Consider the following 144,179-nt stretch of genomic DNA (forward strand, 5'->3'; position numbering starts at 1 on the left):
ATTTCTTTTCCTTCTTTCATTTCCCCCTTCTGTTCCTATTATTTCATTCTACCTTCTCTTGTTTGTTCTTCATTTTTTTTCTTTTCTCATCTTTCTGAACTTTTTATTTTATTCTATTTTCCCCTCTTTCTTTCTTTATTCTAACTTTTTATTATTATTCTTTTATTTTTAAAAATGATTTTAAGCTTTATATATTTATTTATTTCCTGATACTTTTAGGCCACCTTTCCCATCTTTTATTATTCATAATTTTTTCTTATTTTCTTTCCTGTTCTGTCATCTTAATAGTTTTCTGGGGGAGCATAAATAACTACAAGGATATAGAATAAGTGGAAACGTTCAAGATTTGGACATAAAGGGTATTGGGAATGAAAGAAAGAGAAAAGGGAGAAGGAAATGAAGAGAAGGAATGAGCAAGCTGGGATCAGGTGATTTGTGAGTAGAGACTCCTCAGACAACTTTATTGTTTACAAAAGGCTCTCTATAAACCCCAGTCTACATGACAACAAACAGCAACATGTTGTTAACTATCAGCATTTCTCATAGACTAAGGAATTTAAAAAAAAAACTTATTTCAAGGTACAAAGTCTAAGAGTTCTACTTACTACAAAATATTATCTGCTCATCTTTTCTTTCAGCCTTCGATAGCTTCATCTTGTTTGCTGGGAACTCTTAATCACTGCATTCCTTAGGTTGCAAGCATAGCCATGGAAAGAGCACATCTCTGCTTGTGAGACCACTGTGCCTCAGTTTCCAACATGGAATCAAGTGTCAAAGAGGACACTAAACAAAAAAAGTGAAATAAAACCCTAGATTAGGCAGAGAAGCTAACCAACTGAATAAGCCCATCAAGGAAAAACAGACACTTAGACAAGAGCAACAAATGACAAGCCATATTAAGAAACAGAAAGAACAGCCCAGTTTAATAAACAAACTGAAAAAAGCAGGGGAGACACCGAAAGTAAAACTACTAGTCAAGGATGTCTAAACAAGTATCATGAATCAAATAAATGAAGTGAAGGAAGAGATAAAGGATATTAAGAAGAAACTGGGTGAATATAAAGAAGAAATCATAAACATACATAAAAAGATAAAAGAACTGGTGGTGATGCAAGACACAATGCAAGAAATTTAAAATATGCTGGAAGCACAAAACAGCAGATTTGAACAGGCTGAGGAAAGAATTAGTGATGTTGAAGATGTAAAATCTGAAAGTATATAGTTAGTAGAACAGATCAATAAAAAAGAAAAAAATTGAGCAGGGACTCAGGGAATTGAATGATGGCATGAAATGCACAAACTTATGCATTACAGGCATCCCAGAGGGAGAAGAGAAGGAAAATGGGACAGAAGAAGTGTTAGGAAATAATGGCCCCAAATTTCCATGAAGGACATGGATGAGTATGTTCTAGGAAGCACAGCACACTCTGAACAATATAAAACCTAACAAGCCTTCCCTGAGACACGTGCTTATCAAATTGTCAAGTGCTCAAGACAAAGAGAATTCTGACAGAAGGAAGAGAAAAGAGATCTATAACATATAAGGGGAGTGTGATAAGATTAAGCACTGATTTTTCATCTGAAACCACGGAGGCAAAAAGGCAGTGGTATGACATAGTTCAGGTACTAAAAGAAACAAATTGCCAGCCAAGAATTCTTTATGCAGCAAACTTAGATTCAAAAATGAGAGTGAGGTAAAAGTATTCATATATAAACAAATATTATGAGAATTTGTCAACGAGTGATCCACTCTTCAAGAAATAATGAGGGAGTGCTTCAGGATGAAAGGAAAAAACAGGAAAGGATGCATTGCCAGGGAGTATATAAAACTAGATGATTAGTGAGAATAACTAAAAGGATAAAAAGAGAAATAAAAACAAAATAAGACATATGTAAACCTGAAGAAAAAATGACTAATAAAGTACTGCCTTGACAGTAATAACATTGAATGTTAATGGTTTAAACTCTCCAATCAAAAGACACAGATTGACAAAATAGGTAAGGAAACATGACCCATCTGTATTATGTATACAAGAAACTCACCTTAGATGCAGGGATGCAAGGGAGTTGCAAGTGTAAGGTTGGAAAATGATTTTACATGCAAACATAACAAAAAGAAAAAAGTGGGAGTAGCTATAATAGCAAACAAAATACACTTTAAATGCAAATCTATTGTAAGAGACAAAGATGGACACTATATATTAATAAAGGGGGATTCCTTTAAGAAGAAAGAACCATCATAAATATTTATGCACCAAGCCAGGGTGCTCCAAACCTGAGATAAACAATGATAGACTAAGGGGAGAAACACATGCATCTACAGTTATAGTGGGAATTTAATATGTCACTATCAACATTGGACAGAACCTCTTGACAGAGGGTTAATACAGAAACAGATATCTTGAATAATACATTAGAGGATCTAGACCTAATAGACATATATAGAAAATTCCACTCCAGTACAGCAGAATATACATTTTTTGCAAATGCACATGGATCATTCTCCAAGATAGGCCACATGCTAGGCTATACAACAAGTAAGTATCAATGACTTTAGAAAGATTAAAATTATATAAAGTAATTTCTCAGAGTACAAAAAAATAAAGCTGAAATTAATCAGGCAAAGAAGCATAATTTGGCAGAAAGAGAGGGAAGCTAAGCAACACATTCTTAAACAATCGTGGGTCAAGGAGGAAATTGAAAAGAAATCAATAACTGCCTTGAAAAGAGTGAAAATGCGAACACAACATATGAAAACCCAAGGGATGCAGCTAACACAGTTCTGAAAGGGAATTTTATAGCCACAAATGCTTATACTAAAAAGAAGGAAGAGTTAAAATCAAAGACTGAACTGCACACCTGGGGGAACTAGGAAAGGAACAACAAGTCCCAAAGAAGCAGAAAGAAGGCAATAAAGATTAGTGCAGAACTAAATGAAATTGAGAATTCAAAAACACTAGAAAAATTAACCATACCAGAAGTTGGTTCTTTGAGAAGATTAATAAAATTGACATACCATTAGTTAGACTAACAAAGAAAAAAAGAAGATGCAAATACATAAATTTAAAAAAAAACACAAAAAATGAGAGAGGGGATATCCCCAATAATTACACAGAAATAAAGTATATCGTAAGAGGATACATTGAGAAATTGTATGCCAAGAAGATGCAATTCTTAGATGAAATGTACATAATTCTAGAATTACACAACAACCTACACTGACAAAAGAAGAAAATGATGAACTCAGTGGACCAATCACAAGTAATGTGTTTCAATTAATCATGAAAAATTCCCACCTAGAGTTGCAGGGTCCCTAAGAGTTACTTCCTGAGGGCTCCATGTTGCTTAAATGCGGCCACTCTCTAAGAGAAAGTCAGCATGTAAATGCATTACCTTCCCCCCAGTGTGGGACATGACTCCCAGGGATGAGCCTCCCTGGTACTGAGGGATTACTACCAAGCACGAACTAATGATGTAACTAGAAAAAGACCTTGAATAAAGGGTCAGCTTAGATATTCAGCAGAATATCTCAGCCTACATGCAATATAAGGTACTAAAACCTGTTTTTGACCTTCAATAAAAGGGAAAAATGGAAAGGACAAATGAGTTTATATGGCTATGAGTATCCAAAAAAGAACTGAGAGGTCATGATAGGGGTCATGCTTATGCACATCTCAGCAGGGTGCCAGAAATAGGCAAAGTAGATACAAGTCCAGGTACTGGTTCTCCTCAGGGCTATAGAGACCCACAGGTTTTATGGTCATGGTTGATGGCTCTGGAGTTCAGTGCTGTATCAGTTGGCCCTATTTTTTAGTTTGTGTTCCTGAGTGTGATGGAGTTGGAATCAGATGTGACCTTTCAACACATACCACTTCTGTTACTACTGGACCTGTAGTTGGCTCTTGGCTGGGGTATACTCAGGAGATCTGTATCTCTGGACTGACCATGTGATAGCCAGGCCCTCAGCCTCAACAGACTTCAGCTACTACACTCTGGTTTATTGGACTTACCCCACTCAGCTAACATGGAGTTGAAGAAGGTCAACCACCACACCAGGGATACCAAGAGTGCCTACAACTGAAAGTAGGATGATTGCATCCAGCATCCATGTGGAATCTAAGCCCCTTCTTGATATAGATGTGGAATGAACACAACCATTCCAAGGTCCACAGGATGGAGGAAAGGAGTATGGATTAGAGTGGACTTACTGATATTCTACTATGGAACTATTGTGATTAGTAATGGAAGAAATTATAGCACTGATGTGGAGAAAGTGGCAATGGTCGCTATTGAGTGTAGGAAGAGGAAAGAAGAGATATGATACTTGGACATGGAGTTGTCCTGGGTGGTACTGCAGGGACAGATGCTGGACAATGTATGTCCTGCCATGGCCCACTGGGGGGGCTAGGAGAGAGTGTAAACTACATGTGAACCATTATCCACATGGTGCAGCACATCTCATCTCTTACTCCCACTCCCTACCCCCAGCAGCCACCATGGCCACCCTCTCCACACCAATGCCACATTTTCATTGATTACTAATCACAATAGTTCATGAATAGAATATCACTAAGTCCACTCTAATCCATATTCTATTCCTCCATCCTGTGGACCTTGGAATTCTTGTGTCCACTCCACATCTATATCCAGAAGGGGCTTATATTCCACATGGATGCTGGATGCAATCCTCCTGCTTTCAGTTGTAGGCACTCTTGGCATCCCTGGTGTGGTTGTTGACCTTCTTCAACACCATGTTAGCTGAGTGGGGTAAGTCCAATAAACCAGAGTGTAGGAGCTGCTGAAGTCTGTTAAGGCTCAGGGCCTGGCTATCATATGGTCAGTCCAGAGATTCAGAATCCCTGGGTATATATTAAACCCCAGCACCAAGTACATTTCTGGTAAGAGTAACAGGAGAGGCTCGTGAAAAAGATCATATCTGAGTCCAGCTCCATCACACAGAAACACAAACTCCGAAGAATGGCCAACTCACATGGCACTGAATTCCATCTGCCATGACAATAGAACTTGTGGGTCTGTGTAGCCCTCAGAAGAACCAATACCAGGGTTGTATCTCCTTTATCTGTCTCAGGGACTCTGCTGAGGTGTGCATAAGAGCAACCACTCTGATAACCTCCTGGCTCTTTTTTGGAGATTCATAGCCATATAAACTCATTTGTCCTTTCCATTTCCCCCTTGATTCAGGTCAAAAAGCGTTTTTAACTCCTGGTATTATATGTAGACTGAGATATTCTGCTTGTCTGAGTTGACCATTTTATTCAAGGTCATTTTCTAGTTACATCATCAACTTGTACTTGGTAGTAATCCCTCGGCACCTGGGAAGCTCATCCCCGGGAGACATGTCCACGCCTGGGTGAAGGCAATGCATTTATATGCTGAGTTTGGCTTTGAGTCTGGCCACATTTGAGCAACACAGAGGCTCTCAGGAGATAACTCTTAGGTACCCTGCAGCTCTAGGCCTTGTTCTTATTTCAGGTGCACTGGCTCACAAGCATAGCCATTAGTATCAAGGGCTCATTTTTGGACCATTTTTTGTTGTTGTTCTTTGCCATTGCACTTGGGGGATTGTTGCTCTTCCTTTAGGGACTGTGATAGAGCTACCCTGGTTAGGAGTTCAGCACTCCTCAGTTGGTGTTTTTAATTGTATCCACTATGAAAATATCCAAACATTTTTATGTACACTGGATATATGCCCTGTTGAACTCCCTGCCAACCATGTGTTCCCGGTCAATAACATCCCACATTGGTATTCCTCTGCTGCCATTGTTGAACTTCTCTGTGATCCAAAACTTCCTGAAAAGTGAATCCCAATATATTGCCAGGTTCCCAAAATAGTAAAATGGAATATAGCAATGAGTTTAAAGGTTAGATATAGAATTTGGAAAAACTATGGTAAAAATAAATTGGCACATCAAAAAATTTAAAAATGCAAAATCTTTGTTTTTGATGTTTTGCCTTACATCATTGCAATAAGTGTTTCCCTGTACGCAAATTGACAAGGCAACTACTTCCGTCTTTTCCTCAGGGTCTACGTCCTATCTTTTTCTTTTCTTTTTTCTAATTATTAAGCTTATCTTCGCAAGAGTTTTAGATCACAGTAACTCATATATACAATATACTGTACTTCCACATATCCAACATAAAAACTTTTCCCCTCTACAGCAATAATCTTTTTACATATTCATACTATATTTACTGAAACTGATGTCCAGATATTGAGACAGTAGCTTTCAAACAAGGTAATATTTGTGTTTACATTGAGGTTTATATTTTAGACTACACAATTTTCTAAATTTTAAGTTATCATTTGTTTTACATTATGATTTACATTTTAGCCTATCAGTCCCTATATATTTTTGGTGTAATTTTACATGTCTTATATCCATCCTTCATTTCTTGTGAAACACTTCTATTGCCCACACCTTTACATTGGTTCCATCTATTCAATACTTCCTTCCTCCTCCCCTTATGGCCCACAGTGTCAGTCAATCTTCATTGCTTGAAGGACCATGTTCAGAGATACTTGCAACAGTGTTGAGGGATTGACATGCTCAACTACCCTAATGCACTGGGAGCCACAATTTCTCTTGAGAGATACAGTTCCCTCTATTTGATGGCATCAGCCCTCCCCAGGATGTGGGTGTAACTTCACTCTCATTATATGGGTCTCTATCCAATGATATAGCCCACTGTGGCAAAACGAACATTCACACATTCCCTAGGAGCCTATCCTGTGTCAAATTATACCCTTTAAGCATCTTAAACTGGTAACTTTCCTTATTTTATTTTTGAAAAGTTTTTCTCAGGATTATACTCTCAACCAAATACCTAAGAAGCGTCTAGGTTCGTATGGTCCCTCCCTGCCCCCAATTTCTTGGGTAATATTACCCATCTTCCCATCCCTAGCCCCCCTCAGGCCTGCAAAGCCCCACCCAAAGGTAACCCTATGCCCCCATTTTATCCCTTCCTTGTACAAAAACTTACCTCCAGGTTATCATAGAATTCACCCATGTTGGTGTGAGCTTACATCCTTCCTCTACACCCCGATTTCCTGTAAACCTATTATCCAGTCTCTAGCACTCTGCGACAGCTTGGTTTACTTATTTCATATCATTGAGGTCATGTAGTATTTGTCCTTCAATGGCTGGGTTGCGGCACTCAAAATAGGGTTCTCAAGATTCATCCATGTTATCACGTGTGTTTGTAGTGTATTTGTTCTTAAAGTTGAGTAGTACTCCATTGTATGTATATACCACATTTATTTATCCATTCATCTGTTGATTGGAATTTGCTTTGATTCCAACTTTTGGCAATAGTGAACAATGCTGCTATGAACATTGGTGTGCATATATTGGTTTGTGTCCTTGTTTTCAGTTCTACTTGGTATATACCCAGCAGTGGAATTCCTGAGTCATATGGCAAATCTATGGTTAGTTTTTTAAGAAACCACCAAACTGTCCTCCAGAATGGGTGAATCCCTCTGCATTCCCACCAGTAGTGGATTCCTCCACATCCTCTCCAGCATTTGTAGTCTTCTGGTATTTTCCTCTACATCCTCTCCAGCATTTGTAGTCTTCTGGTATTTTCATAGCTGCCAATCTTATGAGAGTAAGACGGTAACTCATTGTAGTTTTGATTTGCATTTCCCTGATTGCTAGAGATTTGGAGCTTTTTTGTGTGTGAATATTTATCTATTTGTATTTTTTCTTTAGAGAAGTGTCTGTTTAAATCTTTTTCCCATTTTTTAAATGGGTTGTTTATCTTTTTATTTTCAAGATATAGGAGTTCTTTAAGTATGCAGGTTATAAGTCTCCTATCTGATATATGGTTACCAAAATTTTCTCCCATTGTGTAGGCTCTCTTTTCACTTTCTTGACAAACTCCTTTGAGGTGCAGAAGGCTTTAATTTTGAGGAAGTCCCATTTATCTATTTGTTCTTTTGCTGCTCATGCTTTTCGTATGAAGCTCATGAAGCCATTTCCTATTACAAGTTCTTGTATATGCTTCCCTACACTGCTTTCCAAAGTCTTATGGTCTTGGCTCTTATAATTAGGTCTTTGATCACTCTCGAGCTGATTTTTGTAGAAGGTCTGAGATGGTAATCCTCTTACATTCTTTACATATGTACATCCAGTTCTCCAGGCACCGTTTTTTGACTAGGCCATTCTCTCCCAATTGAGAGGGTTTGTGGCTTTATCGAATATTATATGGCTATATATATGAGGATCTGTATCAAAACTCTCAGTTCGGTTCCATTGGTCTGTGTGTCTCTCCTTATGCCAATACCATGCTGTTTTCACTACTGTAGCTTTGTAGTATGTTTTGAAGTCAGGTTGTGTGATTCCTCCAATTTCATTTTTCTTTTTCGATATGTCTTTTGTTCTTCAGGACCTCTTTCCTTTCCAAATCAATTTCATAGTTAGTTTATCTAGTTCCTTAAAGAAGGCTATGTTGATTTTTATTGGGATTGCATTGAATGTGTAGATCAATTTTGGTAGGCTAGACATCATTAATAATATTTAGTCTTCCTATCCATGAACAGGGAATATTCTTCCATTTATTTAGGTCTTCTTTGATTTCCTTGAACAGCGTTGTGTAGTTCTCTGTGTATAAGTTTTTTACATCTTTTGTTAAATTTATTCCTAAATATTTGATTTTTTATTGACTATTGTAAATGATATTTGTTTCTTGATTTCCTCCTGAGCTTGCTCATTATTGGTGTACAGAAATGCTACTGGTTTTTGTGCATTGATCTTATATCCTGCGACTTTACTAAACTCTTTTATGAGTTCTAGAAGCTTTGTTGTAGACCTCTCAGGGTTTTCTAGCTATAGGATCATGTCTTCTGCTAATAATGAAATTTTGACTTCTTCCTTTCCAATTTGGAGGCCTTTTATATCTGGTCCTTGCCTCAGTGCTTGAGCAAGTACTTCTAAGACAATGTTAAATAGAAGGGGAGACAATGGGCATCCTTGTCTTGATCCTGACTTTAGGGGGAAGGATTTTAGGATTTCACCGTTGTAAACAATGTTGGCTGTAGGTTTTTTGTATATACTCTTTATCAGAGTTTTTATCAAGAAAGTGTGCTGTAATTTGTCAAATGCTTTTTCTGCATTATAGATATAATCATGTGATTTTTTTCCTTCAATCTGTTTATGTGGTGTATTACATTGATTGACTTTCTTATGTTGAACCATTCTTGCATACCTGGAATGAATCCCACTTGGTAGTGGTGTATAATTTGTTTAATGTGTTGGTGAATACTATTAGCAAGTATTTTGTAGAGGATATTTGCATCTAGGTTTATTACAGAAATTGGTCTGTAATTTTCCTTTCTTGTGGTGTCTTTGTTTGGCTTCGGTACTAGGGTAATGTTGGCATCACAGAATGAGTTAGGCAATGTTCCTTCTGTTTTGATTTTTTTTTAAATTTTTTTATTTTTTATTGACTTTGTAATAATATTACATTAAAAATATATATGTGAGGTCCCATTCAACCCCACCCCACCCCCCCTCTCCCCCCCAACAACACTCATTCCCATCATCATGACACATCCATTGGATTTGGTAAGTACATCTTTGGGCACCTCTGCACCTCATAGACAATGGTCCACATCATGGCCCATACTCTCCTCCATTCCATCCAGTGGGCCCTGTGAGGATCCACGATGTCCGGTGATCACCCCTGAGGCACCATCCAGGGCAGCTCCACGTCCCAAATACGCCCCCACCTCTCATCTCTTCCTGCCCTTCCCCATACCCATCGTCCACCATGTCCACTTTTCCCAATCCAATGCCACCTCTTCTATGTGGACATTGGATTGGTTGTGTCCATTGCACCTCTATGTCAAGAGGAGGCTCAGATTCCACATGGATGCTGGTTGCCATCCTCCCATTTTCAGTTGTAATCACTCTAGGCTCCATGGTGTGGTGATTGTCCTTCTTCAACTCCATCTTAGCTGAGTGTGGTAAGTCCAATAAATCAGATGGTAGGTGCTGGAGTCTGTTGAGGCTCAGGACCTGGCTATCACATTATCAGTCCAGAGATTCAAATCCCCTAACTATATCTTAAACCCCAACATTAACTGCACCTCCAGCAGATTAGTATGAGAGTCTCATGAAGGGAGATCCCATCTGAGTCCAGATTCATCACACATAAACACCATTTCCAGAGAGGGGCCATCTGCCCTGGTAGTAAACCCCATCGGCCATGACCATAACTCTCATGGGTCTCTTTAGCCTTCATAGGAACCAATATCTGGGGGTTGTATCTGCTTTATCTGTCTCTCTGACTCTGCTCAGTTGTGCATGAGGGCAATCCTTCTGCCAGCCTCCAGACTCTTTTTTAGAAACTCGTAGCCATATAAACTCATTTCTCCTTTCCATTTCCCCCTTACTTTAGTTCAAACAGCATTTTAAAGTCATGTTATTTTATGTAGACATGGATATTCTGCTGATCCGCATTGAACCTTCCATATAAGGTCCTTTTCCAGTTGCATCATCAGTTGGTATTTGATAGTGGTCCCTCGTTGCCAGGGAGGCTCATCCCCGGGTGTCATGTCCCACGCTGGAGGGAGGCATTGCATTTACATGCTGAGTTTGGCTTCGAGACTGGCCACATTTGGGTAACATGAAGGCTGACAGGAGGAAATTCCCAGGCACAATGTTGCTCTAGGCCTTGTTCTTATTTTAGGTTTATCAGCTCACCAGCATAGTCATCAGCATCAGGGGCTCACTGTTGAACCCTCACTCCCTCCCGGTCCCCGCCGCTGTACCTGGGAGACTATCGCTGCTCCCCTAGGAACCACGACAGAGCACCACTGGCCAGGAACCCAGTACCCCCCCTGCTGGGTTTTTAGTTGTTGCCACTATGAGTATATCCAATCGTTACCATGCACCCTGGACATATGTTCTGTACAGCTCCCTGACAGCCATATATCACCTGTCATTGGTATCCCATACCAGTATCCCTCCATTGCCATTGTTGAAACACTCTGTGATCCAGAACTCCCCGAAATTTGAAGCCCAATATAATGTCATGGTCCCTTACTAGGGAATGGCATATAGCGATGGGTTTAAAGGATAGATAAAGAACTTGGATAAAGTTAGATAAAGAACTTAGATAAAGAATGTTGACTTGAAAAAATTCCACATCCTATCCTTTCCCCCCCCCCCCTAATTATTCAGCGTTTCTTCGTAGGAGTCCTAGACCACAGCAATGCATATATATAATATACAGCACTCCCATACATCCACCACAACACCTTTTTCCTTCCACAGCGATACTCTTACACCCTATTCACATCATATTTACTTAAGGTGATGTACAGAGTCTGAGATATTAGCTTTCTAACATGGTAATATCTGTGCTTACATTATGGTGCATACTTTAGGATACACAGTTCTTTACATTTTTAGTTCTCCTATGTTTTACATTATGGTTTACATTATCAGTCTGTCGTCTCCTATATGTTATGGTGTGTGACGGTTTGCTCGGTCGGTAGAGGTGGGGTCTGGCTGCGGACGAGGGGTCGGTCCAGCTCTGGACGAGGGGTCGGTTCCGCTTGGGACGAGGGGTCGGTCCCACTTGGGACGAGGGGTCGGTCCGGCAGCAGACGAGGGATCGGTCTCACAAGGGGTTGCGCGGTTCGGCTGACGGGGTCACCCGGCGAAGCCGGTGACGAAGGGGTCGCCCGGAGAAGCAGGCGACGAAGGGGTCACCCGGAGAAGCAGGCGACGAACTGGGGACAAGGGAGGCCAGGCCCTTGTCGGGGGCTCTCAGGACTGGAGGGCGCACGGCAGAAGAACTACCGCGGAGACAAGGTAAACACGCAAGTCCACTTTACTGAGGGAGAGGCAACAGTTTTATAGGGGCTGGGGAAGGCTGATTGGTCGAAGCCACGCCCTGTTCTGATTGGTTGCCGGCGAAAGGTCAGTGGGCGGTACTGGACGGGGGAGGGGTGGTGGTTAGGGATTGGCTGTCGCTGTTGCTGGGGGAAGGGGCAGGGTTTAGGGATTGGTGGCTGCTGTTGCTGGGGTGGAGGGCAGACTTGAGTTTCCCGCCCACGCCTGGCTGTTGCTGCTGTCGGGGGAAGGGAAAAGGGCGGGCTGGATTTTTCCGCCCACACCTGGCTGTTGCTGCTGTCGGGGGAGGGGAAAAGGGCAGACTGGAATTTTCTGCCCTGCGCCTTCGCAGGGAGAAGGAAGAAGGGTGCCGCCCCACAAGGCATCGGGTGGCGCCATCTGGGAGGAGGGGTGGCCGCGGAAGCATGGCTGCCGAGAAGGGGAGACCCGAGGGCACTCTGCGCCCATGCCGAGCTTCCTTCAGGGGTGGCGGTGGGCCCGACCAACCACCCTATTATGGGGGCAGCGGCTTGGCCTGCCACGGCTGCTCCCCCGCCAGGCCAGCAAACCACACTTCAGCCGAGGGGTGACCGCATTTCCCCCTTCTTTTCAAATAAGGACCAGGATGGCAGCAGCAACAAGTAGCCGAGGCCCAAGAGGCAGTAAGCAATGAGGGAAGTGGGGCTGAAGAGGGAGGTGAGTATGACGGGGATATAAATGTACAATTTAGGGGGCGGTATCTTGCCGTAGCAAGCAAGGTGGCCAATGTCCAATTCTCATTTATCTTGGTGGCTATAAGGTCCATGTACTGTTAAAAGTCCAGATGATAGCGCGTTACAGGTGGTTGATCTCTTCTTGGTGGTGAAGAGTGGCAGAGGCAGACTGTGTGATGGTCTGGAGGATCGCGGCGGTGAGGACAAGTTGCATCAGGGCACCAGCGATGGTGGTGGCGGCAGCGTCGGGAGTGGTGGAGACGTAGGCGAGGACAACAAGAAGGCCAAAGTCTTCATGGGCGCGAGAGAGGCCGATGTTAATGGGGCGGGCCGACATGGGGCGGCCCAATCTGCAACGCAGTGGGGGTTCAGGCAAAAAAAAGGAGGGGGGCAGGGGACGAGAAAGGACGCTTTGGATGGCTGAGAAGAGGAGTGAGGTCGAGACAGGAGGAAGCTCCGCAGAAGTATGGGGAGCTGTTAAAAGCAGAAACGTTATTGGATGCTAGAAAGCAGGCCGTGGGCGGGGGAAAGCAGGTTGCGGGCCGTTTCGCGGGGCTGGAGCTGCTTGAGAGCGATGGCGGCATGGGGGGCCGTGGTTACAATCTTCTGGGGTGTTAGTGGCTTAGACAGATGGCGGAAAATATTATCAAGAAAGCAAAGGTTATGAGGAAGAAATAGAGTATTAAAGGCTGTGGGGGAAGTGAGAAGATCATTTAGAGGATAGGGTTGAGAATGGTATGTTTAAGACAGAAGCTTTGTGGTTTGTAGGAGACTGCTTTATAAACGAAGGAGAATGAGGGCAGTAAATATAGTAACGATAGATAGGAAGATGACAGTGAGGAGGAGTCTTTGTTTAAGGTTCCAATCGTCCGGCGCAACAGTGGCTAGGCCGATAGTGAGGGGTGTTGCTAAATAGACAATGGCTGCAAAGACAAAATCATCTTCTGTTTCCTCAAAAATAACTTTTCTTTAAATACTTAGTAGCATGCAATATTAGAAACCGTTTCCTAAAAGCAAGTTGGTAGGGGAGCTTGGTTGCTGTTAATCTTTCCTGTTATAAAATTACCTTTTATTATTATTATCATCAATTCAGTTTTATATATATATATTTAAGAATGACCTTTTGGAATTAGCCATTTAATACCTTAATGTAAGCTATTGAAGATAAATTTTATCTTTACAGAACACATTCCCTTACATAAAGTTATCACAATACCTTTTACACTTGCCGCATGCAAATTAAATTTCAAGAGTTTATGAAAAATTAGCCATCTTACTTTAGGACAAAATACGTCTTTTTGCAAAACTTATTACATTTCCGTTAGCATTTTTACAAACTTTTAACCTTTTTAATATTCATATAAGTTTTACATTCTTTATATTATCCTGTGAAGAAAAATAAGTTATTCATTTTAATCTAGGCAAGAACAACTCTTTATGAAGACGTACAGTTAATTTTGTTAATTAAGACTTACAATTTTTTTTTTAATTGTAGATATCTTATTAACATTTAAACTTATGTATTAATATAATAAACTTAAGTATTAATATAAGCGCTTATTTAATTTTTGGCCATTTGAATAGAGCTCTTTTAAAGATTTCTAGTAATTTATATTTACCATCCGGAGGTATCACAATATACGTTGACATTGAACGAACAGACAGACAAACACAGAACAATTACAACACATTAACAGAAATATATAATTTATTTACAGTTGACTCATAATTCTTACTTTCTTGGTATAGCTGCTTTTAAATCTTTTTTTATATAGCATATCATAGATTATACCCTTCAAGATTTCTTGTGGACTTCATGTTGCCTGTAATAAGCCAGGAGGGAATCTTTTACCTTCCTGCTCCACAGCAAAAGTGACCCTATCTATAAGGCGAGTATAGGTGTCCGGGTCCCAAAGCTGACACATGGTAAGCCACGGATTAAAGGGGAGAAGAAGGTCCCAATATACTTGAAGCTGTTTGAAAGAGATCTTACACCGGTGAGTGTCTAGGAGACCGGTGAGGGCCCGAACTTGTGGGGCTTGCTTAGCAGATAGGATGTTACCCATTGCTAATGGCCTTTTGGAGCCGATAAGAAAAGGGGCCCTTACCTTGAGAGCACGGCGATGGGAGCCGAGGTGCACGGTGAGACGAGGGGTCAGAGCCGGTGGGGCTCTGACGGTGGTCGCGGGCCAAGAGAAGGCCCCGACGAGGGGAGGGCGGGACGACGAGCAGTGGAGCAAGGCAAAGGGGAGTAAGCACGGAGGGGAGGAGGCAGAGGTGAAGGCAGGGGTGGAGGTGCTCAGGCACGCGCTCCTGAGAGTTTTATTGGCGCCTCTTAATCATAGCGGGTCGGTATAAGCCCCCGACATGGAAGGAGAAAGCCATCCAGCGATTCTCCCAGACCGCCGTGGATCATATGAGGTCACCAAGGTTCAGGAGCAGCAATGCAGAGCGAAAAGATAGGGGTGAGAAGAGAGGAGGGTGTAGGGCTGTGGTAGGGTTACTTCAGACGTGCAAGCACGTGCTCCCGAGAAATCCAAGGCTCCTCTTAATCATAGCGGGTCGGTATAAGCCCCCGACATGGAAGGAGAAAGCCATCCAGCGATTCTCCCAGACCACCGTGATTCATATGAGGTAGCCAAGGCTCAGGTAGCAGCAATGTTGCACGAGAGAAGTCCCAAGGTGAGAAGAGAGGAGGGGGTAGGGCTGCCAGGTTATGGAGTGAGGCTGTGGTGGGGTTGCCTTGCCCCACGTTGTGCTGTGGTGGGGTTGCTTTGCCCCACGTTGGGCGCCAGCTGCGATGGTTTGCTCGGTCGGTAGAGGTGGGGTCTGGCTGCGGACGAGGGGTCGGTCCAGCTCTGGACGAGGGGTCGGTTCCGCTTGGGACGAGGGGTCGGTCCCACTTGGGACGAGGGGTCGGTCCGGCAGCAGACGAGGGATCAGTCTCACAAGGGGTTGCGCGGTTCGGCTGACGGGGTCGCCCCGCGAAGCCGGCGACGAAGGGGTCACCCGGAGAAGCAGGCGACGAAGGGGTCGCCCAGAGAAGCAGGCGACGAACTGGGGACAAGGGAGGCCAGGCCCTTGTCGGGGGCTCTCAGGACTGGAGGGCGCACGGCAGAAGAACTACCGCGGAGACAAGGTAAACACGCAAGTCCACTTTACTGAGGGAGAGGCAACAGTTTTATAGGGGCTGGGGAAGGCTGATTGGTCGAAGCCATGCCCTGTTCTGATTGGTTGCCGGCGAAAGGTCAGTGGGCGGAACTGGACGGGGGAGGGGTGGTGGTTAGGGATTGGCTGTCGCTGTTGCTGGGGGAAGGGGCAGGGTTTAGGGATTGGTGGCTGCTGTTGCTGGGGTGGAGGGCAGACTTGAGTTTCCCGCCCACGCCTGGCTGTTGCTGCTGTCGGGGGAAGGGAAAAGGGTGGGCTGGATTTTTCCGCCCACACCTGGCTGTTGCTGCTGTTGGGGGAGGGGAAAAGGGCGGGCTGGATTTTTCTGCCCACACCTGGCTGTTGCTGCTGTCGGGGGAGGGGAAAAGGGCAGACTGGAATTTTCTGCCCTGCGCCTTCGCAGGGAGAAGGAAGAAGGGTGCCGCCCCACAAGGCATCGGGTGGCGCCATCTGGGAGGAGGGGCGGCCGCGGAAGCATGGCTGCCGAGAAGGGGAGACCCGAGGGCACTCTGCGCCCATGCCGAGCTTCCTTCAGGGGTGGCGGTGGGCCCGACCAACCACCCTATTATGGGGGCAGCGGCTTGGCCTGCCACGGCTGCTCCCCCGCCAGGCCAGCAAACCACACTTCAGCCGAGGGGTGACCGCAATGGTGTAATATTACATGTTTTATATCCATCCTTGTGTACTCTCAAGAAACTCCTCACCTGTCATTGGTATCCCATACCAGTATCCCTCCATTGCCATTGTTGAAACACTCTGTGGTCCAGAACTCCCCGAAATTTGAAGCCCAATATAATGTCATGGTCCCTTACTAGGGAATGGCATATAGCGATGGGTTTAAAGGATAGATAAAGAACTTGGATAAAGTTAGATAAAGAACTTAGATAAAGAATGTTGACTTGAAAAAATTCCACATCCTATCCTTTCCCCCCCCCCCTAATTATTCAGCATTTCTTCACAGGAGTCCTAGACCACAGCAATGCATATATATAATATACAGCACTCCCATACATCCACCACAAAACCTTTTTCCTTCCACAGCGATACTCTTACACCCTTTTCACATCATATTTACTTAAGGTGATGTACAGAGTCTGAGATATTAGCTTTCTAACAAGGTAATATCTGTGCTTACATTATGGTGCATACTTTAGGATACACAGTTCTTTACATTTTTAGTTATCCTATGTTTTACATTATGGTTTACATTATCAGTCTGTCATCTCCTATATGTTATGGTGTAATATTACATGTTTTATATCCATCCTTGTGTACTCTCAAAAAACTCCTCTCTTGCCCCCCTTTTACTTTGGTTCCACACATTTGACGTCCATTTTCCCTTCCACCTTGGTGCCCACAGTGACAGGCAACCTTCGTTTCCTGAGGAACCACTTCCAGAAATAGATGGAATAGTGTACAGGGCCTAACTTGCTCAACTGCCCCAATGCCCTGGGAGCCACCCTTTCTCTCGAGGGATACAGTTCCCTCTATTTGGTGGCATTAGTCCTCCCCAGGATGTGGGTCCACCCCCACTCTCACTACTTGGGATTTTACCCCATGGTGTCACCCACTCTGGCAGAATGAGCATTTAGGCATTCCCCAGGAGCCCGTCCTGCATCAGACCCTCCCCTCCGAGCATTCTAAACAGGTAACCCTCTTTATTATATTTTGATATGATTTTCTCGGCATTTTACTCTCCACCACCTCCTGACCCTCTCCTGTGTTCGTATGCTCCCCCTCCCTCCCCCCACTTTTGGGCAACGTTACCCAACCATCCCTCCCCAGCCACCCTCAAACCCGTAAAGCCCCAACCAAAGGCAACCCCTTGCCCCCATTTTATCTCTTCTTTGTGTTCATACTTAACACCATCTCGTCTTAAATTCCCCCCCTGCAGACATCGGCTCATATCCTTCCTCCACCCTCCGATTTCCTGTAAGCCTATCGTTCAGTCTCTTGCTATCTAGGGCAGCTTGGTTATTTCATATCATTGAGGTCATGTAGTATTTGTCCTTCAATGTCTGGGTTGCTTCACTCAACATAAGGTTCTCAAGATTCATCCATGTTATCACATGTGTTTGTAGTGTGTTTGTTCTTACAGCCGAGTAGTATTCCATTGTGTGTATATACCACATTTTATTGATCCACTCATCTGTTGATGGGCATTTGGGTTGATTCCAACTTTTGGCAATAGTGAACAATGCTGCTATGAACATTGGTGTACATATATCGGTTTGTGTCCTTGTTTTCAGTTCTGCTGGGTATATACCCAGCAGTGGTATTGCTGGGTCATATGGCAAATCTATGGCTAGTTTTTTGAGAAACCGCCATACTGTCCTCCAGAATGGTTGGATCCTTCTGCATTCCCACCAGCAGTGGATGAGTGTTCCCCTTCCTTCACATCCTCTCCAGCACTTGTATTCTTCTGTTTTATTCATAGCTGCCAATCTTATGGGTGTAAGATGGTATCTCAGTGTAGTCTTGATTTGCATTTCCGTGATAGCTAAAGATTTGGAACATTTTTTCATGTGCTTTCTTGCCATTTGTATTTCTTCTTCGGAGAAGTGTCTGTTTAAGTCTTTTTCCCATTTTTTAAATGGGTTGTTTATCTTTTTATTTTCAAGATATAGGAGTTCTTTATATATGCAAGTTATAAGTTTCTTATCAGATATATGATTGCCAAATATTTTCTCCCACTGTGTGGGCTCCCTTTTTACTTTCTTGACAAACTCCTTTGAGGTGCAGAAGGCTTTAATTTTGAGGAAGTCCCATTTATCTATTAGTTCTTTTGCTGCTCGTGCTTTTGGTGAGATATTCATAAATCCATTTCCTATTACAAGGTCCTGTAGATGTTTCCCTACACTGCTTTCTAAGGTTTTTATGGTCTTGGCTCTTATATTTAGGTCTTTGATCCATCTTGAGTTGATCTTTGTATAAGGTGTGAGATGGTAATCCTCTTTCATTTTTCTACATATGGCTATCCAGTTCTCCAGACACCATTTGTTGAATAGGCCACTGTCTCCCAATTGAGAGGGTTTGGTGGCTTTATCGAATATTATATGGCTATATATGTGAGGTTCTATATCAGAGCTTTCAATTTGATTCCATTGGTCTGTGTGTCTCTCCTTATGCCAATACCATGCTGTTTTCACTACTGTAGCTTTGTAGTATGTTTTGAAGTCAGGTAGTGTGATTCCTCCAATTTCGTTTTTCTTTTTCAGTATGTCTTTGGCTATTCAGGGTCTCTTTCCTTTCCAAATAAATTTCATAGTTAGTTTTTCTAGTTCCTTAAAGAAGGCTGCGTTGATTTTTATTGGGATTGCATTGAATGTGTAGATCAATTTTGGTAGGATAGACATCTTAATAATGTTCAGTCTTCCTATCCATGAACAAGGAATAGTCTTCCATTTATTTAGGTCTTCTTTGATTTCCTTGAACAATCTTGTATAATTCTCGTTGTATAAGTTCTTTACCTCTTTAGTTAAATTTATTCCTAAGTATTTGATTTTTTTATTTACTATTGTGAATGGTATTTGTTTCTTGATTTCCTCCTGATCTGGCTCACTATTGGTGTACAGAAATGCTACTGATTTTTGCGCATTGATCTTATAACCTGTGACTTTACTAAACTCATTTATGTGTTCTAGAATCTTCGTTGTAGATCTCTCAGGGTTTTCTATGTATAGGATCATGTCATCTGCAAATAATGAAATTTTGACTTCTTCCTTTCCAATTTGAATGCCTTTTATTTCTGGTTCTTGCCTCAGTGCTCGTGCAAGTACTTCTAAGACAATGTTAAATAGGAGCGGAGACAGTGGGCATCCTTGTCTTGTTCCTGAGTTTAGAGGGAAGGAGTCTAGGATTTCTCCATTGTAAACAATATTGGCTTTAGGTTTTTCATATATACTCTTTATCATGTTCAAAAAATTCCCTTGTATTCCAATCTTTTGGAGTGTTTTTATCAAGAAAGGGTGCTGTATTTTGTCAAATGCTTTTTCTGCATCAATAGATATAATCATGTGATTTTTTTCCTTCAATCTGTTTATATGGTGTATTACGTTGATTGATTTTCTTATGTTGAACCATCCTTGCATACCTGGGATGAATCCCACTTGGTCGTGGTGTATAATACGTTTAATGTATTGTTGAATACGATTAGCAAGTATTTTGTTAAGTATTTTTGCGTCTAGGTTCATCAGAGAAATTGGTCTGTAATTTTCCTTTCTTGTGATGTCTTTGTTTGGCTTTGGTACTAGGGTAATGTTGGCATCATAGAAGGAGTTGGGTAATGTTCTTTCCGTTTCGATGTTTTGGAATAGTTTCAGCAGGATTGGTGTCAGTTCTTTCCGGAATGTTTTGTAGAATTCACCTGTGAAGCCATCTGGCCCTGGGCTCTTCTTAGTTGGGAGATTTTTGATAACTGATTCTATCTCTCTGCTTGTGATTGGTTTGTTAAGATCATCAATTTCTTCTTTCGTCAATATGGGCTGCTTATGTGTTTCTAGGAATTTGTCCATTTCCTCTAGATTGTCATTTTTGTTGGAATATAGTTTTTCAAAATATCCTCTTATGATAGTCTTTATTTCTGTTGGGTCAGTGGTGATATCGCCTTTCTCATTTCTTATTTTGTGTATTTGCATCTTCTCTCTTTTTTTCTTTGTTAGTGTTGCTAAAGGTTTGTCAATTTTGTTAATCTTCTCAAAAAACCAGCTCTTGGTCTTGTTTATCTGTTCAAGTGCTTTCTTATTTTCTATTTCATTTAGTTCTGCTCTTATCTTTGTTATTTCCTTCCTTCTTCTTCCTGTTGGGTTACTTTGTTGTTGTTTTTCTAATTCCTTCAAATGTGCAGTTAGTTCTTCGATTTTTGCTCTTTCTTCTTTTTTGATATATGAATTTATGGCTATAAACTTCCCTCTCAGTACTGCTTTTGCTGCATCCCATAAATTTTGGTATGTTGTGTTATCATTATCATTTGTTTCAAGGTAGTCATTGATTTCTTTTGAGATTTCCTCTTTGACCCACTGTTTTTCTAAGAGTGTGCTGTTTAATTTCCAAATCGTGGTGTGAAATCTGGGCTTCTGTCCCTTGCAAATCTCCAGCTTGACTCCACTGTGGTCAGAGATAATGTTTTGTATGATTTCAATCTTTCTGAATTCGTTCAGCCTTTCTTTGTGGCCTAGCATATGATCTATCTTGGAGAATGATCCATGTGCGCTTGAGAAAAATGTATATCCTGCTGTGTTTGGGTGTAGCGATCTATATATGTCTATTAGATCGAGCTCCTCTAATATACTATTCAGATGTTTTGTTTCTTTGGTGATTCTCTTTTGAGATGTTCTGTCCAGAGTTGATAGTGTTGTATTAAAATCCCCCACTATAATTGTAGATGTATCTATTCTTTCACTTAGTTTTTCCAGCGTTTGCCTGACGTATTTAGAGGCACCCTTGTTAGGGGCATAGATATTTATGATTGTTCGATCTTCTTGACAGATTTTCCCTTTCACTAAAATGTAGTATCCTTCTTTGTCTCTCACAATTGTTTCACATTTAAAGTCTATTTTGTCTGATATTAATATAGCTACTCCTGCCTTTTTTTGGTTATTGTTAGCTTGTATGATTGTTTTCCAGCCATTCACTTTCAATCTCCATGTGTCTCTGGGTCTAAGATGTGTCTCTTGAAGACAGCATATGGATGGGTTATATTTCCTTATCCAATGTCCCAGTCTGAATCTTTTGATAGGTGAGTTTAATCCGTTGACATTCAGTGTTATTACTATCAAGGAATTATTTGTGTTAGCCATATTTTGATTGGATTTGTGTTTGTCATATTTTGTTTGTATATTTTTTTGGTCTTTTTTGTTGTTGTTGTTGGTCTTATACTCTCCTCCAACTTTGCGTTTCCTGTTTTTTCCTTTCTTCCTGCAGAACTCCCTTTAGAATTTCTTGAAGGGGAGGTTTCTTGTTGGTATACTCTTTCAGTTTCTGTTTGTCTGTGAATATTTTGAACTCTCCATCATGTTTGAATGCTAGTTTAGCTGGATAGAGTATTCTTGGTTGGAAGTTTTTTTCCTTTAGTACCTTGACTATATCATACCACTGTCTTCTTGCCTCCATGGTTTCAGAAGAGAAATCAGCACTTAATCTAATTGAGCTTCCCTTGTATGTGATGGTTTTCTTTTCTCTTGCTGCTTTTAGGATTTTCTCTTTGTCTTGAGCCTTGGATAATTTGATAAGTATATGTCTTGGGGTGGGCCTGTTGGGGTTTATGACTTGTGGAGTGCGCTGTGCTTCTTGGATATGTACATCTGTCTCTTTCAGTAGATTTGGGAAGTTTTCAGCCATTATTTCCTGCAACATTCCTTCTGACCCCTTTCCCTTCTCTTCACCTTCTGGAATGCCTATAATACGTATGTTTGAGCGTTTTGCATTGTCATTCAGGTCCCTAAATCCTAATTGGATTTTTTCTATCTTCTTATTGACCCCTTCTACTATCTGTTTGATTTCTGAGGTACTGTCTTCCACATCACTAATTCTCTGCTCTGTCTCTTCTAGTCTGCTGATATTTGCTGCAAGTGTATTTTTGATTTCTTGAACTGTGGTGTTCATTCCCATCATATTTGTTATGTTTTTGCGTATGTCTGCAATTTCCCCTCCAAGTGATGTCTTCATGTTGTTAACCTCTTTCATTACTGCATCAAATTTGTCGGTGATGAATGTTCTGAGTTCTTTCATTGCTTGTGCCAAGTTTTGCTCCCCTTCGTGATTATTGGTTTGTTGATTGGATTCAGTCATGTTTTCCTGATTATTGGTTTGGTTTGTAGATTTTTGTTGCTTTCTGGTCATCTCTTTATTTTGACGAATTTAATCAGTTCCTTAGCTTCTTTGTCTGCTTTTGGAGGTTAATTAGTTGTTATTTTTGCATAGGTGTTATATCTTCTCTTTGTCACTTTTTTCTTCTTACTCAAGTTACTTGTTGTTGGTTAAGTTCACTTTAGAAGAAAGTATTAGTGTTGGGAAAAGGCAATTGTGTCAGCAAGGGCAAAGTGTAAAGTGGTATTGGTAATGTATGTTAACAAAGCAAGAATATGAGATCTGGGAGGATGGAGGTTAGATTCATGTAGATTGTATAGAGTTATAGCTGTAGGTAGAGTATCTTTTATGAAGTAGATGACTGAATATAGGCGGAATATGGTATGAACTACAAAGCTATTGTTTTCATGAGAGAAGGAAAAAGAAAAGAAAGGTAATAGTTTCAAGAGTGGATAACAGACAGAAAACAGAACAAAGGTATTAGAAATTAAGAGTTAGACACTTTGTGGATCAAAGAATGGGAGGTGGGGGGTGGAATATAGGAGAGACAGTAGATGATAGTGGTTATCAAGATGCAGGGGAAGAGGGATAATGTAGGTAGCCTAAATCAGTTCACACAGAAATGAGGCAGTGGAGGATGGGAAAACCCAGCAAATGTGAGGTGTTCCCTGTAGCACGTATTGTGTACTTGAATTAAAATAAAATAAGTGGAAAATGAGGGACAAGAGGGAAAGAGAGAACCGAAAAAAAAAACCACTAATTATAATAAAGAAAAAAAGAAAGACAAGAAGAAAGGAAGAAAGAAAAAGAGGATAGGCAAGCGGTGGGGAACAGATGGGGGGAGAGAGATACAGGTATACACGTGTCACAATTGCAACACTATCTAAAACAACAACCAAAAAAACCCCTAAATATCTGTATAAAAAAAAAAAAGGACTTTGGGGGAGACGCTAGGAGAAAAGACTAGGGGATAATGCAATATTAGCAATCAGGGCGTCAAAAAGAGTAAAAAATAAGATAAAGTGAAAATAAAAACAAAACAATATGAACCATTAAAGATAAAACTCAAACGTTGAGGTCCAGGGCACTCAAGGACCCCAGGTAGACCCCAGAGCGTGATGGATTCAGGGGTGGAAAGTCTGAGACACTGAAGACTCAAGAGGTGTGAGTCTGGGGTGTGGACCGCCAGAGTTCAGGGGACGCAGACCTGGCAAGCTCAAATCTGGTCCACAGAAAGCTTAGGAGCCCCGCAGTGCAACACAGCCCTCAGGGATCCCCGTAGCTGGGTACCAGCCCTGTGGGGGAAGCCAGATCCGCGAATTTTATATTGAATTTCTGATCCCTGAAATTCACCTAACTCCTCAGGGTATCAGCCTTTGGACAGCTCCCTCCCTGTGCTCCCTCGCAACGGCCACTTGAGGGCGCCTCTACACCACGGCCAGTTCAATGACCCAGATCCCAAGCCCCGCCGGGTGGGGTGGGCTTCAGCTGGAAACGCCGAAAACAGACTCTAAGATCCGAAATCCCAAACTTTGCAAAATATCCTCCAATCAGCTTCCAGACATGTCCTCCTCCCTCACTGCACCCTACAACAGTCTCCCAATTGTGTCCCCTTATTGTCCAAAATCCAATTCCGTTGCAGATCGGTAGCCGGACCTGTGGGGATGGGGCTCCAGGCGGAAGCACTGCCCCCCCTGTCCGGCGACCAAAAATGTCCCCCGCTTCACAAGAAAACACCATCTGTCTCCCCAAATCAATCTGCAAAGAAGTCTTGTCCCAACAATCCCTCGCCAGCCAGCCCAGTATCCGCGAATTTCTCAGCACCGCAAAGCCTCTAGTAAAAGGAAAAAAAAAAACAAAAACCCTGGCCGCCGCGGCTCCGGAGCTTCAGGAGCACCCGCTACCGCGGCTCCGCCCACCCAAGGAGGGAACTTCCCGAGCTCAGCTGGGACCTCCTTTTATATATTATAGATGTATCCTCTCTGTTACCTTCCCACCGAATTGACGTCCAGACACCTTCCAACCAGCAAAAATCCCCGAAACAGCGCGGTCTCAAAGAACCTTCAACGCTGCCCAGCCGCCCCCTGCAGAGACACTACCAGGCAAGCTCACGCAGCCACCATCTTCGGGAAATAACTCGGGAGTTCTTTAGACTGAGTGGGAACAGCATTAGTCAGGGGATTAAAGAGACATAAAGTAATTAAGACCTGTAATGAAGGTAACCATATGGGTAATGATAAAAATGCTATTATATTGTAGTTTTTAGTGTGAAACCCCACTTTTTCCTTTTTATAAGTGCTAAAATTCAAATACATAAAAATTAATGAGAAATCTCTGGGTTTGCGACATTCAATGTACAAATATATGACTTGCAACATATAGAAAAAACGTGGGGTAATGCAGGGATTTAGCAAATGTGTATGTGTATGTTAACGAATTTAAGTTGGTATCAAATCAAATATGACTGGTATGTGTTTAGAATGTTAAATTTTGACATCACGGTAAACACAAAGAAAACATATGAAAAATACATTCAGAAAGAAATGAGAAGGGCCTCAGAAAATTACTGACCAATTTCTCTTATGAATACAGACGCAAAAATCCTCAACAGAATACTTGCGAATAGAATTCAACAGCATGTTAAAAGAATTATACGCCGTGATGAAGTGGAACTTCTCCCAGGTATGCAAGGTTGGTACAAAATAAGAAAATCAATTAATATAGTACACAACATTAAAAGAACAAAGGAAAAAAACCCTGCCAAAATATCAGTTGACAAAATCTTTCTGTATATAGCACTGCTTCTTGATAAAAAAAACACTTAAAAGTCTAGGAATAGATAGAAACTAACTCAACATGAGTATGACAGGGTACAAGATCAACATTCAAAAATCAGTAGTTTTCCTATACACTAGTAATGAACACTCAGAAGAAGAAATCTAGGTAAAATTCCATTTATAATAGCAACTAAAATAACCAAATATCTAGGAAAAAACCCAACCAAGTATTTAAAGGACTTGTACACAAAAACTAAGAAATGTTGTTAAAAGAAACAAAAAAAAAGACCTAAATAAATGAAAGGACATTGCATAATTATGGATTGGAAGATTAAATCTTGTTACAATGTCATTTCTACTCAAAGCTATTTACAGATTCATTAGAATCCCAGTGAAAATTACAACAACCTTTTTTGCAAAAATGTAAAAGGCCCTGGTTAGCCAAAGCCATTTTGAAGAAGAATGAAGTAGGATTCACATTTCTCAATCTTAAAATGTATTACAAAGTCATGGTAATCAAAATCACATGGTATTGACAAATAGACCAATATATTGACTACTGGAATTGAACTGAGAGTTCACAAATCAACCCTCACCTTTACAATTAATTTATTTTTGACACAGATGCCAAGTCTGCTCAATTAGAAAAAAAATAGTCTTTTTAAGACATGGTGCTAGGAAAGCTGAATCTCCATCTGCAAAAGAATGAAGGTGGAGGCTTTTCTCATAACATATACACAAATCAACTCAAAATGGACCAGACATGTTAATATAAGAAATAACATTATAAAACATAGGGAAGCATCTTTAGGAACTGTGGTAAGCAATGGCGTCTTTGACTACACCCAAAGCACAAATAACAAAAGAAAGAATAGATAAATATGATCTCATCAAAGTTAAATCTTTTGAACCTCAAAGGACTTCATCATGAATGCAAAATGACAACCTATGCAATGGGGGAATATAGTTGGAAATCAACTCTCCAATAAGGATTTAATGATAATATGTGAAGAAATTCTGCAACTCAACAAAACAACAAACAACCCTCTCTGCTGTTGGTGTCTCCAAACTGATTTGTTGGTTTTGCTGTTTCTTTGGGTTATGTCTGAAAGTTGTTCCACAGACCCCCTCATTTTTGGACTTATCCCCTTCATTTTAAATTCTTTTTCCTGTCAGATTCCTTCTTTGAGGCTTGAGACCATAACAGCCTACTTGTCTGAAAGAAGGGAATGGCTAAAGGGATGTGGGGAAGAAATATTTAAAAGATACCTAGTATTTCAAAAATGTTAGCCCATTTCAAAAACTTAAGGGAAACTTTTAAGAAAGAGGATTGAATGGGGGGTAAAACAGGAAACTAATGACTTGTTAGAAGCACAAACAGACCTCATTCTCTAATGAATTGCAACTGGATGTTTGGCCTTCTTCATAGTCTTACCTCTTTTATTTTTTTATTTTTTAAAGATTTATTTATTTATTTATTTCTCTGCCCTTCCCTCCCCCCACCCATGTTGTCTGTTCCCTGTGTCTATTTCCTGCGTCTTCTCTGTCCGCTTCTGTTGTTGTCAGTGACACTAGAATCTGTGTTTCTTTTCGTTGTGTCATCATGTTGTGTCAGCTCTCCATGTGTGTGGCAGCATTCCTGGACAAGCTGCACTTTCTTTCATGCTGGGCAAATGTCCTTATAGGGCGCACTCCTTGCGCATGAGGCTCCCCTACGCAGGGGACACCCCTACTCAGGGGACACCCCTGTGTGGCAGGGCACTCCTTGCGCGCATCAGCACTGATTGCACGCATCAACACTGCACATGGGCCAGCTCCACACAGGGTCGAGGAGGCCCGGGGTTTGAACCACGGATCTCCCATGTGGTAGACGGACGCTCTAACCACTGGGACAGGTCCACTGCCAGTCTTACCTCTTTTATACAGTCTCTGATGCTTCCTGGGTGATCCAGAGTTCCAGTGAAAGTTCTTGAGGATGAAAGGAAAACATCTTAGTCCCCATTATTGTCTTGGCATTACAAAACAAGAATTGCTTCTCTTTTTGTACACCAGTTAGAAAAGCTAGTGAGGTAGAATGGAGGGGCATGGAAGGATTCCTTCTTGTTTTCTCTTTTGGGGACATGGAATCTTATTTAATTTCAAAATTTCCTACACTGTCAATTCTTGCTCTTTTAATTCTTTTTTATGTCCTTCTTCACATGCTGTTTCTGTCTTTCCTCCCCTACTCATATGTCTTTAAACTCAAACACCTGGAGCCCAGGGAGAGAAGAAGGCAGACATTTATATTTTTCCTCCCTACTCCAAGCATCAGTTAGTTCTCTCTGAACATGATCCACTAGATGGAGTCCAATCTACAAGTAATAGATTAGTCTAACAGTAGAGAGTGGGGATGCCATCCTCTGCAGAGTGTCTAACTTAGAATTGCTGGGGGTGTCCTTATTTTGGTATCTTTCCCAGGCGGAAGTCTCTCAGAGTGCTCCCCTGCTGTCATGATATAATTTATTTTATAGATAACAAGATTGGAAATGATATCTATTTTGGCCCCATAATTTGTCCTTTGGGAACAAAGAGGCAGGGTGGAAGGAAGAATCCCTGTTATCAAAATCTCTCAGAAACTTAACACCCTGAAGGAGATCTTAGAGGCAAAGCAAGGGACCAATTAACAGGATTGGTCTCTTCCCTATCACCCAGGAGGAAACTATATACAATCTGCATGGTTTTAATGCATTTTTTCTTTGTCATGGACTCTGTTCTCAAGCCTCTCTTTGATGCGATTTGAAAGAATTGTAAGTATTTAAGCCTGTCTTTTTCTATAGCTGGGTTATTTCTGAAGGAGTTTGGGTGGCTCAAACACATCGAACAATAGTCGGTGTGTTCATCTCAATGTACTTATGGAACAGGATTCTCCCAGAAATCAGATGTTGAAGTATTTCCTGGCTGTTTCAGAATACCTGGGTATACCACAAAGGAAAATATTTTGGGCCACAGGAGAGGAGAGCTTTCTTGAACTCATAGGTGAGTCACTTTGGGGCTCTGCTGTAAGGAATATGAAAGGCCGAGGACAAAGTTAGATTTTCACAGATTTACAAATAACTCAGTATCATTGCCCTTGGATGGATGGATCCCTTCCAGTTTGAATCTTTTAACCTGAACAAAAACCCGTTGAAAGAAGGTCTAAGTATGTAGTCTGTGTGAGTACATTTTAGCAAAAAGTGGGGGGTTGGAAAATCTCTGATTCATTTAATTAGTTTAAAGATAAATGGGAGAATAAAGATTCAGAAGATACACTGGAGATTATTAGTTAAAGGACTATTCAAACTTATTTGTTTTATTAAAAGAGTCATACTTGAAGAGTCCACAGGTGACACTTTGTGTGTGAGGTGAGGAAATCTAGGTTGAGTGAACCCAATGCAGTCTTCAATCGTACGGTAAGTTCTAGCAGAGGCAAAGAACCCACCAGACAAGAATAAATGTAATACTTTGTCTTCTGAGAGTAATACTATCCTCATGGTTTCTAGAAGACAAAGATCCTCAGAGTTTGTATCTTTTATATTCTATATATATAGGCACTTTTCAAAATCACTAAACCTATGAGAGCTAGACATACAATATCAGAAAATGCTGCTGATGAAAAGTCTTAAAGAGCAGTAGGAGGTAGAATATATTATGCCAAGAATGGTTCGAAAAAAAACTGAAGGAAATGTGTCAAAGTAAATTGTATCCTGAAATATAAATTTTATCCAAAAAAATTAAGAAAGAAAAATAAAGAAAGGAAGTATCAGAGTCACTGATATTAACTAAGAGGCAACTGAGAGTATGGCTTTGATTAGAAATGATAGAATTTTTTGGGTGGCTGAGAAATTCAATTTGCCAATAACAAGATGTCTCAAAGATTAACAATAGTATCACTTGTGTAACATGGTTCTTTGCATTAGGTAGGGTTTATTGTGGTAGTTTGACCTCGAGGCATCTGTGGTCAAAGTTTTAGAAAAGGTACCATCTAAAGGCTTAGCTTTCCAAAACATTTTAATGCTACCTTATTTCTTCTTAATAGACTAATTTCTCCTCCAGTAGTCTCAGTTTTCCTTGCAAACAGTCCCTGTTGCAGCTTTTCTATTCTTTACCGCTAAGAATATCTTTCTGAAGTGATATGGTGATTGCAGTATTGATAGACTGCGCAACTACTTGTCATTGCTCTGTCTCCAAGACATCTGCTTTTGACCCCTTTAAACACCTCCAAGGTACATTTGACTGCCATTTTGTAACTTTCAAGATTTCCATTTTTATTCTAATTTGGCTGACCTGAATAAAAATGTTTTTTCCTTTGGGGGATGTTATAATGACTGCCTAGAGAGAATGACAGTTATATCCTCTTGAAGGGAGCATGCAATGCCTGACGCAAAATATTTTGTGTGTTTGTTACATTTGGTGGGAATACTTCATAATTTGCCTTCCCTGGCTGGACACCAATGTGAGGGAGAGAAAAGAACTCTCTTAGATCCTGTCCCAGTTTCCCAATCCCCATGCTTATTTCCTAATCATCCTGTCCTTTCATAAGTCAAAATCACAGTCCCCGTAAAAGAAGTCTTTAACCTGAAAATCATAAATAGACTTTTGGTGACAGATGTCCAATAATGATATCTGCCTTCTGTGCACAAAGGATTAAGAGATTCCATCAGATAGTTGAAGGAATCATTGATAAAGAAGATCAAGATCTCTATACTACATAATCTGCACAAGTAATGGAGGAAGCCTTATGAATCTTTCATCCTTTTCTTATTTCCCTTCCCAGAAACCTTCCTAGAGTCATCAATGTTGGTTGGCACATCCATGTCCAAGCTGCTGCTCCTTGGTTTGTGACTATTCCCACCATCCTCCTAGTTTATTCTTAGATCTCTCTAGGTCTTAAAGCAGAAAAGCCATTACAAATCATCAACACTTCCAGATTATAGACTTACTGACTATTAGTTCTCAAGGAAATTTTAAAGAGATCAATTCCACCCTACGCAATTCACTCATGAGTCCCAGTATGATTCAAGGGCTTCTCAAAGCCTAATAGCAGAGCCATCACTGCTTGAGCAGAATCTTTCTGTTTCATCATATAGAGTGATGGCAGTGTATTCATAATTTGAACTTTATGCAGGTCTCACAGAATCAAGCATAGAAAAAAATGGAATTAAGTACTTTTAGTAGATAATGTACTTATGATGCCCATTTTATGTCAGTTGTCCCCAAAGAAAGAATGATCATATATATCCAAGAGGATTTTTCAGATAAAGTTGATCAATGTAGACAAAAGGTGCAGATTAATAAAAATTGCTAATTTAAGGTAGGACAATTAGCCAGCTGCATGAATGGAAAACATAAAAAGTTCTTCTTTCTTTTTTGGGAGGAATAATGTATTTCCTTCTCTCTTCTTTCTTCAGCAGATGTCACTGAATAGATCCATGGAATGGAATGGGAACCACACCACTGTGATCATGTTTGTTCTCCTGGGACTCTCAGATGAAAAAGAGCTTCAACTCATCCTCTTTCCACTCTTTCAAGGTGTCTACCTTGTGACTCTGATCTGGAACCTGGGTCTTATTATCTGAATTAAGATGAACTCCCAAATGCACACACCCATGTACTTCTTTCTCAGTTTCCTGTCATTTATAGACATCTGCTATTCTTCTTCCATTAGCCCAAAGATGCTTTCAGATTTCTTAAAAGACAAAAAACAGATTTCCTTCCTTGCCTGTGCCACTCAGTATTTTGTTCTGGCTTGGATGGGTCTGGCTGAGTGCTGCCTTTTGGCCACCATGGCCTATGACCGGTATGTTGCTATTTGTAATCCACTGATGTACTCAGTCATAATGGTCCCCAGCCTCTGTGGAAAATTGGTTGCTTGGGCCTATTTGAGTGGTTTCCTTTGTAGCTTAGCTCAAACAGTCTCTTGCTTTCACCTCAACTACTGCAGGCCAAATATCATTCAACATTTCTTCTGTGACATGCCTCAGATTGTTCCTTTGTCTTGCTCCAACCCCTTCTTCAGCCAAATAATTCTTCTTTTGGTAGCTATTTTTGTTTTGTTTGGTTCTTTACTCCTTATCCTCTTATCCTATGGCTTCATTGCAGCTTCCATCCTGAAAATTCCCTCAGTCAAAGGCAGGTCCAAAGCCTTCAATACTTGTGCTTCCCACTTAGCAGCTGTGACACTCTTCTATGGCACAGGCCTCTCTGTGTATGTGCGTCCCAGATCTAGTCATGCCATGGAGCAGGACAAGGTACTGTCAGTATTCTATGTCATTCTTATCCCCATGTTAAACCCTCTGATCTATAGTCTGAGGAACAAGGAGATCAAGGATGCCCTCAAGGACCACTATCAACTACCAACTGATGATGCAACTGGAAAATGACCTTATACGGAAGGTTCAATGCGGATCGGCAGAATATCCATGTCTACATAAATACCATGACTTTAAAATGCTGTTTGACCTAAAGTAAGGGGGAAATGGAAAGGAGAAATGAGTTTATATGGCTACGAGTTTCTAAAAAAGAGTCTGGAGGCTGGCAGAAGGATTGCCCTCATGCACAACTGAGCAGAGTCTGAGAGACAGATAAAGCAGATACAACCCCCAGATATTGGTTCCTGTGAGGGCTAAAGAGACCCATGGGAGTTATGGTCATGGCCAATGGGGTTAACTACCAGGGCAGATGGCCCCTCTTTGGAAATGGTGTTTATGTGTGATGAATCTGGACTCAGATGGGATCTCCCTTCATAAGACTTTCATGCTAATGTGCTGGAGGTGCAGTTAATGTTGGGGTTTAAGATATATTTAGGGGATTTGAATCTCTGGACTGACAATGTGATAGCCAGGTCCTGAGCCTCAACAGACTCCAGCACCTACAATCTGATCTATTGGACTTACCACACTCAGCTAAGATGGAGTTGAAGAAGGACAACCACCACACCATGGAGCCTAGAGTGATTACAACTGAAAATGGGAGGATTGCATCCAGCATCCATGTGGAATCTGAGCCTCCTCTTGACATAGACGTGCAATGGACACAACCAATCCAATGTCCACATAGAAGAGGTGGCATTGGATTGGGAAAAGTGGACATGGTGGACGATGGGTATGGGGAAAGGCAGGAAGAGATGAGAGGTGGAGGCATCTTTGGGACATGGAGCTGCCCTGGATGGTGCTTCAGAGGTAATCACCGGACATTGTAAATCCTCACAGGGCCCACTGGATGGAATGGAGGAGAGTATGGGCCATGATGTGGACCATTGACTATGAGGTGCAGAGGTACCCAAAGATGTACTTACCAAATCCAATGGATGTGTCATGATGATGGGAACGAGTGTTGTTGGGGGGGGCGGGAAAGGGGGAGTGGGGGGTGGGGCTGAATGGGACCTCACATATATATTTTTAATGTAATATTATTACAAATTCAATAAAAAAAAAAAGGATGCCCTCAAGAGGATAATAAAAAGGGTAACAGGTTTACCTTAGTAAGAATATTTGAGTGGGTTTTTCAAAAGTATGTTTTTATTTATTTTTAAAATATACTTGGATTATGTAAAAAACATAAGGGAATCTCATATACCTCATTCTTCACAGCTCCCATCCTTCCCCACATCAACAACTTCTTTCATTTGTGTAGAACATTCACTGCAACTGATGAACACATTTTGAAACATTGCCACCAATCATGGATTATATTTACATTGTAGTTTAAACTCTCTACCACTCAGTTCTGTAGGTTTTGGCTGTGTATATAATGACCCATTCTGCCATTGCAATGTCAGTCAGGAAAATTCTGAGTCCTGAAATTGCCCCTGTATTGCACCTCTTTTTCCCTCTCCCTGACTTCAGCATTTCCAGTGGTCATTGTCTCCAAATCAAGGACATAATTTCTTCCGTTAATAGAATCCCAATAAGTCTACAGTAGATGACCATTAAGTCCACTCTAGTCCATATTTTATTCCCCAATTCTGAAGATTCTGGGATGGTATTGCACATTCCATCTCCAATTGAGAGGTGGATTCTGTCCCATACAGTTGAGAGATGAGATCTCCTGCTTGCAATTTTAGACTCACTTGGTTCTTCGTTTGGTGGTTTTCCATCTTCACCTCCTTATTAGCTGTCTTGGGTGAGTCCAATGAGCTGGAGATTAGGTGTTACAACTCTGCTGAGGCTCAGGGTCCAGCTGGCACTTGGACTGCCCAGAGATTCAAGACTCTTAGATGTACACCTACCAACTCCAGCACCAACTCTAGGTTCAAAGAAAGGGGACAGAAGTGACATGTGTAGAGAAGTCATATCTGAGTCCAACTCTGTCACAACAGGGAGCATAGACTTCAAAGTAGTGCCCACTGGTGAGGCACCAACCATCAGAGCTATCTGCTATGACTGAAGGACCTAGGTGTCTCCAGAGCCCCCAGGAGCCCCACTATTTGGGGATAGTATATGCTTTGGCTGTCTATGAGATCCTGTTGAGACATGCCTAAATGTTACTTCTGGGAAGACCTCCCAACTCATTTTGAAGTCTCTTAGCCATATAAACTCATTTATCTTTACCTTTCCCCATTTTTATTCAAGGTCTTTTTCCAATTGCATTGTTCATTACTGTTTGGTAGTAATCCCTCAGTGCCAGGGAGGCTCATCCCTGGGAGTCAAGTCCCATGGTAGGGTAAGGTAATGCATTTATACAGAGTTTGGCTCAGAGAGCAGCCACATTTGAGTAACAGCGAGGCTCCCAGGAGGCAACTCTTAGGCACCTTCCAACACCAGGCTGTGTTGCAACTTCAAGGTCAAAGGCTCATAAGTGTAATTGTAAATATAATGGGCCCATCAATGGACACTACTCATTGCCCCTGTACTTGGGTGGTTGTTAATGTTACATTAGGGAATGTGGCAGATCTTCCCAGGATGGGTATTCAATATTGTTTTAATTATTATATGAATCTCTACCCATTTAAGTGGATTTTAATATTCCTATAAGTATGACAGAGATAAAAGTGTATATGTGACTTTTGTAAGTTACAAGAATAGCTAGGCAGTGAGAAGTGAACACCTGGCTTCCTTGATTCCTTGTGCGATCATGTCATCAGCTAGGAATCTGACTGAGGTAGTCACCCTGTTGTTGAATACAGTTTAAAAAGACAGTTTCCATGATTAGAACAGGGAAATCTTAAAATATGACAAGTGTCGATAGGTATCATATATAGAGAAATGATAAAAGCTCAGGATTTCACTTAACCTAGTCTTTCTTTCACTGATTTTCTTTCTTTTTAAAATTGTGAAACTTTTATTTATATTCCAATAAATTAAAATAATGTATAAAATTATACATATTGAAAATTGAAAATAAATAAAAAAGAACACTATACATTTTGGCCTGAAACTGAAAGAGAGAAAAAGAGAGAACTTTGCTTGGGTTTACATGATGAGAACCTTGTTCACTCCACCTTACACCTTGATCTTTGGGGAAAAAAAAATCCTGAAAAAGAGATTAGAGAAATTAAGAGGAGAAGGAAGGGGACATCTTTGAGGTCAAGAATTATGGGAATTCTACCCTTATATTTTTCATATAACGTTTATATAATCTAAAGCTTCTTTAAAAGAATAACAATAAAAAAGAAAAATTTATATGGATTATAGGTGTATTTATATTGATTACATAATAATTATATGGTTTCTGTTGATGACAAGATAAAATTTTGTATATTTTGGGTTAAGTAAAACATATTAATAATATTGAAAAGCAAATAAACATCAAAAGAATTAGGGAGAATCTTAGAGGCTGGCACAAATTCAAAATTCTGCAATTTCTGAGTATAGATATGCCTGGAGCTTGTACCTTGTTAACTCCTCAGTGCCTCTAAGACTTCAGTCATGATGATTGTGATGGTTTGTTGAAGGAGGTAGGAACTAGTCCAAGAACCTAAGGCCTCTAGAGATTACAGAGTCTTAAATTTGAGAAGGAAGCTGCGGAATGACCAGAACTGGTGGTACCATAGAGACTGAGTCGAGTGAAGAGAATTTGGGGCATTTGCAAAGGAATATTGCTTTTTAAAGGATTTTATGGAGCAAGTTTCAGACATATTGCATTTTCATTTAAACAACACATTAAACTTCATATGGATCTAGTAAATAAATTTAATTATTTTCTATACCTGTGGGAAGTTGAGAGGTAAGCACTTGTCTTCATTTTAAAGACAGAATGTTTAGGCATATAGAAGCCTCCCATGTTTTTGCAGGTATAGCCAATGATCTCTCTAGAATTTCACAAAGTGACATTTGTGGAACATAAATGATTTTTTAATGGAGTACTGGGAATTGAACCCAGGACCTCATACATGGGAAGCAGGTGCTCAACCACTAAGCTACATCCACTCCCCACAAATGATTCTTACTGAACAAAAATATTTCCCTCCTTGGTCTACAAATGTACTTAGCTTTCAAACTCTGAAATTATTTTTTTCCAACTTGTCTTAAGAAGGTGTTCAGGAATTGTGGGAACATAGCCATTGGGCTAGGCAGATAAGGCTCAGCTCTTGCTAAGACAACAAAGGACCAAGGGCAGCCTTGTGTAGCTGCTTTGGGGTACGGCAAACTAGGACCCTGCTTCACAACACCCAGGATTGTGAGGGACAGAGAGAAGAAGAAGCCAAAACAATGGTTGTGAGTTATTAAACCTCCTGGCCTTCTGGAAGTTCTCCCCTCCCCCATCCCTGAGATATTAAGGGAGGGTAAAACTCCTGGCAATCACATCTAACTAGCAGCAGAGCAGACGTCTTCCTCCCTGCCGGCTACTTTGGATATAGGTAGAATGTGAATTTATTCTGAATTATCTAGGAGGGTACTGGAAAGACAAAGGAGCCTAAGGAAAATTGTCAGCTATTCACCCCTGTGGCTGGAAGCAGCACTTATCCCGGCTCTCAGGACAAATAGTGTGGGTGGAGATGCTGGCTCTCAGCTCCCAAAGGAGTGTGTGCGAAGAGTCCCTGGGAGAAAAAGGGATCTGGGTGGGTAGAGAGTGTTTTTTGTGTATGGTGAATTTGGCCAGATGAGCTCCCTTGAATATCGGAAGGGACCCTGACATGACAGGGAGAGGGGAGGGAGTCACACCCAACCTCCCACGTAAAGAAAAGAAGTAGATCAGACAGGAGACAGGGACAGACAGTTGCCTAATCAGCAAGGCTCTAGGAAACTGCAAGGAATCTAAGTTGACCAAGAGAAAGGGGTGAATAACCATCTGAAAAGCTAACCTAAGGAGACAGTTTAGCTCAGTGGAAGAATTCCTGCTTTGCACATATGAGGTCCCTGGTTTGATTCCCCACTCTTCTTAGAGAAGTGACCCACTGGGTTTTCAGGCAGCATCCAGCTGAAACTTTATAACAGGGAACATAAAGACATCTTTGTATTAGCTTTCCTGGGATCTCTAAATTTTATTTTTTAAAAAAGGTTCCCTTTAAAATTTTCCTTGTTTTACTCACTAAAACCTGGTCTATAATCTGCAGATGGCAAGCTGTAAGGTGTTTGACTGATGAACACGGGGTCTAAGAGGGAAGGCTGTTTTTCCGTGTTCCTTTTTTGTTGTTGTTCTCTCTTCTTCCTTCATTCCTTCCTCCTTTTTGAAAAAACAAATTGCTGGTGTTTTTTTTTTCCTTCTTGTTGTGTATCCCATTCTGTTTCCATTTTATATATATATATATTTTTTTTAATTTAATTTATTTGTAGTTTTCTTACCTAAGCTGTTTCTTGTATCTCCGTCATCTTTCTACTGTCCGTTTTCTACTGTTCTTTTATCCCACTTGTTTGTTCTTTAATTTTTCTTGTTTTTATTTCTCTTTCCCTTTTTCTTTATTCTCTTTCTTTTTACTTCTTTTTTTCTTTCTCTTTTCTTTTTTCTTTGCCTCTCTTCCCATCATTCTGGCCTTTTAATTCATTCTATATATTTTTCTCTATCCTGAGTCTTGCTTTATAGTTTCTATTCTACTTTTAAAATCTTATTCCTCTATACTTCTTACTTGTTAGTTATTCATTTTCCTAGGTCTTGAATGGTTCCTCTCCTACCTTTTACTATGATTATTACTATGATTCTTTTTCTCTTATCTCTTTCCTTTTCAGTGATCCTAATTTTTTTTTCAAGGGATCATAGACAAGAGTGAGGAAATAGAGTAAGAGGAATGAAGTGTCAAAGTGAAACTTTACCACACACAATAAACAACAACAAAATAAAACCCCAGAGTAGAGAGAGAAGCTTATCAGCTGAATAAACTCTTCAAGATAAACAGATGCTTAGACACCAAGAAAAACACACAAGCTATACTAAGACACAGAAAGACATGGCCCAGTTCAATGAACAAGCTAAAAACCAAGGAGAGATGCAGAACATGGAACAACTAATTAGAGATGTCCAAACAAATATCATGAATCAACTTAAAGAAGTGAACAAAGAGGTTAAGGATATTAAGAAGATACTGAAGAAATTGTAAACATACATAGAAAGAAAAAGGATATTATGCTGAAGAATGGGACAATTCAAGAAATCAAAAATACACTGGAAGCACATAACAGCATATTTGAACAGGCAGAGGAAAGAATTAGTGATGTGGAAGACAGTACATCTGAAATTGAACAGATAGTAGAACAGATAGATAAAAAGATAGAAAAATCCAGCAGGGACTTAGAGATTTGAATGACAACACAAAACACACAAACATATACATTATAGGCATCCCAGAGGGAGAAGGGAAGTGTAAGGGAACAGAAGGTGTGCTGAAGGAAATAATGGCTGAAAACTTCCCAACCCTATTGAGAGAGATAGATGTACATGTCCAGGAAGCATAGTACATCCAAAACAGAATAAATCCTCACAGTCCTACCCCAGAATATACTTGTCAAATTATCCAATGCAGAAGACAAAGATAGAATACTGAAACTATGGAGGCAAGAAGGCAGTTAAAGTGCTAGGATTGGTGAGCCAGTGCTTGCACAAGTGAGTCATGCAGCAAGATGATGATGCTAAAAAGAGAGATCAAGGTGAGAGTCTAGGTAAAGAGCAGCAGAAACCAAGAACTGAGATGGCGCAGCTGACAGGAAATCTCTCTCCATATCAGAGGTCCCCAGGATCAAATCCTATAGGAGAAAGCTGAGAAGAGAAGACAAAAAGATAAATAGATATAGAAGATCACAGAGAGACTGGACACAGCAGAAACAGCAGGGTGGGGGAGGAAAATAAATAAATATTTTACAAAATAAAAACATAGTGGGGAATAGCAGTCATATTCATTACCATGCTATTTCTAATAAACTGGTATCAGATTATAGTTGGAAGTGTTTCTTCTGAGACAAATGGGCAATTTAAAACTCAAAAAGATAACTCCTCCCATTTGAATAGCTCTTATAATATTTTTCATGTAGGTTGTATGTAATTTGATCATCATACAATTACACAATATCTATGCAAAGGGTCCAGTCTCACAAATGAAGGCAGCATGTATGTGAGATTAATTTGGGGGCCCAAGACAACACAGATGGCAATAGGCAAATCAGGATTCAAACCCATGGACACATGACACCAGTAGTGATTTTTTAAAAAAATCTATGTGCCCATTCTTCTCAACTGGTCTTTCACTATGTCATAATACCTCTTTTCAAGGATTTAAAAATCTGATTTAAAAGGGTATGAGTAACGTGAATTTTTGAACTACCTGTTATTAATTATATCGCCTTTATCTAAATATTTGTTTATTACTATCATTTATCATTTTCTTTCACATTAAGTTCAGTAAATTGCTTATCTCATTGGTCTGGGTCTTTTTCAGGATTGAATTGCTGGATAGTATTGAGCTCAGATGCCTGAGGATCGCATGGTACATCACCTGGAGAATGGGGAGCATACAACATGTTTCACAATGACCATTATTGTAATGCTGGGGTCTCATGCACTTGAGTCCCCAAACTGTAAAGCTGTCCTCACAATTTAGACACAATTCACAAGGTGGCAGCAATATTCTATTGGAGGTCTAAACCCAGTAGGGATCTGTGTAAATAAAGATTTCTTCATGTAGTTACCTTAACTGTAATTAAACTGTTTGGGTCATTGGAGGCTGTCTAATTAAGCTTCTCAGTTTCATTGCAGTAAACTGAGGCCCAGAGAAATCAAGGGCCCAGTATCCCACAGCAGAAGGGGGATTGGAATTCAGGGATTAGGAATTTTAGCCTAGTGCTTTTTCTCTCTTAAAAATTTAAAAATAATTCTAAAATCTTTAAATGCATTTTTATCATGGATTTGTTAGGCAGGACTGCTTGGTGGGAAGACTTTGGATCTATATTACATTGAAGTTTTTACTAGTCACTAGTGGAAGAAATGAAAACAGTACTTTTCAGACTCCAATTTGAGACTCAAGATAATGGATTTTTCTCTAGGCTTTGTCTTTTTTAAAAAAAAATTAGCAAATTTTTTATTATCTTTTTAAAAATGATAAAAAGATCACATAAAAATGTTGCATTAAAAACATAAGAGGTTCCCATGTACCGCACTTCCCCCGCCCTCCTCCCACATCAACAACCCCTTTCATCAGTAAGACACATTTATTGCATTTGGTGAATACAACCTAGAACAATGTCACACTACATGGGCCATAGTTTACATTGTGGTGGCTTTGTTTTAAAACAATTAAAATAGCCTCATTAAAACATGTTTGGTGGGGAGTGGGTGTGGCTAAGTGGTTGAGCACCTGCTTCCTATGGGTGAAGTCCCAGATTCAATCTCTGGTACCTCCTCAAAAATAAATAAAAAAGTAAATAACAAAAACAAGAAAAATGTATAGGTGATTCCACTCCTGTATCCACCAAATAACCACCTATGTTAATGTGTTCATCCAAACATGAAGGCAAATAATGTTTTAGGAGAATCTGTCAGCAAACAAATTCTAAGATACACAAATTCCTAGTGAGTTTAAGGTTGAGCTGAATCTCACTCATGCCCTGTGCTTCTCAACATTTGTAATACCATGTGAGGTTTATTTGTTGTAATGATATGTTTTTGTGTGTGTAGTTTTACTTCTGGACTTTCAATTATATTCCACTGATCTATATGTCTATCCTTACGCCAGGACCACATTGTTCTATTTTACATTTTTTATTGCAGTGACATATATACAAGTAAAAAGTTCCCACTTAACCACTTTCCAGTTCAGTAATAATTAGATTCACAATATTGTGTTATTATTACCAATATCCATTACCCCAACTTTTTTTATCACCTCAATTAGAAACGTGCACACAATAAGCAAGAACTCTCTCTCCTCTCCCGCCCTGGGTCCTGGTTAACTTATAATTTACTTTCTATTTCTTCTCCATGTTGTAGCCTGTATCAAAACTTCACTTTTTACTGTGGAATAATATTCCATTGTTTATATATATATACCACTTTCGTTTGTCCCTTCATCTGTTGATGAACACTTTCATGCTTTGATACTTTTTGTTGTTCACTTAAACTTCTGCTATTTTAATGTATTTGTAATTTGATTGGTTTTAAGTAAGGGTGTGAAGATTATGATGATATCCAGCTGAATTTCATAAGGTGATCTTCTTACTCATTTTCAAATTTCTTATAGAATTGGCTGCCACATACATTGAGTGTCTCTACTCTGCATTTTCCTGACCAAGGCAGACATTGACGACTACCTGTCATAATTGCTAATTTATGATTTGCTTGGTCTTGAACTTCTCAGTCTTATTCTATGTAGTCATTATCCTTTAATCAGACTTTTCACAAAAGGTAAAAGCTATTGCCATCCTGTATGATCAGCTTTTTTTCTAAACCTAGGAAAATGTATAGATCCTAATGATGGATTTAAACTAAAAAACATTTAACCTAGAACTTCAGCATCAGGATCTCTTGGGCCAGTTTTTCCCCAATCCTGACTAAGAATGCTTTGCCTGAAGACCTTCCCTACCTTTCTTGCTCATAACATATTTGGGAGACAGTTTACCTCCTTTTCTTTCAACTATCTTAGTTGCTAAATTCCCTTCCCTAATTTCAGCCTATTGCCTTGTGTGTCAAGAGTCTCAGCATTTATACCCCTTCATGTAGAAACAATTAACTCTTATCAAATGTATTCATTTAGGAAAAGTTTAAAAAAAGAGGAAATAAATTTCTTAAAATTTTAGCTATGCTTACAGATCCAGACCTTCAGAGCTTGAGGGATCCTTGGAAAATTGTTGTAATTTACTCAGGCCCTGAGAGGTTAATTGACTCACCCACAGTGACACATCCAGGTAGTAGAAGCACTTATATGGCACCCAAAATATTAAATAGAAAATGAACTGTTTTCATCACAATGAAATTAATCACAATGAAAAGTAAGAAAGGATAGACATCATGTGGCCATGCTCAGGGAGAGAGTTGATGATGTCATTAGTTAATATTTGTTGAGGGATTTCTATTCCTCAGGCACTGTGCCCAGACCTTATTTACATCTCATTTAAATATCACAACTACCTTTTTGAAGTAGATATTATTATCACACCAGTTTTACAAATGGGTAAATTGATATTTAAAAGCTTAAGAAACATTGCCCGTTTATATTAATAAACAGGCAGGGCCAGAATTTGAAACTTTTGCGAGCCTGCAGTTTTTCCCCCTCCCCCTTGAGATGGCTTTCTTGTCTGTTTGCTCATGTCTGGTTTTTGTTTTTTTTTTTCTTTAGGAGGCACCGGGAACCAAGCCTGGAATCTCCCATATAGAAGGCGGGTGTCCAACTGCTTGAACCGCATCTTGCTCCCGGAACCTTTGTTTTTAACAACTATATTTTAGTACAAGATCTGGTATGTTTGTGTGTATGGCTTACATCTAACAAAGGGAATCTTAAAGCAGAAAGCTGCCCACTAACTCAAAAGGGAAATCTTCCTGGACCCAGAACAGGAAAAGCTCAGAGGAGAATAATATAGGGGAATGAAAGAATGCTCTGGTGATGGATTGGGCCCTTTCACCATCACTCTTGAGAACAATTAGCTCTCAGAAGTGTTTGGCTCTAAAGATGGTTGTGTTGTTAACCATGGACCCAAGAGTAAGTAACAGAGGGCAGCCTCTCAGAGGAAGAATGTGGCTATCTCTACCCATTAAAATAATCACCTTCCAAAGGCCATTTTGCCAACTTGGTAACAAAGAAACAGAAGTTCCAGAAGCAGGTATTACTATTTGTTTGAGGCTAAAGTACAAAAAAAATTGAACCAGAAACCAGGCATAGACAGTGGAAAATGCAGATGAACTAAAGGTTGAAAAGATGTAATCAGAGCAGAGCAGCCAACGTTTCTTCTCTTACAGCATAGATTCCAGGATACTTTTGCCTGAAATAATTTAGTATGTCCAGGTCCTTCTCTCTTTTATCATTCATGTAACAAATGACAACTAAAAATATATAGCCTATTCCCCTTATTATCTGTAAATGAGGCAGAATAACACTACTCACTTCCAGGGTCTATTAACAAGATTAGAGGGCTTAATATAAATCAAATCCCTAGTACAGTGTCCGGTACACAGGAAGCATTCAATAAGTGTTTGTGGTTATTTTATTATAATTTAGCATTCATTATAGGCAAACACTATTCTAGGTTCTGCTGATAATCAGTGAAAAAAATCCTTTGTTCATTCAACAAATTTTACTGGGTCTTATGGAAATGTTTTAGGCCCTCAAGATAGATCAATAAACAACAAAAAAAAATCTTTACCTGCCTTTGAATAGCTTACTTTTTGCTATCGAAGCAAATCAGCCTTTATATACTTTTGACAGGGTTAAAAGATCGATGTCATTATGAAAAGTGGTATTGACTCTTCTTGGCTTTAGTGACCAATGAAGACTCAGAGGGGTGAAGTGACTATTCCAAAGTCATCTAGTGGTTAGGAATGGAACTGAGGACACCTCTCAGGTTTCTGATTCCTAATCTCTTTTAGACCACAAGGTATATGGTGTAAACATTTTAAACAGTGCCAAACGATTATTATATACGGACTTCCTCTGAAAGGACTTTGCTTAGGAGATGGCTGGGACGTTAACTGTACATCAACTGTCTATATGACCTTCAGGAAATATCATTCATATAATGACAAGCAAAATATGACTGTAGGATTGCTTCATTCCTTGTGCAGGAAGCAGGTCTATGGCTGCAGTTAGAAACAAAATCCCTTCTGGGATTTTCAGATGATCCCCACATGAAGATTTTCCTTTTTGTGCTCTTTCTGGGAATCTACTTCATGACATTGACTGGAACCTGAGTCTTATTGCCCTCATCAGATGGATTCCCACCTGCACACTACCATGTACGTCTTCCTCTGTAACCTGTCTTTCCTGGACATGTGCTAAGTGTCCTCCACAGCTCCAAAACGCTCTCTGACATCATCACAGAGAAGAAAACCATTCCCTTCATTGGCTGTGCCATGCAATATTTTGTCTTCTGTGGAATGGGGCTGACTGAATGCTTTCTCCTGGCTGCCATGGCCTATGACCGGTATGCCGCGATCTGCAACCCGTTGCTCTACGCCACCCTCATTTCACACACACACTTTGTTTAAAGATGGTGGCTGGGTCTTATGTGGGTGGATTCCTTAGTTCTTTGATTGAGACATATGCTGTCTATCATGATTTCTGTGGGCCCAACATGATCAACCACTTCTTCTGTGACCTTCCCCCTATTCTGGCTCTGTCCTGCTCTGATACTTTCGCCAGCCAGGTGGTGACCTTCATTATGGGTGTAGTTGTTGGTGTGGTGTCTGCCCTTGTGGTTCTCATTTCTTACAGTTACTTTGTTGCTGCTGTCCTTAAAATCAATTCAGCTAAAGGTAGAACCAAGGCTTTCAGCACTTTTGCCTCCCACCTGACTGCTGTGACCCTCTTCTGGTTCTGGTCTCTTCATGTACATGTGACCTAATTCAAGGCACTACTTAAACAGGGACAAGGTGGTGTCCATATTCTATGCTGTGGTGATCCCCATGGTGAATCCCATCATTTACAGTCTGAGGAATAAGGAGATTAAAAATGCCATGACAAAGCTGTGGAAAGGGACCTTGTGCTAGCTCATGGACATTTGTTTTTCTGACTCCAAGCTGGTGTTTACAATGAGGCTTTGAGCTGGGACAATTGTGCAGGCATTTATATATCTTTTGGGGAATAGTTCACCTACGCAATGGTTCTTGTTGACCAGGCTATTTCTCCTTTTCCATTCTTGCTCTAATAAGTTTATCTATTGGTTATTAGAACAATATTTTGGTCATTATTGGTTTCTAGAAAGATCAGGATTTAAAAATGCTCAGTTAAACAGAAAACTCCACCATGACAAAGATTGAACAACTCTGAATACCAAAATATAAATCATGTCTGTAGGAGTTAAACCAATTAAAAGTAATTCATCCAGCATTCAGGGCAGAGAATGTTAAGGTGGAAAAGGAATATGGAGCATAATAATCTGAGGAGGTGGACAGTTTTTTGAAAGACATTTGCCTTCCCCCATTTTTCGATTCTCAAATGCTTCCTTAAGGCCCGTGAGGATCACAAGGGTAGAACCCTGCCCTATTTGAGAACTACTGCCATAGCCAGTCACTGCAACTGGTGAGGGTATAGTACTGACACTTCAGGTGCACAAAAGCAAGAAAGAGGTTGAAGACGTCTGATTCTGGTCTTGACTGAATAAATGGGACATCCTCATTATCAGTTTAATGAGCCGTTCAAAAAACAGTCACTGAACTGGCTGAAGCAAAACCAATGAATCATCGCTTAAGCCTAAACTAACAATCTTTCTTATCGACACTCAAAGTTCCTTAGGAATCTAGAGATGAAGATTTGAGTAAGAGGATTCTCTGTTTTGTCCAAGTTTGCAGCGAGTTCTAGAAGAGAATTTAGACAAGGAATTGAAGACAGTGATTTTTCTGCCCTACATTTTATTAGAACCTATTGTGTGTCCTTGAACTGGCAGTAAAGATCTTGAATAAATATTATTCAGCTGTAATCTGTGTTGGGTAGAACATAAATAAGTACCTGTGTGGCCTTGGGCAAGATAGTTGGACCCTTTGTGCCTCAGTTTCTTCTGTAAAATTGGAATAATAATTATCCCATAGATTATTGTGAGGAATTAATCGATCCAGTAAATGCTTGCACTAGTGCTTGGTATAGAGTAAAATCTCCAGAGGTGATATAATTTTTGTTGAAATTATTATTTAGCTATAATGATGTGATTATATCTGAGCCACAGATATAGAGGATGTTCCCTTAGTTTGACAGAAAATGTCATCTTCCTAATAGCTTTGCTGCATTGAAAAGTGGGTCTGAGAGACTATAGTGAAGAGTGATTGAATGTATTCATTTTTCAGTCATCAGACACGTTGTTATTAGTCCTATATGTGCCATTTTGTAGCCTTGTGGCTTTAAGCAATAATCCCTCAGAGACCCATTTTCCTCACCTGTGAAATATGGATAATAACTGTTTCTATCTCATAGAACTGATACAAAAACTAAAACAGAATATGTATAAAAGGATTTAGCCCAGTGCATGGCTTATGGTAATAGTTAAGAAATGATAGCTAATATTATAAGCCAGTTAGCCAATATTGTTAGTCAATTTTGTAAAAACCAAGAACCACCCAGGTTAATATGTTTTTTAAAATAAGACAAATGAAATAGTTTTGGAATATCCAGGCCAACTGAGACATACCAGTGTTGGTGAAAAGGCATGCCCATGCCTTTCATCACCTCTATTTCTCATGCATATCAGAAGCAGTCCTTAGGGAGGGAGGAAAGAGCAAGGGTTCATAGAGGTTACCACACAGAGATATTACCTTGTGCCAATTCTGTCAGCTAGCTGGACCCCTCTCCCACTTTCATTACAGACATTCTCTCCACTACCTTTTTTTAAGATTTATTTTTTATTTATTTCTCTCCTCTTCCCCTGCCGCCTCACTCCCCCTCCTGATGTCTGCTCTCTGTGTCCATTCACTGTTTGCTCTTGTGTGACTGCTTCTATCCTTATCAGCGGCACTTGGAATGTGTTTCTTTTTGTTGTGTCATCTTGTTGTTGTGTCAGTTCTCCATGTGTGCAGCTCCATTCTTGAGCAGGCTGGACTTTCTTTCGCTCTGGGTGGCTCTCCTTACGGGGTGCACTCCGTGCGCATGGCGCTCCCTACGCAGGGGACACCTTTGGGCGCAACAGCACTGCACATGGGCCAGCTTCACAGGGGTCACGGAGGTTTGGCAATTGAATTGCGGACCTCCCATGTGGTAGGCAGATACCCTATCCATTGGGCCAAGTCTGCTTCCCTTTCCTTATATATATTAAGGCACCCTGGTTATGTGCATAAATGTTTATGATTGTTCTTCATATTTGATAGATTACCCCTTTTATTAATATATAGTATCTTTCTTTGTCTCTTAAAATAGTTTTGCTTTAAAAGTCTATTTTGTCTGATAACAGCATAGCCACTCCTGCCCTTTATTTGTTATTGTTTGCATGCAAAATTGTTTTTGAACCATTCACTTTCAGCCTCCTTGTGTCCCTGTTTCTAAGGTCAGTTTCTTATAGACAACATATAGACAGGTCATATTTCCTTATTCATTCTGCCAATCTGTGTCTCGTGGTTGGAGAGTTTAATCCATTAACATTCAATGTTATTACTGCCAAGGATTTACTTACTTCAGCCATATATATATTTTTAGGTTCATGTATGCCATATGCTGTTTTTATTTTTTTAGTTATTCCTACCAATAATTTTCTTTCCTCCATCCTTCTCTCTCCTGTTGTTTTTCTTTCAACCTGCAGACATCCATTTAGTATTTCTTGAAGGGCAGGTTTTTGTTGACAAACTCAATTTCTGTTTATCTGTGAATATATTGAACTCTCCCTCATTTTCGAATGCCAGCTTTGCTGGATACAGAATTCTTGCTTGGAAGTTTTTTTCATTTAGCTCCTTAACTATGTCATACCATTACCGTCCTGTTTCTGTGATTTCACATGAGAAATCAGCATTTAATCTTATCAAGCTTACCTTGTTTGTGCGGGATCTCTTTACTGTTGCTGCTTTCATTATTCTTTCTCTGTCTTGAGCACTGGACAAATTGACAAGCATATGTCTTGGCATAGTCTGTTAGGATTTATACTGTTTGGAGTGCACTATGCTTCCCATGTACATCCCTGTCTCTCAAAACAGTTTGGAAATTTTCAGCTATTATTCCCTCCAAAACTCTTACTTTCTCCTTTTCCCTTCTCTTCTCCCTCTGGGATGCCTATAATGTACATATTTGTGCATTTTGCATTGTCATTCAAATCCCTAAGTTCCTGCTGGATTTTACTATGTTTTTATCCTTCTCTTTTACTGTCCATTTTTGTTGAGATGTACTGTCTTCCACATCACTGATTCTTTCCTCTGCCTGTTCAAATCTGCTGTTACATGGTTCCAGTGTATTTTTGACTTCTTGGATTGTGCCATACCTCACCATCATATCTGTTATGTTTTAATATATGTTTACAATTTCTTCAGTATGTTCTCCCAGTATCTTCTTAATATCTTTAATATCTTCCTTGATTCATTAAGTTGATTCATGATATTTGTTTGGCTATCTCTGATTAGTTGTTCCAAGTCTGCATCTCCTCATTGTTTTTAGTTTGTTCATTAAACTGGACCATGCCTTGCTGTTTCTTAATATGGCTTGCAATTTTTTGTTGGTGTCTAGGCATCCATTTATCTTGATGAGCTTATTTGGTTGGTTAGCTTCCTTTTCTACTCTAGTGCTTATTTTGTTGGTGTTTTTGTGTGCTGGATAAGGTTTCCCTGTGATACTTCATTCCTCTTTTTCTGTTTTCTTGGTGTTGTCTGTGTTCACTTCAAAAAATATTAGGAGAAGAGGAAAGGTAAGAGATAAAAAGAGAAATAGAATAATAGTAATTATAATAAAAAAGGTAGAAGAGGAACCATACAAGACCTATGAAAATAAATAATTAATGTGAGTAAAAAAATCGTAACATTCAAAGTATTAAGAAAAAAATACTGGTATAGAGAAAATGCTATAAGAAACAAAATAGAGAAAAATACATAGAGTGAATTAAAAGGCCAGAATAATGAGAAGAGAGGAAACCAAGAAAAAAACCAAAAAAAAAAAAGAGAAAAGAAAGAAAAAAGGAAAAAACAGTGCGAGAAAGAAAAAAAATTAAAGGCAAAACAAATAGAGATGGAATGATAGAGAAACAACAGAAGGCAGAAGATAAATATATGAAGGAAAGAAATAAAGTAGGTAGAAAAAAATTGGTAAAATAGAGAAAAAGCAAGCAAATAAAGGGGAAGCAGAACAAACAAGAAAGAAAGCACCAACAACTGAAAAAGAAATAACCAAGAAAATACAGCTTTCTATCTGAGCTCCCTAATTTGCTTCTCAGGTTCCTGGTGTTCATCAGCCAATCACCCAGCAGCCTGACATCCACAGGTGATGCATTGGATTTTAGTGTGTAAAATAAGGAGACAAAAAGAGGAACCTTTTAAAAAAATACAGATCCAAGAAATCAGCTTTAGTTTGCCTTCATTATCTGTCCAGTTCTCTCCTGGATGATGCTGAACAGTTTCCCTTCTGTCTATTTCCAAAGCAGCTCTCTCAGATAGGAGCTTGACATTTCTCTGCTCTATTTTATGAGAGTTGGACTCTGCCTACCTATTTTGATGCCATTTACCTGGAAGGCTCAAAGGTACCTTATTTTGACAAGAAAGAAAATGAAGTAACAGAGCTCTCAATTGAAGTAATTGGGAAAAAAATGTGAATACAAACCATAAGGATAATAGAAAGAAAAAATAAAAAACAGAAATATATTGGAAAAGAGAAGAAAAATTGATAACTAGATTTGACTGACAGAATTTTATGAAAATAGATAAAATATGGTGGCATATGTTACAGGAAAGTCAAGATTACTCATATTTAGAGGAAAGCCTAAGTATGAGAGAGATTTTGAAATTTAAGAAAACGCATCCACAGTCATAAGAAAACACAACCAAAAAATGGAAGAATTGTGTAATATTCTGGAAAATGTTAATAACATTGACTCCACAACTAGAAAATAAAAAGTGGACTAATAACCGGAACATAAAAGCTGAAGTTATCAAATACCTTTCTGCAAATAAGTCTAAAGGTCTCAGTGGGTTTTGTGGTTTTATGGACAGCTCATGTCAATGTTACAAGAAAAAATTTAGAACACTAAATGTGATTAAAAGCTACCAGTGTATTTTAAATTGACTTTCACCCATCAAGAAATGTGTTCTTTTTTACATAGTATAGGTTCACAAGAGAAACACAGACAGTAGTTGGGGTATTAAAGAAACAATAGCCTGGCTAACCCAGTAAAGTCAAATCAATCCTGGCAGTAATTTACGAAGTTGGGCATCTTGCTCATTTAATTTAATCCTATTGATATTTTTAAATCAGTCTGATACCAAACATTACGATTACTGTCAAAAACAATGACAGAACAATTAGTGTCTCATCACTTGTGAATGTGAAACTTAAAATCATAAATAAAATATTGAAATTGTGTCCTTTTACAGTAAGTTAAAACAATTAGAAATAAGAAAGATTTATATCTTGAATCAAAGTATGGTTTTATTATCTTAAACATATATACCAATACATCAAATTTAAAAGAAAAAAATAAGTACAATTAGGTGTAATGCTCATTTATGCTTTCCTATCTGTTTTTTTTATGTTGGTATGTGTCCTTAAAGCTGACTTTGACAATACCCTTTCTCTAATCCTTTAAGATGGCCCTTCTTCTAGCAGGAACACTGGCATCATTTAGAGTGGTTTGGGGAGGAGTCTCAGTTTCTGTGACATTATATATCTGTCTGTTTTTGGTTCCATACAGGGAAGTGAAGATTGTTTCACAGCAGGCACTCCAATTCACCTTGATCTCTATCACTTACATTAACAAGTTCCCTAATATTCCAGGTTCTGAGCAGTGTCTGGCACATAGCGTTCCACATAATTGATAGTTGCTACATAGCATTCACATAATTGATAGGTGCTGAGTAAATGTGTCAACCTAGGACTTTAGTACAATTTTAGTATTTTGATTCTTCTTAAGTCTAAATTATCCTGCTACTTATATTCAGTAATGTTTCTGAAAATGCTTAAGGAAAAAGAAAATGAATGATTCATATGGCATATAGGTTTTCAGTAGCATTCTGAGGGAAATTCAGTTTTCATGGCTATTAAATGTTTAGGCTCTAATACATTATAACAACATATATTCATTTCTTAAAAAAGAAATAGCTCTTTTTTCAGATAAATGAATTAAAACTGCATCCAGGCCACCATTTCCCCCTCCCCCACAACATCTCTTCCCCTCTTTAGAAGAAGACTAGAGCTTTGTTCTCTGTAGAATGGAATCAGGGACTATGGGCTTTGGACCCTCTAGCATATATAAGAGGCACTGCTGTAAACAGAAAAACTAGGGTAATTTTTACCAGGTAAAAAGTGAGATTCTTTCTGCATGATGTCCCTACTCTCGCCATACACCCAGCCCATTCACTATTCAACTTTCAGAACACTCCTAAATGGGATGGTATCTTCTGGGCAGAAGCCTAGAGAATTCCTCTGTAGAAGTAAAACTGTACAAGAGAAAAACCTTGCTGATGGTTATAGTAGGGATCTGTCAGAACAACTGTGAAGTCCTTTCCAGTTTATAGAGCAGTAAAGTCCGTCAGAGAACAATCCCGGACCAAGAAATGCAAACTGTGAATCTTGTTTGGTAGTGCCTCACTCTGCAATGTGAAAATGTGGCCAAAGATCACTAGACAGAGCCCCTAAAACAAACAAACAAACAAACAAGACAAAAAGAACCATGACAAAGAATGCAGATGAGTACAAGTATATATAAAACAGAGTACCAACATTAATATACTCAGAGATTAAGATATGTTTTTAAAGCAAGAACAGTGTGATATATTAGAGGAGTAAAAATAAGGATAGCACCAAAAATTACACTCTTTTAAACTGACACAACTTTAAAAGACATGTACAACATGATTAATTACATTGAGAGTTATATTACACACATTAGTGGTTCATTTATTCTTTTACTAGCTAGCACTCAAATATCTTCCTTTGACAAGTGTCTTGACATTTTTATAGACCAGGTGTCAGTAATACCCTTTTCTAATCTCAGCAATCATTGTTTGGTCCCAATTCTTTTCAGGACTGATTCTTGATTGGCCTAAGTCAGAAATTCCTGAACTGAAAATTTAAAAAAAACATTATTCTTGTGAGATGTATTGGTGTGGGTGTGATATATTTATTAAATAATACCAGTGTAGTGTGGACTTAGTAAGGGGCCCAATGTTTTCATCTTTCTGGCAAAGAGGTCCATGGAACAAAAAAGATTGAGAACGTCTGGTCTAAGGCAATCATGAGACAGAAAAATAGAGGGCATAACCCAATCAAAGCAAGAGAAATGAAAAATGGTTACTGGGGTTTCTGGGAAAAAGAAGCCTTTCCTTTTTTATTTTTTGGTGGAAACTTCCATAAGACTCTTTCTTTTGGATGATGTAGAGTGAGGCTGTGAGAGCTGGAACTTGGCCAATTTTGCCACCATGAAAATAATTAGCAGAAGATAGACATTGACTCTGTAGGATGTGCTAAGAAATAGGATATTTCATCATGTTTTTTGACCTTCTGATTCTAATCTCTGACTATCTCAGTTTCATGAGCCAATAGATTTACTGCTTCAGTTAGTTTGAATTTTCAGTCATTAAAAATAAAAGATTCTTGATTCTGAAAATAATCTTGTAATATATTCCAAAAATCACAAAATAAGACTCCGTTTGACTAAGTGGTCTATATTCTCAGTGTTATTTATCTGCTATTTTAACAACTATTGATGAATATAGTGATATCAAATGAAAATTCTTTATTATTGCTCCTACAGTTCCTGTTTGTTAGTAATTTAGAAACAGCTTAGCTGTGTGGTTCTGGCCCAGGGCCTTTCAAGAGATTGTACTCAAGTAGTTGGTTTGAACTGAAGCCATCTGAAGGCTTGACTGGGCTGGAGGACCTGCTTGCAAGATGATCATTCACACAGCTGGCACATAGGTGCTGGAGAGAGGCGGAGGCCAATGCTCTCTTTGTTTTATGGTTGGGTAGATTTAATATGTAAGGGAAATCTAGAAGCCCATGAATTCCATGAAGCAAGTATCACTGAGGGCTATCTTGGAAGCTGGCTTCTGTTTCCAAATGTTGGAAATGTTTCAGAGTAAATATATTCAAGGATATTTTTTAAAAATTGAAAATAACTTACATGTTATATTAAAGAAATCATTGAATGAATTGGTATAGTCAGTTGTCTATTATAACATGGATATCCAAAATGAATATAAAAACCATGCAAATGGAGAAATGTAACACTTACCAAACACTCAAGAGTCTTTAACAAATTATCCACAAACTCAGGTGCTCAGGAAATTCATTTTTCATTGTCTTTATATAGGTCCATTTCTATGTTGTGTTCTCCTCTTTTTTCCAACAGGAAAAAAAGCAGTCTATTCATGAACCTTTCCATTTAGTCCCCAGGTTGTGTTCAAGAGTGTGGGCTATGGTGTGGACCATTGGCCATGGGGTGCAGCGATGCCCAGAGATGTACTCACCAGATGCAATGGACATGTCATGATGATGGGGGAGAATGTTACTGTGGGGGGAGTGGTGGGGTGGGGGTAGTGGGGGTGAATGGGGACCTCATATTTTTTTAATGTAATATTTTTTTTAAATGAATAAAAAACAAACAAACCTATGTCTGATGAGAAGAAAAGAGGCAGAAGAAGCTACATGAACAAGAAAAAAAAAGTCTGAGTGGGCTTGAATGATGTCAAGTTATGTATGCATTTTATCCTTGACATCTCTCCACACCAGCAACTCATAAAATTTTAGATTCTCTCTTGTTAATCCTAAAGGTCCATTAGCTCCTATGACTCTGCTACTTTCAGCCACTCTTGGTTAAGTAGGAATTGTTCTCGCATTCTCTACTATGGTACAGGAAATTCTGCAGGACTCAAGCCCTCACTGCTTAATGACTGTCTCTCTATCTGGACTCCCCACATTCAGTTCCTCTTAAGATTCCAGTTGCCAATTTTGCTTCTATCCAATAAATGGTCAGTGTTCTTCTGCTCTTGTTTGCGGTCACCCCTCGGGCTGAAGTGTGGTTTGCTGGCCTGGCAGGGGAGCGGCCGCGGTAGGCCTAATTCCGCTGCCCCCATAATAGGGTGGTTGGTCGGGCCCACCGCCACCCCTGAAGGAAGCTCGGCATGGGCGCAGAGTGCCCTCGGGTCTCCCCTTCTCGGCAGCCATGCTTCCGCGGCCACCCCTCCTCCCAGATGGCGCCACCCGATGCCTTGTGGGGCGGCACCCTTCTTCTTCCTTCTCCCTGCGCAGGCGCAGGGCAGAAAATTCCAGTCTGCCCTTTTCCCCTCCCCCGACAGCAGCAACAGCCAGGCGTGGGCGGAAAAATCCAGTCTGCCCTCCACCCCAGCAACAGCAGCCACCAATCCCTAAACCCTGCCCCTTCCCCCAGCAACAGCGACAGCCAATCTCTAACCACCACCCCTCCCCCGTCCAGTACCGCCCACTGACCTTTCGCCGGCAACCAATCAGAACAGGGCGTGGCTTCGACCAATCAGCCTTCCCCAGCCCCTATAAAACTGTTGCCTCTCCCTCAGTAAAGTGGACTTGCGTGTTTACCTTGTCTCCGCGGTAGTTCTTCTGCCGTGCGCCCTCCAGTCCTGAGAGCCCCCGACAAGGGCCTGGCCTCCCTTGTCCCCAGTTCGTCGCCTGCTTCTCCGGGCGACCCCTTCGTCGCCGGCTTCGCCGGGCGACCCCTTCGTCGCCGGCTTCGCCGGGCGACCCCGTCAGCCGAACCGCGCAACCCCTTGTGAGACCGATCCCTCGTCTGCTGCCGGACCGACCCCTCGTCCCAAGCGGGACCGACCCCTCGTCCAGAGCTGGACCGACCCCTCGTCCGCAGCCAGACCCCACCTCTACCGACCGAGCAAGCCGCCGCAGTTGGCGCCCAACGTGGGGCAGAGCAACCCCACCGCCACCGACTGAGCAAGCCGCCGCAGCTGGCGCCCAACGTGGGGCAAAGCAACCCCACCACAGCACAACGTGGGGCAAGGCAACTCCACCACAGCCTCACTCCATAACCTGGCGCCCCCCCCCCCTCTTCTCACCGTGGGACTTCTCTCGTGCAACATTGCTGCTACCTGAGCCTTGGCTACCTCATATGATCCACGGCGGTCTGGGAGAATCGCTGGATGGCTTTCTCCTTCCATGTCGGGGGCTTATACCGACCCGCTATGATTAAGAGGAGCCTTGGATTTCTCGGGAGCGCGCGCTTGCACGTCTGAAGTAATCCCACCACAGCCCTACGCCCTCCTCTCTTCTCACCTTGGGACTTCTCTCGTGCAACATTGCTGCTACCTGAGCCTTGGCTACCTCATACGATCCACGGCGGTCTGGGAGAATCGCTGGATGGCTTTCTCCTTCCATGTCGGGGGCTTATACCGACCCGCTATGATTAAGAGGAGCCTTGGATTTCTCGGGAGCACGCGCTTGCATGTCTGAAGTAACCCTACCATAGCCCTATGCTCTCCTCTCTTCTCACCCCTATCTTTTCGCTCTGCATTGCTGCTCCTGAACCTTGGCGACCTCATATGATCCACGGTGGTCTGGGAGAATCGCTGGATGGCTTTCTCCTTCCATGTCGGGGGCTTATACCGACCCGCTATGATTAAGAGGCGCCAATAAAACTCTCAGGAGCACGTGCCTGAGCACCTCCACCCCTGCCTTCACCTCTGCCTCCTCCCCTTCACGCTTGCTCCCCTTTGCCTTGCTCCACTGCTCGTCGTCCCGCCCTCCCCTCGTCGGGGCCTTCTTTTGGCCCGCGACCACCGTCGGAGCCCCACCGGCTCCGACCCCTCGTCTCACCGCGCACCTCGGCTCCCATCGCCGCGCTCTCAAGGATGCCGCTCAGCCAATCTGGGTCCCCGGGAGATACGTCAAACCCGCCACCTCAGCAGCGGATGTCCCGCAGGGCACGGCGCCAGATGCGAGTGATCCAGCACCAACTGAGCCAGCTCACCCTCCACCCCGAGAGGCAACCATCCAACCCTGAAGTCCGTTCACTGCTTGCACTCTACCGTCAGTGCAGACGCCGCAACCCTCGCCATGCTGCCGAGCCAATTAACATAGTCTCTCTCCTTCTCCTTATGCTCTCCCTCGCCACCTCTGGCCAAGCTAACCCCTCTCACCAGCCCCGCTAAACGGCCCGCAACCCGCTTTCCCCGGCCCGCAGCTTGCGGAGCTTCCTCCTGTCTCGACCTCACTCCTCTTCTCAGCCATCCAAAGCGTCCTTTCTCGTCCCCCGCCCCCCTCCTTTTTTCGCTTAAACCCCTACTGCGTTGCAGATTGGGCCGCCCCATGTTGGCCCGCCCCATTAACATCGGCCTCTCTCGCGCCCGTGAAGACTTTGGCCTTCTTATTGTCCTCGCCTACGTCTCCACCATTCCCGACGCTGCCGCCACCACCATCGCTGGTGCCCTGACGCGACTTGTCCTCACCGCTGCGATCCTCCAGACCATCACACAGTCTGCCTCTACCGCTCTTCGCCGCCAAGAAGAGATCAACTACCTGTAACGCGCTGTCATCCTGGACTTTTAACAAGCAGATGGACCTTATAGCCACCGAGATCAACAAGAATTGGACATTGGCCACCCTTGCTTGCAACGGCAAGATACTGCCCCCCAAATTGTACATTTGTATCCCCATCATACTCACCTCCCTCTTCAGCCCCGCTTCCCTCATTGCTTACTGCCTCTTGGGCCTCGGCTACTTGTTGCTGCTGCCATCCTGGCCCTTATTTGAAAAGAAGGGGGAAATGCGGTCACCCCTCGGGCTGAAGTGTGGTTTGCTGGCCTGGCAGGGGAGCGGCCGCGGTAGGCCTAATTCCGCTGCCCCCATAATAGGGTGGTTGGTCGGGCCCACCGCCACCCCTGAAGGAAGCTCGGCATGGGCGCAGAGTGCCCTCGGGTCTCCCCTTCTCGGCAGCCATGCTTCCGCGGCCACCCCTCCTCCCAGATGGCGCCACCCGATGCCTTGTGGGGCGGCACCCTTCTTCTTCCTTCTCCCTGCGCAGGCGCAGGGCAGAAAATTCCAGTCTGCCCTTTTCCCCTCCCCCGACAGCAGCAACAGCCAGGCGTGGGCGGAAAAATCCAGTCTGCCCTCCACCCCAGCAACAGCAGCCACCAATCCCTAAACCCTGCCCCTTCCCCCAGCAACAGCGACAGCCAATCTCTAACCACCACCCCTCCCCCGTCCAGTACCGCCCACTGACCTTTCGCCGGCAACCAATCAGAACAGGGCGTGGCTTCGACCAATCAGCCTTCCCCAGCCCCTATAAAACTGTTGCCTCTCCCTCAGTAAAGTGGACTTGCGTGTTTACCTTGTCTCCGCGGTAGTTCTTCTGCCGTGCGCCCTCCAGTCCTGAGAGCCCCCGACAAGGGCCTGGCCTCCCTTGTCCCCAGTTCGTCGCCTGCTTCTCCGGGCGACCCCTTCGTCGCCGGCTTCGCCGGGCGACCCCTTCGTCGCCGGCTTCGCCGGGCGACCCCGTCAGCCGAACCGCGCAACCCCTTGTGAGACCGATCCCTCGTCTGCTGCCGGACCGACCCCTCGTCCCAAGCGGGACCGACCCCTCGTCCAGAGCTGGACCGACCCCTCGTCCGCAGCCAGACCCCACCTCTACCGACCGAGCAAGCCGCCGCAGTTGGCGCCCAACGTGGGGCAGAGCAACCCCACCGCCACCGACTTAGCAAGCCGCCGCACTTGTTGTCTCCAAACTGATTTGATTTGTGTACTATCTTCCTTGGGCTCTGTCTATATGTTGTTCTGCAGACTCCTTCATGTTTTTTATCTTATCTTTTTCCATTTTCATTTCTTTTTACTGTCACTGCCCCTCTAAGATACTTGAGAACCTTATAACGTAGCTGCCTGAAGGAAGAGAATGACCAAAGAGATGTGGGGAGGAAAGGTTATGTGAAGAATTAGGTGCCATCTCAAAAATATTATCTTGCTACAACAGTTAAGAGAAAAATTTAAAGGAAAAGAAAGTTGGGTTCAGGATAAAAGTAGAGACTAATGACAAGTAGAAGCATGAGCAGACCTTATTTTCTAAGACATTGCAACTGGCTGTTTGGCTTTGTCTTTTTTTTGTTTCATTGCAGCCTCCATCTTGAAAATGTCCTAGGTCCAAGGCAGGTCCAAGGCTTTCAATACCTGTCTCTCCCACTTGGCAGCTCTACTATGGCAGAGGCTGCTTTGTGTACATGCAGCACAGCTCTAGCCACTCCCGGGAATGGGACAAGTGGCTGCCAGTATTCTAGGTCATCTTTGTCCCCATGCTAAACCTCTGTTCTATAAATCTATAGTCTATAGGAAGAAGGAGATCAAAACGAGGCCTTCAAAAAGGTAATAAAAAAGGGGAACACTATAGCAAATTAAGTATAATATTTAAGTGGGTATTATTATTATTTTTTTGCTTTTTTTCTTCTTTATTTTCTTTTAAATGTTACATTAAAAAATATGAGGTCCTCATAAACCCCCCACCCCACCCACCGCACCTCTCCCACATCAACAACCTCTTCCATCATTGCAGCACATCCACTACACCTGGTGAATACATTCTGGAGCACTGCTGCACCACATGGACAGTGGTCCACATAGTAGTCCACACTCTCTCCCAGTCCAGTCAGTGGGCCACGACAGGACACCCAACGTCCATCATCCATCCCTGCAGCACTACCTAGGACAACTCTAACTCCTAAAAATGTCCCCACACCATAAATCTTACTCCCTCTCCCAACCATCAGCATCCACCGTGGCCACCCTCTCCACATCACTATTATAATTTCTTCCCTTAATAATCACAATAGTTCCCCAGCAGAACACCAGTAAGTCCACTCTAATCCATACTCTAATCCTCCATCTTGTGGACCTGGGATGGCTATGTCCAGTCCCCTTCTACATCAAGAGGGGGTTTAGAATCCACATGGATGATGGATGCAATTCTCCTGCTTGCAGCTGTAGGCACTCTTGGCTCCCTGGTGTGGTGGTTAACCCTCTTCACCTCCCTGTCAGATGGTCAGGTTAAGTCCAAGAAACCAGATGGTAGGAGCCATAAGTTTGCTAAGGCCCAGGGCCTGGCCGTTACATGGACATTTCAGAGACCCTGATCTGCCGAATATACACCAACCCAAATGCCAACCACAGGACCAGTAAAAGTGACAGAAGAGGCCTGTGTAGAAAGGTTACATCTGAGTCCAACTCCATCACACTCCGGAACACAAACTCCAAAGTAGGACCAACTGACATGGCCCTGAACTCCAGAGCCATCTGCCTTGACCATAGAACCTGTGGATCACTGCAGCGCTCAGGAGAACCAGCACCTGGGTTTCCATCTACCTTGGCAAGTGGGTATTGTTTTCCCTAGGAAAGAAGATGGAAGTATAAATGTGTGTGTAACCTTTATAGGTTACAAGAAATTGTGAGGCAGAGAGAAAAAGTGAAAATGTAGCTTCATTGATTCCTCATGTCATCAGGCTTTGTTTCCACTAAGAAAGGATCTGTCTGAGGTACTGATGCTGATGTTGAATATGTTTTTAGGGGCCAGTTTCCTTGACTAGAACTAAGGAGGATAAAACACTAAAATGTTATTATGCTTTGAGAAGAGACATGCTCACAGAATTATATATATAGAAATGGGAGGAATCAGGACTCCATGCAACCTGTTCTTTTCTCCACTGATTTTTAAAATTTCTTTTAATTGTTAAGTTTGTATGTTCCAATAAAATAAATTCATGTATAAAATCAAATACTTAAAACTAAGAATAGTTTAAATAGAAGGCTTTCTATTATGACCCAAATGTTGTTTTGTAAACAGAGACATTTTATACATGCCAGGGTTTATAAATCAGGTTTTGTACATATTTCCTTATAATCTGTATAACACTTTATACTTCATATAGTTCTATTGCATATATTTGATTCTTTCCTATACCTACGTGAAGTTGAGATATAAGAAATTTTCCCCATACACAAATGGAATATAGGTCATATTGAATCCTGCCATATTTTCTGTTAGAGGCAACAATCTATCATGAGTCTCACAAAGTGTGTTTTGTGAAGCATACATAGTTCTTACTGATCAAATATCTCTGTTGGTCTGCCACTGTGCCTACATGTCGTCCTCTTGGTATTATTTCTTCAAAAGTGTCTTAAAAATCTGCTGAGTTGACAGGATTAAATCATTACAATCTTCATCAGGGGAAACTTACAAGTACTAACCTATTAGCAAAGATTCATCACATAATCAACTCATTTTCACCACTCTACTCCTCTCCTCCTGGAAAACTTTCCCTGAAACAGAATAGAGATCTTATGTATGGGATCTTATTTAAAATATTTGTTTCCTAGTAACTGACAGTGCAGGTGCACTCCTTCCAATAGTAAATGTTTCTTATTTTTAAAAAAATCAAACTCTATTTCATTTTTAAAAAAAACAAAACAGGCAAAAACAGCTCACCAAGTTATGGAAACATTACTTGAAAAAAGTTCTGTCCAGGTACTTTTATCTCATCTAATCCTCAAAACAAACCCAGTTCCTCCATTGTTCAGAAAATAACATAGATGAACACAGATTCATTAAATCACATACTCAAGATCTCCTTGTTAATGAAGAAAACATTTCTTCTAAAGTAAAAGCTTCTGGTAATGATCTTAAGTAGATATTTTAAATGAAATATTAGATATGCAGCATAATAGTTGGTAAGAAATACAGATCAGAAAGCAGAAACTATTCTTATGAATAGAGGGCATACTATGTAACTACACACTCTGGTAAGTGTTTTGTATGCATTATACAATTAAATTTTCTCTATGAGAGCTACTCTTTTAAAAGTCTACTAATGTTAGTCCCACAAGGTTTGGAGATATTATCACACAACCAGTAAGTGGCAGAGCCAGAATTCAACCAGATTGGCCGATTCCAAAACCTATAATCAAAACTGTATTGTTGTGCCTCTGTCATGAGTTAGTTTATTCTGTCTCCCATTGCTTCGAAATCCTTACTTAACGCATAGGAAATAATGCCCTATCTACTATAGAGGCTGCTCTGATGACTGAATAAAGTATACTTGAGAATATATTTTTGTGTATCTATCTAAAATGAAAGTGTTTTGTAAACACAGACGTGTACACACATATATAATATATTTTTATCAAACTGTATCATCAGCTTTCTGTGTCATGCTGGGCAAATCTCTTAGCTTTTCTGGCTTCAAGTTCCTCACTGAAAATTGAGGGTATTGGTCTAGGCAGCCTCTAATCCAGGTATTGGAACAGAACATCTCTCTTTCCAGCACAAATGACTCCAAGGTCAACAAAGAAAAGCCTATAATCATACGATCATGATAGGTCTAGTGGGAAGTGAGGAAAGAATCCAGCAAGGACATGGCAAAGTGGGGCATGAAATCTGTAGGGACAAAAGCTCTGTGACAACAATGACACCAGAAAGCAATTACCCGAGTTTCTTCTCTCTAATTGTCTTATCTCTTTTCACCTCTGCCCTTAACCAGACATTTAAGAAGATCCCTAGTTCTGAAACTCTCTTGCTGTTAGTGTACAGCCATTTTCCTGGCCAAAAGGGCAAGTCTTGTGGTATAATAGGACCCAACTGGCAAAGCCCTTTGGAGAAGAAGTAAGGAACTATACCTTTGACAAGAACTCTGTATTCTTGGGGAATCTGGCTCATATTTAGAGGATGGGACCTAGTGAGGCCAGTGGATTCTGTGCTATCCCAATATCTGTACAATTTTCCCATTAGAAACCACAAGGAGGAAGTTTTATGGACCCTCAGGTCCCCTTCAGCTGTTTCTGTGGAACCTTTACTTTCACACCTTTGACTTACGACTCTTCTTCACATTTTCTCTCATATGTTCCTTAACAAAATTCTCTAAGATATTTTATTAGCTTTCTAAACTTCAATGAAAAGAAAAGCTGGAAATATAAGTTTCCAGGTAATATTCTGGGATGGGGTAGTGGTTTGAATTCTAGCACTGCAATTTCTTAAAGATGTGACCTTGATCTGTGTTACTTTCTATTTTTAACCTGTAAAATGGGATAATGGGAGCTTCTAGAATTAAAGGAGAGAACATCTGTAAGCCTGACGCATTGTAAAAGTCAAGATAAATAAAACATAATAATATACTGGATTTTAGAATTATTTCCTCATATCAAAAAAATGCATGTCTATGTTTCCCAAATTTCTCCACTCCAAGGACCCTTTTTTTTTTTCCATTAAAAAAAATTTATTGAAGGATATCCACTCATATATAAACATACATATATAAACAATAAGAGTATAGTAATAATTGTGAATTTACAAAACAAACATGTACAACATTATGCAGGGTTCTCATACTTCATACTACCCTAAATATCTCACATCGTTGTGAAATATTTTTAACTAATGATTAAAGCACATCCTCAAAATATTACTACTAGCCAAAGTATTTTACATTTGGTGTATCTTTCCCCCAACACAACCTATTATTATTTTATATCATTTACACATGACCATACATAAACAATTAACATATAGTAAAGGTTTGAACTTACAAAGCAAACATACATAACATCATACATGAGTCCCATCTACCAACTGACCACCAACACCTTGCTTTGTTGTGAGACATTTGTTATAAATTATTATTTTTTTTAAGATTTATTTATTTATTTATTTATCCCCCGCCCCCCCCCCGGTTGTCTGTTCTCTGTGTCTATTTGCTGTGTCATCTTTGTCCACTTCTGTTGTTGTCAGCGGCACAGGAATCTGTGTTTCTTTTTGTTGCATCATCTTGTGTTAGCTCTACGTGTGTGTGGTACCATTCCTGGGCAGGCTGCACTTTCTTTTGCGCTGGGCGGCTTTCCTTACAGGGCGTACTCCTTGCACGTGGGGCTCCCCTACACAGGGGACACCCCTACGTGGCACAGCACTCTTGCACGCATCAGCACTGCTCATGGGCCAGCTCCACACAGGTCAAGGAGGCCTGGGGTTTGAACCGCGGACCTCCAATGTGGTAGAAGGACGCCCTAACCACTGGGCCAAGTCCGCCACCCTCAGGGCATTCTCTTGCATTTTCTTCTGGTGAGTCAGGATTAATCTCTTCAGGCAGGGGTTGGAAGGTAGTTTCCTTAGGGCAGACTGGAGGCTAGGCAGTGCATGCTGGAGGTTTGGCTGGTACATGCCTCAGTGCTGGGAGGAGGTCCAGACTCCTTGGGGCAGACCAGAGGCTGGGCAGGGCAGGCTTCAGTTTGGCTGGTACCCACCTCAAGGCTGGAAGTTGTTTCAGACTCCCTGGAGCAGGCTGGAGGTTGGATGATACAAGGTTGGCAAGGTATGATCTGGACAGGGCAGGCCATGGCAGACTTATGTGGTAAAGTCTCAGCAGAATTCAGAGTTTCAATGTCTCCATCAATATCATCATCCCATATATCTCCATCCCAATTCTCTGAATTCCACTCTTTTCCAATCAAAGTCTTCACTTTGAAGAAATCAATTTCATCTGCATCTTCCCCCAATGTCTTATTTTTTTTTCACTTTATCTTCAAAGAAGCTTTAGGTTACAGAAATGTCACATCCAAAAATATAGGGAATGAGCAGATGTGGCTTAAATGTTTGAATGCCTGCTCTCCACATGGGAGGTCCCAGTAAGATTCCCAGTGCCTCAAAGTCTGGGTTTCACTCCCTGGTCCTGGTACCGCTGCGCGGGCGGGACACGGGGTTCCCAAGGGCAGGCGAGTGCTCCCCGTAGCCCCATGTGCGCCCCGACACCGCATCCCTACTGCCCTCGGGCTCACAGGGGTGCCGCAGGAGCGAGCAGCAGGTCCACCTCCAAGGACCCTTTTTATTTAACTTTTGCCCTTGAGGATTTTGTTTTTAAATTGATAATAATTTGATTTTCATTTAACTATACAGTTTACATCCATAATTTCTGTGTAGCAAGAGATAAACTGAGTCACTGCATAATGATATGACAAAGAACTCATGTGTGATTTCATTCAGCCCTTTCAAATTCTTCAAATACCTCTCCAGTGTTATCTTTGAAGACCCCTGGGCATCTGGAGAAAATAGATGGGAGAACACAGGTATCAGAGACCATGCAGGCTGTGATGGTCCAATGGTCCCTTTTTAACTTTCCTTTTCTTTGTTCTTTTTTATTCAGGAACATTCCCCAGCTCCCTTTAGCTCATTTTGATCCCAGCACAACCTAGGAACTGGCAATGTCCTCATTAGATCAGAGTTGCAGGAGGTTTTATTTTCCCAAATTACCTGGTAAAATATGCAAAGGAATTAATCAAAATAGTGAGTGAATACAGATTTTTTTTTCCTTTTTTGTTCTTGTCTACAAAATTGTAAAGAAATTTCTAGGATAAATTTCACCATGAATGAGAAAAACGGGAATGTTGGATGGCTAGACTACATTTGCCTATGGCTGACCCCTCAATGAATTGTATTTAAAAATGAAGAACTTTAGTGTAACAACAGTTTATTATCATCAGGTTGATCTATTATGGTGTTGTTTTGGGAAGATTCTCTGAGAATTTATATATCAAAACTATTTTCATTGAATATAAGTCTTGTTTAACATATCTGGGGATTTGTATTGACAATACTGTATTCTAAGTGTAAACTGAGAGAAAGATTTCCAAGTTCCTAAAGCTAGAATTGAAATGACACAGAAAAGAACTAGCTTAATTTCATATCCAAAACTGTAAAGGAAACATTTAGTAATGCATAAAATACATACTTAATGAGTTTTGCATATATTAGTTTTCATTGTTATCACTAAACAGTAAAGCATCTCAATTAGTCCATGAACTGTATATAGTCAGTTTCAACAGCTTCAGGGTACTTAGCGTTGGTGATTAAAATGTGGTTTCAGGAATGTGCAACTCTAAAGCATAATGTAAGGTACAAATAAATAGAATAATTCATTAACAATTTTCTTCAGTGTAAGCTTCGAGACGATCTAATTTTGGAAATCTCTTTATGAAGAGCTCTTTGATGCTTCAGTAACAGTTCTCCCTTTTTCCCCTTTTTTAGAGAGGAATGATATTGGGAAAGATAATTGCTAACCACATTTATTGGGTTCTTATTGTTTTAAGCCCTTATGTCCTTTCATCCCTGCAACCGATGGTGGCTACTATTGGTTCATTTTTATAGATGAGGCAACTGAGGAACAGAGAATTTAATAGCTTTCTCGAAGTCACGTAGCTAGTAAGTAGAAGTAAGGAAAATCTATTTTCCCTTTCTTTAACTCTGTCTACATGTGTTATGAGGTTTTATATATTTTAGTATATTTTGCTTATTATTGACTTAGGACTTTTAGAAAATTGACAAGATATAGGTAAATAAAAAAAGTAATATAAATCATATCACCCAATACTTTCTACCTTTTCATTCTAAATAGCTCATCTATAGAACCATTTTGTGAACTCGTCAGCAGTGTATGAGAGTGCTGATTATTTTCTGATTATAAGATATTTTTATATTAAGGCAATTCTACATTGTCTTTTTAAAAATTTCATCTTTTATTCCCAGTTATATATAGTATAATACATTATAATTTAAGTGTATTTTATTTAAGTTAGTTTTTCTGCTACAATTAAGTTGTAAATTCCTATACCATTTTTTTCTCCTATGCTTTATCTTTTTGGTATTATATATCAAAAGTAGTTTTTCTTCCCAAAGATTATATATTTGCTTGTCTAATTTTCCTTTTATCCATAGTGAGCCAGGCCTTCTACCATTTATAAAAGACTTTAGGCTTTCTCCACCAATGTAAGTCACTAACTATATCCTATATTAAATTTTTGCCAATATTTGGAATTATTCCTTAATTCTCTATGTGTTCTTTTGACATGTCTCTTAAAATAAGAATTATTTAAGTTTTTAAAATTTATTTTTCATTAGAGCCATTGTTGGTTACAGAAAAATTATCCTTTTCATTTTTTATTACAACTCCTCCCTAACTGTTACTCATTTTCAAAATTTCCTTGGCTTGTATCACTGATTTTTTCTTTCATTTCAAGGAACTATAGTTTGGAATGGAGTGAATAAACAGGCAATATTTATTATGAATCTGTTAGTGAACCCATCAACCTGGTCATATCTACAAAAAGTAAGAATTATACCCCTGTAGTAAATGAAATATTTGACTTTTTCTGTATTTCAAGGCCCATCGTGCATTGATATTAGGTCTTAATCTACACCTGCTTGGAAGCAATGCCACACTGTCTGCAGGACTTATGATATCTCAAGAATTTCCCAAATTACACATTACAATTATTGTCCAAACCAATTATAGAACAATTAGTGCCATGGGCATCTCTTAGCAACCAATGCTAATTAGAGCCAGCAATGACTGAGCAGTTACTATGTACTGAGCTGTATGCTGAGCACTTGCATCATTTTCTCTTATAACTCTCCTGTTGCGGTCACCCCTCGGGCTGAAGTGTGGTTTGCTGGCCTGGCAGGGGAGCGGCCGCGGTAGGCCTAATTCTGCTGCCCCCATAATAGGGTGGTTGGTCGGGCCCACCGCCACCCCTGAAGGAAGCTCGGCATGGGCGCAGAGTGCCCTCGGGTCTCCCCTTCTCGGCAGCCATGCTTCCGCGGCCGCCCCTCCTCCCAGATGGCGCCACCCGATGCCTTGTGGGGCGGCACCTTTCTTCTTCCTTCTCCCTGCGCAGGCGCAGGGCAGAAAATTCCAGTCTGCCCTTTTCCCCTCCCCTGACAGCAGCAACAGCCAGGCGTGGGCGGAGAAATCCAGTCTGCCCTTTTCCCCTCCCCCGACAGCAGCAACAGCCAGGTGTGGGCAGAAAAATCCAGCCCGCCCTTTTCCCTTCCCCCGACAGCAGCAACAGCCAGGCGTGGGCGGGAAACTCAAGTCTGCCCTCCACCCCAGCAACAGCAGCCACCAATCCCTAAACCCTGCCCCTTCCCCCAGCAACAGCGACAGCCAATCCCTAACCACCACCCCTCCCCCGTCCAGTACCGCCCACTGACCTTTCACCGGCAACCAATCAGAACAGGGTGTGGCTTCAACCAATCAGCCTTCCCCAGCCCCTATAAAACTGTTGCCTCTCCCTCAATAAAGTTGGACTTGCGTGTTTACCTTGTCTCCGCGGTAGTTCTTCTGCCGTGCACCCTCCAGTCCTGAGAGCCCCCGACAAGGGCCTGGCCTCCCTTGTCCCCAGTTCGTCGCCTGCTTCTCCGGGCGACCCCGTCAGCCGAACCGCGCAACCCCTTGTGAGACCGATCCCTCGTCTGCTGCCGGACCGACCCCTCGTCCCAAGTGGGACCGACCCTTCGTCCCAAGTGGGACCGACCCCTCGTCCAGAGCTGGACCGACCCCTTGTCCGCAGCCAGACCCCACCTCTACCGACCGAGCAAACCGTCGCATCCTGTAACATTTTAGTTCAGGGGCTCCTATTGGACTCACTTTATTAAGAGTAAAACTGAGTTTAATGTGTTTTAATCCACTCCAACAAGTTCATGCAAGGAGCACGAAGCAGAACCCAAAATCCCAACCCTAAACCCCTAACTCAGTACGATGTCATTTCCAATAGTCAAAATACCCCAATATTGACACAATATTTAGGGCCAATAGTGAATTGTGCTCACCCGCTTTGGGATGTTTGGGATGTTCAGCTTCCATAGAGGACTAATTCCATAACTTCATTGTGCACATATGCTTTTGTCCCATCAAAATATAATCAGAATTACAAATTATGATGTTGTTTTTCATATTAGTTAGGAGACGTTCTATTAAATACATTTATAGAAAAGTTTGAAAAATTTCTTTTAACAGAGAAAATATTTCTGAAGTGTAAAAGAATTTAAAAATTTAAATTTTTAAAATTTTAAAGGTCTATTTAAAATTTATTCTAAAATGATGCCATTAATGCTTTTGCAATTATAAAATAATACATAATTAATTCACAGAGGTCTTTGCAAAAGATTTATTTTATTCAGTGATCTCAACCTTAAGTAGAGAATCAAAGCTGTCATTATACTTCTAAATTTCTGTGAAACCACACAAATTAATCAAAACCCAAAGTACTGAATGTCTACTACATGACTATTTTGAGGAGAAAAGACAGGCTCTTTTCACCAGAAGAGCAGCAAAATATTCCCTTTCAAGAGGTCAATAGAAGAGAAGAGTAACACATATGAAAATGATACTGATATCATTTTCCTGGTTTAGCAATGTATTCCTTATTACCTTTCAGATTTTAGGAGCACTGAATCAATGATTGGGGGAGAAAATATTACCGTGATCACTCATTTCATCCTATTGGGATTCTCAGATCTTCCCAGAATCTTACCATTGCTCTTTGTTGTATTCCTGGTCATCTATGTTACGGGTTTGACCTGGAACCTGTCTCTTATTGTCTTAATAAGGATGGATTCCCTCCTCCATACACCCATGTACTTTTTCCTCAGCAACCTGTCCTTCGTAGATATGTGCTATGTTACCGCCACTGTTCCAAAGATGCTCTTCAACTTCTTTCAGGAGAAGCAAACAATCACCTTTTTGGGTTGCATTTTCCAGTACTTCATCTTTTCAATAATGGGACTGAGCGAGTCTTGTCTCCTGGCAGCCAAGGCATATGACCGATATGCTGCCATTTGTAACTCACTGCTCTATTCATCCATCATGTCACCCAGCCTCTGTGTTCGAGTGGCGCTGGGAGCCTATATGGCTGGAATCTCTGCTTCTTTATCCCAATTGTGTGGCTTGCTTCAGCTTCACTTCTGTGGGCTCAATGTTATCAACCATTTCTTCTGTGACATGCCCCAATTGTTAATCTTGTTATGCACTGACACTTTCTTCATACAAGTCATGCTTGCTCTATTATCAATGATATTTGGGATAGCAAATGTTCTAGTTATCCTGATATCCTATGTCTATATTGTTATCTCAATCATGAAGATCGCTTCAGCTAAGGGCAGGTCCAAGTCTTTCAACACCTGTGCTTCTCACCTGACTGCTGTTTCCCTCTTCTATACATCATCTATGTTTGTCTATTTAAGTTCCATCTCTGGTGGTTCCCCTGGTTTTGACAGATTTGCTTCAGTTTTGTACACTGTGGTCATTCCCATGATGAATCCCTTGATTTACAGTCTGAGGAACAGGGACATCAAAGATGCTTTGAAGAAGTTGCAAAAGAGGAGAGGGCATTTCTAACGTCACAGATTATGAGATGAATAGATGATAGTTTTGGCAAGGCAGAATCAATCACCTTAATCCACAGTAATATGCACAAGAATGTGAATTAATAAAATTCTTATTGTGTGTGGGCAAAGTAGACTGAATATGACACAGATAGTATGGTATTATGGACCAACAGCTGAGCTGGTGCCACAGAAACACACTATTTTATATCCTGGAGGTTCATATGTTTACTGTACATCAGGGATGGCCACTTCTTTTATTAACCCAACCACAAGTATTTTTGAAAACCAAGATTTAGAAGCCCTCTTGATACTTTTCGCTTCTGAGATTGGGACCTTATAAATCTCAGTCTTCTTCACCCAGGGATTGGTGTTGCCATAGTCCCCTAGAAATCTTTTCTTCTAAATATTCTGATGCAGCATGATCTAGAGTTAGTGGTAGTCCTTGACTGTTCTATGTTTCTGACTGTATAAGAATGAGCAGAGAGTGGGTATACCTTTGGATAGAAACAGAGCTTTTAAAGTGGTTAGGCTGTGCTTCATGGATTGACCAATCAGAGATAGCTAATGCTTGTCTAAGATGTCTTGCAGTGGTAAGACATCTAAGAAGTTACTGGTCATGTCCTCCTCTCTGTCAGTTGTAGTTTAAAGGTAGGGGTCCCAATTTGATTCCTGAGAAAGGATGGGAAAAGGGGTGTGATCCTTCAGTGTCCATTGACTTCTGAGTCTGATGCATTTATCCTCACTTTTGTACTTCAGTGGGTATTTCAGATGGGAGATGATAATCAATGTCCATGTCACATATAATAGTAATATCTCTTATTTTGGAATTCTAACTTCTCTTTCTTGTTCTCAATAAATCCGGAAAATCTAACCTTAGTTGATAGTTCTATCACACTATAGAATGATTTCTGAAATTTGAAATTTCTATTCATGGTTTGCTGAGGAAATTTATTATGGGTTCATCAATTTTAACATATGTACCACACTAATTAAGGATGTTGTTAGTGTGGGAAAGTGTGGGAGGAGGTGGGAGTAGAGCATATGGGAATCCCTTATATTTTTTATGTAAAATTTATGTAATATAAAATTTTTTAAAAATAAAAATTATTTGTAAAATATCATTGTAATAGATTCACTGAATAGGTTTACAGATATTCCAGATGAAGAGTGTAAGAACAAGTATGGAAAAATGGTACAGGTCTTTCTATGCCTATGTGCCACACTCTGTCCTGGAAAATTATGGTTGTGTGAGGTGCTACAATGAATTGTATACAATAACTGTAAACTTTCAATGGTGATATTTTCCAGGAAAGTTCAAAAAAGAGTTGTATAGGGAGTGGGATAATGGGCTTCCCAACAACTCTGACAACTACCAAGATCTATAAACTTGAAGGTGAAATAAAATTTATGATCCCGTTTGTCTGTTTTAAAAGGGGAAGATGATATATTATAAAACTGTTGAATTGCCAGATTTCCAAGACTTGCATAAACTAATATAAACCCATGGTCACTATATTTACATGTCATCTTTGGGATTCATTGAATTCTTAATGTTGTCTCGGGATCTCAACTTGGATAAGTGTCACATGGATTATTCTTATAAAGGATGATGTATTAGAGGCATTTGCCAAATCTTCCATGAATATACACATGACCTGGGTTGAGAAAGGGGAATTGTTGACCCTATAGGTGATAATGGCAGAACTTACGGGTTCACCCCATGCCACCTAGGCAGTACAGCATGAGTAAAGGATGTGGGACCTCCAATTCAAGCATAGCTGTGTACTCTGTTCTTTAAAAATATATAAGTTTATATGAGAAGTCTGTTCTTAGAGAGCCCTTAGGACTTGGGACAGGGTAGACCACTGATAGGTGTTAGTGGTGTAAAGTACCAACATATTGCACAGATCTATGTCTGACAGGCTTATATGGGCTAAGAGAGGGGATGAATACAAGTGCTGCTGGACACTGGAAGTTAATATTCTGAGAGGTTCTGGGGATAAGTGTAGTGCCTGGGAGCTGCTGCCTTCCAAGAAATGTCTCCATGAGCTGCTGTTGAGAACCATTACCTGAAGTAATAAATGGAATTGCCAATAAGGTATTTTTTCAGGGGGTGAAACTGAGAATAAAAATATAATTACATAGGCACACTGGCCAATGTAGAACATTTACACCAAGGGCAAATCCAATAACCTACTCTTTTTTTTCTTTTTTCTTTATTTTTTAATGTTACATTAAAAAAATATGAGGTCCCCATATACCCCACAGCCCACTCACCCCACTTCTCCCCCCAAAACAACAACCTCCTCCATCATCATGAGACATTCATTGCATTTGGTGAATACATCTCGGAGCACCGCTGCACCTCATGGTCAATGGTCCACATCATATCCCACACTCTCCTACAGTCCACCCAGTGGGACATGGGAGGACATACAATGTCCAGTAACTGTGCCTGCCGCTTGACCCAGGAGAACTGAAGTCCCCAAAATGCCCGCAGACCACTTTTATTCCTCCCACTCCCTACCGCAGCAGCCATCGTGGCCACTTTCTCCACACCAGTGCCACATTTTCTCAATTATTAACCACGATTTTTCATGAATAGGATATCATTAAGTCCACTCTAATCCTACTGTAGTCCTCCTTCCTGTGGACCTCGACTTGGTTGTGTCCATTCCACATCTATGTCAAGAGGGGTTTTAGATTCCACATGGATGCTGCATGCAATTCTCCTGCTTTCAGTTGTAGGCACTCTTGGCTCCCTGGTGTGTGGTTGACCTTCTTCACCTCCATGTTAGCTGAGTGGGATAAGTCAAATAAACCAGAGTGTAGGAGTAGCAAGTGTGTTGAGGCTCAGGGCCTGGCTACCACAGGTTCCCTGGGTATACATTAAACCCCAGCACCAATTACAGTTCTGGGAAAAGTAACCAGAGAGGCTTGTGGGCAAAGATCACATCTGAGCCAAGTTCCATCACACAGAAACAAATACTCCAAAGTAGGGCCAAATGAGATGGCATGAACTCCATCTGCAATGACCATAAAACCTGTGTGTCTCTGTAGCCCTCAGAGCTAATACATAGGGTTGTATCTATCTACCTAATCTGTCTCTGGGACTCTGCTGAGGTGTGCATAAGGGCACCACTCTGATAACCTCCCAGCTCTTTTTTGAGACTCATAGCCATATAAACTCATTTGTCCTTTCCATTTTCCCCTTTCATTCATGGCAAAAAGCATTTTTAACTCCTGGTATTATAGGTAGACTTAGATATTATGCTGGTCAGAGTTGACCCTTTTATTCAAGGTCATTTTCTAGTTACATCATCAGCTGGTACTTGGTAGTAATCTCTTGGCGCCAGAGAGGCTCATCCCTGGGAGTCATGTCCCACGCTGGGGCGAAGTCAATGCATTTACATGCTGAGTTTGGCTGTGAGACTGGCTATATTTGAACAACACAGAAGCTCTCAGGAGGTAACTCTTAGGCACCCTGCAGCTCTAGGCCTTGTTTTTATTTCAGGTGCACAGGCTTACAAGCATAGTCATTATTATCAAGGGCTCATGGTTGGATCTTCATTCTTTTTTAGTTCTACCATAGCACTTGGGGGGTTGTTGCTGTTCCTTTAGGGGCTGTGATATAGCTTCCCTGGCTAGGAACTCAGCTTTCCCTCAGTTGTCATTTTTTATTGTAACCACTATGAAAATATCCAATGTTTTATGTACTCTGGATATATGCCCTGGAGAACTCCCTGCCAACCATGTGTCTCCTGTCAATAACATCCCACACCAGTATTCCTCCCCTGCCATTGGTGAACCTCTCTGTGATCCCAAACTTCAAAATTGAAGCCCAATATATTGTCACTTTCCATTAATAGTAAAATGGAATATAGTGATGAGTTTAAAGGTTAGATATAAAATATATATTAATTTAGAAAAATTAAGGTAAAAATAAATTGGGGTATCCAAAAATTTAAAAATGCAAAAGCTTTTTTTTGATGTTTTGCCTTCTAGCACTGCTATAAGTGTTGCCCTGTATGCAAATTGGCAAAGCAACTACTTATGCCTTTTCCTCAGTGTCTACGTCCTATATTATTCTTTTCTTTTTTTCTAATTATTAAGCTTCACAAAAGTTTTAGATCACAGTAATTCATATATACAATATACAGTACTCCCACATATCCAACATAAAATCTTTTTCTTTCCCCAGCAATAATCTTTTTACATATTCATACCATATTTATTGAAACTGATGTACAGTTATTCAGACAATAGCTTTCAAAGAAGGTACCATTTGGGTTTGCATTGTGGTTTATACTTTGGGCTATACAATTTTCTAAATTTTTAGTTATCTTTTGTTTCACAGTACAATTTACATTTTAGTCTATCAATCCCTATATATTTCTGGTGTAATATTACATGTCTTATATCCATCTTTGTGTACTTTTGTGGAACACTTCTATTGCCCACACAGTTACATTGGTTCCATCTATTCAATATCTATTTCCCCCTCCCCTTAGGGCCCACAGTGAGAGTCAATTTTCATTGTTTGAAGAGCCATGTTCAGAGATACTTGCAACAGTGTTGAGGGCTTGATGTGCTCAACTGCCCTAATGCCCTGGGAGCCACCATTTCTCTTGAGAGATACAATTCCCTCTATTTGAGGGCAACAGTCCTCCCCAGGATGTGGGTATACCTTCACTCTCATTATATTGGTCTCTATCCTATGATATAACCCATTATGGCAAAATGAGCATTCACATATTCCCTAGGAGCCTGCCCTGAGTCAGATTATACCCTTTAAGCATCTTAAACAGGTAACTTTCCTTATTATATTTTTGAAAAGGTTTTCTCAGCATTATGCTCTCAACCAAATACCTGACAGTCTCCTATGTTCGTGTGTTGCCCCACCCTCCCCCCAATTTCTTGGGCAATATTACCCATCATCCTATCCCCAGCCCCCCTGAAGCCCATAATTCCCCACCCAAAGATAACCCTATGCCCCATTTTATCTCTTCCTTGTACAAATATTTACCTCCATCTTATCATAAATGTCACCAATGTAGGTGTCAGCTTACATCCTTCCTCTACCCCCCAATTTCCTGTAAGCCTATCATCTAGTCTCTACCTCTCTGCAGAAGATTGGTTTACTTATTTCATATCATTGATATCATGTAGTGTTAGTCCTTCAGTGCCTGGCTTGCTTCACTCAACATAAGGTTCTCAAGATTCAACCATATTTTCATGTATTTTTGTAATTTATTTCTTCTTAAAGCCGAGTAGTAATCCATTGTATGTATATATCACATTAAATTTATCCATTCATCTGTTGATGGGCATTTGGGTTGATTCCAACTTTTGGCAATAGTGTACAATGCTACTATTGGTATGCATATATCTGTTTGTGTCCTTGTTTTCAGTTCTATTGGATATATACCCAGCAGTGGAATTGCTGGGTCATATGGCAAATCTATGGTTAGATTTTTGAGAAACCACCAAACTGTCCTCCAGAATGGTTGGATCCTTCTGCATTCCAACCAGCAGTGGATGAGAGTTCCCATTCCTCCACAAACTCTCCAGCATTTGTATTCTTCTGTTTTTTTCATAGCTGCCAATCTTATGGGAGTAAGATGGTATCTCATTGTAGTTTTGATTTGCATTTCTGCTAGAGATTAGCAGCATTTTGCATGTGCTTTTTAGCCATTTGTATTTTTTCTTTGGAGAAGTGTCTGTTTAAATCTTTTTCCCACTTTTCAAATGGATTGTTTATCTTTTTATTTTCAAGATATAGGAGTTCTTTATATATGCAGGCTATAAGTCTCCTATCCAATATATGGTTACCAAATATTTTCTCCCTTGTGTAGGCTCTCTTTTGACATTCTCAACAAACTACTTTGAGGTTAAGAAGGCCTTAATTTTGAGGAAGTCCCACTCATCTATTTGTTCTTTTACTGCTTGTGCTTTTCGTGTGAAGTTCATGAAGCCATTTCCTATTACGAGGTCTTGTATATGCTTCCCTACACTGCTTTCCAAAATCTTTTTGGTTTTGGCTCTTAAATTTGGTCTTTGATACATCTTGAGTTAATTTTTCTATAAGGTGTGAGATGGTAATCCTCTTTCAGTCTTTTATATATGGATATCCAGTTCTCCAAGCACCATTTGTTGAATAGGCCATTCTCTCCCAGTTGAGAGGGTTTGGTGGCTTATCAAATATTATTTGACTATATATATGAGGATCTATATCAGAACTCTCAATTTGGTTCCATTCATCTGTGTGTCTCTACTTTTACCAATACCATGCTGTTTTCACAACTGTAGCTTTGTAGTATGTTTTGAAGTCAGGTAGTGTGATTCCTGCAATTTCATTTTTCTTTTTCAATATGTCTTTGGCTATTCGGGGCCTCTTTCCTTTTTAAATAAATTTCATAGCTAGGTTTTCTACTTCTTTAAAGAAGGCTGTGTTTTTATTGGGATTGCATTGAATGCATAGATCAGTTTTGGTAGGATATACATCCTAATAATATTTAGTCTCCGTATCCATGAACAAGGAATATTCTTCCATTTATTTAGATCTTCTTTGATTTCCTTGAAGAGTCTTCTGTAGTTCTCCATGTATAAGTTTTTTACATCTTTAGTTAAATTTATTCCTAGGTATTTGATTTTTTAATTTATGATTGTAAATGATATTCATTTCTTGATTTCCTCCTGAGCTTGCTCATTATTGGTGTACAGAAATGCTTATGATTTTTGCACATTGATCTATAACCTGTGACATTACTAAACTCATTTATGAGTTCTAGAAGCTTTGTTGTAGACCTCTCAGAATTTTCTATGTATATGATCATGTCATCTGCAAATATTGAAATTTGACTTCTTCCTTTCCAATGGATGTCTTTTATCTGGTTCTTGCCTCAGTGCTTGAGAAAGTACTTCTAAGATGATGTTAAATAGAAGGGGTGAGAGTGGGCATCCTTGTCTGGTCCCTGATCTTAGAGGGAAGGATTTTAGGATTTCACATTTTAAACAATGTTGGCTATGGGATTTTCATATATTCTGTTTATCATGTTCAAAATATTTCCTTGTATTCCAATCTTTCTCAAGAAAGAGTGCTGTATTTTGTCAAATGCTTTTTCTGCATCTATAGATATAATCATGTGATTTTTTTCCTTCAGTCTGTTTATATGGTGTATTATATTGGTTTATTTTCTTATGTTGAAACATCCTTGCATACCCAGAATGAATCCCACTTGGTCATGGTGTATAATTCATTTAATGTGTTGTTGAATACTGTTACCAAGTATTTTGTTGAGGATTTTTGTGTCTAGGTTCATTAGAGGAATTGGTCTGTAAGTTTCCTTTCTTGTGGTGTCTTTGTTTGACTTTGGTACTAGGGTATTGTTGGCATAATAGAATGAGTTAGGTAATGTTCCTTCTGTTTCAATTTTTTGGAAGAGTTTCAGGAGGATTGGTGCAAGTTCTTTCTGGTATGTTTTGTAGAATTCAAATGTGAAGCCGTCTGGCACTGGGCACTTCTTAGTTGGGAGGTTTATAAGGACTGATTCTATCTCTTTACTTGTGATTGGTTTGTTGAGATCATCAATAACTTCTTTTGTCAATGTAGGCTGCTTAGGTGTTTCTAGGAATTTGTCCATTTCCTCTAAATTGTTGTTTTTGTTGGTATATAGATTTCAAAGTATCCTCTGATGATAGCCTTTATTTCTGTGTCATCTGTGGTGATATCTCCTTTCTCATTTCTTATTTTGTGTATTTGTATTTCTCTCTTTTTTTCTTTGTTAGTCTAGCTAAGGGTTTGTCAATTTTATTGATCTTCTCAAAGAACCAGCTCTTGGTTTTGTTTATCTTTTCAAGTGTTTTCTTATTTTCAATTTCATGTAATTCTGCTCTTATCTTTGTTATTTCTTTCATTCTTCTTCCTGTGGGGTTACTTTGTTGTTGTTTTTTTACTAATTCCTCCAAATGTGCAGTTAGTTCTTCAATTTTGGCTCTTTCTTCTTTTGTGATGTATGAATTTATGGGTATAAATTTTCCCTCAGTACTCCTTATGCTGCATCCCATAAGTTTTGGTATGTTGTCTTATCATTTTCAATATTTCAAGGTAGTTATTAATTTCTTTTGAGATTTTCTCTTTAAACAACTGTTTTTCTAAGAGTGTGCTCTTTATTTTCCAAATCTTGGTGTGAAATCTGGCCCTTGGACCTTGCAGATTCCCAGCTTCACTCCACTGTGGTCAGAGATAATATTTTGCATGATTTTAATCTTTCTAAATTCATTGAGCCTTTCTTTGTGGTCTAGCATATGGTCTATCTTGGAGAATGATCCATGTGCACTTGAGAAAAATGAATATCCTGCTCTATTCAGGTGTAATGATCTGTATATGTCTATTAGATCCAGCTCCTCTAATATCCTGTTCAAAGTTTTTTTTCTTTAGGGATTCTCTTTTGAGATATTCTGTCCAAAGTTGATAGTGGTGTATTAAATTCTCCCACTATAATTGTAGAGGCATCTTTTCTTTCACTTAGTTTTTCCAGTGTTTGCCTCACATATTTGGGGACTCCCTCATTAGGAGCATAAATATTTATGATTGCTCATTCTTCTTGTGAAATTGTCCCTTTCCCTTATATGTAGTATCCTTCTTTGTCTCTCACAATTGTTTCACATTTAAAGTCTATTTTGTCTGATATTAATATAGCTACTCCTGCCTTTTTTTGGTTATTGTTTGCTTGTAAGATTGTTTTCCAACCATTCACTTTCAACCTCCATGAATCCCTGTGTCTAAGATGTGTTTCTTGTAGACAGCATATAGATAGGTCATATTTCCTTACCCAGTCTCCCAGTTTGAATCTTTTGACAGGTTAGTTTAATCCATTGACATTCAGTGTTATTACTTTCAAGCAATTATTTATGTTAGCCACACGTTGTTTGGACTTGTGTTTGTCATATTTTGTTTGTTTTTTTCCTTCTCTTTTTGTCTTTTTTATTGCTCTTATTCTCTCCTACAACTCTGCCTCTCTGGTTTTTTTCCTTTCTTCCTGCAGAACTCCCTTTAGCATTTTTTGAAGGGTAGGGTTCTTGTTGGCATATTCTTTTAATTTCTGTTTATCTGTGAATATTTTGAACTCTCCATCATTTTTGAATGCTAGTTTATCTGGTTAGATTATTCTTGGTTGGAAATTTTTTTCTTTTAGTACCTTGACTATATCATACCACTGCCTTCTTGCCTCTATGGTTTCAGATGAGAAATCAGCACTTAATCTTATGGAGCCTCCCTCGTATGTAATGGTTTTCTTTTCTCTTGCTGCTTTTAGAATTTCTCTTTGTTTTGAGCATTGGATAATTTGACAAGTACATGTTTTGGGGTGGGCCTGTCAGGATTTATGGTGTTTGGGGTTGCGTTGTGCTTCCTGGACATGTACACCCATCTCTCTCAGTAGATTTGGGAAGTTTTCAGCCATTATTTCCTCCAACACCCCTTCTGTCCCCTTTCCCTTCTCTTCTCCTTCTGGTATGTCTATAACACGTATGTTTGTGTGTTTTGCATTGTCATTCAGGTCCCTAATTCCTAGCAGGATTTTTTCTATCTTTTCATCGATCAGTTCTACTATCTGTTTGATTTCAGATGTACTGTTTTCCACATTGCTAATTCTCTCCTCTGCCTCTTCTAATCTGCTGCTATTTGCTGAGAGTGTATTTTCGATTTCTTGAACTGTGGTGTTCATCCCCATTATATCTGTTATCTTTTTGTGTATGTCTGCAATTTCCTTTCCAAGTGTTTTCTTCATATTTTTAATCTCTTCCTTTACTTCTTTAAGTTGGTCTCTAATATATGTTTTGTGATCTTTAATTACTTGTCCTATGTTCTGCTCCCCTTTCTGGTTTTTAGTTTGTTCATTGGATTCAGCCATGTTTTGCTGATTATTGTGTTTTTTTGTAGCTTTTTGTTGCTGTCTGGTCATCATTTTATCTTGACAGGTTTAATCAGTTCTTTAGCTTCTTTGTCTAGTCTTGGGGATTAATTAGTTGTTCTTGAATAAGTGTTATGTCATCTCTTTGTCACTTTGTTCTTCTTACTCTATTTTCTTGTTGCTTGGTAAGTTCACTTTGAAGGAAAATATTAGGGTCAAGGAAAGCAAAATGAGTAAGAAAAGAAAATGTGTAGAGTTGTATTGGTAATAAATGTTAACAGAGAAACAATGTGATATCTAGGAGAATGGATATTAGACTCATGTAAGTTGTGTAGAATTATAGCAGTAAGTAGAGAACCTATAATGTGACAGTCAACTGAATATGGGGAGGAATATAGTATGAATTGAAAAGCCACTGTTTTCATGAGAGAGGGAAAGAGAAAAGAAAGTCAATAATATCAAAAGTGGATAAAAGACAGAAAACAGAACAAAGGTATTAGAAATTAAAAGTCAGACAATTTGGGGGCCAAAAAAGGGAGGTGGAATGTAAGAGAGACAGTAAATGATGGAGGATAGCACAATGTGGGGGAAAGGGAATAGTGTATGTGGACAAAATCAATTCACACAGAAAAGAGGAAGTGAATGATGAGGTAACAGCAAATGTGAAGCGCTCCCTGTGGCACCTATTATATAAAGAAAATAAAAGAAAATAAGAAGAAAAAAGAGAAAAGAAAAAAAAGGAGAAGAGAAAAAGGGGATAGGCAAAGAAAATGGAGGGAAATAAGCAAGAAAAAGAAAAGGAAAAAAAAAAAACCTAAGTAAATGAAAAAGGACCTTGGGGGATAAAATGGGAGAAAAGACCAGGAGTTAATGCAATATTAGCAACCAAGACAAAAAAAAAAAAAAAAGAAAAAAAAACACACACAAACCCCAAGGGCTAGGATAATCAAGAACTTCAGATGGACCTCAGGGCGTGGTGGTTTCAGGGATGGGAAGTCTGTGATATTTCAGACTGAAGATTTGTGAGTATCTGGAGTGTGGGCCACCAGGGTTTATGGGACACAGACCTGGAAAACGCACATCTGGTTAACAGGGGGCCTGGGAGCACTGCCGCGCAACACAGCCTTCAGGGATCCCCACAGCTGCACGCCAGCCCTAGGGGGAGTGGTCCCGCCCGCAAACTCTGACCTCCGCATCAGAAACCCAAAATTCCACCTCACACAAGAATCTCTTCTGTCACTGTCTCACCAACTCGACATCCAAACACCTCCTGCCCTGCAAGCCCCCGAAACAGCCTGCTGTGGACATTGCTGCACTGCAAAGAGTTCAGGACCACTGCGTATGGCTGCCAGCCTTTTGTGCAAGGGGTCCTCCTAGAACTTTTGACCTCTGTGTCAGAAACCGAAAGTTCCATCTCTTGCAAGGATCTCTTCTGTCACTGTCTCACCAAATTGACATCTAGACAGCTCCTGACTTGTAAGCCCCTGAAACAGCCTGCTCAGAGTTTGGGAGCCCCCACACAACAAGCCCAGCCCCCAGCCCTAGAGGGAGGGGCTCCACACAGAACCTCTGACCTCCGAGTCAGAAACCCAAAATTCCACCTCTCACAAGAATCTCTTCCCTCACTGTCTCATCAAATCGACTTCCAGACACCTCCCACTCTGCAAGCCCCTGAAAGAGCCTACACAGGGCTTGGGAACTCCAAGCACAGCAAAGCCTCCAGGAATCACCGCCACTGGGCCACTAGTTCCAGGTAGAAGGGTCCTGCGCACAGCCCTGACCTCCATGAAAGTGCCCAAAATTCTACTTCTTACAAAAATCTCCTCTGTCACCATCCCACCAAATCAATGTACGGACACCTCCTGACCTGCAAACACCTGAAACAGCCTGGTCCAGCAGGTCTCCAACCCTACTCAGCTGCTTCTTTTCAGGAGAGATTGTAAGGTGCACTCACTCAGACGCCATCTTGCCTTTCTCTGGATTAGGTTTTGTACATATATTTTCTTGTCATTTGTACACCACTTTATCCTTTGTATAGTTATATTATATAGATTTGGCTTTCTTTCTATTTCCACGTGAAGTCAGTAGGTAAGAAATTCTCCCCATTTACAAATGGAATAAAGAGCATATTGAGTCCTGCCATGTATTTGGTTTAATAAATAATCTATCTCAAGTCTTACAAAGTATGATATTTAGTGCCTGTACAGCTTTTACTGACCAAATAAATGTATTTCCTCTTTGTTCTTCCACTTTACCTAAATGTCTTAACTCTTGGTGCTATTTCTTCAAAGTGTCTTAAGTTGTGTAGTAGAAAGGGTTAAATAATAACAATCCTTATCAGGGAGAACCTATAAAAATAACCTAGTACAAGTGTTAATCAAATAATTAGCTTCCCACTCCGCTTTTCCCCTTCTAGATAAATTTTTCTGAAGCAGATGAGACCAAGTATAGGATGTTACCAAAAATAGTTCTGTGTTCCTAATAACTGGCAGCATAGGTGAGCTTCCTCCGAGAATTAATGCTTCTGGTAATGATCTTATGAATACATACTTAAAGATTAGAAATGCAAATTAATATGTTAGAAATCCAAATCAGAAAATAGAAATTGTACCAACTATTAGTGAAGGGCAACCTATATATACCATATTCTGAAAAAATGCTTAATGTGCATTAGCCCATTTAATTCTCGCTGTGTATGCTACTTGCTGAAGTAAGTACTACCTTCAACTACATGCAGTATGGAGATGTTACATTGCTTAAGGTCACAACCAGCAAGTGGCAGAGCCAAATTTTAACTCAGATTGTCTGATTCCAAAGTCCATGCTCCAATGGCATTGTTGTCTCTCAGTCATGAATTATTCTTATTTTGATCCTTAGTGCCTCTATTTCTGACTTAGACAACAGAAATAATGCCTTATTTTGCTGTACTGACTGCTGTGATGATTGAATCAAGTAAGGTATTTGAGAAAGTATTTGTGTATCTATCTAAAATGAAAGAGTTTTATAACAGGGAAGTGTTCATATCTGCTTTATTATTATCAAGCCAAATCACCAGTTAGCTGTGTCATTTGGAGTAAATTCCTCAGCTCTCTACCTTCAGTGTCCTTACCTGAATATTGAGAACATTGGACTAGAATATCTCTAGGTCTCTTCCAGCTCTAATGTCTCCAAGGTATACAATGAAATATCTACACTCATGAGATCATGGTAGTACCAGAGTAAGTGAAGAAAGAATTCATCAGGGACATCCATGGCGAACTGGGGCATGTAACTGGCAAGGACAAAAATCCCTGGCAACCATGACACCAGAAAGCAATTACCTGGAAACTGCCCATTCTCCATTGCCTTCTCTCTTTTCACTTTTGTGCCGAACAGTCATTTAAGAAGATCTCCGGTTGTGGGAAATACTCTTGCTGTTAGTGGACAGACATTTTCTAGTCCAAATGGGCAGATCTTGTAGTGCAATAGAGCTCACATGGAAAATTTCTTTGGAGAAGAATTAAGCAATTGCTCCTTTGTCAAGGTTTGTGGGATGTGGGTGAAATTCAAAGGGTAATCCTTTTAGTAAGACCTAAGTGGAGCATATTTTATGGAACGCAGGCTCACATTCATCAATTTTGTGGAACCCTTACTTCCACATCCTACTCTTAGGACTCTTCCTTTTGTTTTCTTATGCTCCTTACTTAAATTCTTTAAATCTTTCTTTATTTTTATTTTTTTAAAGCTTTCTACACTTTGATGAAAAGAACAATCTCAAAATAAAAATTCAGGTAATATTCCAGATTGTTTTGTGGTGGGGTTTGAATTCTAGTTGGCAATTTCTTAAGTATATGACTTTGTACTCTGTTACCTTCTGTTTTTTTATGTTGTAAAATGGATGTATAGGATCATCTAGAATTAAATTAGACAATGCCAGTAAAGCCTGACCTTTAGTTTTTATCCTTGAGGACTTTGTTTTTGAAATAATAATAAATTAGTTCTGTTGAAACATATGGCTTTGATTTATAGTTTCTGAGTAGCAAGAGACAAGCAGTTTCACTGTATAATGGTATTAAAAAGTACCCAAGGATGTTTCCATTATGTCTTTAAAAATTCCTCAAATATCTCTCCATTGTCATCTTGAGGCTCTGGGTGTCTCGAGACAATATACTGGGGAACAGAGATATCAGAGGTGTCCACTCCCAGCTCAGGTAGTGTTGTTCTCTTGTCCCTTTTAAGCTTCCTTTATTTGTCTAGTTTTCTTCAATCAGAAACTTTCCCTGTGTTTCTTTACCTGAATTCGTATAACCTAGGAAACTGACCACATCCTTATAAGATCAGGATTGCAAGGGGGTTTGATTTGTTAGAAACACTAGTTAAGTCTATCACCTGTTCTTCTCCAGTTTGTCTTGTGAAACATGCCAAGAAATTAAAGAGAGTGAGTATATGCAGATTTTTCCCTTTTCCTTCTGGTCTGCCAAATTTAACAGAAATTCTCAAGACAAGTTTCATTATGAATGAGAAAAACAATGCTCAACTTCTCATTCTTCTGGAGTGGTTGATTTCATATGTTACATTTAATTATTACTGCCTGTGTCACAGAAATGTATGAGAATATGAAGAATTTTAGTGCAACAGATTAGTCAACTGTTTGACATGTTTTCGCTGAATCAATCAACTATATCAACTGTTGGAGATATATTTGGGAAAGGAAATATTTTTTTGACCCTATCTGTATCTCAGTGAACATCATAGATTGATTTTGGTTGTCCATTGACCCAGTTTACCTGAATTCATTGAAACTAAATGAAAAATGTTTAAGAGGTGTGTATCTTCATAGATTTAATTGGTTTGACTTGCATGAACAGTAGAAAATGAATCTACACCTGCCAAGAAGCAATGCCAGACTATCTCCAGAGCTGTTGATTTCTCAGGAATCTTTCCCCTAGTTAACCCAGTAAGTTCTCAGACAATAGGCTTTGGATATCGCTAAACAACCAATGGTTATAATGCTGAATATCGACTAAACAAATATAATATACTGTACTGTGAGCTGAGCACTAGAATAATTTCTTCTTATAACTCTTCCTTAACCTCGTAGTTCAGGGGCTTTTATTTGCCTCACTTTATATTGAGTAAATCTGGATTTAGTGTGTTTAAACCATTGGGACATATTCTTAGAGCGAGAGGCTTTCAGGACACAAATCCAAAGTCTAAACCCTTAACCACAGTACTATGCTCTCTTCCAAAAGTCGAAATGACCTAATATTGTGACAATATTGTGCCAATAGTAAACTGTGCTCTCCTGTTTGGAATGCTTAGTATAAGGCTTCAGTAGAGTTATGATCCCATGACTTTATTGGCTACACATACTTCTGCCCTAACAAAAAAAAATTAGTATTAAATGATGCTCTTTCTCCAAGATGTTTGATAATGTTACATCAAATACATTTGCAAAAAAACTTGAAAACGTGTCATAAAGAGAGGGAGTATAATGCCTCTGAAGAATAAAAGAAGAAATTTAAAATCTCTTGATGAAAATATAGGAGAGAAGGTCTATTTTAAATTTATTATAGGATGACCCCACATATAAAATTTTAATATAAAATAGCAGTTATATGGTGAATTCACTGGAGTCCTTTAAAAATTTTTTGAATAATGATATCTACCTTTTGTTTAATAATCATAGCATTTCCAACAGTTCATTTTTAAAGATCCCACTCAATATTTTAAATATCTCTATTAATTCTCATGACAATGTAAATAAATTTGGCACATGAAGTACTTAGCAGCTACTTCTTAATTACTTTGAGGTGAAAAGGTAGGTTGTTTTCACTTGAACAGCAGCATGTATTTCTTTTCAAGAGCTCAATGAAGGAAAAGTTGGGCACATGTGATTGCGATAATGATATCAGTTCACCCAGCTCAGCAATGTATTCCTTTGTCTCCTTTCTGATTTTAGAAGCACTGGGTCAATGACTATAGAAGGAAATATCACAGAGATCACCCACTTCATCCTCTTGGGATTCTCAGATTTTCCCAGAACCTTAGCAGTGCTCTTTGTTATATTCCTGGTCATCTACCTCATGACTGTGACCTGGAACCTTTGCCTCATTGTCTTAATAAGGATGGATTCCCACCTCCACACACCCATGTACTTCTTCCTCAGCCACCTGTCCTTCATAGATATCTGCTATGTTACATCCATAGCCCCAAAGATGCTATTCACCTTCTTCCAGAAGCAGCAAACAATCACCTTTTTGGCTTGCATTGCCCAGTACTTCATCTTTTCAACTTTGGCACTTAGCGAGTCTTGTCTCCTGACAGCCATGGCTTATGACCGATATGCTGCCATTTGTAAACCACTGCTCTATTCATCCATTATGTCATCCAGCCTCTGTATCCAGATGGCACTGGGAGTCTATATGGCTGGACTCTCTGGTTCTTTATCCCAGTTATGTGGCTTGCTTCAGCTTCACTTCTGTGGGCCGAATGAAATCAACCACTTTTTCTGTGACATACCCCAATTGTTAATCTTGTCCTGCACTGATACTTTCTTCTTAAAAGTCATGCTTGCTCTATTATCAATGATATTTGGGATAACAAATGCTCTAGTTATCCTGATATCCTATGTCTATATTGTTATCTCAATCATGAAGATCACTTCAGCTAAAGGCAGGTCCAAGGCTTTCAACACCTGTGCTTCTCACCTGACTGCTGTTTCCCTCTTCTATACATCATCTATGTTTGTCTATTTAAGTTCCATCTCTGGTGGTTCCCCTGGTTTTGACAGATTTGCTTCAGTTTTGTACACTGTGTTCATTCCCATGATGAATCCCTTGATTTACAGTCTGAGGAACAGGGACATCAAAGATGCTTTGAAGAAGTTGCAAAAGAGGAGAGGGCATTTCTAACGTCACAGATTATGAGATGAATAGATGATAGTTTTGGCAAGGCAGAATCAATCACCTTAATCCACAGTAATATGCACAAGAATGTGAATTAATAAAATTCTTATTGTGTGTGGGCAAAGTAGACTGAATATGACACAGATAGTATGGTATTATGGACCAACAGCTGAGCTGGTGCCACAGAAACACACTATTTTATATCCTGGAGGTTCATATGTTTACTGTACATCAGGGATGGCCACTTCTTTTATTAACCCAACCACAAGTATTTTTGAAAACCAAGATTTAGAAGCCCTCTTGATACTTTTCGCTTCTGAGATTGGGACCTTATAAATCTCAGTCTTCTTCACCCAGGGATTGGTGTTGCCATAGTCCCCCAGAAATCTTTTCTTCTAAATATTTTGATGAAGGATAATCTAGAGTTAGTGGTGATCACTGACTGTTCTGTTTCTAATTGTATGAGAATGAACAGAGAGGGGATATACTTTTGGAGAGAAACCAAGCTTTTAAATTGTTTAGGCTGTGCTTCATGGATTGACCAATCAGATATTGTTAATGCTTGTCTAAGATGTCTTTCAGTGGTAAGAAATCTAAGAAATTATTGGTCATGTCCTCTCTGTCAGTTGTAGTTTAAAGGAAGGGGTCACAATTTGATTCCTGAAAAAGGATGGGAAAAGGGGTGTGATCCTTCAGTGTCCATTGACTTCTGAGTCCAATGCTTTTATCCTCACATTTGTACCTCAGTGGATATTTCTGATGGGAGATATTAATCAATGTCCATGTCACATATAATAGTAATATCTCTTATTTTCAAAATCTAAGCTCTCTTTCTTGTTCTCAATAAATCCAGAATATCTAACATTAGTTGAAAGAGCTGATGGTATCATACTATAGAATGATTTCTTAAATTTGAAATTTCTATTCATGGTTTGTTGAGATTTATTATGAGTTCATCAATTTTAATAAATGCACCACACTAATTTAGGATGTTGTAATGTGTGAAATGTGGGAGGGGGTATGAGTAGGGCATATGGGAATCCCTTATATTTTTTATGTAACATTTATGTAATATAAAGCCTCTTTAAAAATAAAATAATTATTTATAAAATGTCATTGTACTAGAGTCACTGAATAGATTTATGAATATTCAAGATGAAGAGACTAAGAACAACTACGGAAAAAATGGTAAAGGTCTTTCTATGTCTGTGTTCCACACTCTGTGTCTGGGAAATTTATGGTTGAATGGGGTGGTATAATGAATTGTATACAATAACTGTTAACTTTATTTATTTTATTAACTTTATTTATTTATTTTATTTTTTATTTTTTGTCTTTTTTTTTTAATGTTAAATTCTAAAAATATGAGGTCACCATTTACCTGCCATCCCCCTCACCTCACTTCTCCCATAAAAACAACCTCCTCCATCATCATGGGACATTCATTGCACTTCGTGAATACATCTCTTAGCACTGCTGCACCACATGGTCAATGGTCCACATTGTAGTTTACACTCTCCCCCAGTCCACCCAGTGGGCCATAGGAGGACATACAATGTCCAGTAACTGTCCCTGCAGTACCACCCAGGACAACTCCAAGTCCTGAAACTGCCCACACATCAGCATTCTTCTTCCCACTTCCTACCCTCAGAAGCTTCTATGGCCACTTTCTCCACATTAATGTTACATTTTCTTTCATTACTAATCACAGTAGTTCCAGAATAGAATATCAATAAGTACACTCTAATCCATACTCTATTCCTCCATCCTGTGGACCCTGGGATAGTTATGTCCACTCCACCTCTATATCAAGAAGGGGCTTAGACTCCACTTGGATGATGGATGCCATTCTCCTGCTTGCAGCTGTAGGCACTCTTGGCTCCCTTGTGTGGTGGTTGACCTTCTTCACCAACCTGTTAACTGGCTAGGGTAAGTCCAATAAACCAGAAGGTAGGAGTTGCAAGTCTGTTGAGGCTCAGGGCCTGGCTATCACATGGACAGTCCAGAGATTCAGGTCCCCTGAGTATACACTAAACCTCAGCACTTAGGTTCAGTTAAAGCAACAGGAGAGGGTTGTGAACAAAGAGCACATCTGAGTCCAACTCCATCACACTTAGGAACACAAACTCCATAGTAGTGCCAACTGACATGGCACTGAACTCCATCTGCCATGACCGTAGAACCTGTGAGCCTCTGTAGCCCTCAGAAGAACCAATACCTGGGGTTGTTTATACTTCAGTTGTCTCTGGGCCTCTGCCAAAGTGTGCATAAGGGTGACCCCTCTGATGGCCTCCCAACTCTCTTTTGGAGACTCATAGCCATACTCATTTGTACTTTTCATTTCCCCCTTTAGTACAAGATTAAGAAGCATTTTTAACTCCTGATATTACTTGTAGTCTGAGTTATTCTGCTGGTCTGAGTTAACCCTTTTATTCAAAGTCATTTTCTAGAATAACTGTTAACTTTAATGTCGATATTTTCCAGGAAGCTCAAAGAAGAATTGTATAGGGAGTGGGATAGTGGGCTTCCCAATAACTCTGACCCAGCTACCAAGATCTGTAAATGTGAAGGTGTATTAAAGTTTGTGATCCCATCTTTCTGTTTAAAAAGGGGAAGATGATATATTACATAACTGTTGAATAGCCAGATTTCCAAGACTTGAGCAAACTAATATAAACAAGTGGTTAGTATATTTACATATTATCTTTGGGATTCATTGAATTCTTTTTTTAAAAAAATATTTATTTATTTACTTATTTATTTATTTATTTATTTATCTCCCTTTCCCCCCTAACCCCCAGCCCCAGTTGTCTGTTCTCTGTGTCTATTTGCTGCATCTTCTTTGTCCATTTCTGTTGTAGTCAGTGGAATGAGAATCTGTATTTCTTTTTGTTGCATCATCTTGCTGCGTCAACTCTCTGTGTGGGCAGCACCATTCTTAGGCAGGCTGCAATTTCTTTCATGATGGAAGGCTCTCCTTATGGGGCACACTCCTTGCCGGTGGGGCTCCCCTACATGGGGGATACCCCTGCCTGCCAGGGGACTCCTTGTGCACATCAGCACTGTGCAAGGGCCAGCTCCACATGGGTCAAGTAGGCCCAGTATTTGAACTGCAGACCTCCCATGTGGTAGATGGATGCCCCAAACACTGGGCCAAGTCCACTTCTTAATGCTGTCTTGGGATCTCAATTTGGATAAAAGTCACATGGATTATTCTTATAAAGGATTATGTATCAGAGACATTTGCTGAATCTTCCATTAAAATGCACATGGCCTGGATTGAGAGAAGGGGGATTGTTGACCCTATAGGTGATAATGGCAGAACCTATGGGTTCACCCCATGCCACCCAGGCAGTGCAGCATGAGTAAAGGATGTGGCACCTCCAATCCAGGCATTGGTGTGTACTCTGAAGCATTGTTCTTTGAAAATGTGTGAGTTTATGTAAGAAGTCTGTTCTTAGAGAGCCCTTAGAGCTTCAGATGTAGTGGACCACTGGTAGGTGTTAGTGGTGTAAAGTACCATAATATTGCACAGATTTATGTCTGAGGGGTTTATATGGGCTCAGAGAGGTGATGAATACAAGTGCTAATAGATATTGGAAGTTGAAATTCTGGGGGTTTCTGGGGATAAGTGTAGTGCCTGGGAGCTGCTGCCATCCAAGAAATGTCTCCATGAGATGCTGTTGAGAACCATGACCTGAAGTACTAAAGGAAATTGCCAGTAATGTACTTTTTCAGGGGATGAAACTGAGGACAATAAAAATTTAATTCCATAGGCACACTGGCTTGTGAATAATATTTACACCAAGGGCAAATCCCATAACATACTCTTAACTGAACCACATATTCTAACTAAGATCACCCTCTGTGACTAAAAGTACAGTTATTTGATCACAGTAATTGAATACAGATATAGCTATACAATAAATAATGGAACACAGTCAATCGACTAGGTATTACTAAGGGCTTTCTCAATAAATGCATCAAGGTCAGTAGTAAGGAGGAAGAGAAAAATAAGAAAGATTTTCTATCCTCATATCTAGTTAGGAGCTAAGCTATACATATATATATACATTTATATTCTGTATTTTATGGATAGTTCAATGGAAGGTGATTCCAACAGATCTACAAGCTAAGGGAGGCAAGAAAAGTAAGAATCAAAGAGACTAGCAAGGTGTCAGTGATAGGTTCGCTCAAGAGGAAGATCATGGGCTGGATTTTGCCAATTAATTTGAGAAAGGAGAAGCATATTTTAAACTGGTGGAGGAAGTAGGAAATAGAACGGGATTAATTCATAGTAAGGTAGTGTCAGGAGACATGGAAGTTAAGAGGAAAATATGGGTAAGACCATGAAAGTTAATGGTGAATTTTACTGCAAAGACTCAGATTTTCCCTTGCATTTAGTTGAAGGTCAAAGAACCTGAATCATTGATAGCCTAGGGGTTGAGAGTGTGTACTTATTTTTATCATTGCCCTTTGGCCCAAATAATCTCCCTAAAACAAACCTAACAATGTTTCTAAGGTATTGAATGTTTTTCGCTTTTTCACGTATTTTTAGTGATGTGCTACTATTAGTATTTAGAAAGTAAAGATCAAACTCATTACTCATTAGAATTGTTTTAGGAAGATTATGAGGTAAACAGAAACATTGAGCCCCAAGTAGTTCTGGTATCATCTGCTTTTGGTATTTCACTTCTTTATGGACACTGACAGGGCCTAGATAATAGAGAATGAGAAATGGAGCCTTAGAAGATGGCCAAAATCTTTAGAGACATGCATGTGGTTCATTTAATAGATCCTGGCTTTTCAGCCATTAGATATTCCTGAAATATGCAGCTGGGTTTGTTCGTACCAAGATGAACCTTTAATGTTTCGTCCTCTGATGATGAATAATAAAAATTGTGTTACCTGCTGAACAATCAAGGAGAACAAATTTGGAAGGATTTTGAATGGCATTTTTGACAATATTTGAGCTAGTAAAATGTTACATTAATATCATTCTGTAATTTTGTAAAACTGAAAATGTCTCGTATTTTTAAAAGTAAGTTTTGGACAAGATGGTAAGTTTTACTAAGGTGACTTGCTCATTCCAAACTAAATTCTTACTAAAATTATTTGCAAAATTTCCAAATAGGGAACAATTTTTTTCCCCACTCTAAGTGAGGAATATGGAGAGTCCATATTCCAGAGAAAAAATGAGAAAATTCTACTGGCATTCTAATGACGTTAATTTAAAGAAGGTGTTAATGATTGAAAGCTCTTGTGTTGAAGTAAGTGAGAGGCCTTAATCAATCTCCATTGGCCAACTATACTGAGAGATACAAGAGTGCCAAGTAAATGCAGGCTGAAGAATAATCAGAGCTTCAACGGTAAACTCAATTAAATAAATCAGCAAAGTAATTAAACAAATGCCATTAAAACAGCAAAGGGAATTTGAAAAGATGCAGAAGCAAAACTAAAGATAACATTTAAAACATTTTTGCGTATTAGTGTGTAAGTGCCTGTTTGTGTTAAATGCCCTCCTTAGGAGAAAAAAAATAAACTATGAAGTGAACAATCAAGAATCCTGTTGTCTCACTAGGTAAAAAGAAAATCCAACTCTACTGACATTCTGCTTATTAGATTAAGATGCTCACAGCACCAATGATGCCAAATAATTAAATACGAAGTGATGGGTGAAAGGCATGTGACATACTGAAACAGAAACATAGTGGGTAGCAGTATTAATGTAAGCATATAGAATTTAAGGGAAAGAACCTATCCAAGTATTGACTTCTAGGAGCAGAAATCCATTTCCTTTATAGAGTGTGCCTAGTGGTACTCCTTTGCTGGCATGGGTCTGACTGAATGCTGTCTTCTGGCAGCCATGGCTTATAATAGATATTCTGCCATTTGTAATCCCCTGCTCTATACCACCATGGTGGTTTGAAAGTGTATGTATCCCAGAAAACCATGTCCTTTAAACTAATCTCTTCCTCTGGGTGAAAACCTAGTGTACATGGAGTTTTTGATTAGGTTACTTCAGTTAAGACAATGCCAAGGGTGTATCTTAATCCTATTACTGGAGTCCATTATAACTGGGTTGAATAGAGAGAGGGAAAGGGTGGGGGGGGGGGGGAGAGACAGAAAGAGAGGAGAGAGAGAGAGAGAGAGAGAAACTTAGAGTGATAAAACCAGGGAGGAAAGGAGAGACAAGTAGGTACCACCATAGTCCTTGATATATGATGGATTCCCAGGATCACCACAGCTGGTCTTCCAGTAGAAAGCATTGCCTTGATGATGCCTCAATTGGACATTTTTATGGCTTCAAAACTTCAAGCTTCTAAGCTAATAAGTTACCAAAGCTGTGTCTTACAAGTCATCACAACTGTGGTCATAGTGATTTTTGGATTCTTATCTATCCTGGTTATCCTAGCATCCTATGGTTAAATCATTGCCAACATTCTGAAGATCACTTCAGCTGAAGGCACATCAATGGCCTTCAACACATGTGCTTCTCACCCAGCAGCATTGACACTCTACTATGTATCAGGTAACTTGGTGTATTAGTGTCCTAGATCTGATGATTCTTCTAACCAAAACAATTTGGCTTCTGTTTTATTCGTTGTGGTGATCCTCACGTTAAATCCATTGATCTACAGCCTAAGGAATAATGAAATCAAAGATGCCCAAAACAGATGGAAGAAGAGGATATTCTCCTGGCATTACTTATTATGGGATATTTTAGGAAAAGGGCACAAATTTACAAAACAATTTAGGAAAAATGGAAATAATGAAACCCATCACCCTTTTAATAGATTGTGTAGCTATGCATCAATATCTGCTTCCCCTCCACTCCCTGCAGGAAGATTATACTTCTACATCTCTTTGAAGTCAGGTGTGGCCATGAGAGTTGTTCCAGCAATTGAAACATATGTGACATATGTCCTTTTCAGGCAGAGACATGAGAATATGTAGCATAGTTCCTTCCAGAATGAGGCTTTATATGTAGGTGATTTGCCATCTGTTCTTCTTCCAATGTTCCTATTACTGACTGATCAAGAAAATGATGATTATGATGATGGTTAGAGTGATGCTAATGATGGTATGACACAGGAAAAAAATCCCCAGCTAAATGTGGGTAATAGTGGTTAATATGCTAGTAAGAAATAAACCCTTGTTTTAAATTGTTTGTTACTGTAACATCACTCATCATAAGTATTATGGAAATTTTTACAGATAATGATATGCCATTGTAAAGGAAAATAAAACCTTAATATTTGCAAGTATCTTTAGGGTTAGGTAACGAGGAATCTGTTATCGTAAGTGGGAAGGATAGTCATGTTTGGCGTAATAAAATATTTGGTGCAATTAGCAACTGAAATAACTTAGAAGGAAACTGTCTAAGAAATACATGTATAAATTTAGGTGAAAACATGTTTAAAAATGCTTGTAGCACAGGTTCCTTGCTGCTGGATACATTTAAAAAGTTGCTTTTGTTTTTAGGCATTGGGGCTGGGGATTGAACCCAAGACCTTGTAAACAGGAAGCAGGAGCTCAACCATTATACCGCATTGGCTCCCCTGAGTTGTTGTTTTTTGTTTGCTTCCCTTTTTTTTTTTTTAAGGCACAAGGGATGGAATCTGGGATCTCCCATGTGGGAAACAAGAGCTAAACCTCTTGAGCCTTATCCACTCCCAGCAATGTTTTATTAGAAAAAGATAAGTTCACACTGCAACTGATGATTTTGCAAGTAAAAATGAAGGCAAATAGGAAGGATCATGGAATGTGGGTAATTGTAGAGTTAGAAGATAAAATCAAGTCTCAGGTGTACCCATTAATGTTCAATGTCTGTTCATTGTCTGATCGTTGTTTGCTTGTCTTCTTTAGGGGGAACTGGGAACTGAAATTGTGACCTCGCATGTGTGAGGTGGGTGCTCAACTGTTTGAGCTCCATCCCCTCCAAGACATGTATTTTAATGGACATGTGTGTGAAGGTAGTAGAAAAGGAGTGTGTGAATTTGGATTAGTGAAAACTTCTCATCTTACAAAACTGAAAGTCCTTTAAAGGATGATACTCTTAGAGAGAAAACTAGACAAAAACAAACTCTATACAATGTGGCAGTGTTAGGGACATTTCTCTTAGCCTTTGTTTGGGAGTAGCAGAGAAAAATTTTTAAAAATCTCCCCTGATGAGGGCATTTTTGGAACTTGAGTTGTCCTAAAAGATATTGCAGGAACAGACGCTGGACATTATATATCTTGCCATAACCCACTGAATATACTGGGGGAGAGTGTAAACTACAATGTAAAATATAATCCATGTGGTGCAGCAGAGCTCCAAAATGTATTCACGAAATGCAATGAATGTGCCATGATGATGAAAGAGGTTGTTGATATGGGAGGAGTGGGGGTGTGGTCGGGTATGGGGAATGTTGGAACCGCTTATATTTCTTTTTTTTTTTTCTTTATATTCTTTTAAATGTTACATGCAAAAATATGAGGTCTCCATATGCCCCGCACCCCACCCATACCACCCCTCCCCTATCAACAAACTCTTACATCATTGTGGCAGTGTTCCACCTTGTAGTCCACACTCTCCCCCAGTCCACCCAGTGGGCCATGAGAGGACACACAACACCCAGCATCCATCCCTGCAGCACCACCTAGGACAACTCCAAACCCTGAAAATGCCCCCACACCATATATCTTCTTCCCTCTCCTGACCATCAGCAGCCACCGTGGCCACCCTATCCACATCACTACTACAATTTCTTCCCTTACTAATCACAATAGTTCCCCAGCAGAACACCAGCAAGTCCACTCTAATCCATACTCTATTCCTCCATCTTGTGGATGTGGGATGGCTATGTCCAGTCTCCCCCTACAACAAGATGGTGTTTTGATTCCACATGCATGATGGGTGAAATTCTCCTGCTTGCAGTTGTAGGCACTCTTGGCTCCCTGGTGTGGTGGTTGACCTCCTTCACCTCCCTGTTAGCTGGCCAGGGTAAGTCCAAGAAACCAGAGGGTAGGAGCTACAAGTCTGTTGAGGCCCAGGGCCTGGCTGTGACATGGAAAGTTCAGACATTCAGGTCTCCTGAGTATAGACCAACCTAAACGCCAACCACTGGTCTGGTAGAAGTGACAGAAGAGGCATGTGTAGAAAGGTTATAACTGAGTCCAACTCCATCACACTCAGGAACACAAACTCCAAAGTTGGGCCAACTGACATGGCCCTGAACTCCAGAGCCATCTGCCTTGAACATAGAACATGTGGGTCGTTTCAGCCCTCTGGAGAACCAGCACCTGGGTTTCCATTTACCTTGGCTGTCTCTGGTACCCTGCCTAGGCATTCATACGCATCACCCCCTGATGACTTCCTGACTCTTTTTGGAGAATCTTAGCCATATAAACTCACTTGTCCTCTCCATTTCCCCCCTTTTTATCCAAAGCCAAAATGCAGTTTTTAACACCTGATATTACATGTAGGCTGAAATATTCAGCTGATCTCAGTTGATCTCTTTGTTCATGGTCTTTTTGTAGTTACATCATCAGCAGGTACTTGTTAGTAATCCCTCTGTGCTAGGAAGGCTCATCCCCAGGAGTCATGTCCCACACTGGGGGTAAGGCAATGCATCTATATGCTGAGTTTGGCTGAGAGAGTGGCCACATTTGAGCAATATGGAGGCTCTCAGGAGGTAATTCTTAGGCACCCCACAGCTATAGACCTAATTCATATTTCAGACACAAAGGCTCATAATCAGAGCCATCAGTATCAAGGACTTATCATTGGACCATCCATCTTTATTAGTCTTTTCCATTGCACTCAGGTGATTGTTGTTCCATTGGGGAATGTGATAGAGCTCCCCTGGTCAGGAATTCAGCACTCCTTCATATGTGGTTTCCAACTGAAACCACTATGAAAATATCCAAACCTTTCAATGTACCTTGTTTATATGCCCTGGAGAACTCCCTCCCAACTCTCTGCATTGCACCAATGACACCCCACACAAATGCCCCACCTCTACCATAGTTGAACCTCTCTGTAGTCCAAAACATCTTCAAAAAAGAAGCCCAATACATTGCCAGGTTCCATTAACATAAAAATGGAATTAAATGATGGGTTTAAAGGTTAGATATAGAATACATAGTAATTCAGAAATATTAAATAAAGGAAAATAAATTGGGGTATCAAAGAAACGAAAAAATGAAAAATCTTTGTTTTTGACATGTTGCCTTTCATCACTGCTACAGGTGTTGCCTGTATGTACAGTGGCAAGGCAATTTCTTCCATTTCTTCCTCTTTCCTTTGTCTACCTCTTTCTCTTTTTCTTTTTTTCCTGATTATTAAGTTTCTCTTGACATAAATTTTAAGTCACAGTAATTCACATATACAATATATAGTACTCCCACATACCCAACATCAAACCCTTTGTCCCTTCCCCAACAGTGATCTTTTTACATATTTAGATTATATTTGCTGCAGCTAATGTATAGATATTGAAACAATAGCTTTCAAACATGGTTCAATTTGGGTTTACATTATCGTTTACAGTTTAGACATACAATTTTCTAAATTTTTAGTTATTTTGTGCTTTACATGTTTTTAAAAGATTTATTTATTTATTTATTTATTTATTTAATTTCTCTCCCCTTCCCCCCTACCCCAGTTGTCTGTTCTCTGTGTCTATTTGCTGAGTCTTTTTGTCCACTTTTGTGTTGTCAGCAGCACGAGAATCTATATTTCTTTTTGTTGTGTCATCTTGTTGTCTCAGCTCTCCGTGTGTGCGGCACCATTCCTTGGCAGGGTGCACTCTCTTTAGCGCTGAGCAGCTCTCCTTATGGGGTGCACTCCTTGTGCGTGGGGCTCCCCTATCCAGAGGACACCCCTGCATGGCACGGCACTCCTTGGGCACATCAGCACTGCACATGGACCAGCTCCATACGGGTCAAGGAGGTCCAGGGTTTGAACTGCGGACCTCCCATGTGGTAGACGGATGCCTTAAAAATGGGGCCAAGTTTGCCACCCCACATTTTACCTTATGGTTTACATTTTAGCCTATAGACTTTTATACATTTTTGGTGTAAGTTAACATGACCTATATTCATCATGGCATGATATTGTGGAACACTTTCATTACCCCACAGTTACCCTGATTCCATGTATTCAACATCTCTTTTCTCCTCCCTTCAGGGCCCAACATGACAATCAATATTCATTTCTTGATGGTCCATATTCAGAAATACTTGCAAAAATATTGAGGGCTTGACATACTTGACTGCCCTAATTCATTGGGAGCCACCAATTCTCTCAAAAGATACAGTTCCCTCTGTTTGAGAGCATCAGTCCTCCCCAAGATGTGAGTATACCTTCACTCTCATTGTATGGGTCTCCACCCAATGATATAATCCACTATAACAAAAAATGAGCACTCACACACTCCCTAGAAGCTTGCCCTGTGTCAGATGACCCCCGCCCCCAATGCATCCGAAACAGGTAAACTTCCATATTACCTTCTCTAAAGAGTTTTCTCTGCAGCACAATTTCAACCACATACCTGACAATCTCCCATGATCAAATGTTCCCCTCACTGTCTCCCCAATTTCTCGGGCAATCTGACCCATCCCCCCATCCATAGCGCCCCTAAAGCCCATGCAGATCCACCAAAAGTTTCCTTATGCCCCCATTTTATCCCTTCCCTGTACAAATACTTACCTCCCATTTATCATAGATTTCACCCAAGTAATTGTCATCTCAAAGCCTTCCAGTACCCTCCAACTACCTTAAAGTTTGTCATCCAGTGTCTAGGTCTCTGAGACAACTTGGTTTACTTATTTCATATCAGAGAGGTAATGTGGTATTTGTCCTTCAAAGCCTGGGTGGCTACACTCAAAATAAAGTTCTCAAGATTCATCCATGTAATCACAAGTGTTTGTACTGTATTTGTTCTTATAGCTGAGTAGTATTCCATTGTATGTACACACCACATTTTATTTATCCATTCCTCAGTTTATGGGCATTTGGGTTGATTCCAACTTTTGGCAATAGTGAATAGTGCTGCTATGAACATCGGTGGGCATATATCTGTCTGTGTCCTTGTTTTCTGATCTTCTGGGAATATATATTTGTGGAATTCTGCGTCATATGGCAAATCTATAGCTCATTTTTTGAGAAACCACCAAACTGTCCTCCATAATGGCTGGATCCTTCTATATTCCCACCAGGAGTGGATGAGTGTTCCCATTCCTCCACATCCTCTCCAACAATTGTAGTCTTCTAATTTTTTGATAGTTGCCAGTCTTATGGAAATAAGATGGTATATCATTGTTGTTTTGATTTGCATTTCCCTAATAGCTAGTGATTTTGAACATTTTTTCATGTGTTTTAGCCATTTGTGTATCATCTTTAGAGAAGGGTTGGTTCTTATCTTTTTCCCATTTTTTAAATGTGCTCTTTGTCTTTTTATTTTTAAGATATAGGAGTCCTTTATATATGCAAGATATAAGTCTCCTATCAGATATATGGTTACCAAATATTTTCTCCCATTGTGTAGCCTCTCTTTTCACTTTCCTGACAAACTCCTTTGAGGTGCAGAAGGCTTTAATTTTGAGGAAGTCCCATTAATCATTTTGTTCTTCTCCTGCTCTTACTTTTGCTGTGAAGTTTATGAAGCTGTTTCCTATTGCAAGTTCCTCTTGATGCTTCCCTACTTTGCTTTTCAAGGTCTTTATATTCTTGTGTCTTATATTTAGGTCTTTGTTCCATATTGAGTTGATTTTTGTATAAGGTGTAAGTTGGTAATCCTTTTTCATTCTTTTACATATGCCTATCCAGTTCTCCAGGCACCATTTGTTGAAGAGGCCATTCTCTCCCAGTTGAGAGCGTTTGGTGGCCTTGTCAAATACCATATGGCTGTATATATGAGGATCTATATCAGAACTCTCAATTTGGTTCGGTTCCATTGGTCAGTGTGTCTATCCTTGTGCCAATAGCATGCTGTTTTGTCGTATGTTTGTAGTATGTTTTGAAGTCAGGTAGTGTGATTCCTCCAATTTCATTTTTCTTTTTCAATACGTCTTTGGCTATCCGAGGCCTCTTTCTTTTCCACATAAATTTCATAGCTTCTCTAGTTCATTAAAGAATGCTGTGTTGATTTTTATTGGGATTGCATTGAATGTGTAGATCAGTTTTGATAGGATAGACATCTTAATAATATTTAGTCTTCCTATCCATGAACAGCGAATATTCTTCCATTTATTTAGCTATTCTTTGATTTCCTTGAACAGTGTTGTGTAGTTCACTGTGTGTAATTCTTTTACCTCTTGAGTTAAATTTATTCCTAGATATTTGATTTTTTTATTTACTATTGTGTATAGTATTTGTTTCCTGATTTCCTCCTCAGATTGTCAATATTGGTGTACAGAAATGCTACTTATTTTTGTGTAGTTATCTTGTAACCTGGTACTTTTCTGAACTCATATATAAGTTCTAGAAGCTTTGTTGTAGACCTCTAGGGTTTATGTCTAGGGTCTATGTATAGGATCATGTCATCTGTAAATAGTGAAATTTTGACTTCTTCCTTTCCAATTTGGATGCCTTTTATGCCTGGTTCTTGCCTCAGTGCTCGAGCAAGGACTTCTAAGACTGTGTTAAATAGGAGGGGCGATAGTGGGCATCCTTGTTTTGTTCCTGATCTTAAAGGGAAGGATTTTAGGATTTCACCATTGTAAACGATGTTGGCTGTGGGTTTTTCATATATACTCTTTATCATGTTCAGAACGTTTCGTTCTATTCCAATCTTTTGTAGTGTTTTTGTCAAGAAAGATTTCTGGGATGCGTATTTGGCCCAATGGACAGGGTGTCCCCCTACCACATAGGAGATCCAAGGTTCAAATCCTGGGCCTCCTTGACCCGTGTGAAGCTGGCCCACACCCAGTGCTGATGTGCACAAGGAGTGCGGGGCCATGCAATGGTGTCCCCTGTGTAGGAGAGCCCCACATGCAAGTAGTATGCCCCAAAAGGAGAGTGCTCTGTGCAAAAAAGGCACAGCCTGCCCAGGAATGGCACCACACATGGAGAGCTGATGCAGCAAGATGATGCAACAAAAAGAGACACAGATTCCCAGTGCTGCTGACAAGAATACAAGCAGGCACAGAAAAACACACAGTGAATGAACACAGATAGCAGACAACTGGGACGGGGAAGGGAAGAGAAATGAACAAAAAATAAATCTAAAAAAAAGAGTGCAGTTTTTTGTCAAATGTTTTTCTGCATCTATAGATATGATCATGTTATTTTTTTCCTTCAATCGGTTTATGTGGTGTATTACATTAATTGATTTTCTTATGTTGAACCATCCTTGCATACCAGGAATGAACCCCACTTGGTCATGGTGTATAATTCATTTAATGTGTTGTTGAATAAAATTAGCAAGTATTTTGTTGAGGATTTTTTTTTCAAGGCTTATTAGAGAGATCGGTCTGTAATTTTCTTTTCTGGTGGTGTCTTTGTTTGGCTTTGGTACTAGAGTAATATTGGCATCATAGAATGAGTTAGGAAATGTACCTTCTGTTTTCATTTTTTGCAAGAGTTTAAGCAAGATTGGTGTTAGTTCTTTCTGGAATGTTTGGTAGAATTCACCTGTGAAGCCATCTGTCCCAGGGCTCTTTTTAATTGGGAGGTTTTTAATGATTGATTCTATCTCTTCACTTGTGATTGGTTTGTTGAGATTGTCCACTTCTTCTTTTGTTAATGTAGGCTGCTTAGGTGTTTCTAGGAATTTGTCCATTTCCTCTAAATTGTTGTTTTTGTTGGTATATAGTTTTTCAAAGTATCCTCTTATGATAGCCTTTATTTCTGTGTGATCAGTGGTGATATCTCCTTTCTCATTTCTTATTTGGTGTATTCGTATTTTCTCTCTTTTTTTCTTTGTTAATCTAGCTAATGGTTTGTCAATTTTATTGATTTTCTCAAAGAACCAGCTCTTGGTTTTGTTTATTTTTTCAAATGCTTTTTATTTTCTATTTCATTTAGTTCTGCTCTGATCTTTTTTATTTCTTTCTTCTTCCTTTGGGTTTAGTTTGTTGTTTTCTAACTAATTCCTCCAAGTGTGCATTTAGTTCTTCAACTTTAGCTCTTTTTTCTTTTTCGATGTATGAATTATTTGGTATAAATTTCCCTCTTACTACTGCTTTTGCTGCATCCCATAGTTTGGATATATTGTGTTATCATTTTCATTATTTTCAAGGTAGTCATTAATTTCTTTTGAATTTTCCTCCTTGACCCACTGTTTTTCTAAGAGTGTGTTGTTTAACTTCCAAATCTTAGTGCCAAATCTGGGTCTCTGGCCCTTGCAGATTTCCAGCTTCATTCCACTGTGGTCAGAGAAATTATTTTTTGTGATTTCTACCTTTCTGCATTCATTGAGACTTTTTCTGTGGCCATTTTTGGTCTATCTTGGAGAATGAACTGTGTGCACTAGAAAAGAATGTATATCCTGCTGTATTTGGGTGTAATGTTCTGTATATGTCAATTAGGTCCAACTCCTCTAATACATTTTTCAAAGTCTTTGTTACTTTATTGATTCTCTTTTGACATGTTCTGTCCAAAGTGGAGAGTGGTGTATTAAAGTCCCCCACTATAATTGTAGAGGCATCTATTCCTTCACTTAGTTTTTCCAGTGTTTGCCTCATGTATTCTGAGGCACTGTTGTTAGGAGCATAAATTTTTATGATTTTTCTTTCTTCTTGAAAGATTACCCCTTTCACTAATGTATATGTGTCCATCTTTGTCTCTCACAATTGTTTTCCTTTTAAAGTCTATTTTGTCTGATATTAATTTAGCTACTCCTGCCTTTTTTTGGTCTTTGTTTGCTTGTAAGATTGTTTTCCAGCCATTCACTTCCAATTTCCCTGTGTCTAGGGTGTGTTTCTTGCAGACAGCATATAGATGGGTCATATTTCCTTATCCAATCTTCCAGTCTGAGTCTTTTGACAGGTGAGTTTAATCCATTGACATTCAGTGTTATTACTTTCAGGAATTACTTATAATAGTCATATTTTCTTCAGATTTGTGTTTGCCATATTCTGTTTCATTTTCTTTTCCTTTTTTTTTCCTTTTTAGTTGCTATTATACTCTCCTCTAGCTCAGTCTCTCATTTATTTCTTTCTTCTTGCAGAACTCCCTTTAGTAGTTCTTGAAGGATAGGATTCTTGTTGGCATACTCTCTTACTTTCTGTTTCTCTGTGAATATTTTGCACTCTCCATCATTTTTGAATACTAACTTTGCTGGATAGAGTATTCTTGGTTGGAAATTTTTTTCTTTTAGTACCTTGACTATGACATAGCACAGTCTTCTTGCTTCTATGGTTTCAGATGAGAAATCAGCACCTAATCTTATGGAGCCTCCTTAGATGTGATGGCTCTCTTTTCTCTTGCTGCTTTTGCTATTTTCTCTTTGTCTTGAGCATTGGATAACTTGACAAGTATATGTCTTGGGGGATGCCTGTTGGTATTTATGCTCTTTGGGGTGCATTGTACTTCCTGGACATGTACATCCATCTCCCGTATTAGGTTTAGGAAGTTTTCAGTCATTATTTCCTCCAACACCCTTTCTGTCTGCTTTCCCTTCTCTTGTCCCTCTGGGATGCCTATAATACATATGTTTTCATGTTTTGCATTTTCATTCATGTCTCTATACCCCTGCTGGATTTTTTCTATCTTTTTATCTACCAGTTCTACTATCTGTTTGATTTCAGATATACTGTCTTCCACATCACTTAATCTCTCCTCTGCCTCTTCCAGTCTGCTGTGACTTGCTGAGAGTGTATTTTCGATTTCTTGAATTGTGCTGTTCATCACCAGCATATCTGTATTTCTTCCTTATTCTCTCCAATTGTTTTCTTCATGTTTGTAATCTCTTCCTTTACCTTATCAAACTGGTCCCTAATATATATTTTGAGATCTTTAATTACTTGTTCGATGTTCTTCTACTCTTTCTGGTTTTCAGTTTGCTCATTGGATCGGGGCATGTTTTCCTGATTATTGGTTTGGTTTGTAGTTTTTTGTTCCTCTCTGGTCGTCATTTTATCTTGACCAGTTTAGTCAGTTGCTTTGCTTCTTTGTCTAGTTTGGAGTTTAACTAGTTGTTTTTGTGTGCATGTTTTCTGTTTGTCACTTTGTTCTTACTCCATTTCCTTGTTTTAGCTAAGTTCACTTGAAGAAAAATATTAGGGCCAGAGAAAGCAAAAGAAGTAAGAAAAGAAAATGAATGATAGTAGTATTGATAGTAAATATTAACTGAGGAACCATGTGAGATATAGGAGAATGGATATTAGACTCATGTAAGGTATGTAGAGTTATAACAGTAAGAAAAGTAGAGTACGTAAAAATTTTAATATGGGGAGGAATACAATGTGAATTAAAAGGCCTGTGTGTTTAGGAGAGAGGGAAAGAGAAAAGAGAGGACAATATTATAAAGAGTGAATATAAGGCAGAAAACAGAACAAAGGTATTAGTAATAAAAAGTCAAAAAAATAGGTGAGCAAACCAAGAGAGCTGTAATGTAAGAGAAACAATCAATGATGGAGGATAGAAAGATGTAGAGGAAAGGGAATAGTGTTTGCGGCCAAAATTAATACACACAGAAAAGAGTAAATAGAGGATGAGGAAATACAGCAAATGTGAAGCTCTCCCTGCAGCACCTAATGTAAGAAGAATAAGAAAGCAGAGAAACAAAGGAAGAGAAAAAAAAAGGGACAAAAGGGAGTGGGGAAGTAAGCAGGAAAAAGAAAAAGAGAAAGAAAGGAAAAAGGGCCTTGGGGCCATAAAGAGGAAGGAAAAACAAGGAAAAAGCAACCAAATATTAGGGAAAGTTTCAAGCAAGAAATCCTGTTTGTAGTTAAGTAAAACGCTTAGGGATCTGACATTCCCCTTGGTCTCCATTCCTCACTTCCCTCTCTCCCAGGCAGCAGAAAAGTGGCCTGAGAGGTCTCGTAGGAGATTCCAGTGGGTCCTTGTTAAATCAGCTCCCCACAGAAGACAAGGATTCTTAATTTCCAAAGAGAGAACACCCACACCTCATCAGGAACCCCAAGTAAGCTATTGGAGGCTTGGAAACCACTCCTACAGTCCCTCTCCTTTAGGTGTGCTATGAGAGGGCTAGTTGATTTTCTGACTCCACCTTCTCCCAGGCCAAATTTCCTATCACAGGATATTTAGGTAAATAGGGCTTTTTCAGCAGATTCGCCACTCCTCTCTTCCCAGACTCTCTCCAAGCTAGCCGGTATTCTCTGCCAAGCGCCAAAAAAGAAAAAAAGAAAAGGAATAAAAGGGGGGAGGGGAACACCAGAAAATCGAACCCACACTAGCCAGGCCCCACTTCTGCACCCTCCACCGAATCCCTCCTACCCAGAGAGGCAGTCCAAAACTGCAGGTAAAAGGCAATCCCGGACCTCCGGGAGAGCTGGACTTGGGAAAGGGAAGACTGGGACTCTGCAGACCCAGGGCACGTAGGTCCATGGAACACAGGCTATGGGGTCTCAGGGGACACTGACCTGGGACCACACATTCAAGGACCATGGGGCCCAGGAATGCCACTGCACAACCAACAGATCTCAGGAAATACCGCTGCCGCCAGTCGCAGGGGGAAGTGTCCTGCCAGTCCACAGCTTCCGAGCTCTGTACTTGTAAGCCAAAATTCTACCTTTATCAAGCACCACCTCCGCCACTCTCTCCAAATCGATGTCCACACACCCTCCACCTTGCAACCCCTCAAAACAGTTCGCACTGGCAAGACTCCAACCCCACTTGGCCTCCTCTTCAGAGGAGAGGCCATAAGGTGAACTCACTCAGATGCCATCTTATCCTGCCTCCCCTCTTATATTTCTTAATGTAACATTTTTTTGTTTTCTATGTGCCTTGCAAAAAAGACAATTTAATTAAAAAAAAAATTCCCCCTGATGATTCTTGCCATCTTATTTGTACTCATGTAAGTATATATCGTAAGCATTATAACTCTTTATGGCCTCCAAAATGTGCAACCGAAAATTTTAGTTAAATGGTTTCTAGGTAGTATTTCTCTAAAGTACTTTAAAGAAGTAAGATAAATCATTTCTGAAGGAATACACTTTAAACTTTGGCATTAGTAAATCCCACAGATAAAGTTCAAATAATTATGAACTTATGATAATGAATCACTGAACATGCAAATGAAGAAGACACAATGAAAAAGAGTCAGTGGTAATATCATGCCATGGCCCTTCCAGTAAAGGATTTGTAAGTCAAGCCTACAAACCTAATGTTATTTAAATATTATATAATAATTTATATTAAGTATGTTTAATATGTTCAAATAAAAGATGAGAGGAATAGTATGATGAAGGATAAAGGGACTATCAAAATTGACCAGTTAAATTTGGCAAAGAAAAAATATAGAAAATAAAAGTAAATAGAAAATAAGATTTTATGAATGAAATTTGAAACTCAGTAGATATTTTAAACATCCAAGAAAACATAGGTTATGGTAGAATGAATTAACCACAAGAGAGATCTTTATAAACTAAGCTGTGCCTTAGGGAGATAAAAACATGGATGTTTCAGAGTTGTGGAATATATCATGAGAAGTTCCAATGTACATGTAATGGGTTCACGGATGTATGATAGAAAATGAGTGAGAGGAAAATTTGAAATATGATTTGCATTTATTAGACAGCACTTCATACCTATTATAATATCAAATAAGTGACCATTAGGTTAGCTGTACTGATTTTCATGATCATGAGGAGAATTTCAGTGTACATTGTAGCTGCTCAGTGAGTTACTTTGTTGTCATTGTTGATGACGATGTTCATAATGACAATTGATACCATCTTCTGTTCTTTTCCCACAACATTCTCCATTTAATCTCATTCTGACAGAACTTCCACAAGGATTGTGATGGTAAACTCATTGTATGCTACCATTCTCCTCTACTGATGCAGACATCTTGACTTTTTTTTCAATTAGGCCACTCATTCTGTCAGAACCTCAAAACTATGCATAAGGAAGTAATGACTGATCACTTCAGGGAAATAAACTCTTTTACTTAGTTCTGTGGATATGACTTTATACCTTTGGGAGGATTTTCTCTTTTTCTTCACTTCGGGAATCAGGTGCCTGGAAAATGGCTAGAGAAGAGGAAGACATTTTAGATGACTAATGTTGATAAATATTTGTAGTTCATATACCTATTTTATTGCTGTAATGACCCAGCCTTACTGTAAGAAAATCTCCAAAAGCCTTCTTTCTATATTTATTCATAGCTCCTGGGTTAATTTTTGACAGCTCTTTTCTGATTTCTAAGGCTTTCAATGATTTTTTTCTAACTTTACTTCATTTCAATAAAAAATCATTTGTTGGGGGATTTTATAATAATTTCCTAGAGAGAATGCCAGCTATACCATCTTGAAGAATGCATACTTCGTGATGCAAAAAATACTCTTTTGGTGACTTACCATTTCTCTGAAGACTCAGTGCTTTGCCTTCCCTGATCTGGCCAATGTAAAGGAAAAGAACTCTCTAAATGTGCCCCAGCATCCCAATCCCTATGCCTATTGACTAAACTTACTGATTGTTACCTAAACCCAAGTCACTCTCTCCAAGAGAAGGAGTTGTTACATGGAAACATTGGATAGACTTCAGCATGACTGACAATCCAATAGAATGGTATGCAAATAAAGTAAGAGGTTTCATTTTGGTGGTAGAGGATCTAGAGTTTCCTTTAGATTTTCAAATGAATCACTGGCTCAAAGAAGATAAAGAATTACTGTCCTAGACTATCTAACTGAATTGAGGAAAGAAAAATCAGTATATGTGAGAATGGGTGCCTCCTGGCTTTTTCAATCTTGTCTTATTTTATGTCTCAGGCGTCTTCTTAGAGTCATTATGTTGGACAAGCTTTATCTCATTACAAACTGTTTATTCTTGGTGAATGGCTCTTTCCTCCATACTTCTACATGTGGTACAACATGATTCAAGGACTTCTCCAAGCATCAGGTTATAGCAGAGCCATGGTTGAGCAGTATCCTACTGTTTCACCATATCTAGAGATGGTAGCATTTACTTTTTTTTTTTTTTAAGATTTTTATTTTTATTTATTTCTCTTCCCTTTCCCCCTCCCCCAAGTTGTCTGTTCTCTGTGTCCACTTGCTGCATGTTCATCTTTGTCCACTTCTGTTGTTGTCAGTGGCACAGGAATCTGTGTTTCTTTTTGTTACATCATCTTGCTGTATCAGCTTCCTCTGTGTGCAGCACCATTCTTGGGCAGGTTGAACTTTCTTTCGTGCTGGGCAGCTCTCCTTAAGGGGTGCACCCCTACATGGGGGACACACCTGCATGGCATGGCACTCCTTGTGTGCATCAGCACAGTGCATGGGCCAGCTCCACACAGGTCAAGGAGGCCCGGGATTGAACCACGGACTTCCCATGTGGTAGGCATGTGCCCAATCCATTGGGCCAAGTCTGCTTCCCAGTATTTTCTTAAGTAGGTCTATTTAAATCTCACATATTTACAAAATCTGGCATGGGAAAGTCTGAAATTAACGCATATTAGCAAGTAATGTACTTATGATGCCCGTTTAGTGTCTTTTGTCTGTACAGACTGAATAGCCATAAAGTTACAAGAGGATTTTTCAGTTAAGGTTGGAAATATTATGAAAAGGGCAGGAAGCATAGGTTAACTCATTGTTCACGATTTAATAATTTACATCTAGGCAGCTAAATGACAGAAATAGATGGAGAATTCCCTTTTTATTTTTCGGACATAAGGCCATTTTCTTCCCTCATCATTCCTTTAGTAGATGGCATTGAGCAGGTTCACGGAATGGGATGGAAGCCACAAGTCTGTGGTCACCTTTGTTCTCCTGAATTCTCAGATGAAAAAGAACTGTAGGGGCAGCTGACTTGATCCATTGGTTAGGACATCCGTCTACCACATGGGAGGTCGGTGGTTCAAACCCCAGGCCTCCTTGAACCATGAGGAGCTGGCCCATGTGCAGTGGTGATGTGCGCAAGGATTGTCGTGCCATGCAGGGGTATAGGGGAGCCTCATGTGCAAGGAGTGCACCCTATAAGGAGAGACGTCCAGTACGAAAGAAAGCCTGCCCAGGAATGGTGCTGCACACACGGAGAGCTGACACAATTTGACACAACAAAAAGAACCAGAGATTCCTGTGCTGCTGACAGCAACAAGAGCAGTCAAAGAAGATGTAGCAAATAGACACAGAGAACAGACAACCTGGGTGGGGGGGAAGGGGAGAGAAATAAATAAATAAATAAAAATCTTCATTAAAAAAAAAGAACTGTAATTCATACTCTACCTAATTCCCTTAGAAATTTACCTTGTGATCCTGACATGGAAACTGGGTCTCATTTTTCCAAGCAGGATAGACTCCAAGCTGTACACACCTATGTGTCTTTTAATCAGTTTCTTGTGATTTATAGATATCTGTTATTCTTTGATTAGACCAAGGATGTTTTCAGATTTCTTAAACGATGAAAACAAATGCCCACAAAAACCATTTTTCCTTCCTTTCCTGTGCCACACAATACTTTGCTGGTCTTGGATGGGGTTTACTGAGTGCTGCCTCTTGATCACCATGGCCTATCACTAGTATATCATCATGTGTAACCCTTAGCAATACTCAGCCATCATGGACTCTGGCCTCTGTGCCAAGATGGTCACTGAGTGAGGCCTACATGAGTGGTTTCCTTTGTAGTTTAGTACATACAGTCTCTTGCTTTCATCTCCAATATTTTGGACCTTATACTCAACATTTCTTCTGTGACACATCTCGGATTATTTCCTTGTCTTGTTCCAATTCCTTTTCTGCCATATACTTATGCTTCAGGTAGATATGGTTATTTGTCTTGGTTCTTTACATGTTATCCTTTTCTCCTCAGGTGTCACTGAAGAGTCCATCCTAAATTATCTTTGGTGAAAGGTGGTACCAAAGCCATCAGTATGTGTGCCTCCCAATTGACAGCTGTGATACTTTCCTATGTCATGGCTTTCTCCATGTGTCTCAGGTCTAAATACTTCCTGAAGCATGGCAAGGTATTGCCAGCAATAATGCCATTCTTATTCCCATGTTAAGCTCTCTGATCTACAATGAAAAGATCAAGGATACCAAAAAGGTCCTCAAAAAGGTAATAAAAAGGGCAAGACATTTATCACAGTATGCATATTATTTGGGTAGGAATTATTTTCCCTATAAGAAGGATGAAGTGGCGGAGGACTTGGCTAGTGGTTAGGGCATCCACCTACCACATGGGAAGTCTGTGGTTCAAACCCCAGGCCTCCTTGATCCATGTGGTGCTGGCCCGTATGCGGTGCTGATGTGCGCAAGGAGTGCCGTGCCATGCAGGGGTGTCTCCTGCGTAAGGGGAGCCCCATGCACAAGTGGTGTGCCCTGTAAGGAGAGCTGCACAGCGTGAAAGAAAGTGCAGCCTGCCCAGGAATGGTGCACACACAGAGAGCTGACACAGCAAGATGACACAACAAAAAGAAACACAGATTCCCATACCGCTGACAACAACAGAAGTGGACAAAGAAGAGGCAGCAAATAGACACCGTGAACATACTACTGGGGCAGCGAGGGGGAAAAGAAAGATGAAGAATATATATATGACATTTTTTCTGAAATGAATAACTAGGTAGAGAAAATAAGCAATAAGCATAACCAACCTGGCTTCATTGATTCCTGGTGCATTATGGTTGGTTGTTTCCAGTAACCCCTGAAGCAGTGGTTCTGGCATTTAATACAGTTTTAAGAGCTTGTTTTCTTGATTAGAATAAAGCAAATAAAAACTAGAAGGTGATTATGTATTGAGATAAGAAATGAGAGGAACGAGGGCACCACACATTCTGCTTTTTTCTTCCATTGACTTCTTTTATTTCTTTTTAATTGTTTAACATTTGTATATTGTAATATAAATTAAAGTCAAGGAAAAAATTAATTATATTAGAAACTAAAAGTAATTTACAAAAGAAGGTTTTGTACTTTGACTGAAACTGAGAGACAGAGAACATGGAAAGAAAGAGTAGGAGGGAAAATTTTGCCTGGGTTTACTCCCATGGCACATTATTTTCCCCAACTTATACTATGAGCCTATTAATGGATCTAAGATATGGGAGAAAAGAAGAAGTAAATTGGTACAATTGAAGGCAAGAGTTAGGAAGTACACATGGCTCTTTTTCTCCTTCTATTTGAACTTATAGTTAGTACTAGATGGGTGTGTGGTGTATGTCCAAGAGATTTAAATCTTTGGTCCATGCATGTGCCAACTAGATCCTGAGGGAGAGAAGAGTTGCAACACCTACTCTCCAGTTCACTGGAGTCACTCAGGACAACTAACAAAGTGGTGATGATGGACAGTGCCCATCCTGGGAAACAGAGAGTCTGCACTTGCAAGCTAGAGAGTGCAGCCATCTGCTCGATGGGATGTACGTTCCTCCTCAATGAGAGGCAGAGTGAGCATCACCATCCCCAAATCCTCAAGATTGGAGAATGACCAATGGACTAAAGTAGACTTATTATTGTTCTAATATAGACTTATTTTTATTCTAGCAATGGAAGAACTTTTATCATTGATGTGGAGACAGTAGGCACTGGAGCTTCTGAGGGGAGGGAGAGGGAAAAATCTATGTAATTTGGGGCCATTTTTGGAACATTGGAATTGTCTTGGATGATGTTGCAGTGATGGATATAGGCCATCATATATTTTGTCATAACTTACAAAATTTCATGGGGCAGATTGTAAACTATAATCCACATTTAGGGACCATGCTCTGTATGTGTTCATCAATCATAACAAATGTACCACACTAATGAAGGATGCTGTTAATGTGGGAAAGTGTGGAAGGGTGAGGGAGTGGAGCATATGGGAATCCCTTATATTTTTTCTGTAATATTTAAGTAATCTAAAGTTCCTCAAAAATAAATAAATTTAAAAAAAGAGTTCAAGAGTTTCTCAGAAGCTAGTGAGAAGTCAAAGATCCTTAATTTCTAGGCATGGTTGGCCTGGAATATTTTCCAGTATAATAACCCTGAGACCATCCAAGACCTCAGGAATGATGATTGTTGAGATGTGTTTAATGGTACAGAACTGAGCCTCAGATTCTGAAGCCTCTAGAAATTGCATGGTTTTTGTATGTAAAGAGAGCAGCAAGAAACTAGAACCAGAGGCAACGTGGAGACTCAGGATGCAACAATGAAAATTAAAACTTTTTTTTTCACCGAAGAGTAATTTGACACATACCAGAATTTATGGGTTAGGTTTTATACATACATTTTCTTGTCATTTGTACACCATTTTATCCTTTGTATAGTTATATTATATAAATTTGACTTTCTTTCTATTTCCACATAAAGTTGGTAGGTAAGAATTTCTCCCCATTTACAAATGGAATTTAGAGCATACTGAGTCCTTCCATGCATTTGGTGTAAGAAGTAATCTATCTCAAATCTTACAAAGTATGATTTTTAGTGCCTGTACTGCTTTTACTGACCAAATGTATTTCCTCTTTTTTCTTCCACTGTGCCTAAATGTCTTACTCTTAGTGCCATTTCTTCAAAGTATCTTAAGAATTTGTTCAGTCGAAGGGGTTAAATCCTAACAATCCTTATCAGGGGTAACTTACAAAACTAACCTAGCACAAGTGTTAATCAATAATTAAATATCTCTATTAATTCTCATGACAACGTAAATTAATTTGGCACATGAAGAACTTAGTAGCTACTTCTTAATTACTTTGAGGTGAAAAGGTAGGTTATTTTCACTTGAAGAGCAGCATGTATTTGTTTTCAAGAGCTTAATGAAAGAAAAGTCGGGCACATGTGAATGCGATTATGATATCAGTTTACCCAGCTCAGCAATGTATTCCATTGCCTCCTTTCTGATTTTAGAAGCACTGAGTCAATGACTATAGAAGGAAATATCACAGAGATCACCCACTTCATCCTCTTGGGATTCTCAGATTTTCCCAGAACCTTAGCAGTTCTCTTTGTTATATTCCTCGTCATCTACCTCATGACTGTGACCTGGAACCTTTGCCTCATTGTCTTAATAAGGATGGATTCCCACCTACACCCACCCATGTACTTCTTCCTCAGCCACCTGTCCTTCATAGATATCTGCTATGTTACATCCACAGCCCCAAAGATGCTCTTCCACTTCTTCCAGAAGCAGTAAACAATCACCATTTTGGGCTGTGCTGTCCCGTACTTCATCTTCTCACCTATGGGAATAAGTGAGTGTTGTCTCCTGACAGCCATGGCTTATGACCGATATGCTGCCATTTGTAAACCACTGCTCTATTCATCCATCATGTCACCCAGCCTCGGTATTCAGATGGCACCGGGAGTCTATACGGCTGGACTCTCTGGTTCTTTATCCTAATTGGGCTTGCTTCAGCTTCACTTCTGTGGGCCGAATGAAATCAACCACTTTTTCTGTGACACACCCCAATTGTTAATCTTGTCCTGCACTGATACTTTCTTCTTAAAAGTCATGCTTGCTATATTACCAATGATATTTGGGATAACAAATGCTCTAGTTATCCTGATATCCTATGTCTATATTGTTATCTCGATCATGAAGATCACTTCAGCTAAAGGCAGGTCCAAGGCTTTCAACACCTGTGCTTCTCACCTGACTACTGTTTCCCTCTTCTATACATCATCTATGTTTGTCTATTTAAGTTCCAGCTCTGGTGGTTCCTCCAGGTTTGACAGATTTGCTTCAGTTTTGTATAGTGTGGTGATTCCCATGTTGAATCCCTTGATCTACAGTCTGAGGAACAGGGAGATCAAAGTTGCTTTCAAGAAATTTCAAAAGAAGAGATGGTACTTCTAATGTCACATGCACTGATATTTGTGAAAGATTTGGCTGGTAAGAATCAATCATCATAACCCACAAAATATTCACATGAATGGGAATTAGTAAAAACAATAGTGTGCATAGACAAAAGAGGCTTTATTTAGTACAATTAATATTCCACTGTTGTCCGTGAGTAACACTGAATGTTGAAGGAAGCAGTGCATTTTAGTGTCATTTAATTATGCAACAATAATTAGCTAATACAGTATGAAGTTGGAAACTAAAAATTTTCTCCAGATCCAACTTCGCTGGTTTCAGTGCAGATCATGCTCTTCATTAGCTGTGAGATTCTGGGTAAGGCACCTACCCTTTAGGTACTTCCTATAAAATGGGAGTGATATTATATCTAACTTATTGTGTTGTTTAGAATGATTAATTGAGCTGATATTATCAAGAATACCAGATAGTGTCCCTGGCACTTAAGAAACAATATATGCATATTATGTATCATTCATTCAGAGCTTTTTATAGTTAAACACTTTAAAGTGCTCATATTAAGCTAAGTTGTCTGGCTATAACTATTTTACAGTTAACTATACAGAAGCCAGGGGAATTTAGAAACTTGCACAAATTAATTTGCTAGTAAATGATTTGTAATGAGGAACATAGTTATTAAAGCCTTCCCTCTCAATTACCTCTTAATATACAACTTACCTAATTACCTGCTTGTTTAAAAAAAAATTATCTCCACTTGGGCCAGCTCACCATGTGGGTCAACTTGCCTTCACCAGGAGGTCCTGGAAATCAAACACTGGACCTCCCATATGGTAGATAGAAGCCCAATTGCTTGAGCCATATCCATTTTCCCAAGTTACCTCTTAATATACAAGTATGGTATGAAGGAAATATAGCAATACTCCTAAGATTAGTAATTTCTCAATTCAATAGTAATCTCTTTTGGAAAGAAAAAAGAAAAGTAATGAAGCTATCAATTAAGGGAATTGCAAGAAGAATGGGAATCTGAACCACAAGGAAAATAGGAAGAACAAATAAAAAGCAGACTTATTGATATGTATGAAAAGAGAAGAAAACCTTGATAACCATGTTTGACAGACAGATGTTTATATGCAAATAAAAATGCTAATGGCATATATTTTTTGTGAAATCAGAGAATATTGAAACTTAGAGAAAAGACTAATGACTGGAAAGATTTAAAACATTAAAAGAATGCATTCACTATGGTAAGAAATTTGTTATGGCATAAATGGAAAAAATGTACCATAATTTTATCGAAAATGTTAATAACGATTCAACAACTGCAAAACAAAAGGGTACCAATAAGCAGAAGATAAAAAGTTGAAGTTATCACATACTTTTCTGCCTGTAAGGTCATTGGTCTGAATGGCTTCAGTGGTTTTATGGACAGCTTAAGTCAATATGACAAAAATATTTTAGAATATTGAAAGGATTTAAAACCTACCAATTATTTTATTTTATTTTCATTTTTTATTGTTTTTTTTTAAAAGACACATAGATCACACAAAATGTTACATTAAAAATATAAGAGGTTCCCATATACCCCACTCCCCATACCCCCACTCCTCCCACATTGACAGCCTCTTTTATCCATGTGATTCATTTAGTGATTTTAATGAGTACATTTTGGAGCATTGCTGCACAGCAAGGATTATAGTTTATTTTGTAGTTTATACTCTCTTCCAGTCCATTTAGAGGGTTATGGTAGGATATCCAATGTCCTGCATCTGTTCCTGCAATTACATTCAGGACAAATCCAAGTCCCAAAAATGCCCCCATATCACACCTCTTTTTCCCTCTCCCTGCCGTCAGCAACTCTTGTGGCCACTGTCTCCACATCAATGATTGCTACATCAATATTGCCAGAGTCACAATAATTCTATAGTAGAATAACATTAAATTCATTCTAATCCATATTTTATTCTGCCATCCTGAGAACCCTGGGATGGTGATGTTCACTCCACCTCTAAATCAAGAGGGCCTTAGATCCCACATGGCTGATGGATGGAATTCTCCTGGTTGCAGCTGAAGACTTTCTTGGTTCCCTCATGTGGTGGTTGACCATTCTCACCCTTCCTATATTCTATATGTGACTTTAATGAGACCTAAAACTGTTTTGAATACATATTTTAAAACAGGACATAGACACTGAGGAAGAAATGGAAGAGATTTCCTTTCCACTGTACATACAGTGCAACAACTATTACAGTGATGAAAGGCAAAATGTCAAAAACAATGTTTTATGATATTTTTCATTTTTTAATACCCCAATTTATTTTTTACTTTATTTTAGCTTTTCTAAACTGTTATGTATTCTGCTTCTAATCTTGAAACCTATAATTACTATTTCATTGTACTATTAGTTGAATTTGGAAATGTATTAAACTTCAGTTTTGAAGAAGTTTTGGCTGACAGAGGGGTTCAACTATGGCAGGGGAGGAGCACTGATGTGGAGTATCATTGATGGGGGATGCATGGGTGAGAGGGAGTTCTCTAGGGCATGCATACAGGGTATATAAATATGTTCATATGTTCATTGGATATTAACATATGGGGTAGAGTTCCACACCACAGCTGAGAGAGAGCGGAGTTTCCATTCTGGGAAACTCTATCGCATTCCTCAGTGGAGCAGCAACAATCAACCAAGTATAAGAGCAAAAAACATGAAGAAGAATGGCCCAGTGATTGGCCTTTGATCCTGAGAGCCTCAATGTTGCTCAAATGTGGCCACTCTCTAAGCCAAACTCAGCATGTAAATGCATTACCTTCCCCCGAGTGTGGGACATGACTCCCGGGAATGAGAATCCCTGGTGGCAAGAAATTACTACCAAGCACCAGATAGTTTTGCAACTAGAAAAAGACCTCGAATAAAAGGGGGAAATGGTAAAGAAAAATGAGTTATATGGCTAAGAGATTTCAAAATGAGTCAAGAGGTCATCAGAGGGGTTGCACTTATGCATATCTTGGCAGGATCTCAGAGACAGTCAAAGTAGATATAATGCCAGGTAGGAGTTCTCTTGAGGGCTACAGAGAAACTCAGGACCTACAGTTAGGACACATAGCTCTGGAATTCAGTGCCTTGTCAGTGGACCCTACTTTGGAATTTGTGGTCCTGAGTGTGATGGAGTTGGACTCAGGTGTGACCTCTATTCATGCTTCTTCTGTCACCTTTACTGAACTTGTGGTTGGTGCTGGGGTTGGTGTATGCTCAGAAGACTTGAATCCCTGGACAGTCTATGTACCAGCTGAACCTTGAGCCTCAGCAGAGTTGCAACTCCTAATCATCCCTTGATCGGACTTACCCAGGTCACCATGTTTTTAAACTGCCTTTCTCAGATCCAGAAAATTTTCTCTTTTTCCCTGTATAGATTCATGAGAAAAAGAAAGTGGTTGGGAAGTTAGGGAAACAGGAGTCTGGTTAGCCCAATCAAACCAAATCAATCCCAGAATTAATTTATAAATATAGACTTCCTGCTCATTTAATTTATTCTTGATATCATCAAGATTATCACTCTAGTATGAAATATTGTAATTATTGCTCCAAACAATTATAGAACAATTTGTGTCTCATCACTTGGGATTGTGGAAGTTGAAATCATGTATAAAAACCCCAAAGGGGTGCTTTCACAGTAACATAAAATAGGTAGTTAGAAACCAAAAAGACTTATTCTGTTATACTAATTTTGGGTTTATTATCATAATTAGGCCTTGATTAGATAAAATTTAAAAGAAATAAAACAAGCACAGAAAGATATTAAAACATATCTAACACATTCCTAATTCAAAAGCATATTCTCAGATATCAGAAATTGTTGCAATTGTCTGTAGTATTTTAAAATAGTACCTTATAATGCCATTGTAAATATCGAGATCCACAGTGCAAGATAATAATGAAGTTATATCTCAGTAAAAAAAATTGGCATTTTAAATTCTCTCATCAAGAACCTAAGTTCATTTCATGTGTTAATTCTACATTTTGGTTTTATCTTCATTCCCTGGCTGGTAGCAGGTTCATTACAATTGTTCTACAAGTTATTTCCAGGTAAGACAATGTTCAGAGGATAGAAGTGTGTCTTTAATAAAAAAAGGAAAGATTATTCAATACTATTCTCACCTTCCTCTCACAGCAGAATTCCATACAACTATTAGTGGACAAAACAGGGCCTCCTGTCCATTCCTAAAACAATCACTGGAAATGCAAACAGGAATGTCTTTAGAACAAAGTTCTTCTGAAATAGAACTACCATGTCAGAATTAAATGTCAGCCTTTATGGAAAAACTGGCATACAAATGATCACTGTGATATTACATGCTATATCCTTATGTGTTCTAATAAAACTTCTCTCTTGTGCAAAAGGAGGTTGACTTGTGTTCATGTTAAAATTTAGGAGCAAAATTGATCCATAAGGACAGAAGGGGTAAGTCCATAGATGAGATGCACACTGAGGTTCGTAGTTATTTACCTAGCTAAGGAAGTAGCTTGGCAGTGGTCATCAGTGGTCATCTCACCAACAAGATGTTTAGCCTTTGTATTTATTTGGTAATGTGACTCCATCTGGCTCAGATACAGCTGTGATGTGTCCCCTAAGCCTAATCAAGAGGCCCCGAATAGCCAAAGACATATTGAAAAAGAAAAATGAAGTTGGAGGAATCACACTACCTGGCTTCAAGACATATTACAAAGCTACAGTAGTGAAAACAGCATGCTTATTGGCACAAGGATAGACACACTGACCAATGGAACCGAATTGAGAGTTCTGATATAGATCCTCATATATACAGTCATATGTTATTTGACAAGGCCACCAAACCCTCTCAACTGGGAGAGAATGGCCTCTTCAACAAATGGTGCCTGGAGAACTGGATAGGCATATGTAAAAGAATGAAAGAGGATTACCAATTTACACCTTATACAAAAATCAACTCAAGATGGATCAAAGACCTAAATATAATACCCAAGACCATAAAGACCTTGGAAAGCAAAGTAGGGAAGCATCAACAGGAACTTGCAATAGAAAACAGCTTTATGAACTTCACACCAAAAGCACGAGCAGGAAAAGAACAAATAGATAAATGGGACTTACTCAAAATTAAAGCTGTCTACACCTCGAAGGAGTTTGTCAGAAAAGTGAAAATAGAACTTACAAAATGGGAGAAAATTTTTGGTACCCATATATCTGATAGGAGACGTATCTTGCATATATAAAGAACTCCTATATCTTGAAAATAAAAAGACAAAGAGCCCATTTTAAAAATGGGAAAAAGATTTGAACCAACACTTCTCCAAAGATGATATACAAATGGTTAAAAAACACAAGAAAAAATGCTCAAAATTCCTAGCTATTAGGGAAATGCAAATCAAAACAACAATGAGATACCATGTTACTCTCATAAGACTGGCAGCTATCAAAAAATCAGAAGAGTACAACTGTTGGTGCGGATGTAGAGGAATGGGAACACTCATCCACTGCTGGTGGGAATGCCGAAGGATCCAGCCATTCTGGAGGACACTTTAGCAGTTTCTCAAAAAACTAACTATAGATGTGCCATAAGGCCCAGCAATTCCACTGCTGGGTATATACCCAGAAGATCTGAAAACAAGGATACATACTGATATATGCACACCAATGTTCATAGCAGCACTATTCACTATGGCCAAAAGTTGGAGACAACCCAAATGCCCATCAACAGATGAATGGATAAATAAAATGTGGTATATACCTACAATGGAATACTACTCAGCTATAAGAACAAATACAGTACAAACACATGTGATAACATGGATGAACCTTGTGAAACTTATGTTGAGTGAAACAACCCAGGTATTGAAGGACATATAACACATCAACTCTCTGATATGAAATAAGTAAACCAAGGTGTCTCAGAGAGCTAGCGACTGGATGATAAACTTTAAGGTAGTTGAGGGGTGAAGGATGATTGTGAGCTGACAGCTACTTGGGTGAAATCTATGATAAACGGGAGGCAAGTATTTGTTCAGAGAAGGGATAAAATGGGGAATAGTGATAACTTTGGGTAGGGCTGCATAGCCCTTAGGGGCACTTGGGATGGGAGGATGGGTCAGATTGCCAAAGAAATTGGGGAGACAGTGAGTAGAACATTTGATCATGGGAGATTGTCAGGAATGTGGTTGAAATTGTGGTGTAGAGAAAACACTTTAGAGAAGGTAATATGGAAGCTTGACTGTTTGGGATGCTTAAGGGGGTGCATCTGACACAGGGCAAGCTTCTGGGGAGTGTGTGAGTGCTCATTTTGTCATAGTGGATTATATCATTGGGTGGAGACCCATACAATGAGAGCAAAGGTATACCCAAATCTTAGGGAGGACTGATGTTCTCAAACACAGGAAATTGTATCTCTTGAGAGAAATTGGTGCCAATTGGGAGCCAACAGGTTAGAGTAATCAAGTATGTGAAGCCCTCAACATTTTTGCATGTATCTCTGAATATAATCCTTCAAATAATGAAGATTGATTGTCATGGTGGGCCCTGAGAGGAGGGGGAAAGAGATGTTGAATACATGGAATCTGGGTAACTGCGGGGCAATAGAAGTGTTGCGCAGGATCATGCCATGATGGATATAGGTCATGTTAAATTACACCAAAAATGTATAAAAGTCTATAGGCTAAAATGTAAACCATAATGTAAAACATAAGATAACTACAAATTTAGAAAATTATATAGTCTAAAATATAAGCCATAATGTAAACCCAAATGAAACCATTTTTGAAAACTATCATTTCAATATCTGTACACGAACTGCCGCAAATATAATATGAACATGTAAAAAGATCACTGTTGGGGAACGGACAAAGGGTTTGATGTTGGATATGTGGTAGTACCATATATTGTATATGTGAATTACTGTGACCTAAAACTTATGTCAAGAGAAACTTAATAATCAGGAAAAAAGAAAGAAAGGAGGTAGACAGTGAGGAAGAAATGGAAGAAATTGCCTTGCCATTGCACATACAGGACAACACCTATAGCAGTGATGAAAGGCAAAATGTCAAAAACAAAGCTTTTTCATTTTTTCATTTCTTTCACACCGCAATTTATTTTTCCTTTATTTAATTTTTCTAAATTTCTATGTATTCTATATCTAACCTTTAACCAAATCATTATATTCCATTTTTCTATTAATGGAACCTGGAAATATACTGGGCTTCCTTTCTGAAGAAGTTATGGACTACAGAGAGGTTCAACAATGGTAGGGGAGGAGCACTTGTGTGGGGAGTCATTAGTGGGGGGCGCACAGTTGGGAGGGAGTTCTCCAGGGCATGTATACAGGGTACATAGAAAGGTTTGGATATTTTCACAGTGGTTTCAGTTGGAAAGGACAGATGAGAGAGTGCTGAATTCCAGACCAGGGAGCTCTATCACATTCCCCAATGGAACAACAAAAATCCCTCAAGTGCAATGACAAAGACCAACAATGATGGATGGTCCAATGATGAGCCCTTGATACTGATGGCTCAGATTTTGAGCCAGTATACCGGAAATATGAACTAGGCCTATAGCTGTGGCATGCCTAAGAGTTACCTCCTGAGAGACTCCATGTTGCTAAATGTGGCCACACTCTCAGCCAAACTCCACATATAGAGCATTGCCTTTCCTCCAGTGTGGGGCATGACTCCTGGGGATGAGCCTCCCTGGCACCGAGGGATTGCTACCAAGCACCAGCTGATGATGTAACTTCAAAAGGACCATGAACAAAGAGGTCAACTCAGACTAGCAAAATATCTCAGCCTACATGTAATATCAGGTGTTAAAAACTGCATTTTGATCTTCAATAAAAGGGAGAAATGGAAAGGACAAATGAGTTTATATGGCTCTGAGTCTCCACAAACAAGTTGGGAGATCATTAGGGGGTGATGCTTACGCACGCCTAAGCAGGGTAACAGAGACATCCAAGGGAGATGGAAACCCAGGTGCTGGTTCTCCTGAGGGGTGCAGCGACCCACAGGTACTATGGTCAAGGCAGATAGCTCTGGAGTTCAGGGCCATGTCAGTTGGCCCTACTTTGGAGTTTGTGTTCCTGAGTGTGATGGAGTTGGACTCAGATATAGCCTTTCTACACATGCCTTTTTTGTCACATTTACAGGACCTGTGGTTGGCATTTGAGTTGGTGTGTATTCAGGAGACCTGAATCTCTGAACTGTCCATGTGATGGCCAGGACCTGGGCCTCAGAAAACTTGCAGCTTCTACCCTCTGGTTTCTTGGACTTACTCTGAACAGCTGACAGGGAGGTGAAGGGGGTCAACCACCACACCAGGAAACCAAGAGTGCCTACAGCTGCAAGCAGGACAAATGCATCCATCATCCATGTGGAATCTAAACCCCCTCTTGATGTAGAGGGGACTGGACATAGCCATCCCAGGTCCATAAGATGGAGGAAAAGAGTATGGATTGGAGTGGGCTTACTGGTGTTCTGCTGGGGAACTATTGTGATTAGTAAGGGAAGAAATTGTAGTAGTGATGTGGAAACCGTGGCAACAGAGGCTGGTGATGGTCGGGAGAGGGAAGAAGAGATATAGTGTGGGGGCATTTTCAGGATTTGGGATTGGCCTAGGTGGTGCTGCAGGGATGGATGCTGAATGTTGTGTGTCCTCTCACGGCCCATTGGGTGGACTGGGGGAGAGTGTGGACTACAATATGGACCACTGTCCATGTGCTGCAGCGGTTCTCCAAAATGTCTTCACTGGGTGCCGTGGATGTGTCACAATGATGGAAGAGTTTGTTGATGGGAGAGGGGTGGCACTGGTGAGCTGGGGGGTATATAGGGACCTGATTTTTTTAATGTAACATTTAAAAGAAAATAAAGAAGAAGAAGAAGAAGAAGAAGAAGAAGAAGAAGAAGAAGAAGAAGAAGAAGAAGAAGAAGAAGAAGAAGAAAGTGGGGACACAGCAAATCCAGTGCTCCCATGGAACTGTGTCTTGCTTCAACAGTGTTTGAGCAGACAGACTGGGCGAATTTTCCCCACAGCTTCAACCACCTTGCAACTGCTTCTCCAGTTGCCAGATCTGGGACCAACTTCTCTGCAATCCCCTACTTTCTGGACCAGCTAACACCGCTTTTTGTGGTTAGCTCCTCATTGTCCACCAACCGCGATCTCCCAGATCCGTCCGAATTATTCTGCCAAAGTGCAGGCCTCTGTTAACCTCCTGGTCAACTGACAATGCAGGTCCCCTCCACCTACCTCTCTCTGGGTTACTATTTTTACCTCGATGATGTGGCCCTCAAGGGCGTGGACCACCTCCGCTAGTTGGCAAAAGAGACGCTTGAGGGCTTTGAGAGTCTCTTGAAGATGCAAAACCAGTATAGCAGCCACACCCTCTTCCAGGATGTGAATAAACCTTCCAAAGAGGACTGGGGTAAAACCCTGGATGCCATGGAAGCTGCCCTTGTCCTGGAGAAGAGCCTGAACCAGGTCCTTTTGGATCTGCATGCCCTGGGATCTGCCAACACAGACCCCCATCTCAGTGACTTCCTGTAGAACCATTTCCCCGATGAGGAAGTGAAATTGATTAAAAAGATAGGTAACCACCTGACCAAACTCTGCAGGCTGGCTGGTGCCTACAGGTTAGGCTAAGTGAGTATCTCTTAGAAAAGCACACCCTCAAGCAAGACTAGGGGTCTCTGGAGCCCAGACGCCATGGTGGGGGGGGGGGGGGTCTGGGGCTCTATTCCCCCAGCATCCAGGTTTCTGCCTGAGCCCCTCTGGCCAGGAGGCATCATTCTAACTGCCATCTTGTAGCCCTCTAACAAGCCCTGAACAAAGTATTAACAATAAGGCTTTTTGTAGCAAAAAAAAAGAAGAGGTTGGTGCCTCTACTCACTTCATGTATTCTGACGAGATCGGGTGTGTTCAGGGTGGTATGTCCATAGACATTTCATGTATTCTGTTACAAATAATGTTCTACATTTTCCATAACTCTCTGTTTAGAAACCACCTTTTTTCTTTGCCACAAGAAGTCAAATCAGCTTTTCCTTCTCCGTTTAAAAACACTTTCCATCAGTGTAGTTTTCAGATGTTTGAAGGCTCTGTAATTGCTTTCTATAATATCATATATGCTATTCTCTTTAATACACCAACCAAAGACCATGCATGCGTTTCCCTCTTTAATCATTCAAAATAATTTTATTTTAATAGTAATATTTGGTTAATACACCATTATGCTTTCCTATCTTTTTTCCCTGTTAATATTCGTTGTGTGTTCCTAAAGATGCATTTGATAGTAACCTTTCTCCATGCTCAAATAGTGGCCCTTCCTCTTGTAGGGGTCACTTGCTTGTTCCAAGCAGGATGAGGACAAGACTCAGTTTTGTGAATCTTTGTGACACTGTGTACCCATCAGCTTTGTGTTCCAAAGAGTGAAACGGATTGCTGCACAGCACACACTGAGTCACCTTGACTTCTACCACTCATGCTAACAGGATCCTCAATTTTACAGCATCTGAAATATTACTGGCACATAGTATGCACTTAACCAATAATTGTTGAATGAATGAATTAACTTTAGTATTTTAGCACGTATTTTATCATTTTGAATCCTCCTAATTCAAAATTACCAAGTTACATATATTCAACGTTTCTGAAAGTGCTTCACAAAATGTGAAATGTATCATGAGGCATATAAGCTCTTAGTTGAGACCTTCTAAGGGACATACAATTACAATATCTTTAAAATGTTTAGGATTCCTTAAAGTGTAACAGCATACACATTCAGTTTTATAATGAACCTAATTAAAATTGTGTATCATAGGATTTGTTTTTCAGGTCAATTGCACTGTGTAAGTCAAATGATCTATTTTAGAGTTTACATTTGGGGATACAGATTTCTAAGTTTTTCACTTGATTTCTGTATATTGCAATTCAAGTTTTAAAACTATGATCTAATCATAGTTTTCGAATGAAAAGGAAATGTGATTTTCTCTTATGTATACATATATATATATTGAGAGAGACATATATATAATTTTCCTATTCAGGTATAAGTCATTGGAATATTAAAAAACGTGTTTTTGAATTATCAATAGTCTTTGGAAAGTAGTAAAATAACCATGTAATCTAGTTGTCCTTTATGAGCAGATGTGAGATTTTAAAAATTGAATGAAGATTACTTTGATTAATAAATATATAAACATACAAACACAAAGTTCCATTTCAAAGGTAATACATGAAAATGTAAACAATTTTTATACCTAATGAAATTTAATAAAAAGAAATGTAAAAATAATTTAAAATTATATATATGAATGCTGGGGGAATAAATTATCAATGAAACAGTTATTTTTTACCAACCACAGTATAAAATTGTTTAAAACATTTAAAATTATAGTTGTGATGCTTGTTTATAAATAATGGGTTGAATCCATGAATTTGTCTAATTGCCTGTATTCCCTCCTAGAACTCACCTAAAATGACCATGAAATATTTTTTTCTGTAGAAGAATATCATCAAGGTTTGGAGAATGGGGAGGACAGATTACAACAAACGTTGAAACAAGAAAGGGCCAACTAACTCAGATTTGAAAATACAGAGAGCTATGGGTCCCAAAGGGGTGGAAAATGTGTGTGTGAGGTAAGTCTTGGAGAAGGAAGTCAACTTGCATGCACAACCCCAGAAACGATCAAGAAATCGAAGGTATTAGATACCTACACAGGCTGGGTGAGAATTAACAGGTGAGGCTTGTTTGAAAATCTCCTTAAGAAATATCTGGTTTTCCAGGTCCAAAGCCTAGATCATCCCTCCCTTCCTCTAGCACACTGGTAGCTCCTGCCACAGCATCTTTTATTAACTCCAGCAGAAAGACTGGAAGTTTATTTTCTAGAGAATGAATTCAGGGACTATGGGATTAGGGCCATCAAACATATCTAAGAAGGAATGCTTTACTCAGAGGATTTAGGAATAGTAGCTACACGGTTAAAAAAAGGCATTCTCCTTGCCTGTTGCCGCTTTCCTTGTCACACACCCACTCCCTTCATATTCAGTTTTCAGAACATTCCAAGTTGGGTTGATATCTCCTGGGAAGGAGACTGTAGAATTCCTAGTAGAGATGAACTTGCATAGAAGAAAAACCTATTAGGAGTCCATTGTGGCAATTGTGGAATCTCTTCCAAATCACATAGAGTAAAGCCTGTCAGAGGACAATTCCTGACCATAAACACCAAACTTCAATGTTCTTTTTCATTTCTCACTTTGCAATATGAAAGGACAACCAATTTCTATCACAGAAAGTCCCTAAAATAAACAAACAAGAAAAAAAAAACCCAGTTAGATGACAAAAACAAATAGCAGGGAGCAGAAAAATATGTATAAAGTAAAATTTCAAAATTAATATACTTAGAGGAATTAAAGACACTTTTATGTTCTTAAAACAAGAAGAGGGTACTATCTAAGAAGAATAAGAATGGGAGCAGGATTTTTTCCCACTGTCGGTCTTTAAAAATGACTTGACTTTTAAAACTACGTATAATTCTTGTTTATTATGTTGATAGGTAAATTACAAAAATTAGTGTTCATTTATTTTTACTGCCCCACAGGCAGGATCATTTTTTTTCTGTGAAGAATGCCTTGAATTTTTGAGGAGTGGGAAGAATCCTCTTTTCCAATCTCAGCCATCATTGTTTGGGAGGAATTGTGCCAACCCTGGTTCAGTGCTGAATCCTGACTAATTTTAGCCAATGAGAAAATATAATCCACTTAGCCACCTAGCTTGGGGGAGAAATGGTGGCACTATAAAGTGTTGAGCGGTATATTCTAGTATTAACCTGTGGTACCTGTGAATTTGACTTTATTTAATAATAGAATCTTTGCAAAGTAATTAACATCAAGTTAAGAAGCTATACTGGATTGGAATTATTCTTGAATACAATTACCAGTGTCTTTATGAGAAGAGGGACGTTTGGACACAGAGGGACAGAAGATACACACCAACAGAGAGAAGGATACATGATAATGGTAGCAGAGATTGTACTAACATCTTTACAAGCTAAGAAACACCAAGGTTTGCTGGCAAGCACCATAAGCAATGAGAATGGTATGAAACAGATTCCCCCTCAATATATTTAGAAGGAACCAATTTTACCAAAACCTTGATTTCAGATTTCTGAGCTTCTGAACTGTGATAAAATAAATTTCTGTTGTTTTAAGCCTTCCAGTTTGTGCTAATTTGTTATGGCAGCCCTAGGATACTAACATAGGGCCATTGTCCAATCAGAGTCAGAAAGTTGCAAGAAGGTGTTTGCTGGGGATTCTGGGATAGAAAATCTAACTCTTCTGTTTCTAACATGAGAAAATAATCTTTCTTCTTGGAATGATGTGGATTGAGCCAGTGAGAGCTGGCATTTATCAACAATTTTTCTGCCATTAAGGCAATTAGCAAGAGGATGGAACAACTGCTGCATAAAACATAGTAAAGAAAAATATATCTGCATATTTGGTAATAGTATTTGAACCAAGGGATCGCAAGCAATGAGGGGGTGGGGAGAAATAAATAAACAATTTTTTTTAAAAATGAGTGAGAGGATTGTGGAAAGATGGTGGAGAAGGACGTTCAGGAATCAGACCCTCCACCAAAACAACTATTGAACTGGTAGGAACTGTTTGAATCAATTATTTTGAAACTCTAGAGTCTAGTAGAAGAGTGGACAGAAGAGGCTGGTAAGTGTCATCCTCCCTGAAGCATATGCCACTCCTCAATCCCCCACTCTCTTGGCAGGCAGTAGTGGGGACTGAAGATTGGGTTCCTGGTGCAGCTTGCCTGTGTCAGGCTGGGAAATAAAGACCTAGGATTCAAACTCTGGGGTGGGTTGTTTGATGCTGATCACTGATTAAAAAAGCAAATCAATTTTATTGATATATATTAATAAAGTGTGAAGTTTATCCACATTGTACAACTAATGGTATTTTGTATAATCACATAGTTTTGCACTCATCACTTTAATCATTATTAAAACATTTTCATTATTTCAATAATAGTAATAAAAAAAACACAGGCAAAAAAAATCCTCATCTCTCAACCTCTCTGTTTCCCTTGCTGTACACAGCTGCTATTTCTGACTATTCTTGCATATTTACATATTTGTTTATTAAACAGCTATGTGGAGATATAGTCACATACCATATGATCTATCCAAAGTGTATAATCAATGACTTTTTTTAAAAGATTTATTTCTCTCCCCTTCCCCCCTCTCCCCCATTGTCTGCTCTCTGTGTCTATTTGCTGCATATTCTTTGTCCGCTTCTGTTGTTGTGAGTGGCATGGGAATCTGTGTTTCTTTGTGTTGTGTCATCTTGTTGTGTCACCTCTCCGTGTGTGTGGTACCATTCTTGGGCAGGCTGTCCTTTCTTTCACACTGGTCAGCTCTCCATATGGGGCACACTCTTTGTGCGTGGGGTTCCCCTATGCCGGGGACACCCCTGCTTGGCACGGCACTCCTTGACTGCATCAGCACTGCGAATGGGCCAGCTCCACATGGGTCAAGGAGGCCTGGGTTTGAACCATGGACCTCACATGTGGTAGATGGACACGCTAACCACTGGGCCAAATCTGCCACCCCAGTGACTTTTTAAGCTACTAAAAAGTCCTTGGGAAGCGACTGTGGTGCAACCTATAGAATGTCCACCTACCATATGAGAGGGTCCAGGGTTTGATACCCAGGGTCACCTGACCCAAGTGTTGAGCTGGCCCATGTGCAGGGCTGCCGTGCTCAAGGAGTGCTGAGCCATGCAGGGACACCCCCGCATGGGGTACCCATGTGCAAAGAGTCCACCATGTAAGGGGAGTCACCCTGTGGGGGAAAAAAAGCACATTCCGCCCAGGAGCAGCTCCGCACACACTGACAGCTGACACAGCAAGATGATGCAACATAAAAGAGACACAGTTTCCTGGTGCCACCAAGGGTGCAAGCGGACACAGAAGAACACACAGTGAGTGGACACAGAGAACAGACAATGGGGTGCCGGGAAAAGGAGAAAAAAATAAAATAAATCTTAATGAAAAGATCCTTCACTATAAAATTGTAAAATACATAGAAAAATAGATTAAAAGAAATTACAAATTTTAAATGAGAGTACAAGACCAGGTTACATTTAATATAATCAATTATAAAAAATAAATAACATAGCAACAAACATTTATCAATGTAAATAATTAAATATAATAGAAATTAATTATAACATAATTCTAATTTTTATATTACAGCTTTAACTATTGGACATAATAATCTCTAAGAATGAAATAAGTTATTGGCTTAGTTATTTAACTTCCATTTAGGCCATAATTCTGTCTAGATAATCAAATTCCTACTTAGGAATTCTTCACATCTAATTGGAATGAATTACAGTAGATAACTTGCCAACTGATAATTTTATGAGACAGAAAACATCAAAATCTTTTTTAACAGAGGTCATGGTAAACTATTATTGATCTAGATTGATTAGTTTAATTAAAGAGTATGAAGAAAAAAGGGTTAAATAAAAATAAAGCATCCAAAAATATATCTTTTCCTGTTCTCCTCAATTAAAAGCAAGTGTTTATTTTGTATGAAAAAAATTACAATACACTGATCACAGGAACAATTTGCCAGTTTCATTGAGTAATTATTGTTCATATACTATAATACTGTTATTTTGCATTTCTCATGTCTACTCCAGCTCTTTTTTGGTTACTATTTGCATGCAATACTTTTTTTCCAACCTTTCAATTTAAACCTGGTTGTGTTTTTACATCTAGGGTGGATCTCTTGTAGACAACATACAGATGGCTCATATTTTTTTTTATCCATTCTGTCAGTCCAAGTCTTCTGATTGCAAAGTTCAATCCATTAACATTCAGTGTTATTCCTTTCAAGGCATTACTTCATCCATTTTGTCCTTTGACTCTCTGTTGTCGTATCATTCTATTGTCTGTCTTCTTATCCTTTAGTTTACCCTTCCTAAAAATCTTCTAAACTCTTCTCCAAATTTCTCATCCTTGTTTTTTTCCTTTCAGACTGCAGCACCTCCTTTAACATCTCTTGCAAATCTGGTCTTGTGTCAACATATTCTATCAGTTTTTGTTTGTCTTTGAAGACTTTAAACTCACCCTCATTTTTGAAGGACAGATTTGCTGGATACAGAATTCTTGGCTGGCAGTTTTTCTTATTCAGTACCTGAAATATATCATATCACTTTCTTCTCTCCTCCATAGTTTCTTAATCTTATTAAGTTTCCCTTATATGTGATGTTTTGCTTTTCTCTTGTTGCTTTCAGAATCTTCTCTTTATCTTTGATATTTGTCATTCTGAATAGTAGGTGTCTCAATGTAGGTCTAGTCAGGTTTATTCTGTTTGGAGTTTGTTGTCCTTGGATATTGATATTTATCTCCTTCGTAAAGGTTGGGAAGTTCTCAGTCATTTCTTTCCTCAAGTAGTTTTTCTGCCCCTTTTCCGTTCTCTTATTTTAGGACACCAATATTGCAAATATTTGTGTGTTTTGCGTTGTCTTTCAATTCCCCGAGACTCTGTTCCATTTTTTCTCTTCTCTTTACTTTCTGTTCTCCTACCTTTTCCAGCTCAGACGTTCTGTTTTGAAATTACTGATTCTGTCTTCAAGCAAGTCAAATCTTGAACTGAATTTTTAATCTCATCCATTGTGCCTTCCATTCCCATCAGCTCTGCTGCCTTTCTTTGAAGGCTTTCAAATTGTTCTTTATGCTCACCCAATGTCTTCTTAATGTTCTTCATTTCTTTGATCATATTTTCTTCCAATTCTTTGCATGATTTAGGAGAGCTGTGTGATTATCACTGAATAATGTTCTTAAGTCTGTATTTCTTCAGGATATTTGGTAAGTTCTTTTGGCTGGGCCATCTCTTTGTCTTTCCTAGTATGGTCTTTAACTTTTGTTGATGTCTAGTCATCTGAACATATTGGTGAATTTATTTGGGTGGCTAATTTTTCTCTTGCCTACTGTTTTATTTTCCTCCACAGCTCTTATTTGATATTTGGTTCAATTTATTCCCAGTCTATATAATTGCCCAGTTTAAGTTGTTCAAAATCAGGCCAGGGACTCACTAGGGTGACACAGATTTTTTCCCAGGGATTGAATATAGAGTGCAGTTTTTGTCCCTGAAGTCCAGACTGGCCAGCAGATAGTGCTCATCAGTCCACCTTTACACAGAAGTGTTTCATTCTCAGCATTCCTATGCCCTTTGTTGAATCTACAGATGGGAAATTCAAAGCAGACTCCGTTGGCTGAATTCACTATAGAAAAGAACCCTGACCTCACTTCCCTTTTCCCTTGAGACAGCTGACAGGGAGGAGGATTCTGTTGCCCCCTCTGTCAGCTGCAATGAGCAAGATGTTTTATCCAACTTAGTATCTTGGGGGTAGTGGATGAAAACCCTTCCCAGGCACTTTGGGGGCTTGGTAATTCAGTTTGTCATTTCAGGCGCTTCATCTCTCTGTCCCTCACCCTCTTGGGCGTTGTGTAGCACAGTCCTGGTCTGCTGACCCCCAAAGCAGGACTCTTAGACAGCTTCTGGCCCTTTAGTGTGCTTTTTAAAAATTAACTAACTATTTATTTATCAAATTGTCTTTTATTAAAAGATACATAAGTCAGAAAAATGTTACATTTAAAAATACAAGAGGTTCCCACATACCCGTCCTCCCATCCCCCCACTCCTCCCACATCAACAACCTCCCTCATCATTGTGACACATTCATTGCCTTTGGTGATTACATTTTGAGCACTGGTGCACCGCATGGATTATAGTTTACATTGTAGTTTACACTCTCACCCAGTCCATTCACTGGGTTATGGCAGGATATATAACGTCCAATATCTGTCCCTGCGATATCATTTAGGAGAACTCCAAGCCCTGAAATTGCCCCCACATCTCATCTCTACTTCCCTCTCCCTGCCCTCAGCAACTACCTTGGCAACTTTCTCCAGAACAATGCTACAGTTTCTTCCATTTTTAGTCACATAGTTCTATAGTAGAATACCAGAAAGTTCACTCTAATCTATACTTTATTCCTCCATCCTTTGGACACTGGGTTGGTGATATTTGCTCCACCTCTATATCAAGAGAGGATTTAGATTCATGGTTGATGGATGTCATTCTCCTGATTGGAGTTGTAGGCATTCTCAGTTCCCTGGTGTGGTGGTTGACCATCTTCACCTCTCTTTAACTGACATGTGCAAGTTCAACAAACCAGGGAGTAGGAGCTGCAACTCTGTTGAAGCTCAAGGCTCAGCTGGCACATGGCCAGTCTAGAGATTGAAGTCTTCTGGGTATACACCAACCCCAGAACCAATCACAGGTTCAGTTAAAATGATAAAAGACACGTGTGTAGAAAGTTCACACTTCAGTCCAATGCCATCACACTCAGGAACACAAACTCCCAGATAGGGCCCACTGATGAGGCACCAAATTCTAGAGCCAACCGCCATGACCATAGAACCTGTGTGTCTTCACAGTCCCCAGGCACACTAGCATCTGGGATTCTATCCATTCTGGCTGTCTCTGGGATCCTGCTGAAGCATGCATAAGCGCCACCCTTCTGATGGCCTCCCGACCCTTTTCTGAAGACTCTTAGCCATATAAATTCTGCCTATTAGTCTGTTGTCATCTTTCCATAATCCCTCTGATCACTGATTTTTATTAGATATTTCAGATTGCTCTGGGTGGCTCTGAGGTTGATCATTGTTCCAACTCCCTCAGACGAAGTGGTAAGGAATCTTAAAAACAGTAACCTTCCTCAAAACTATGGAAAACATTTAAAAGGCTGCATTAACTTGGCACGTGCTGAATGATGAAAATGTAGGTTTCAAAGCAATAGACAATTCTATTGCTGACCTCTTCCCTTCTATAGTGGTGGGTGGGGCCAGCTTGCAATCCCATTATGGTTCCCTAGCCCTGTTCCAGAGGGAGCAGAGTAATTCCTACATGCATTTGTGATGCCTACCTGACAGTGTCAACCTGTCAGGAGATAGTCTGAGAGTCTGGACTAGAAATTTGTTTTGGACTCACCATCCCAGAACTTGTCCTGAAGGCATAAAAGGACCACTATAAGAAAAAGTGTAGCATTCTGGGACAAAAGAATACATTCGTTAAGTCAGGTAAGGGAGATCCCAGGAGGGGGTGAAGGTTTATTTTAAAGGAAATAGAGGGGATGTTCATCTGGTCTTTTGTATATTAAGGCGTCCTTAGGCCTGTAGCAAGCAGAAACCCAGGAAAAAACAGGATCATTGGCTCCAGGCAGGCTCAGATAACACACAGGACCCCTCAATTTGGATTTACCTCGGGCTGATCTTCCTATTAAGAGGACGAAGTTCTGAAGGAAACCACCAGGCAAAACATAGTCAGTTTTGGAAAGAAGGCAAAAGGAAATTTTATTTTGGTCTTTTTGTTTTGATTAGCTTTGGGTATTCAAGAAAATTTCTCTCCTATCACAAGATGGATACAAACTTAAGAAACAAAAAGCCCAAAGACCAAGTCCCAGCATTAACACTTTAAAATATTAAAATGTACAGTGTAAAGCAAAGCTTATAAGACAAAAAAAAAAAATAAGTATCCATGGAGAACAAACCTTTAAGGCATTATAAGTGATCTTATTTCTGCTTAACCAAATGAATGGTGGTGATGGTGAAGTCTCATGAGACTTTGGCCACACAAAGATGCACCAAAATTAAAAGAGGTGGGGAATGGGGTGCCATTGATCTGTTCCCTACTGCAGACTATGAGGATGGGGAAATCAAGATCATTAGAACTAACCCTCTCCTTCCCCTGGTCCTCCAAGTTTTCATTTTCTGTGCAGATGATTTGTTGAAATAGGGGTGTGTGCCTTGTTTTCCTAAGAGTGAATACGCTTTGAGGACTGGAATTTGGGAAGCCATTCCTTGGTCCCCGTAAAACCCATTGTAAGTTTTAGGGTATTAGGGCAATGGCCACCCAATTCATCTAGCCTATTAGTCATTCCTGTGTATGCATTCTTTGTCTCCCTCATTATAAAACCCTTAAGAAGAAAATAAAAATAGTAGAGAGTGTTCAATATTTTAGGTTATGGAATTTGGTTATCATGGCTTGGGGGTACAAGCTCGTTAACTACCTCTTACAGTAGTCAGGGTGAGCAGAATTTAGTGAAGTGGTACTTTAGGTTTGGGGTGGGATTGGAGACTGAAACAGGACCAATGGCCTTTAGTACCTTTTTTTTTCCCCCTTTGAAATCTCACATACCATAAGTCACAAGGGTCATCAAAGAGATCCTGGGGGTATTAAAGGGCATCAAATCAATGCTGGAGGTATCAAGGAACTACCTGGCATTCAGAGCTTCATGTTTTGAGGTTTTGAGTGCTAGGGCTGGAGGCTGGAATGTCACTCGAGAAGAAGAGCCATAAAAAATCCTTAATTTGAACCCATCCTAAGCCTGCTGATGAGAGTCTTGAGAGTTCTTGGGTCTCTTCTTGTCCTTCCCTCCCTCTCTCTTTCCAATGCATATGGCCTATTCACTTCACATTCTCAAGTGGCAGTTTCATTATTTAGAATGCAAGGTGGAACTACATCTTTTAGGTTTTAAAAATGTATATGTTCTATAAAGCTTATTTATGAAAGGGTGTAGGGAGGTGTTTCTGAAATATCTTAGAGTTTTTTCTTTAATATCAGAAAGTAAACACACACACACACACACACACACACACACACACACAGAAAGTGAGAGAGAAATCCCCCAAAAACAAAACCACATTTGAGATTTGCATTTCAAACCCTCAGGTGTTACCCTAACCAGGTGGTCCTGCTCACACCATCAGAATACTGGGAACAAAGCAAAACTTGTTTCTTTAGTGTGTGTGTCTGGACTCGTGGGGGTGGACAAGCTCTTGTTCCTACTGGAGTTTAATTCCAGGGCAGTTGCCTACAGAGAGACCTCAGTGCCTTTTGAGAATGGCCAAGGTTTTTCTTAATTCCAGTCAATTTTTCTGAAAGGAGACTCCTTCCAAATACCTTTCCCCTGGGGTCTTAGAAGGAAAATGGAATTCTGGTTCATACTGTGGTGCCCTGTAACCTCAGGATTTTAATATAATTACTTTTGAATTTAAAAACATCCAGGTGGAAATATTTTTACTATCTTGGTAATAATCTTACAGAATACTTGAATTCTTGTTACGTTTCAGTCCAAGTGGTAATTTTTTCTTTTCATATCTATGATCTGGTTTCATTCCTGTAATATAGACACCGAATTTTGTGAAGGGAGAAGGGTGGAGACCAGTGTGTTTTTTGTGCAAACATGTATTCCCAGTGTCTTGTTACTTTGGGAAAATGAGGTGGGGGGAGGGTAAGGAGACAGAAGAAAATGAATCAGAGGGCCTAATCTCCTGCTTTTCTGTGAATAAATGTAATACCAATTCCATATTTTAAAAATATAGGGAATGATGGCTCACTCAGAGGAACATAATAAAAACCCAGAAACCACCAACGAAGAGGACAGGACTTTGTGTTTACTGGACAAATATTTTTTTAAAAGTGTTATTTTAGTTTCCTTGGCTATTCAAAGCATATATCAAAAAATGCTATTTACTTAAACAATGGGAATTTATTCTTCACAATTTTGAGGCTGGGATAATTTCCAAATGAAAGTATCATGAAGGCTATACTTTCTTCCCAAAATCTGGTTGTCAGTGATCATTGGCTCCTCTGTCATATGGAGTGATACATAGTGGTGTCTGCAGGTTTCTCCCTTCTCTTCTGGATTTTGTTGACTTCTGCTTCTTGCTTCCACAGCTTTCTCTTTCTTTGTCTGAATTTCATTTTCTTATAAAGGACTCCAGATTAAATCCTATCCTGGGTGATGATGGACAAACACCATACAAAGAACTGAGAGAATCTACAACAACAAGCAAGAGAGTCCCATCCACGAACCATAGGGATTGAAGTCTCCTCTCAATTAGAAGAGGAGGTAGGGTGGGGCAAGATGGTGTTTGAGGGAGTGCACCTGATAATCTCTCCTGCAAAGAAGTAGCTGGGCAGCGTTGGAAATTCTTGGGGACCAAGCTGTTTTGGAATTTTGCAGGGCAGGAGGTGTCTGGACATCGATTTGGTGGGAAGGTAACAGAGAAAATCCGTGTATAAGATAAAATTGAGGCTCTCTTACATGGAGGTGGGGTCTGCGCATGGGACACTCCCTCCTGGGGTGGGCGGAGCTGCCACACAGGCACCATGGTGCGATTCATGGAGGCTCTGTGGTACTGGGGAATTCATAAGCCCTGAGCAGGTTATTGGGGGTCTAACAGGGAAGGAGGCCTTTGCAGACCGATTTGGGGAGTCAGACAGGAGTTTTATTGTGAGGCATGGAATTTTTTATTATGGACACAAATAATAGCGCTTCTGGATAGAGCCATGCCCCCAAGGCCGGCTGCTGATCTGCAGCAGACTTAAATCGCTCGCAATAAAGAGATATCACCAGGAGGCTGTTACAGGGGCTGGCAGGGGGGAGACATCTGGAAGCCGATTAGGGGAATATTTTGCGAAGCGTGGGAATTTCGGTTTCGGACACTGATATCAGTGCTTCTGGCTGGAGCCCCACCCCCTGGGCATGGCTACTGATCTGCAGCATCATTAAATTGGCTGCAGGGTACAGGCGCCCCCAGGTGGCTATTTCGGAGGCTTAGAGGGTGGGAGGTGTCCTGAAGTCAAATTGGTGATATAGCCACAGAAGAGACCCTAGTGAGAGGGTGAATTGTGGGTTTCTGACACATAGGTCAGACTTTGCGGATGTGACCTCCCCCATAAGGCTGGCACCCAGCTGCGGCGATCCCTGAAGGCTGTGTTGCACTGTGGTGCTCCCAGGCTCCCTGTTAACCAGAATTGAGGATGCCAGGTCTGTGTCCCCTAAACCCTGGTGGCCCACACCCCAGAGACTCACACCTCTTGAGTCGGTAATATCACAGACTTTCCATCCCTGAATCCACCATGCCCTGAGGTCCTAGCCCACAACATTTGCGTTTTTTCTTTCTTGTTTTTGGTTTTGTTTTGTTTTGTTTTTTTATTTTTTTTTTATTTTTTATTGTTCTGATTGCTAACATTGCATTATCTCCTAGTAATTTCTCCCATTGTATCCCCCAAGGTCTTTTTTTTTTTTTCAGTTATTTAGGGTTTTTTTTCTGTTGTTGCTATTGCGGTTGTTCTATATCTTATTTTCTCTTCCTTACTTGTTCCTCTCCCTTTACCCAACCCCCTTTTTCTTTCTTTCTTTCTTCTCTTTTTTTTTCCTCTCTCGTCCCTCATTTTCTTTTCATTTTATTTTATCTTAATTATACAATAGGTGCTGCAGGGAACACCTCACATTTGCTCGGTTTCCTCATCCTCTGTTGCCTCATTTCTGTGTGAATTGATTTTGGCTACCTACACTATCCCCTTTCCCCTACATCTTGATATCCTCTATCATCTATTGTCTCTCCTATATTCCACTTCCGTTTCTTTGATACCCAAAGTGTCCAACTCTTAATTTCTAATACCTTTGTTTTGCTTTCTGTCTTTTATTCACTCTTGAAAATATTGCCTTTCTTTTCTCTTTCTCTCTCTCATGCAAACACTAGCTTTATAATTCATACAATATTCCTCCCATATTCAGTCGACTACCTCATTATAGGTACTCTACCTACTGCTATAAATCTACACAACTTAAATGAATCTAACATCCATCCTCCCAGATCTCATATTGTTGCTCTGTTAACATATATCACCAATACTACTTTACACTTCTTCCTTGCTTACACAATTGCCTTACACTGGCCCTAATACTTTCCTTCAAAGTGAACTCAGCCAGCAATAAGAAATTAGAATAAGAAGAACAAAGTGACAAAAAGAAGATATAACACTTATGTAAAAACAACAGCTAATTAATCCCCAAGACTAGACAAAGAAGCTAAGGAACTGATTAAACCTGTTCAAGTTAAAATGATGACCAGACAGCAACAAAAATCTACAAACCAAACCAGTAATCAGGAAAAGGTGGCTGAATCCAATGAACAAACTAAAAATCAGGAAGAGGAACAGAACTTTGCACAAGTAATGAAAGATCTCAGAACATTTATCACTGACAAATTTAATGAAGTAAAGGAAGTGCTTAACAATATGAAGCCAACACTTGGAGGGGAAATTGCAGACACACGAAAAACATAACAGATATGATGGGAATGAACACCACAGTTCAAGAAATCAAATATACACTTGCAGCAAATATCAGCAGAATAGAAGAGGCAGAGCAGAGAATTAGTGATGTGGAAGACAGTACATCGGAAATCAAACAGATAATAGAATTGATCGATAAAAAGATACAAAAAATCCAGCTAGGACTTAGGGACCTGAATGAAAATACAAAACACACAAACATATGTATTATAGGCATTCCAGAAGGAGAAGAGAAGGGAAAGGGGTCAGAAGGAGTGTTGCAGGAAATAATGGCTGAAAACTTCCCAAATCTACTGAAAGAGACAGATGAACATATCCAAGAAGCACACCACACCCCAATCATCATAAACCCGAACAAGCACACCCCAAGACATACACTTGTCAAATTATCCAATACTCAAGACAAAGAGAAAATTCTAAAAGCAGCAAGAGAAAAGAAAACCATCACATACAAGGGAAGCTCCATAAGATTAAATGCTGATTTCTCATCTGAAACCATGGAAGCAAGAAGGCTGTGGTATGATATAGTCAAGGTACTAAAAGAAAAAAAATTCCAAACAAGAACACTCTATCCAGCTAAACTAGCATTCAAAAATGATGGAGAGTTCAAAATATTCACAGATAAACAGAAATTGAAAGAGTATGCCAACAAGAAACTGCCCCTTCAAGAAATTCTAAAGGGAGTTCTGCAGGAAGAAAGGAAAAAACAGGACAGGAAGAGTTGGAGGAGAGTGTAACAGCAACAAAAAGACAAAGAGAGAAGAAAAAAAAACTAAACAAACAAAACATGACAAACACAAGTCCAATCAAAATATGGCTTACATAAATAATTCCTTGAAAGTAATAACACTGAATGTCAATGGATTAAACTCACCTATCAAAAGATTCAGACTGGGACATTGGATAAGGAAATATGACCCATCTATATGCTCTCTACAAGAGAAACATCTTAGACCCAGAGACTCATGGAGACTGAAAGTGAATGGTTGGAAAACAATCTTACAAGCAAACAATAACCCAAAAAAGGCAGAAGTAGCTATGTTAATATCAGACAAAATAGACTTTAAATGCAAAACAATTGTGAGAGACAAAGAAGGATACTACGTATAAGTGAAAGGGACAATCTGTCAAGAAGAGTGAACAATCATAAATATTTATGCTCCTAACAAGGGCGCCTCTAAATACGTGAGGCGAACACTGGAAAAACTAAGTGAAAGAAAAGATGCATCTACAATTATAGTGGGGGATTTAATACACCACTATCAACTCTGGACAGAACATCTCAAAAGAGAATCACTAACGAAATGAAATATTAGAACACTATATTAGAAGAGCTGAATCTAATAGACATATACAGATCATTACACCCAAACACAGCAGGATATACATTTTTCTCAAGCGCACATGGATCATTCTCCAAGATAGACCTTATGCTAGGCCACAAAGACAGGCTTAATGATTTCAGAAAGATCAAAATCATACAAAATAATATCTCTGACCACAGTGGAGTGAAGGTGGAAATCTGCAAGGGACAGAGGCCCAGATTTCACACCAAGATATGAAAATTAAACAGCACAATCTTAGATAAACAGTGGGTCAAAGAGGAAATCTCAAAATAAATCAATGACTACCTTGAAGCAAATGATAATGATAACACAACATACCAAAATTTATGGGATGCCGCAAAAGGAGTACTGGGGGCGAAATATAGAGCCATAAATTCACACATTAAAAAAGAAGAAAGAGCAAAAATCAAAGAACTAACTGCACATTTGGAGGAAGTAGGAAAAAAACAACAAAGTAATCCAAAGGGAAGAAGAAGGAAGGAAATAAAGATAAGAGCAGAACTAAATGAAATAGAAAATAAGAAAAGCACTTGACAAGATAAACAAGATGAAGAGATGGTTTTTCGAGAAGATCAATAAAATTGACAAACCTTTAGTGAGACTAACAAAGAAAAAAAGAGAGAGATGCAAATACACAAAATAAGAAATGAGAAAGGAGATATTACCAATGACCCCACAGAAATGAAGACTATCATAAGAAAAACTATACTTCAACAAAAATGACATTCAGAGGAAATGGACAAATTCCTAGAAACACATAAGCAGCCTATATTGACAAAAGAAGAAATTGATGATGTCAACAAACCAATCACAAGTAAAGAGATAGAATCAGGCATTAAAAACCTCCCAACCTAGAAGAGCCCAGGGCCACACGGCTTCACAGGTGAATTCTACAAAACTTTCTGGAAAGAACTAACACCAGTCCTGCTGAAACTCTGTTGGGGGCAGTAAAAATGAGCACACACCAAATTTAGCAGAGCCAGCAGCACGGCCGCCAGAGCGGAGCCAACTTTCCTATTTGAGTAAGCTATAATTAGTTCACCACAACATGGTGGGTCCCACATCATGGCAGAACTCAAATCTGCCCTGTTACTTCCTCATTCTTCTTCTCCCTCAGTTCTTTGTTCTCTGTCTTCCCACCACTGCCCAGGCTGATAAGATAGTGCGCAGGCCAGGCGCAAGGTGCGAAACTAAGGTCTGCCTCCCACCCCGGCGACAGCAACAACCAATCCTTAGCCTCTACTACCTCACTCCCCGCTCCTCCCCCACCTGAGGGCATATATACTTTGCCCCCTTTAATAAAGTTGCAGTTTGATCAGAACCCTGTCTTGCTGTCATTCTTTGTGTCTCTTGTCCCACCATTCTTTCTCGGCACGTTTCGGGTCTCCGTTGCCGTCCCGTGGGCCGGGGCAGTTTGGCGCCCAGCGTGGGACCCGACGATTCCCTGTAATCGAGAATAGAACGTCGCTTCACCCAGGAAGGGAGTACTCCCAGCACATCAGCCGACGAAAGGCTCCCAGCAGTGGAAAGGGAACAGCTCTGCACCAACCCGTAAATCCTTCAGTCATTGGCGGTGGCCAAGCGGGTAAGCGAAATACTCTATTTCGCTTCATTTCTTTGTAATCATGGGACAAGCAGAATCCTCACACTCATTATTTCTTTGCCAAGTAAAGGACGCACTCAAGACACAAGGAGTTAAGGTTAAAAAGAAAAGTTTAACTGAGTTCTTTAAGTTTGTTATCAAAACCTGTCCATGGTTTCCCGAGGAGGGCACAATAGATGAAAAATGTTGGAACAGAGTAGGCAATTGTTTAATTATTACAAAACCTTTGGACCTCAGAGAGTCCCCGTCACTGCGTTCAATTACTGGCAACTAATACAGGGTATACTTGGAATTACACCCCAACCCCCTGATATAAAGAATCTAGTCTCAGAAGGGGAAACTGCCTTAAAGTTGAGCTCTCGGCCCCCTTCGGGTTGTGATAAAAGGTCTGAACTGCACTCGCAGCCCCACCCCTCACGTCCGGGTTCACCCCTTAGCCTAATCTCCCTCGACGATGCAGATACCGAGCCCCTTCACCCTGCCATGCCTTCCGCCCCCTCTCCTGAGGATGGAAATGGCGAGGACAATCCAAAGACCCCTGATAAGAACATAGAATGTAACCTTGAGCCGCTCTCACTCCCGCCCTTTAAACCCCCCCCATATGGAACCTCTTCCAATCTAAATCCTCCGTTTTTATATCCTTTGGCTTTAATGCCTTCCCTTGCAAACCTTCAGCAACCTCCCACTCTTTCAGGTCCTTCTGAGATTAGCGAGCTTCGTGCTGAAATTCGCAGTATTCGGGAGCTCACTCAAACTCTTATAAGCATCTCACTTCCCGATACCAAAAGCAAGGACCCTTCGCTCGCCTTCCCCATTCTCCAGAGTGGGCGGTCCACTTCTGCTAAACTCCGCCCTCCCATTCCCGACAGAGACCTAGCCCTCTCTGACAATAGTACCGATGAGTCCGGGGAGGATAAACCTCAAACCCACACTAGGAAGAAGCAAACCCGTGAGCCAGAGCCCAGTCCATCTAGCAGGCAAGAGCCCAGGGAAAATGAACTTGAACCCCGGTTTACCAGACCAGAACCCACCCCACTCAGGGCGAGAACCCATGCATGGCAGCGCAGCCCCTCCCCCGACATATATCTTCCTTTAAGTTTCAAATCCATTGAAAAATTAAAAAAGGCAGTTCATTCATATGGGCCCACTGCTCCATTCACCCTTGCCCTAATAGAGGCACTGGGCGATAAGGAATTAACACCTAACGATTGGTTCCAGCTAGCTAAAGCTGTGCTCTCCGGGGGAGATTTCATTACTTGGCGCTCACATTATGAGGAAGCGGCCAGAGAATATGCTATTCGCAATGAGAAAAGGGAAGAAACAAAAGGCTGGACAGTAAGAAAATTCATGGGCCAAGGCTCCGCCCAGTCCAGTGCAGCCCAGGCCCGGTTCAGCACAGGGCTCATTTCTCAAATTCAGAGGGCGGCCCTTAAGGCCTGGAAAAAATTGCCAATAAAAAATCACCCAACTTCTTCTCTGGCAAAATTAACTCAGGGGCCAGAAGAACCATTTGCTGACTTCCTTAGTCGGCTGCAAGCCACAGCCGAACATCTGTTTGGTGACACGGAAACCGGGTGTGATTTTATTAAGCAACTTGCTTTTGAAAATGCAAATGAGCCTTGCCAACAGGCCATCCGCCCATTTCGTAACACTGATCTTTCTAATTGGGTGCGCCTATGTGCCAATGTTACGCCTGCCAAAACCATGGGCATGGCCATTGGTCCAGCACTTCAAAGTTTTAAAAAAGACCTAAAGAAAACTTTAGTCAACTCATCTTCTTGCTTTAATTGTGAGCAACCTGGGCACTTTGTAAAGGATTGCCCTATGAAGGCTCCTGCAATGCCTGAGCCCGTTATCCCTGGTGCTAGGCCACGCCCCTCCACTGTTTGCCCAAGGTGCAAAAAGGGGTATCACTGGGCTTCAGAGTGCCGCTCCCATACAGATATTAATAACCTACCACTCAAACGCCAGTGGCAGGGAAACTCCCAGCAGGGCCAGCCCCAGGCCCCACCCCGAACAAACCCTGGGGCTACACGGTTTGTTCAACCCACAGCACCAGCCCTCCCAACCATTCACCGCGCTGCTACATTGCAGATCTATGGAGAGCAACAGCAGGGAGCGCAGGATTGGACCTCTGTGCTGCCTCTGAATCAGTATTAACCCCGGACTCCAGCCCTGTCCTTATTCCAACAGGAGTGTCCAATACATTCGGCCTTATATTGGGGAGAGCCAGCACCTCCTTAAAAGGAGTTCAAGTCCTCCCAGGAGTATTAAATAATGATTTCATAGGCGAAATAAAAATAATTGCAGCCACCTCATATAACATAGTCCCAGTACCCACTGGCATTCGTATAGCACAGCTTGTCATCCTCCCCTTATATCAGGCTAATTCCAATTTCAAAAAGTTGCAGCGCACCAACGAAAATCCCGGCTCCTCTGATACTTTCTGGGTCCAAGCCATAAGTCATAACCGACCCATTTTAAAACTAAAACTGAATGGCAAATCTTTTGAGGGAATATTAGACACAGGAGCCGATGCTACCGTTATTTCCTCTAATCACTGGCCTAAATCTTGGCCCCTTACTGTAGCAGCCACTCATTTACAAGGGATAGGGGAAAGCACCAACCCCCTCCAAAGCTCACAAACCCTGAACTGGGAGGATAATGAAGGTAATAAGGGCACAGTTACTCCTTTCATATTGCCCAATCTTCCCATTAACTTATGGGGCAGAGATATCCTCTCTCAAATGAAAGTCTTTATGTGCAGCCCTAATAACACCGTTGCTGCCCAAATGCTTAACATGGACTTTCTGCCTGGCAAGGGCTTAGGCAAAGACAGTCAAGGCATTAAACAGCCTATTTCAGTAAAACCTAAAGCAAGTAAAGCGGGACTTGGGTTCCCGCAGGATTTAACATAATGGCCGTTGACATTCCTGTACCCCATGCTGAAAAAATTTCTTGGAAAAATACACAGCCAGTGTGGGTTGATCAATGGCCACTAACCTTAGAGAAAACCTTAGCAGCTATAGAGTTAGTACAGGAACAACTTGCTGCGGGACATATTGAGCCCACACAGTCTTCCTGGAACACCCCTATTTTCATCATAAAAAAGAAATCTGGCAAATGGAGACTATTACAAGATTTACGGGCCATTAACAAAGCAATGATCCCTATGGGGGCTTTGCAGCCTGGCCTTCCTTCACCAGTCGCAATCCCTTCAAGCTTTCATAAAATCGTTATAGACTTGAAGGATTGTTTTTTCTCAATACCTCTTCATCCTGAGGATAGACAGCATTTTGCCTTCAGTGTCCCCCAAATTAACTTTCAGGGCCCTATGCCTAGATTTCAGTGGAAAGTCTTACCGCAAGGAATGGCAAACAGCCCCACCTTGTGCCAGAAATATGTTGCCACAACCATTAATCCGGTTAGGCAGGCCTGGCCACAAATCTATATTCTCCATTATATGGATGATATCCTGCTGGCAGGGTCATGCCCTACTGAACTTCATTCCTGCTACCAAAGCCTTCTCAAACACCTAACAGCAAGAGGTCTCTCAATAGCCCCTAATAAAGTACAAACTTCTAATCCCTTTTCATACCTTGGGTTCGAACTCTGGGATCAGCAGGTCCTAACCCCTCGCATTAAGTTACAAACCTCCCATTTGCTAACGCTGCACGATTTCCAAAAGCTCCTGGGGGACATTCAGTGGCTTCGCCCCTATCTCAGAGTACCTACCGAAGTGCTCCTTCCGCTCAACGAAATTTTAAAGGGAGACACCAACCCCTCCTCTCATAGGAGTTTAACCATAGAGGCGGTACAAGTGCTCGAGGTCATAAATCAGGTCATCCAAATGCAAACTTGCTATCAAATAGACTATCGCCATCCTTTAACATTTATAGTGCTGGCTACAACTCACACACCAACAGGCGTTTTTTGGCAGTCCCCTCATGACCAGCAAGACAAGCAGGGTCACCCATTGCTTTGGATTCATCTTTCAGCTACCCCTCCCCCGGTGCTCTTGCCATATCTTTCTCTTATTGTTACACTCATAACCAAAGCCAGACAAACCAGCCGCCAACTCTTTGGCAAAGACCCGGATTCCCTTATCGTCCCATACACACAAGAGCAGGTCAATTGGCTTTTTCAAACCGACGATGAGTGGGCCATAGCATGCTCCTCCTTTGTAGGCAACATTGACAATCATTACCCAGCTAACCCATTAATTCAGTTTGCAAAAACTCACCCGTTCACCTTTCCAAAAATCACAAAACAAAAACCCATTAACCCAGCTCTCCTGGTTTTCACTGACGGCTCAGTAAACAGAACCGCCGCCTACGTTATCCAAGACCAGTTTTTCTCTGTGCCCTCCCCTTACACCTCAGCTCAACTTGTTGAACTCTATGCGGTTTTGCAGGTCTTTTCTCACCTCCCAAGTCAGTCATTTAACTTGTACACTGACAGCGCATACATAGCTCACTCACTGCCTTTGTTAGAAACAACCCCCTTTATTAAGCCATCAAGCAATGCAGTACCACTATTCTCTGACATTCAGAAAGCCATTTTTGCAAGACAACACCCATTTTTCATAGGACATCTTCGTGCCCACCAGAACCTCCTGGGACCTTTAGCCAAAGGAAATGCATTGGCAGATGCTGCCACCCGGCTAAC

General features: G+C 40.1%; 2 protein-coding genes and 3 pseudogenes across 2 annotated transcripts; all 5 read left to right on the plus strand.

Annotated features, from left to right (window-relative positions):
- Positions 1-30,755: 30,755 nt before the first annotated feature.
- Positions 30,756-31,724, plus strand: LOC101416468 (olfactory receptor 5AN6-like; annotated as a pseudogene).
- Positions 31,725-42,388: 10,664 nt separating this feature from the next.
- LOC101416891 (olfactory receptor 5A2-like) lies at positions 42,389-44,426 on the plus strand (annotated as a pseudogene).
- Positions 44,427-67,761: 23,335 nt separating this feature from the next.
- On the plus strand, positions 67,762-68,700 carry LOC101433239 (olfactory receptor 5AN1-like). The gene has a single exon (XM_004451657.1). The coding sequence runs from the start codon at positions 67,762-67,764 to the stop codon at positions 68,698-68,700; it is 939 nt and encodes a 312-aa protein (XP_004451714.1).
- Positions 68,701-84,558: 15,858 nt separating this feature from the next.
- Positions 84,559-85,497, plus strand: LOC101432792 (olfactory receptor 5AN1-like). Its single transcript, XM_004451656.1, has one exon. The coding sequence runs from the start codon at positions 84,559-84,561 to the stop codon at positions 85,495-85,497; it is 939 nt and encodes a 312-aa protein (XP_004451713.1).
- A 25,933-nt stretch (positions 85,498-111,430) lies between these two features.
- LOC101432339 (olfactory receptor 5AN1-like) lies at positions 111,431-112,366 on the plus strand (annotated as a pseudogene).
- Positions 112,367-144,179: the final 31,813 nt, after the last annotated feature.

The sequence above is a fragment of the Dasypus novemcinctus genome, chromosome 10, assembly GCF_030445035.2.
Source record: "Dasypus novemcinctus isolate mDasNov1 chromosome 10, mDasNov1.1.hap2, whole genome shotgun sequence".
NCBI lineage: Eukaryota > Metazoa > Chordata > Mammalia > Cingulata > Dasypodidae > Dasypus > Dasypus novemcinctus.

What these genes read in the sequence shown, in the direction of transcription:
- LOC101433239 (XM_004451657.1), top strand. Translation starts at nt 67,762, where the DNA reads ATGATTGGGGGAGAAAATATTACCGTGATCACTCATTTCATCCTATTG.
- LOC101432792 (XM_004451656.1), top strand. Translation starts at nt 84,559, where the DNA reads ATGACTATAGAAGGAAATATCACAGAGATCACCCACTTCATCCTCTTG.